This window comes from Amblyomma americanum, chromosome 3 (genome assembly GCF_052857255.1).
Source record: "Amblyomma americanum isolate KBUSLIRL-KWMA chromosome 3, ASM5285725v1, whole genome shotgun sequence".
Classification (NCBI taxonomy): Eukaryota; Metazoa; Arthropoda; class Arachnida; order Ixodida; family Ixodidae; genus Amblyomma; species Amblyomma americanum.
The window spans coordinates 162,614,073-162,758,251 of record NC_135499.1 but is presented as its reverse complement, the minus strand read 5'-3'; the positions used below and the strand labels follow the sequence as shown (position 1 = coordinate 162,758,251).

The window sequence follows — 144,179 nt, the reverse complement described above, 5'->3', positions numbered from 1 at the left end:
TGAACAAAAGTAATTCAAACAAAGAGGTCCCTGAAGGGGACTGATGTATGGCCAACTCAATGGTAGGAAACAGTCTTTGTTGCTTGCAGAAGCTGAGATGCCTGCAAATGGTGGAGTACCTTAGAGATGCCCACATAATGTATTTCAAATGCCTTTGTTTGCTAGAAGGTCTTAGTGTTTCATCCTAATGCTGTGACCGATTCTCCTTTTGTGAATGAGTGGTTGCCTCACAAATATTTTGAAGAGTTCAGACCTCTCAGTGGCTGCAATGAATCTGCCAACAATTCATCCACTAGATTCAATAGAAACCTCATGGATATTTCGCGTCCATACTCATAGGGATTACTTAAACATAAAGGCATCCTGCAAGAGAGCGTATCACTGACTGAAAAAAAAAAAGCAGCTAATGATTCATGCCCTGGTAGTAAAAGAAAAGTGAAAATGGAGCAAGTTGGTGCAATTACAGTAAGCACTGAACTTCTCATTTTGGAAAATGAAGAAGACTGCAGTGCAATGCCAGTGCACTTGTTTGCAATGCAGTTTTTTATATAGATTTCCTCACTTACTAGACCAAGCTTAATTACATGCACAAAGAATGAGAACATATAATTCAATACTAACATCATTTCCATGCGTTATTTAAAAAATTTATGAGCTAAAGCAAGAGAAGAATACCTATTTCAAGTATCTCGACAAAATAACGCAAATATCTCTATTCACCAAGCACTCCGAGCACATCATAGGCAGTCCACAACAGCAAAACATGACTTTCATGTGCAGTGTTTGTGGGGCTTGGGCTTCATTAAAGTAACATGCACACACTTGCACACACTACATCTTTGCAATTCTTTTCCAACACAAACAGGGCTGGCCACTGTAAGGGGGTTCACAGCATGAACAACTGTGACCTGGCGATGCATAGTAGATCCACATCTATGCAGCAGCAATGGCAAAACTACAATACTCTGAGGAATAACATGAAGGGAGACAGCCATAGAAAAGGGAAGGGCTGGGGGAAGAAGCGCAATGCTCTTCACCAAGGGTGGATCAGGAGTATGCCACAACAATGTAGAACGCGGTGCTGGGGTGATATATTTTTGCCAGATGTTTGACGGATTTCTCAAAAAGAGACAGAAGCGTTCTGCTTAGCTGTCCCAAGTGCCACCCATTGCCACTGTGGGACATAGTGAACCAGCTCCTTGCCACAGTGCATGATTAAAGTGCTTTGGTCAGAAGTTGTCTGCCACTGGACCACATCTAACACTCGCCTCACCATCCGTGAAGGAACACCCTCTGCGAGCTGCTGTTCCCACAAACAATATCTACGGGAGGATGCCACATGTTCACGAACCTAAAAGTACTAATAAATCTTCTGAAAAACTGTTAGCTGTTGAAACCTGTTATACTGATCTACCTGGTATTAACTTTTTCCACTAAGACCACAACTACGCAGATAGCTATTTAAAACATGTCATCCCACAGAAATAAAAAAATAAAGAGAACGATAGGAAAAAGTGGCAAATTGTACATTTGCTAATTTTGAACTCAAATCAGACAAAGGCTTTGCCCAATGCTGTGGACAGTGAAAACTAAAAATAAAAAATACAGAGTTTAAGCTAAGTATATATATTCAGTTTAGCCTTACACTGTAAGTACTCATTACTGCTCCTAGGATTGCACATAACAAATTAAAAGTTGTGTTTGGCTCTGGCTCTCTCAAGCTAAAAACTCACTTCCTCTTACCCAGTGCAATAAGAGTAAGCATGGCAATATACAACCATTTTGTTGATAATGGAGAGAAAGTGAAACAGCCAGCGTTTCAAGTCCATCACTGGGTGGCAGAAAAGTAAAAAGGACAGCTTGCCGAGACAAACACAGGCCTGAAATGGGGTGGAAAGGAATCAGTGCATTCAAATAGCTTGTTTCCTTTTCTGTGCACACCTATAAAACAACTTCCCAGATTAACGCACAGCTTTCCATCCATTGCTGCTGCGGTACGTAAGCGTTACCTGAAATAACTTTGCTCTGTGTCAAGCCCACTACAATCCTGAGTGTGTCCCTTGTCTTCAATATACTTTAATTAACCAGTGTATCTAAAGTAGTTCAGCTGTATATTTTGTAAATCTGTAGCATGTATATAGTACTTGGTTTGCAGCTGATACAGTGTATTCTACTTATCAGCCCTGCATACACTAATGCCCTCAACAGGCAGTGAATTGACATGCATGAATAAACAACCAAGATAGAAAGGGGGCAGTACTATACTGAACAGATAGAAAAATCACAATGCATCTGAAAAAATTCCTTTGCAGTGTCCTTGATGGCGACAGGTGCACATCTGTACGGTGGTGAGGCAAGTGAGTGGCAAGAACACAAAGCACCCTCTTCCCTTGAGAGATGGCCCTCCTTAGCTCTCGGCTAGGGTCTTGCTGCGGCGGTAAGGGCGGGGAGAAGGTGCTCTTGCTTCGGCCCCTGGTCTTGGTGTTGGCCTTGTCCACCTCAGCGTTGATCTGGTTGTCGCTTTCGGGCGGCTTCCCGGGGGACGGGTCGGCTATCGACATTGACCTGAGGGGCGACACGCTGCGCTCCGCAACCCCGACCCCGTTCGCACAATTTCAACAAGGACGCTCGGTGCAGGTGCCATGCACGTGGCCGCATCCAGAGAGCAGGCATGCATGGTGCAGGCAAGATTGTGAGTGAACCAACCATGCAGATCTATGAGTGGAAGTGAACATCACTACCAACAGTTGAGGGAAACTTCTCATTAGCCCATAAATTCTTGCAGTTAGCTTACTAGCGCTGACAATGGTGCGCAGCATTCATAATCTACTGCATGAAGTAAAAAAAAAAGTAGGGGCAGCACTAGCACCATCTGACAGCTGAACAACTTTGAACAATTGAATGCACAGTGAGCATTTCTACACAGAGGGAATGGCTAATGAGTAAAACATGAAAGGCATGTTAATTGTTCTCTATTTCCATTGTTTTCCATGCTGGGCACTAAATAAATGCTCATGCATTCTTGACGTCAGAAAGCACTTGTTAGGGTCTCCACTTTGTGACCGTTTTTATCAGCTGAACACTACGAATGCATTCCAACCTGCCTATTTTACATACACCGATTCCCAATGTATCTAACAGGGTAAGTGTGCCATGGTTCATGACTATCTGGCTAGCCTGGCTTTCTTTAGTGCCCTCGAGTCATAGCTCTGGGCAAAATTTAAACTGCAGACAACATCCAAAGCTGCAAGACTAGCTTTGCATTAAGTGTGAATGTGTCCTAACTCAGTTAAAACAAAATTGACCCCCTTATCTTAGACGCTTGCCATTAATATTTCATGATTGGGCACACTGGTGCACTGATGCCACAGCTATTAGGTTTTTAGAAATAGGTTTGTGAAGAAGAAATATATGCTTGAAGAACTATAACAAAATAAAAGGGCTGACAGTGGTAGTTCTTTTATTTTGTGGTATAAAATGTTGCAAGCTTACACGAAGTTAAGAACGACTTTGATAGCTGTGGTTATTAAAAATAATTTTGCTAATATCCAAAGAGTCACACGTTGCATACCTATACATGTGTCCCAATTAGTGCAAGCTACTTATGACTGAAGTCTGCTAACTAAACAAGGCGCTGCTTTAAAGACATGCACTTTCCACTTAGCTTGGCTCACAAGACGTGCTCTAAAAATCAACACAGAAATAAAGAGCCTAGGCCAGAACTGTATGCCAGATGCTTGCAGTGTATCAGTGTAATGTGTGCAATATCATACTGTGCTGTGCCCAGCTTGTACAAGGAAGCATTGAGATCTGGTGCCATTTTGCAACTAAACAGAAAGAAGCCAGCCTCATCAAGACCAAGATCACTCTCAGCTGAACAGCATATGATCCGCTTCCTTGCTAGCCCCATGCAACTGTCTGAGAAAGAATATACAGCTGTTTACATTATAGCAAAAAAGACAAATCAACAAGAGCTTTAACTGCTAAACTGTTCATATCAAAGACCTCAAGACGTCTGGGGCACAACAAGGTAAATATCCAATGTACAGTACTCACGGATTGAAATAGGACATTCGGAGCGCTAGCCTTGCAGTGCCACGCAGGCATGTGGTAAACCACAGGCCGGCTGATTGGCTACTGGAAGGAACAATTCTGCTTTGTAGATGTTCTCCCTCTCACGCCATACCACAATGCACCACCTTGGTTCCATGAGCGTCTACGGGCGGCGCTCCATGAAGCGACGGCCACGCGCTCCGAATGTCCTATTTCAATCCGTGAGTACTGTACTATTTCATAGCATTGTAATGATGTTATCTGCCTGACACTTTACTTCTGCAAAGCAAATGTGCTTGAGAAAATGTATCGCTAAGAGGATTACAGAGATGAACAGGCAAGTCTTGCAATTCAAACAATGTTCATCAGCAAGTCTGCTGCACAGGTAATTCTGATAAGACCTTTCTAACATTACTGCAAGCATCACCAGCTTGGGTTCGGTGCAAATATGAAAAATGACTGTGAATGAACGCTGACTGCTGGTGCAGTGTGGTGATTTTGTCAGCTATGCTCCAAGCCTAAGAAGGACTTCACGTTTATTCATTCTGGGTAGTTGTGTTGGTTTTTAACAACTCTAAATGCATAAGCACACTGCAATTTAAGGCTCTCGAAGCCTCAGCTACAATTACGACATTTCTCACCTTTTGTCTATTCTCAGTAATACACCAAGAGAAAGCCATGAAGCAAGACCTTTAGCTATGTGCCAGATCAGTTAGTAATCCTCTACCATGTTGAGAAAGCTGTGATCAATGACTTAAACTTGCAATGATGGCTACAGTTCAATTGACTGTTGAAGCTACTGGACAACTATAAGGGCTGGCAACTGTAAAGCGTGCCACATGTGAACTTATTGTCTTAAACTCAAGGGGTCCTCCCCATAAATGCTGGCACAACAGGGTAGACCACTTCTAGTGCCTGCACTTGCCTTATCAACGGTGATTTCACCGCTATGTGCATGATTCAATGTGACAACGTGCACTACATATCCTTGTGTACAGGGTCAGTGAAAAGATATATGAAGACTACAGTGAGAGGCTCAAAGTATTTTTAAATGCCTAGATATCAACCTGAAAAGATTTATGTCTGTTCACTAGTGACAAAGAGAGGCAGAGGATAGTCTACCTCAATCATTAGTAAATTTTACACCAACGCAATAAAAGTGCAGCATTATATTTCAGTTCTCAACACTTGAAAGCAGCACAAGCTTCTTCACAGCTCTTTTTACTGCTCCGGTACACTTGAAAAGCCAGTGATCAGGTATGGGCCTAGTCAACCGAAAGTGCACAAAGCAGTGCACATATAGGCCTGCATCTATTTAATGAAAATACTAAAAGGTTGCTTTGCATATACTCCTCGCTTATCTTTATACAGAAGCGGTGCTTTGCAAGCCATTTAAGTACTATGCTTTTCATATTATTGCCTGCCTAGATACAATAACAACAGTCTTAGGTGAATCAAGTGGCAAAAGAGTCCAAAAAGCTTATCAGTATTTTGTCAATTACACCACAAAATGACATATATGCATGGAGAAAAAGGCTACAAGCCAGGGCTGCAAGCAAGAGAACTTCTTAAAGCATTTTAAGCAAAAAGGTGCTATTCGTAGTGCGAGACACTCGTGCATGCTTTCTCCCACTCCCCCATAAGCTGCAGGACTGCAATGGTGAATAAGGTGAGTGTGCCTAACCAGCAACAGCGACTGCACAGTGGTGGTGCCTGCATGCCACAAACTGCCTCGTACCTGAATATGGTGGACCGGCGGAAGCGATTGGGCGAGCTGATCTTGTTCATGTCGACGCTGGAGGGGTCGGCCTGGAAGGCCAGCGCGTTCATTATGATGTGGTCTGGCACCACGCCCAGCGGGTGCACTTCCCGCATGATCACGCCTGCGGGGATCTTGTAGAACTCGATGCACTCCAGGAAGTTGCCCATAACTTCCCGAAGCTCCGCCTCCGGCATGGTGTCACAGTAGCGCTTGCTCCAGTGCACGGCAGCCTACGTCCCACCCATAGCAGGAAAAAGTGTTCACTTTGTTTAAGTAGCTATTGTGCAAACTGACATCCTCTTCATCTACTAGTCAGCTGTTAAGGGTGTGCCAGGGGCAATACTGCTCAGTCTTGTTTCTCCTATTTCACCGGATGTCCAGCAACTCTTCAGCACAGGATGAAACCTCAATGACTCCAGTGCACGATGAAAAATTATGCCATCATTTACTGCCACCAGTTTTTGGACTCTGCTACAAGGTGCACTGAGTACATCAAGTCAAGCAGTGCTAAAATAAAGCTGCTGGTCAAGTGGGCCCCTAAAAGTTCATGTGAGTTGAGCCTGTTTCCTTTACAATACATGATAAAATGCATTTTTTTTATATAGGCTGCTTGAAATTAACAGCAATGAAAGCGTTTGTTGTTTTGTTTGCTTTTCTTTTATTTTTTTCAACAGTAGATGCAATCAGAGAAGCCTCTATATCAGCGATGTAGGCATAGAAGTCTGCAGAGTGCTGCACTCCAGGTCATCAACTCTTGGCATCCGTGATTACATGTATTCGCCCGTCCACCTCTCTCGATGCCTATTGTGCAGTTTACCTGCTTAAATGCAAACCTATCAATCAGTCACTCAGTCACTTTGCTCTCAAAAAGACTGTAGCTGAATTCAAAATCTTTGCAGGTCCTTGAGCAAGTTCTTGCCTCAAGCAAGGAATGTTTGCTGCAACTTCTTCAGTGCTTGTTGAGAAATCACTCAAACATTTCTTACCTGTTAAATAAGAACCAGCGACAAATTTTGTATATAAGAAAACTGCATTGCCTCCTAATTTTTTAATGAACAAAGTTCAAGAAATGCAATGTGCAAACAGATCATTAGTATTTACAATAAATCACTAAGTATTTGTATAAGTATTCAGCATGCAGCAGAATTCACATCCAATGCAGCAGAATTCACATCCAATGTAATTGCTGCAAAAATTGATAGCATTTTAAGGGCGTTGAAACCTTCATGACGATATTTGTGTGTGCATACTCACAGCATGTAATCTCCTTAAAATCTTATCTTCATATCAAAGACACTAAAAGTACCTACTGAAAGCTACGGAAAGAGGTCACTGCCATGTTTCATGCAAACCTTAACATTCACTGTCATGGAGAATTAAAACAACATAAGCAGGCTGATGCAACATACCTGAAATTTGGTGAGCTCATCAGCTGTTAGTTCTTCACGGGATAATATGAGCCTAACCACATGCTCTGGCAAGAGTGCAAAAGAGCCAAGGCTCAAGACTTCATTGCCATGGTTGTCAACAAACTCAAGCACCTAGATTAACAAACAAGGTTAACAGTATAATTAACAGATAAAATGCAGCCTGGTGCACAAGCTTGTTGCATAGTAAAACTATAAGCAGACGACAGCTGTGACCTCTGGAGAAAAAAACGCACTGCAGTATTTCCAACTAAACTATTCCTAAATTTCTGAAAGAAAAGGTTGAAACAGCAGATAATAAATAAAAAAGCTGCTACATGACAACAAGCATTGAGTTGAATTAATTATGCATAATTTCTATGCAAGCACTGTAGATTCATAGATCAAAACTGCACAGCAGGATGATATGCTGCCAGCATGTTTAAAACATCAAAGTAGCTTACAGTATACACAAGTGAATTTCACTCGGTATCATGTACTGCACGTAATGTTAGTGCTAGAATTGACTTGACTATTATGTACAGCTTCATAGCTAGCACTATTCAGAAGATAAAGGAGAATAAAATACACTCAATGAGGCCAAGCAGTACTATAGCATAAACACCCAGATGCGATATGTAGCTAAATGACCGGTGTCACGAAGGTTTCTTATTGGTATTGCCTTTCTTTTTACAAATGAAGAACTTTTTTTTTTTGGAATATGTCACAACAGTGTTGCTCTAATACTGTACAGCATGCCCTCTTTCTATCTTGTATATTCAGCAATGAACTACCATTTTCATAAACCGCCTCCTCCTCTGGTTAAACAGGATACAGCATCATATAGAAGACAATGAAGACTAAAGGAAATAAAGCCTTTTTAAATTCATTTGTTTCATAACATGTGCGCTTTTGCTCGTAAAATGACAGAAGCATTTCGAGATGCACTGGAAGTGACTGCACGCAGGTCTTGAAATGCTCACATGTGAGACTGCAATTGAGGCAGCAATGCATGTTCTCACACAAAACGAGAATATTTACTGCTGGCATCCGAGTGTGGTTATGTAGAAATATAATGAGAAGCTACAGAACATTGCTCTCTAGCTTTCATTATAGCTCCATGGCTTTGCACAGGTGAATGCTAACTTCAATTACTTCCCAGTTTCAATAAAGTTAATCCCAAGGTGGTTCACTGAAACATAATTAACCAAGATATGCTTTAGTGCCCCTAAATATTTAGTTTCTCATTTCGTAATAAGGTTTGTAAAGAAACAAGCATGAAATTTCACTTTGTTTTACAAATTCTAGTAAAACTCGGAAAAAAAAGTATAGATCAGACGTCTCTGCAAAGAACACAAAAATTCTGTACGCTGGTCGCTGACAACATAACTTAAATGAACATACCTTCTGGACAAGTGACTTAGTGCACTTGTACTGGATGTAACGCTCTGCTGATGCCAGCAGGGCACACACTGTGTCAACGCTAATGCAGCACTGGACAAATCCCATGCAGCCCTTCCTCAATTCTTCCAGTCCGTAATAGTCAGCAGCATTCATCAAACCTAAAGGTGGGGCAAGAAAGAATGAAGCTCTCCCTTTGCGTTACTAGGAGCGTAGTACCAAAAACTGTGAACCACATGAAAATCATGTTTACTCTTGGCGTAACAGTCCTCAGGTGTCTCCAGCTCCCTCCTACCCACTTGCTGCTCAAAAGAAAGCATGAAAGTATGCACACAAATGTAAAGAATGAGCAAAAAATAAGACTAGATGTAGCAAATCTGGAAGTGACCTGTGCAAGAACTAAACATACTGAATGTGACCAAACTGTCATCATTTTTTTCTTCTACTCTCAAATCAATTATCAGGAAAAAAAGTTTACACTACTAACTTTCAATTGATCAACACCACAAATAACAAAAAACACACATTCCCTCGATTGAATTAGCAGGTTTGTGTTAACAACACAATGGAGCTAAGAATAAAATATTTTGTAAGACTTGTTTTAGAACTTTTTTGTACTCCACAATGCAATGCAAGTCACACTGTAAGCATTAAATGTTGCAAGCTACTGAGGCATCATTTAAGATCAAATTGCCTGTCTCCAATGCTAATACATACTTTAAAAAAAAATATGTATATGCATATTGGCTGGTGCAATCTGAGAATAGAGATAGTAAAGGCACAGTAAATAGCCCCACTGAAAACTTCCATACCGTAAACCTCACCAACCCTTCTGAACATTCTACCACCCAATCGGCTCACCAACATAAAACCTCACCATTAGACAGCAATAGAATATGACGTCAGGGCCGTGCAAAACCGCTATTTTTAACTCTTTTCATAATAAACTGACTGAGAAGAATTTCACAGACAAAAAAAGCACCAGTAACTACGCACACAGCACTGCACTCACTCCATGCTTGTACACTGAAAAAGTGCTATTCAGGCTTTTCTTTCCTGTTTCTGCATCCCCTTCCACCCTACATTTAGAGCACATACCACTGTCCTCTCACAAAAATCCTGTTGTGTTGCAGAAGCTAGAATGGGTGTGAAATGCTCAAAAGGTAAATTTCCTAGGCCATTCATATTGCCTAGGCTATTGTATTACTGGCCATCATGACTGGCCTGTGCTGGGTTGCACACCAATGGCAAACCATTATGTGCAAGCAACTTTGTGAATTAGCTCCACAGTATCAGACAGCCATCATAGCTTCCATAATGGTGAATGGTTGTAATCAGTGAGGCAGCATGTACACAGGTGTGTGCAAAAGGTGGGGAACAACGGGGGGGGGGGGGGGGGGGGGGGGGGGGGGGGCCCTCCTAATAGACATGGGGAAGGGGGCACGAACTTCCTAATATATTGTTCCCACTACTGAGAAGACATGAAAGGACGCCGCCATGAACTTTGCAGCCCCCCCATTATAGAGATATCTGAGCACGAGCATGTACAAAGTGTAACAGAGACGCCAGGTCTGTGCAGACCACTGAAAGATAACTTTCTCGTACAAGCAGCACTGTCCTACAAACTGTTCATGAAGTGCATTGTTCTCGACGCTGTGAATACACTCAGTGCATATTCAACACGAGTGCCAAAACTGCTTGGAGCTCCTGAAGGACAGCCAAAGGTACCACATTTCAAGTGCTTACATTTACAAGAGATAACTAGCATGAGTGGATCCTTGAACTTTCGTGTGTAGCTTTCAAAGTAACACCGCCACTTTTGGGGTCTTGTGAGTGCACATTAAAGAAATTAATGCAAACTAAATTACACATGTGGAAATGGCTTATGGCAGATGAACTGGTCTTCCATAGCAGCTTCAAGAAATCAGCTGTACGATTTTGACTCGATCAGTGTTTCCTATGATCTGGCTTCAATGAGCCCTGCCTCAAAGAAGTTTGCTGAGTATCTGGTTTGTACTAGCAGGGACAAAAGTATTCAGGACACATGGAAAGGAATTTAGCCACATAGGTGCCATGTCTGACAATGTTCAGCTCATTTCACTAACTTACATCAGCGCACTTAAAACCAACTTTCACCTCCACAATCGTGGTCTTCAGCCATCGGCTATTAACAGAGCTATCGACTTCCATTGCCACTCATGCATCCTCAAGACTTTTGTCCCCAATACCACATCTAAAGATTCCCTGAATAATATAACATGTAGTTCTTTAATCAACAAGATATACTAATATACTAATATACAAGCACAAATAGAAACAGCGTGAATCTACCCGGTGCTTCTTCAGTATAGCTTGAGACTGAACATGCATCGACACAACACTATAAGTATTAGTAGCAAGACTCCACAACAGAAGGCTAGGTTACAGTGAAAATGGTGCATCAGAAACTGGTCAGATGTGTCAAGAACACACTTTTCCCAATGTCACATAAGCTTCGTAATTTATGCCTGCATAATGTGGAATAATTCTGAGAATGACAACTATTGCTTTTCAGGCTCTGAAATGTACCAAACTGACAGAGTGAAAAAAAATAAAAGATGTCTTCAGTCTGACTACACAATTTTGTACTATTCCTCATAAGGTACTATTGGCAAAATACATGCTTCCTCTCTGCTGATCTCGTAACTTTCATAGGCCAATGGGCAACTTTGCAATGACTGCTTTCTTTTGTTAAGTAATTCTCGTAACTTGAGAAGCTTTCAGCACCAGCATAAATACATTACCAAACCATCGTCCATACTCTGCAACCTTAAGTGAAAAAGGAGCCAACACACAATTTTGATAACCGGTTACATGCCCAACTAAATGAAGCAGACAACTTCCCTAAGCAAAATAACTTGCAAAAGCAAAGCAGTACTAAAGCACTGCTTGTCTGTTGCAAATCAGTAATTAGGTGCAAAGCTGGCACAAACTGCAGACCAACGAGGAAAACATAAAATCGAGAAGATGCACTTACCCAGGAGGGTTCTGGCTTGCAGTGTAACACAGCCAGTATGTATGTATTCAATGAGTTGCCTAAATACATCAGGCTCAAACTCTTCTATGATCAAAGTCTGGTGTGTCTGCGGCTGCAAAAAGGGCCCAGCTCCAATGATCACTTCAACAGGCATGATAAGAACAGGCGCAACAAGGAAACCCTCACTGCACTGGTACTAGATGTGTAAGGAAGGCCACAAAGGCAGCCAAATAAAAAGCTGATTCCCAGCAAGGATAATAAAGATAGCCAGAAATCCACCATAAGGCACAAAAGCAAGAGGACAGAGGTCCTAAACTGCTCCGGTTCCAGAATTTCTGTATGTAATTTTGATACAAACTGATTGGGGAATTGTCTAAACTATGTCAGAACATGTATTAAATCTAAGAGCACTTTATTGAGAAAACTGGGTCTAAACAGGTGCAAATAACATTAAAGAACCTGATGGGAGTCCTACAACCTACAAAATGCACAGTGTTCGGTATCTTACAGTGGTGAAATAAACAAATATATTGTACAAATCACAAATCATCAGAAAAAGTGCTACCCTTCACTCCCCCCCCCCCCGCAAAGTAATGCTATGAACCTTTTTGTATAAAGTTAACTCCACATAGCTGCAAAATGGGCTAGATCTACAGACAACAAGAAGCTAAAACAGTAGAATCTCGGTGATACGAACACGGTTGATACGAATTCGTAAAATTCCCCGGCCGGAGTGCAGCTGTGCACAACGTACGGAATTCCGGAGGTTCCGAACTCTCCCGCGCCACATCGAATGAAACGAACACGCGGGCCGCGATCGCACCCTCGAGCACTAAGCGCGGCCCTCACATCGCCGAAATCGCGATCGCTAATCGCGTGGTACGCACCGCGAGCAGCGGCGGTGCGCGGCCTTCACATTGCCGAAATCGCGATTGCTAATCGCGCGGTACGCACCGATCGAGAGCAGTGAGCGGCGGTGCGCACCCCTCACATCGCCGAAATCGCGATCGCTAATCGCGCGGTACGCACCGATCGAGAGCAGTGAGCGGCGGTGCGCACCCCTCACATCGCTGAAATCGCGATCGCTAATCGCGCGGTACGCACCGCGAACAGTAAGCGGCGGTGCGCGGCCCCCACATCGCCGAAATCGCATCGCTAATCACGCGGTACGCACCGCGAGCGGCGGTGCGCAGCCCTCACATCGCCGAAATCGCGATCGCTAATCGCGCGGTACGCACCGCGAACGGTAAGCGGCGGTGCGTGGCCCTCACATCGCCGAAATCGCGATCGCTAATCACGCGGTACGCACCGCGAGCATTGAGCGGCGGTGCGCAGCCCTCACATCGCCGAAATCGCGATCTCTAATCGCCCGGTACGCACCGCGAGCAGCGTGGTCGCACGGCCGTAAACAGATCTGCGTGCATGCATTTTCTATGCTTCTGCATATGAATTGTGTTCGTTTGGATGATACAAAATTTCGGAAACCAATTTTTTCACGACCCCGTGCCGAGATCTACTCTATTACAGAACTAGCTTTTACTGCTTGTTCTCACATGTGACTATCCTTTGTAAATGTATGATGTAATGCAGTCAAAGAAAGAGAAGAGCTTATGGTCATCCAGAGACAATGTGCTCTGCCAGTGTTAGCAATGTCCATTCTGGAATAGTTACAAAAGGAAAAGAATGTTACGCCAACGAAGTGATGCAATTCAAATATGAAGGACTAAATACTTACCTGAGGAAACTGTATGTTTAGCATAGGCTCACTGCTTCTCTTCAAGAACAATTTTAATTTCGTCTCCTTGTTCAAATCCCTCTTTTTTGATGACGAATCACGATCACGATTTTGTACTCCTTGAAAGCCACCGTACAGCATTTTGTGGAATACCCTTCAAGGAAAAGTGGAGAGAAAAACACGCACCATCATGACCTGAAATACTTATGACAACTGTTGTCCAAGCAACAAACAAAAAACAGTGTCAAGTGCCTCCTAGGTCTAACTTAGGATGGCAAGGGTTGGGGGGGGGGGGGGGGGGGGGCAAAAATGTTTTTGGGTGTGCCACGACCAATGAGCAGGGGGGCAAGGTCTGTACAGCGCAGAAACAGGGCACCAGAACAAAATGATGCACGAGATGCAAAACAAAACAAAAGATAAAAAGAAGCCACAGCAGTAGTGAGGCTGCAGTCGTAGCCTACACACCACTGCAGCTTTTGTCGTGGAGTGTTGGTGGCGTTACCTGCTCCGTGCGGCCAGCACGGCCTTGACGGCACAGACGGGCTCTCTCGTGTCTCCCACGAGAAAAGTTACATCACAAAGCTCGGGCATACTGGCCAGAAACTTCATGTCTTCCGCCAGTCCAGTTTGTTCTCAAAGACCGAGTAGTCGGGCTCCTCTTCGGTGCCAACAAGGTCTTCCGCCATTCCACTCATGCTAGCCCTTTACAAGCCAATCTTTTTTTTTCTTTCTTTAGTGTTTACTGTAGGTATTGTCAGGGTTCTGACTAAGGAAAGCTACTGGGGTGCAGAAGGTGCTCTGGAATGACACAAAAAGAAAAATGATTGTAAAGATATGAACACACTAGAATGTTAGACCTCAAAGCACATCTTGGAAGCAAATAATATGCAAATGTGTTATTAGCTGATCAGTGAAGAAATAAAACAAGGACTGCACATTACAGGCACAAGCGCATGGAGACGGGAAATGTACAATTGATCTTAAGTTGTGTGTGCACGCACACACAACTTCTCTCTGAAAGACAAGTGGGTCGTTTACAACTACAGAAATTCTTGGACAAAGCAGCCTGCAAACACATCTTGGCAAGCATTGCCACTTGATATTGCCATTACAATATATCAACCTGACACATTAGCCACAAAATTCTGGCGAAATACACAGCAGCTCTCTGTGCCAATTATTAGTATTATTATTAGTCAGCAAAACAAGAATGGTTGCAAGACTAGGCCAGAAGATCTCATTATGTTACACTCATCCCATTGGAGGCAAAACCACTTGTTCCCACTAGTCCGCGGCCCCAGCTTACTGCATCCACGCCGAATGCGCGGCTTTGCACAACTGTTAATGAAGACCGCTTCATCACTGGCCTTCAACCATTCGGGAACGCGGGCGCGCGAGGGTCGCGATTTCCCAACAAGCCTGCAGTCACTGCCCAGCCCAGCGCGTTCACGCCATTCGGCGGCCACCTGATGAGCGCAGGGCACACAACGGGAACGAGCATCAGACAGTGCCCGCACGGGCTGCTTACCGGAGGGGGCCGACGCGGCTAGCAGCTCAGGCTACGGCATGTCGCCCTCCTCTTCGTGCCGCCGTCATCCACTGCGTGGCTGCACAGCCTGCGGGCCTAGAAAGTCGCCTCCATGTCGTCAGTTCGTGCGGTCGTACGTAGAGTGCGGCGGGACCGAAGTCGTCGCCATCGCCGGCGACGTCTCGAAAAACGTCAGCAGCGGCGGATCGATCGCTGGCCGCGCGCGCGCAGCAACGCCAACCGACAGATGTCAGAGCCGCGCGGGAAAGAGCGCCCGGCTGCGCTCGGGTTCTGCGTCGTGCTCGGAGGCATGTCGGAGGCGATGGCCCATTTCGATTGCGATTCGGGTGGAAATCAGGGTGACGAGCGGCTGCGCGCTCTCTAGGGTCCCTGTCGCTCTGCCACGGCTGAGCGACGTCCGTTTCATGCACGGCTAGCGGAAAAGAAAGATGGGAACTGGGCGAGTCTGAATCGGACGTGTTTCTGATCGATCAACGTGTTTCTGAACGCTCGAACGTCAGTCCCGTCGCCAGCCGTGCCGCCCGCGCGATCGAGCCACGCGAGAAATCGGTCCACTCTTACAACCTCGATAAAAGGGACCGGCCGGGCGGCTAGAATAACGCTTCGAAGGAGCGCTTTTGTGAGTGCGAACACCTTGAGAGAAAGCGCCACTTCATTCCCGTTGCGCAGTTCGGTTGCTTTATTTCCAGCAAACCATGACCGCGCGCCATACCGCAAACGCGCGCTGGCTCGCTCATTGCCGGCGTTAGCCAACGTTCAAGCGAATCAAGCTTTTTGCGTTCTCCACAAATGGTGACTCCATTTGACTCCGTTGCGCAAATGCTTAATGTGGCGTTCACCGCTGGAGGGAGAAAGTATCAACAGCATGCTGCATGCACTGCAAGTCCAGAAGGTATCACAGCAGCTGTTTAGTGTCCCAGGTTATGTACTGCAGTCAACTGTGAAAAAAAAAAAAAAGCTGGGGTTCAACGCAGCTTGAACCTAGTTATAGGAGCAAAAGCTCTGTTAAGCATGGTCTCCACTGTCTGAAATCAAATGTCAAGGTCAGATACTCAATGGTCATATGATTAAGTGGTCATACCACCATAGCATGGGCCATTCCACCACACAGTTAAGTTCGGTTTGACCTTGAGGTATTGAAGGTCACTGTCTCATCCACATTGAAATCTGAGGTTGTACCCTGAGGAGTAGAGCTTTTGCTCGGAAAAGATAAAATGCTGTCTAGGGCAAGTGTGACAAAGGCAGTGGTTTTTTCCATAGATTAAACAAAAGCAGCAAATAAACAATAGCATGTGCAGAAGAGTAGACCACGAGGTCAAATATGAAACAAAGAATCGCAAAGCACGTCATCTGTACTGCTCAGCATTCACACTGCACCTGTAAGTGGTCCCATGTGCCATTGGTTGTTGATAACTTTAATGAGGGGATTAACAATGGCAGGTTGGTTGGTCTCGCGGGTGACATCAAGTGCCGCAAGACGAGGCTGCGGGTAAAAAGAAAGGAAGGAAAATGCTGCTCTCTTGCGTTTCTTGCTAGGCAGCATTCCTAGACCTGTTGGTCTGAACAATGGGGTTTTTTTCAATGCAAGTTGTACAGGCCTTTCCAAGGAACTGGATCTCAGTATCACAGGGATGACCACTCAACCTGCTGGCACATGCGAGACAAAAGGCTACGTGTGCATTCTCTGTTTGTTTGCAACAGTCCAAGGATAATGTTCTGCCTCATATATGTGAACAGAAAATTCCAATGAGCACACAGTAATCTAGATATGTAACGCTCATGCCTAAAATGCACTTGATGTGAATGTGTGTATTCGCAAGTTAGAAATGGATGCAAAGCAGGGTAACATAATTTGTTCACACATCCAGCTGATTTCTGCCAATTGCTGCGGGCCATAGGCTGAATACTCCCCTCACTAGAAGAACATAATGCCGCTCTGTGCGCCTCAATTTTGAGCACCACCAGCAATGAATCATTGAAGAGAAAGTCAAAAGCAGTAAACAGCAATAATGTAAAACAGGAGAGTGCACAAACACACGTACCAAGGCTCCATCAAAAGAAAACGCCCTCTGTTGTGCCACACTGCGTCACTTGCGGCTAAGATTAACCAATGAAGCTTAATCAGCGAACTGTACCACTGGCAGCGACAGAAGGGAAACAAAGCATGCAGCCATAGCAAGGCTGCAGTGCAAGAATGTTGTGCACTCGCACTCCTATGTGGTGGGCTTACAAAAAGCTCTTTGGTCACTTAGTGTGTGACGTGAAAAACAGTCACCGAGCCATGCAGTTGGTCCACTACAGTGTCCTGCTGCTCTAGAAATTTAGAACACGTGGGAAGCAGTGCTCTTCAGTGCACTCTTCCAACACCCAGACTACAGATGCCTAGCCACACGCAGCTTCGAAAATGTTTTAACCAAACACTGAGTGGCCAAAGAACATTTACTTGACAAGTCCGGTGCACTTTCTAAAACCACCAGCAAACAGCTCAGCCGCAAATGACAGCATAAGCCAGAAAAGGCGATTTCTTTTTTTAGTGCCCAAGAGAAGACAAAGCCTTTTCTAGGGGGAACACCCACCGTTTTTATTACGACAACAAAAAAATGGGAAAAAAATTGCGTATTCTGATTTTGTACGGAAACGGACATGAACATGTCTCTTCAGTACAGGGCAAGAAGCTAATCTGACATTACACTGACGAGATCTGGTACGACAATCACTAGCGAGACCAATGATAACATGCCAGACAATGCAACCATAAAGACAGAACCGCTCTGCGTACACAGTGTGAGACAAGAAACGAGGGAAGTCAAGCATGACTTGTACAAGGTCAAGGTAACCTTTAGTCATTTGGTAAGTTACACAATTCATTCAGTGTGTGGCTAGAAAGGTTACACAAATTGGAGAAGAGCGAATCCAGCTATGCTGCAGTAAACGACAGCAGCACGTGCAGGAGGAGCAGTATGCACGTCAGCTTCTACAATACGCAAGAAATTTTCAAACTGACATCAAAATGCTACAAAGTTTAATCGCAGGAGTTCGCACTGTACAAGTTAAAAATGGACCTCCTACTGTCAGAACATTGAGACTAGCCACCATCAAGATGCTGACACAGAGGCTTTTTGTACAATTGTCCTTTTCCCTTGATGTTTTCGCTTTGGGCGCTGCCTTGAAACTGATTTCTTTCTTCGGGCCAAACGAAAGAAAAAGGAAAAATAAAAAAGATAACTATCCCTGCAGCCTAGTTCTGATGAGCAAATATATGGCAGCCATCCTCATGGTGCTGCTGCCGTTTGCACTGACTAGTAGTCAGAGCATGGCGTGAATAGAAGAACAGCATCTATGTTGCCCTATACAAAATCAAAATGTGTTTCTTTAACATGTGGTAGGCCACAGGTAGTAACGCTGCACACTCTGAGGGACTGCTCGCATAAATGGAATAAAGAGTAAAGGAAACACAATTCAGTGATCTACAGCACTTAATAGAACTCGTATTATAGCGCTCAACTGCAGTACTGACAACACGCGACACAATAATAATGCACTTAAATGCATTAATAATAACTATTCATCTAAGTGCATTTACTAGGTGTCAGTGCACCCTCGGCTTCATTACCGTGCTTCATGCAGCTTTCTTTTTTGTACATACTAAAAGGTAGACTAAGGTGCTCGCCTCACTACAACACCTGATCCTTCAACATGAACAAATGTATATGACGCCTGCAGAAGTACCAATACGTAAGCAATGAAAACAACTGGGGAATGGGAGGTGATGGCAAAGTAAAGAACACTGATCCTGACATTGGTACGCAATAAAACAATGTCTTCATCAAGGGTCATGCACATGCAGTTAATTATCCGGGCTTGACTTGTTCTTGCCAGTCCGTGGTGGAGACGGGTTTCTCAGTAGAGCACCCAACTTGTCAGGTTCTGGGTCTGATCCGCCATCCTTTTTCATCACTGAAGTTGGCGATGATGGCGAGTACTTCTCCTTGGCACTAGGCCCACTGCTGCTCGTGTCCAGCTTCTCAAAGTCGATGTCAAAGTGCAGCAACTGGCCAGAGCCAGTGGTGGTTCCTTTGGATCCACTCTTAGTGTTGCCGTTGAAGCCGTGCTCTTCGTCAAGAGCCTCCAAGTCAAAATCAAAGTCTATCACCTTCTGTGGCTTGCCAAGTTCCTTCCTGGCAGTGGCTTTGGAAGGCGACGGTTTGCGCAATTCCTCATCGGACGAATCATGCCCTTTGGGCAGTAGCTCCTCGAGATCTCCGCTGAATATCGAGGCACTGGCAGTACCTCCAGCACTGGGTTTGGTGACCAGTTCTTTGAAGGTGTCCTTGAACATCGGTTTGGATGCGGGCACATCCTTTGAGGCATCGGGTGGGAGCCTTGATAGGTCGTTCAGTGAATCTCCGAACAGAGCGGAAGTGTCCCTTGACTTTGGAAAGTCATTTAGGGGCTCCGTGAATGCCGAAGGACCATTCTTAGATGAGACCTCCCCAAGAGTGTCAGCCAGATGGTGTGATGAGGACCGGTCCTTCTTAGAGATGACTTCCTCAAGAGCATCGTCCAGGAAAGTTGTAGCCGGCTTAGGCAGAAGGTCTTTCATGGGGTCACTAAAAAGCAATCCCCCAGGCTTTGGACCTTTACTTTCACCGAAGAGCGATCCTGGCAGGCCGACCTTGGGGAGCAGGTCCTTCAGTTCGTCCACGAGACTGCTATTGCCGCTCTTTGCAGATGTTTTCTCCTTGCTAGAGGCCTTTCCCTTGTGCTTCTTGTCCTTGGACTTGTGTTTCTTTCTCTTCTTGTGGTGTTTCTCGCCTGCAGAACTGTCTTCACTGTCGCTAGAGCCAGAGACTTTCTTGGAATGCCGGCGCCGTTTGGACTCCTTCTTACGGCTGTGCTTCAACTTCTTAGAAGACGACACATCAGTGCCACCTGCTGCAGCACCAGAGTCCTCTGATGCTCGGCGTTTCCGCGAGCGCTGCTCATTGTCGCTGCCATCTGAGGATGATGAGCTGCTCGAGTTGCTAGAGCTGCTCGACTCATCTGAACTGCTGCTTGATCCACTGCTCTCTAAGCTGGAGCCCTTCTTAGAGGCCTTCTTCTTGGCACTTCCACTGTGTTTCTTCCGTTTGCGGTCTTTTCTTCGCTTAGCCACATCTGATGAATGAAACCAATGATTTTTCACTCTTTCAACTTGGTGTTCTCTCATTTAATACAAACATTGAAAAATTAAAATATACAAAAAAATTCTGGTACTACGTAAATGACACAGGGCACTATGCGAGTATGACAAAATTGATATGTACGGCGGTGGCATCAAATGAAAAGCAAGTGCTTTCAATGCACAAAACGTTGATAACAAATGTGTTACAGGCTGTGCAATGTGCAGCATGGCAATGACCACACAAAAATATGCAGCCAAAGGCTTGACCCGACAATCTCCACTGCACAAGAACTGTGTGCATAAAGACGCACCAAATTAAACCCCAGAGATGTGTAACAGGAGAACAAAAGTACAAGAAGGTAAACTGTGGAGCCTGCAATCCTGCACACTGCATTTACCCACACCATGAAGGAAACTGCACTTGGTCAAATGTTTAGGGTAATCCTTAAACTGCACTTGTTATTACAAGTAACGTTGTCTTCAACAAGACACAAGCAAGCAAAGGTAATTCCTTAGCGGATGTATACTGCATAGAAAACTAGAGACCATATATTCCTTGAGAGTACACATAACACCTACGTGGCTTAAAACAAGGTCACAATGACTGGCATTTGAAACTGTGATATTCCATAGGATATACATATGAAGCCAACAATTTAATAGGAGAAAATAGGACCTGATGCATTTTTGATTTTATACTACAGTCTGATAAAATCAAGAAAAAAGAAGCTTTCGTCAAAGGACCCCCTCCCAGCCAATGGCATCGCCCAATTCTCATGAACCATGCTAGTGTGAGCAGCGTGACAATCCAGGGGATGGCGTGACAATATCCCCCTTAATCCACCGCTCCCTGCTTTGTCACGCTAGCAGATTCGTGAGAATCAGCCAACGCCATTGGCTGGAAGAGGAAGTCGCTTTTTTCTTGAAGTACCAGACTATAAGAAGCTGCAATTCATTAATATTGCACACTTAATTATGTAAGCAGAGTACAGTTTGAAATGACAGAAAGGATAAATAGCTCCTGATAATGTTTCACACTGCATCTACAACACCATGCGAGTTGTAGTAGCAACTTCATCCTTGAAATAAACAAGGAAAAAATTCATGCCCTCCTAAACACCAGCCACACCTGGAAGTAATTCTTGCCAAGATTTTCACAGAAGTGACTATATTCTACACTCAAAAATCAATGCGGCTGCAGTCCTGTACTACGACTAAGGCCCCTAATTTTCTGTGGCGGAAAATTTAAAATTTCGTGAATTGAGAACAAAGAATCTGCAATATTATGCAAGCATGTCAAGGCACTGGCAGAAGTTTGTTCTCACCTGGTTCTACCTTTCAAGAAGATGTAGACGACTTTAATCAAGTTACCATGATTTTACAATTTCAACTGATGCCAGCAAACACCATATCATATATTTAAAAAAAACAAGGCTGCTAACTCACAATTCTGCAAAAAATGTTAAAAAAATGTTTTTTTTTGCGCCATCACGGGAAGCTAGTCACAGGTCTTTTATTTAATATTCAATGAAACAGTGCAAAATTGTAGTGTGTGTCACTAGTTAATCTCGTCGAATTCAAGTCTTTTATTTAATATTCAATTAGTGCAAAATTGTAGTGTGTATTACTAGCACATCTTGTCAAATAACTTGTCGTGCTTGTGCCTCACCACTGAAATGAACACCTAAACTTCCTTCTTTTCTTTAAAGCTGAAGCACTTACTGCTGGGCACTGTTTAATATCATTCACGGCCATGAAAGGCAGAACTGCTTTCCGATTCATCACATGTTGTGTCACACTGAACCCTGCCATGAAATGACCATTCCCCACTGTTGCACAAATCAACCTTTGATTTATTTATTCCCACAAATCATAACGATGAAAACCATGTACCTTCAACTATTGCCGCTATAAATTTATGCAGCTTATTTACCAGACTGTGTAATTTTAAGAGCGTTAGCTCTTCCTACTTACGTTTTTCAAGGACACGTCTGTCTCCAATGAAGGTCAAATTGACAAAAACAGTAACCACGTGGCCACACTATATCACATAGCAACAGTGGGCACGTAGCACTTTAATTGATACCTATACTTTCGATCTGTTATATATGTACCAATACAGCGGTCATCAAAGTGGGACCACCATTTGCATAAAATTTGGGGGCCACCCGTTTGACGCAGAATGTTAGAAGAAATGTCAAATGACTGGACATGTTGCTGAGAATAAAATTACTAACTGAGATAAAGGCCAAAATATGTGTGGAATTCGCTATGGCAACCTTTCCGCCTCCAAACTGTGCATTCCGAGGACCTTCAGACGGCCATTACGGCCGAACCATTTGTCGCTTAGGGGTTTCGGATGGTGTCAAACAATTCATCATGTTGTGATACACATGTTTACAAAATTTATTAACTGATACAATGAGGAAATATACCAGATATAGAGAAGGTGGCTGTAAAGAGCAATAGTAGTGCCAAATCCATGAGGTAGATGGCGCTGCTTGTGTCTTAGAAGGAGAATTGATTGAACAGTCATTACCGGGACTAATATATGCCAATGAGATGATATAGTGCTAATGGCTGACAACAAGGAAGATTTACAGAAGTTGATAGACATATGTGGTACAGAGGGAGATAGATTAGGTTTCAAGTTTAGTAAGGAAAAATCTGCAGTCATGATATTTAACGATGAGGTTGGCGAGCATAGAATACAGGAGTTCACGCTAGAAGTAGTGGATGAGTACAAGTATCTTGGGGTGTGGATAAATAACAGGGCTGAATATCTGACAGAGCATGAAAAACATGTAATGAATAAAGCTAGTAGGAATGCAGCTGTCATGAAAAATAGGGCACTGTGGAATTACAATAGGTATGAAGTGGTAAGAGGGATCTGGAAAAAGGTGATGGTTCCTAGCCTGACTTTCGGTAATGCGGTCCTGTGTATGAGGCCAGATGTTCAAGCAAGGCTAGAAATTAAACAACGGGGAGTAGGGAGGTTAGCTTTGGGAGCACATGGCAATACACCAAATCAGGGGGTACAGGGTGATATGGGATGGGCGTCTTTCGAGAGCAGAGAGGCTAGCAGTAAGATAGCATTTGAGGAACGATTGAGAAAAATAGACGAAAAGCAGTGGGCTAGGAAAGTTTTCAGATACCTGTATATAAAGAATGTTGACACGAAATGGAGAAAGCGAAACAGAAAATTGACAAGCAAATATCTGGACAGCAGTAAGGGGGCAAATCAGCAATTATCGGTTAAGAAAAAGATTAAAGAAACAGAGAGGGCTCTGTGGAAAACAGGAATGCTGACGAAATCAGCACTGGGAACTTACCGGACCTTTTTACCGGAACATACCGGCTGCTTTTTCACATTTAGTTTCAAAATGAGCGGAACCCAACGGCAATTCACTGTCGCCTTCAAGAAAAACGCGACAGGGTACGTGGAAGCTCAAGGCAACCTGGCGGAACAGCGCAAATTTGGAGTATCTGAAAAGAGCATTCGGTACTGGCGGAGGCAGAAGCTGCGTGTTACAACTTGCAGCAACCAGAAGGAAACATCATTCCCTGGGCGGACCGCAGCGTATCCAGAATTGGAAGGAAAGGCTGCGGAGTTTGTTTGCGAGCTGCGTGCAAGATCGCTGCCAGTGACTGCCGAATGCATCCGCGTGAAAGCAGTAGAGATCATGGCATGGAGTGGCAAAAGAAGCGGGAGTAAGTGCATGTGTACACATGCGCGTACCTCGTTCGTTTTTGCCGCTCCATGCCGTAATGATAAGGCGCTGACAAACACGCGAGTTGATGGGCACGCAATACTGTTAAAAAAACTGGCCGGGTGTACATATGAGCAGCATTTAAATGAGAATAAAAACTGTCGCCATTGTGCAACCTGTTGAGTCACATTCGTTTCAAGGTAAGAGTGACTTTCAGTACTTTTTCCATTGAAAAAGAATTTTTTTCATTTTTAGAATTGGTTAGTTGGGGGGTTGACCTATACTCCGATTTTTACAGTAGATGGTGCTGCTTGACTGTTTAACAAGTGTGCAAATGCTGAAAAAGAATCCTATTAGAAAAAAAAAAGTAGCAAATATGCTCGCGGTGGCTTGCTGTCAATGTGTAAGGAGGGCATGAGGTTTCCTTCGAAAGTATACAATCATACTTAAAGTGCCTCATGCGGTACACGTTTCAAGTGCACTCTGTGCCATAGGAGAACACTTGCAAACAAGTTTGCACGAAATGACAATCGCACTTAAACATTTTTCTAATCTAAGTACACAAAGACAATGTAGAGCTAAATAAGTATAGGAGATGTTACCTTGCATGATGGACACTGTCCCCAGTGTTTCACAGCATCCATCTTTGCCAACAGACACTCCTGGTGCAATGTTTTCAGGATGCTTCTATGTCAAATGCCACTGGGCATGCAAAGCTTTGAAATGCTCTTTTTGTAAACAAGTCGTGAATGGTACATCTGCAGCTAGAACTTTTTTTTAATATTCAAGGCATTCTTTTCTGTCTAGCCAATAAATAAAAAAAAAAGGTAGACACTACTCACCAGAGTCTGAGCTCTCGCTACTGGAACTTCCCTTTTTGTTGCCATGCTTGTGCTTCCTCTTCTTGGACTTTTTCTTGTCCTTGTTGCGTTTCTTCTTTTCACCTCTTGGGTCCCGCTTCTTGGCCATCTTGTTCAGCTTCCTAAGCAACGAAAGTCAGTGCGCCACATGGAATGTGCAAGGAAGGAAGAGAGAAAGATGACAACTGTACAAGGATGAAAAGTTGAGAGTTAAAGCACTCCTTACTATGATTTTTCTTAACAAATGCATTTGTTGAAATAAGTGAGATGTGTTTGTGAAATCACCACGAACGGTCACGAGAAAATTGTCTGCTACTGCCACTTCCTGTTCCTCCTGCTCATGCTTTATCACAGTCATTGTATCAATATACCATATAAATGCGTGTAAGGGCCGCACCCCGTATTCCCAAAGAAAATATTTGGAAAAAAAAAAAAATTCGTGTAAGGGCCGCACCCAAACTTTCCAGGAAACACGCAAGAATAGCCTTCGAAATACATGTGCACAGGAGCTTCGAGGTGCCGCCCATGGATGGCGCCCGAGGCCGCGGGTCATCATCATCATCTTTTCTTCTGCCGCGAGCTTCTGCTACTGTACTTCCGCTATCCGTATCGGCATCGGTATTGCCAGGTCTAACTTTGTTCTGTTCTGGCTGTCAAAGCATGCGTTTTTTGGTGGTTGCGTTAGCGTGGTCGCTCGGCATAGTTGTTGCTCTCTTGCGCTGTCGTTATTCACTTTTTCATGAACTGCCTCCGAGCATTGTCACTGTTGCACGATGGGCAAGCACCTCAACAGCTACACGGCGGGCTTTAAACTGAAAGTAGTGGAGTTCGCTCTCGAACATGGCAAGCGTGCCGCGGGCAGAAAATTTGATGTGGACGAGAAGTGTGTCCGACGGTGGTGCGGACAAAGGGATGTGTTGAAGAATACCAGCTCCAAAAAGCGCGCTTTCCGAGGCAAGCCATGCAAATTTCCTGAGCTAGAAGAAGAGCTGCTATGCTATTCAATGGAAGTGCGGAACAACGGCTACGCGTTGACAACGGACATGCTGCGCGTGAGGGCACAAGCCTTGGCGCGTGCTAAAAGCATACCGCACGAGGACTTCAAGGCTAGTGCCGGCTGGGTACGAAGATTTCTGAAGAGGAAGGGCCTATCATTTCGGCGAAGGACCACGCTGTGCCAGCGGCTGCCCCCCGACTACACCGACAAGGTGCTCAGCTTTCAGAAGTATGTCATCGGTCTGCGTCGTGAGCACAATTATATATTTTCGCAGATAGCGCCGACCAGACCCCCGAGTGGTTCGACTCTCCCGAGAGCTGCACAGTTGAACTGAAAGGAAAAAAGAGTGTTTTCGTGCGGACAACCGGCGCGGAGCGCCAATGGTGTACCGTTATGCTGTGCGTCACCGCGGACGGGCGGAAGCTGCCCCCCTATGTCATCCTGAAAAGAAAAACGATTCCTAAAGGCGTTTTCCCCAAGGGAATTGTAGTTCGCGCCCAAAAAAAAGGCTGGATGGACGATAAGTTTGTGCTCGACTGGGTAAAAAGCGTTTGGGAGAAGCGCCCAGGCGCCATGCTGGCCCGACGATCGCTCTTCGTCTTGGACAGCTTCCGCGGTCACTTGACGGGTAGGGTTAAGGAACGCCTGCGCGGTATCCGCACAGACATGGCCGTGATACCGGGCGGCCTCACAGGCATGCTGCAACCCCTGGATGCAAGCGTCAATCGGCCTTTTAAGGTTGAATTTCGAAGGCAGTATTCGGAATGGAAGGCCAATGGCAATCACGACGAGACGCCGACAAGGCGGCTTTTAGAGGGCACCGCTCGCGACTGTGCTTGGATGGACTTTGTCAGCGTGGAATTCCGTGTTGACCGACATTGTAACCCGGAGTTTCAAATTGACCGGAATTTCAAACAGTTTAGACGGGACCGAAGACGACTTTCTGTGGGCTGAACATTTACCTGAACACAGCACCAGCTCGGAGTCTGAAGACTCCGTGAGTGATGTCTGAACGGTAAATAAATGCCGCGCATTCCAGATTGGTTTGCTTTCACTTGAAAAAAAATTTTTTTTTTTTCGAAAATCGCGTGTATGGGTTGCACCCCGAAATTTTCCCACCGAATCTGGGAAAAAAAGTGCGGTTCTTACACGCGTTTATACGGTAACTTTTTTCTAATTTATTTGTGCTGAAACACGGACAATTGTAGTGCATCACCTTAAGACCAATGTGACGTTGGCTCTAATCTGCTTCGTGGAGTCTTCTCAAGTGAAATGTGACCTGCAGTGCGACCAAAACAATTAAAACTGCATGAAGGTCAATTTCTATCAGCATGCCTTGCAATGTGTTGAGACGTGCTGTGTGCGCAGTGGCATGTATGGGTCGTCTGCTAGGCCACTGGCAGCCTTTACTAGCTGTGAGGAAAACACATCTATCATCTACACAATTTTGCAGTGCTCAGCACTTCGCAGTGAGGCTAAAAATGAATATATAATGCCTGATAATTAACTCATACATAGGCATATAAAACTGGCTGCAGCGCATGCACAACAGACAGCCTGCACCAGCATATTAACTATGACAGTACACGCTTACCTTTCGAGATTTTCTTTTAATGTGCTCATGTCACGCACATACGCAGCATGCGTTGGTCTTGTGATGATACAGCAAAATAAGTGATGTTGCAGCACAAATAAATTAAGTGAATAAGGCTAGCATGTACAGTGAGTGCAATGAAACAGGTAAAGCAGTGGGAGAAAATTGGAGCCAGAAGCAGCTAGCAAACTGTTTTCCAAAGATTCTTTGCGTTTCTTGGGAAATGCACCTTGGCCATTCTGTGCTGGCAGTCTTTTGGTCAGTAACTAGCTCTTCCATGCTTTCTAACACGACCTAGTCATGAGAAGAAACTTACCTGTGCCATAAACACCAGCACTGGCCAAGTACAAGCACATGAACATATACTAACACCTAACGGTGAAGTAGATTCCCCAGATCCGGATGGATTTTTCTTCAACTACAAAACTTCTACAAAGGCTGTATAGCTTCCCTTTGTAGCCACATGTCTCACCTGGGTGGATGCTAATGAGCAATTGTTCTCTTAACTCAAATCTACTCCACTTTTGGGGAATTTCCCTAAACACATTGGACTAACACCATTCCCACATCGAGCTGCTGACTGATATAGACTTGCCCTGCTGTCTGCTAGCAGCCCTCATTAGCTTAGTTGTTAGAGTGACTGTCTCGGACAGGCTGTGGTCAGTTTGATCCCTGGACAAAGATGAATTTTTGTTGGATTACGAAGCTTCTGTACAAGCTGCATAGCTTTCCCGCGTAGCAGTGTGGCTGATCTTGGGTGGGTACTAATGAGTAATGGACATATATTTCAGTAATATCAAATCAGTCACAGCTAAACAATTGAATAAACTGCTATAAAACATGAAAGAACACACAATGAAGATTTACATCATGGGGGGCTTACATCAGTAGCTTTTTCTTTTGCTTCGTGCTCAGAGACTTCAGAAATGCCACTTCTGCATCCTCTGCATCATCATCATCACTTGGAACAAGCAACTGTAGGCAAAAAAGAAGAAAGAAATAGAGAACGCCTTAAAAAGGAATACAGGACAGTGCCTGCACAAAAACACCACAACATTTATAAAAATGAATGCGCAAGGTTATCTAGTCATGTAAAAGTCATTCTAGTCACGTCCTGAGCATATCACTACAAATGATTGCCACCACACACACACACAAAAAAGAAAGCCTACTCCCACCTCCCTCACCTGATTGGCCTGGTTAACATTGAAGCGATGTCCCAAAGCATTGGGCTTCAACTGGAGTCCATCCTCCCTCATCTGCTTCATTAATTCGAGAGGGTCCATGCTCACGCCACCTGCACACAAGCGGAAGTTTTTTTTTAGCATAAACCACTCAGCAAATCCTGTACTTTGCACAAGATAAAAAGAACACAAGTTTCAAATGGTGATGCCACTGACTACAAATCAATGTCTCTGCAATGAACGGCAGCACACCTGAACAACTTTTCCAGCAACGCTTCTCCTATGAAGGAGAGTTATGTGGCAAGTGACAGTCATAATGGCAGCTTCATTCACGCTGTCACTTATGCACGAAATGAACAATGGAGAACACAAAATTCTGCAGCTCATGCTTGGAACTTCGTGGCAAACAGAAGGGGTTGCATATGACTCATGCAAGTGCAGTGTGTGCAAACTGCAGTTTTCATTTAGCTTACAAAGCACTACTACAATGATTATATGTCAAATGCAACCCCTTACAAGCACTACTACAATTACATGTCAAATGAGGGACCACTAGAAGTTCCATTGCTCTCGCCTGGCTAGAAGAGTGCCCTCCTGTACAAATCTGATTAATTGTGCTGTGTGCACTCTTATCATTCATCGTGCCTTGTCTTTTGATGCGCTACAGCTTGAATTTATGAACAAAATTGATCCGAAAGGAAGCTGGCTGCATATCCGTTTTTCTCTAAGCATGCAATCGGTTCCATAGCCTGCTCGATACACATGAGCTACTATGCACATTTCTTCTGGTGGAACATTAAGAAAGTGGTAATAAATGTTAGATGCAGCGAAAACTCTATCCAACTTCATGGTACCAACAAAAGTATTTCTGTGCCAATTTAGTGACATGCTTCAGAGATACCACTGTCAGCTGGATACGACAGTACACAGGCAGAGTCTGCAGTAATAACAACTCTAATCTTGTTTGTTCAATGTTGTTCATTAAATGTTCACAATTATGAATAGGCTTCCATTGAACAGCATATTTTCTGCATCATTACTATTGCCTACCTCCTGTACAGGGCATTTTCAATGATCCGCAGAACGAATCGCCAGACAAAAATTCTGAAGAACGAGGTGCAACCTTATGCTTCACTAATAGTGCATTTGGCAGCAATCGTAGTCCCGACAGCAAGCAAGCCCTTCTTGCAAAGCCGTTATGAGCAACACATACATGTACAACCACAAGCACAAAACTCCTTTACAGTGGTAACACGGCCATAAAACATTTCTACGACAGTTTAAAAAAAAAATTAAGTGTGACACAATCGTGCAAGAGAAGAAAGGTGCTCTGTAAAGTTTACCACGCCATGAAAACGCTGTTTGATCATTCCTTCCCACAAAACATTAGTCCAGACACAGACACAACACCTTATAGCATTAAAGGTATACTGCAGCTAGAGATATAGCCTTATGGTGGCGGCCTGTTTTTCATGTGTATCACGGACTCCATTGGCTGGAAAGCACTCTTTACCATCTAGAGGTTTTATAAGCTCCTGAAGAAAGTCTGGAAGCTTTGAAGATAAAACTTCTTTCCAGATATCAACAGACATGTTGCGCCATGTTCTCGTGACTGTCCGCACGAAATAACTGCGATGACGGAGCTGGCCTGAGAGGCCAGATGTATGACACGAAAAAGTGCAACGAAAGACAAGAGAACACTATGGGCACAAAGTACCAAGCATCACAGAGGTGTATGATGCCATATACCAATCAGCATACAAACTTATCGAAAGCACCGAGGCACTTCCATTAAATGTGCAAGAAATAGTGCCTTCCCATCCCCTTCCTCTCGTAACCTTTGGTAGTTTAAAGCCCAATTTTAATCTGAAGTCACCCTTTTAATGCGGTAAAATTTTTACGCAATTCCTTCAAGCAACTATAGATAACCCCCAGGCCAATTAGAGCAGCATCTCCTGTACTCTGCTTCGGCTGCTAGACAATAATGCCTGTCGGCTTCACTCTCCGTAAGTTGCTTCCGATGCCTTGCCTCCGCAGCGACATCCCTGTTGTGCTGAATAATGGGATCCCCAGCAAGTTGCAGCCTTTCCCTTTTAAGCCACTGAAGCTCAGCTCACCACGCTTGACGGGCTTTTGCATTGCAGCCCGAAGGGGCAGAATCCATCACTGGTTCCCTCACTCTCAGTGAACATCTCAACAGACACCACTGCACACAAGTCCAACAGCTTCAGAGACAGCAGGAGAACTCTCAGTATAGACACGACCACTTTAAAGAGGGAAGTGAACTGAAGTAGCGGGCGCTACTGCTGACGTGTTACAGAGCGCGTGTCCTCCCACACTGTCCACACGACTCGTCCCACCGATTCTGATCGGCCACTCTCCTCCTCTCCACATTCCACTCCACAGCCTCAAACTGGCAATACTGCACCGATTTTGCAAGGACAGCCGTAGTAATGAAATCACATTTTACAAAAGCATACAAAGAAATTGGTGTTATTGTAATCCAAAAATCAGTTCTCAGAACACTTTATTTCTTTGAAAAATGCCGAAGAGTGCGGCAGATACTCCACAGTGATACTCAAAATCGCGAATGTTTTTCAAATACTACAGGATAAGACAGCTGACGGTTAAAAGATGATGAGAACAGATGCAGTTCTCAGCACCCAGCTGGCTTCATCTCAACAGCTTTCTTAAACGTGACCTATATAATATTAGAATACAAGAGATTTTAATCAATGCCAATGATGCAGCAGATTGTCAACATATCTAAAAGACTTTTTGGCATTATAACACAACAGAACAGTGCATTATTCTTACATATGCTTAGTTATTCGCACTTTTCTGTTACTTGCAAACACTCCTTAGCTCTTTTCAACCCTAATCCTTCCAGCGGTAAAACTGACTGATGGTGAACGAACCGATCTTCAAAAAATGACCCTGGAAGAGCTCAGATACATATGCTATCAAGCATGTTCCTTGGCATAACATGAAGAAAAAAAAAACGCATTTGCTTTTTACACATTTCAGCTCCATTGCTTTCTCACGCTATGAGATAAGTCCGAAGTAAAACCACAGAGGTGGGATAGAAATGTGGAAGTAAGGTTGAAAAGAAGGAAATCACAAAAGTAGAGCTTCAGCGAAGACGAGCTTGTGAGAAAACCGTGAGGGAAACAGTGAAAGGGATTAGTAATCTGAAACATAGGCTGCTAAGTAATATATAGACACTCTATGTGCAGCCCAACGTTCATACATGTCTTATCACCGGCTCGAAGAAACCACTCACTCAGCAGTTGCAACCTTCACTGAAAACAACGAAGAGGAGGCTTCAGCCAATGAGCATGCTCGAAGAAAAGCCACAATGGCTGCCAGAAGCACATCACATGCAACTTTGCATAAATGTACAACGTTTCCTTTAAAACAAGCTCCCATTTGCCTCCAGAGAACATGAAGATTGCATTTTATACAGGAAAAAAAAAGCTAAACCACATGTTGCAATAAAGCTCTGTGCACAAGGTGCGAGAGGAAAACAAAAGTCTTACGCAATCAATGTCATCTACAATTAAGAGCTGGCCATTTGTTATACAGCTTCATAAAGACTATTCATTCTGACTACATCATTTAAAAATAACAATAACAGCTACTGCATAACAGGTCCTTCTAAATTGCACAAACATCTATTTCTTTGCCATTCACTTCATAGTAAACTCAGTGCCCCAAGAGCATATTTTTCTTTGATATCCAGAGCCTGTTCGTATACAGGCAAGAAAAAGTCATTTCAGACAATTCACAAAAGAAAACAATTAAAATAGGTAAAATTGGCTTTCTCTGCTCTTCAGCCTCACCTTCAGATACAAGAATGAGGCAAGCGACTGGCCATGATTTCTCCCTTCCATGTAAGTATGGAATGAACCTTATTTTGCTCTACCTGATCTATCTATGAAACACAGCTCTGGCTACCAAGTCAAATATAAACTAAAATGCACTGAAGAAATCTTCAGTCATTACCTACGCGAGGGACACTGCAATCTATATCTGAATGCTCTGCAGAGACAAGGGCAAATGTATACCTACAGGCGACAGGCAACAGGGCCAAAAGCTACCTTTCCCAAAACAAGGATTCTGTGAAAGTTCGTTTATACATCATGTCAAGTGCAACTGTGGTTCTCAGGCCAACTTTGGAAACCAGACAAGCCTTGACTGAGCTCGGAAGGCAAATTACTGATGTGGCTATGACCTGAGGAAGAGACACAGCATGGAAAGCCAAAAGAACCTAAACCACAGCTCAGTTAGTTTATATTTACAGCTAGAGGCACAAGTGTTGTGCGATAGTGAATAAACACATACTTGACACGTGAAACTGCAAATATGCCTTTGCACCGTTCTCCAAGTCTCTTTAGATGAATTTCTCCAATTCCTGACCACTGCAGTAAGCGTGACGCAAAAATTTTTACTTGTGTATGCCTTCAGAGGCTCGAAGCAATCAAGTTCTACTCTTATAGGCAAGCATCTTGTTGCTTGTGAGTAGTGTCTATCAAATGCTCATGCTGTTCTTGTCCATACAGCCACGACTCAAGCCCTGAGATAGAATAATAAGCACAAAATGCAGCTTAAGGTCTTGGAATGCCTGCATGTATTGCTCCTGCCTCAGATTCAACAAAATTCTGCTACTTTTTCTTGTACAGACTGCACCTGCCTGCATGTATTTAACTACAGTACAGAACACATTTTCAGTTTTCAACATTACCCGCCGCGGTGGCTCAGTGGTTAGGGCGCTCGACTACTGATCCGGAGTTCCCAGGTTCAAACCCAACCGCGGCGGCTGCGTTTTTATGGAGGAAAAACGCTAAAGCGCCCATGTGTTGTGCGATGTCAGTGCACGTTAAAGATCCCCAGGTGGTCGAAATTATTCCGGAGCCCTCCTCTACAGCACTTCTTCCTTTCTTCTTTCACTCCCTCCTTTACCCCTTCCTTGACGGCGCGGTTCAGGTGTCAGGTGTCCAACGATATATGAGACAGATACTACGCCATTTCCTTTCCCCCCAAAACCAATTATTATTATTATTATTATTATTATTATTATTTTCAACATTAAGTTACCAATGTAAATTAGTGCTGAAGGTTTTGATTTATAAAAACTTTACCGAGCTTGGCATTCAATACACAAGCAACATGGTGCCAGCTGAGAAATTACTAAAAAAAATAATGAATGTTATTCATATTTAATAACTATTTCGGCATGTGGTGTCCTCTTCGTTTTGTCCTGTCTGATCAAGCACTACTTTTTGTCATATTTTCTAACACACACTTTCCTTCTTCTTCACACATATAAAAATCCAGGGATGCATTAAAATCAGAAAGCTACTTTATTTTTCTGCAGTGTTTGTGCTTCATATCTAAACCTATTGTAAGATCCTCTGGTTCTGGAGCTGTTACAATGCTAATTACGAGAGGACATTGCTTTCAAACCGAATTTGCTTATTTTTTGATAGACTTCAAAGAAATTTTCGCTACATGTCAGTAATGCTTTCAAACTTAAGTGCACAAAACTTCAATATTATATTTAATGAACTCTTCTTTGTACAAATTTTTTCTCTTCTACATCTTGTGAAATGCCTGCACACTAGACAAAATGTGGTAGAAGACTGGGCCAAAATTCACTGCATTTCTGAAAGCACGTTACACGTGGTGACATTCTTTGATCTTTTTTTCCATGACCAAAATTTTGCTGTTTTCAAGCAGTTGCCATAGACGCATCTAAACTGTAAACAAGATGTCACATCAAAAATCTACACTCCATAAAAATGAAAAAGCAAGAATGCCACTGCATAAAATAAGGTTCTGTGAGCGCAACAAAACAAATGGTCTCAAAGTAGAACAGTCGTGAAGAAATCTGCTGCACAAAATGAGCAATAGTCAGAAAACTGGAATGGAAATAAAAAACACCAACTTTTCCAGCATTTCCCTGATATGCAGTGCCATCGCGATTCACGAAAAAATTTTTTTTTTAGAGTACTTCCCAGTGGATTTTAGCAATGAAACCTCGGGACAACATAGAAAACGGGGCATACGAGCGATTAAAAGAAAAAAGAGATATTTTGGCCATTCCCCCCATCCCCCTCTTCTTAAGGACCAGCAAATTGTTATGCTAGTTTTTATGCAGCAATTTTTTATGCACACCAGAAAACAACGCATAGATATGGGACAAGAAAGATACAACACACAGCGAGTGCTCTGTGCATGTAGAATGGATATGAATTACGCCACAAATTTACATATGTATAAATAAATAAATAAACTGCGATAACCCATCATATTATCATAGCTGCTATACTTGAACACATTTTTAGTGATATAGTATTTTGGTCACAAATCTTAAGCTTTTAATTACAAATGACAGCATGATGAACTATTAGACACTGTTTATGTAAACTCTATTCTTAATCCTTTTAAAACAATCCATGAACTATTAGGCCCTGTTTGTGTAAACTTTATTCTTAATCCTTTTAAAACAATCCATTTAAACAACGAGAACCTGCAACGATAACAGTGCCTAATGTTGGTGCAATTTTTGAACTGAGAGTCGAGAAGAGTGAAAGATTTCTCCCTGAAAAAGTGGCCCCCCTCCCAGTTTCCCCGATATACTTAAGAGCTGCTTGTAGAAGTGCTACTGCTATTAGTAAAAAGTAACATAAGCTAAATGATAGAGCCCTGTTACTGAAACCCTGTTACTAAAACCACCAGTAAGAATGCCCTCTATGTAAACCACAGCCACCATCGTCATACAGATACACTTCAAACGCTACACTTGTTTTTAATGCATTAGCTCTGATAACATCGCCTTATCTATTAACTGTGGCATCACTGCTACATCTGTCGCTGCAGCCCAGCGACAAAGCACGTTTTTTTTTTTCAATGCACGCTCTTCTCTTTGAAATGGCTTTCTCTACTGACTGTGACCATTCCGACTGCAGAACTGATCAACTCATTAAATAAACCCATGGCCCAACCTGCTGTCAGGAGAACGATTGCACACCCTCTTTTAGAGCACATCTTTGACTCAACTTGCTGTATACCTCTTTCTCTGGCACCGAATTTAGTTCATTTTTATAACCTTGTGTAATGTATGCCCACTGATCATGCTTAGTGCTTCTGGAATTTCCTTTTTTGGTTTTTTCCCTCTTATTATTGTTTCATTTTGCTTTTCTTTTCCATAAGCTATACTAACTACTATGCAGCCATTTTCATAAACCTCATGCAATGTCTCCAGGCCCATGAGAACACAATAAGTGAAATGAAACTATAATTTAGATGGGACATCACACATACTGATGCACTAACGATACAAAAAAGTGCTTGAGGTAAGGTTTTACTATTGAGCCCTAAGGAAGCTAAAAAGAGATGCTACACTACTTCAGTTCGATACTACAATGCAAAATAAATGATTTACTGAGGCGACTTGAATATCCCCACTACAGAAAAAGCTCGTTAATTTGAACTGCAAGGAAATGGCAATGCATTTCTAATTAATCAAAGTTGAAACTAACGAAAGTGAACACAAAATGCAGGTCACAGCGATCGGGAACCAGCCGGGAAGTGAGATTACCCTATTTTACCGCTCTAAAAAATTCTGTGATCACTATGTTTTTTCCTGGAAGGCAATGGCCAACAATTTCTATACTAAAGACTGAACATAGCAGAAGGCCCCCTCTATGCCTTCAAAACTGAAAAGGTGGGCAGTGCTCAGTGTGTACCAACTTGCTCAATGAAGGGACCCATCAGAGCCGCAAAAGTTGTGTGGCTACCTATGAGCATAGTCGCAAGTACCGTGGTCACAAGGCTGAAGTGCTGCTGCTGCCGCTTAATTTTGAACAAAACGGTTCTGGAACCTCCACGACTTGCAAATTCACACTTGCGAGTTGCGGAGGTTGCATAACCGTTAAAAAGTGAAGTCACTGAATGGTTGCACATTACTCTTCTGGCCCAAGTTGCAAATCACAAAACCAATGAACATGTCTTTTGGCATTATCTCACTTCGATAACAGCACGGTGTAGGCTTCACACATGGTTTCAACCTTCTGTTGAAGCATTTTGGCACTGTAATTAGTGCAGACGGGACAACATTTCTAAATCACTACACCATGACGAACAGTGTAGGCTTAACTTGAGGCGACTGATGCCATTGCCGCTGCAACTAATCGCATGGTAATATGATGCAGAGGGCACTGGAAAGCCGAGACCTGGGCACGATATAGTTTCTTGCATGACCATGGTTTTGTAAATGCTAGTGATGCTACGACATGCTTGGCACGCTATACCTAAGAAGTGGTCATGCCATTGATCATTCAACAACAAAAGCTAACATGGCAGCCTTCAAGATCCCCCGCTACAAGCAACAGTTGCGTGCAAAATTTGGCAGTCACAGATAATTGCTGCTGCAATGCTACCGCTGAACATGAAGAGAAGTCCTCCCTGACACCGCCTCTACCCATCCGCATGTTTTCTACGGCCTCACACACCGGTTTTACCATCTCCACATCTTCACCAAAGAGGAAGAGGATCTTTGTGGGTGCATTGCTCGGTTTGCTGTATACCAACATGCGACGATGCGCAGTTTGAATTATCAATGGCAGAACCAATTCGCACTCGAATTAGCAGGCTATGTTAAACACAGACTCAAATGAAGTGCGGAAAAACAAAGTCGTCAGTTCAAATTATCAAGAAATTTGAATTCATAAAGTCTGAATTAACGAGCTTTCACTGTATTGCTGCCCGCCACCTCTGCTGAAAAATAAATGCTTTTGCATTATTTAATACAATACTACAAAATTTCTTGAAGGCAACCTCTTGGCGGAAGTGATGAAGCACCGCAGATACTTTGCACAGGCATAGAGGACACAGCAGTATGACGGCAATTTTGCGCAGGAAGCGGTGAAGCAGGCTGCCGGCAAAGGAAATTCCCAGTGGGAAGTGGAAGAATGGGCTGCTGCTTCAATGGGGAACTTGCTCTCGGAAGTAATGGGACAGTCTGCTGATGCAAGAGACTGTTTCCTCCCTCAAGAGAGGGAGCGCATGTATGTTCACTGATCATGGAAACCGGAAGCCGTGAGGAGAAGAATGCAGGTTTATCCCAATCAGAACTGCCTTGTCTGCCCGGAATTCTCGATATGGTTTCATCAATGCCCCAACTGTCTTCCTCGGAGGACGAATCGTACAAAGCTGGAGAAAAAGGGAAAAGATGGATACAGCTAAATATTCTTTTTATTATGCCACTTTCAGTGCAGTATCCAATGTAACTCAGTTGACTCCCTTCGTTATAAACTACTACCTACAGCTGAGCTGTATCTATAGGGCCCTTTGCTTTCTACTTGAAAATGCCGCCAAACATAGTGCAAAAGATTATGCGCATTCAAGAGTATAATGCTGTGGGAGACACATCAGAACTAGTGATGTCTGATAGTTATCCTAGAGCACTGTTATGGGTTAATTATTGTTTTAATTTCTCCATAACCTTAAATTGTCGTCTATACCTTCGTTTAATGTGAGAGATCAGAACTCATGTACTGCCAGGGCATCCTTTTAGCACCTTTGTTAGGCACTACCTATGCTAACGACGTACTGCTCCAGGGATGTGAGGAGGAGCATGAGAGGTAGAAGAAAGCCAGAAAGGTTTTCCAAGGTTGCTTTGCATTTAAATTGGCCAAGATTTTGAATACGTGTTTTTGCAGTGTGCAAACAAAGAAAGGCAGCTCTAGCAGAGACACGGAGGTGTTGCACAAGGGTACGGTAATAATCACAGTAAACAACAGACAAAAAGATATATCTGATTTGGTCAACAATTTCTTTTGGCATCAGAAATTACTATATTTGTTGACAAAAATTATGAGCAAAAAGTATCCCGCATTTTATGCACTACGCAAAAACAAGTGCTGGTAGTCAATTATCTTTGCTGGAAAAATTAAATCTGAAAAAAAAAACACAAATAATGAACTTTTGTTGAATAATTTGCAGCAGAACCTGAACTTTACATATAGTACATGATTTTTATTACCCAACTTAAAAAGAATAAAACACGAAAACAAAGCATCACATAAATCCATGGCTACGGTTGATTACTTATGTGTGTGATCTACCATTAGCCTGAGGAAATTTTTTTCTACTGAATTCAACCACGTCACCACTGTAACAGAGAAGCGAGAAACGCATGGCAGCTCTGGTAGCTCCATCCCCGGAAAGTTTGTTCGAAATCATCAATTTACCCATCAACAACACAATTTTTTGCAGGTAAAAGTTGAGGCTACATTTGCATTTACATTCTTACAACATTTTTGCATTGCATAGTTTTCATCTCCTGTATTATAGCTGTGCAGTGAAAAATATGAGAATAATAAAACCTGCCAATTCCACACCATAGCAGAATTTATGCTGCACTCAAAATTCAGATGCAACAATGAAGCTCATTTAATTTTACTATAATTATTCTTGCCATGAAAGAATTAGATGCACAAAAATTCGTAGCTTATTAGACCTTTAGTAGCACTGTAAGTGCTCTAAACACTGTCTCTTTTATGACATCCTAAGATAGCACCTGTTTTTGCTAGCCTCTCATGCATTTCAACGTGCTTAGATTACATGTTTAACACAGGTGTTCCAATTTTGTAAACTAACAGGTATAATGGTTTTCAACTGTGCAAGTCCTTCCTCCCTCCATCCTACTATTTCAGACACAAGCTAAAAGAGTCTGCTGTATTTTTTGCCTTTTGGTAACTTATAATCTACTCTGCAGAGTGTTTTGCCTCTCGCATTCCTTTCTGTAATACCCTTGGGTAGGAAAGTGTGAAAGTGTGTGAAATAAAGAAATTAATAAATAATAAGCAAGAAAGCAAGCCAGCAAGCAAGCCAGCAAGCAAGCAAGCAAGCAGGCAAAGCAAGCAAAGAAGAAAATGCTACACCATGACCTTGGTGACGTGTCACCCACAAATTTCAGACAAGGAAGTGCTGCTCACCTGAAGAAGTGGAGGCCTGGTTGAACATGGGACACTCTCGGTCAGTGTTGATGTGTCCCCAGTTGTGGCACCTGATGCAGCGAACGTTGCGCACAGGAATCCCAAATGGCTGGTCCCGAATTTCCTTGTTGTCCTTGGCAAAGCTGAAAGAGTGACAAAACTTAAACATTCGCTAGGCTACCAGCAAAAAGCAGTGACATTCGACCTGCTTTCTTTTGTGTGCAGCTAAATGCCTGATGGAAATTGAGCTGCTGCCTTCTGCTAATGAAGTGCCCAAGATCATTCATATGGTTACAGTACGCAGTCGTAAGATGAAAAGGGCATCGTTCTGTCTCTGTGCTCGCGACGACGGAATTGACGGAAGTGCTGGAGTCGGCTGCTTCGTGTCTCCCTGTATGCAGACCGTGAAACCTCTTGTTACAAACAATTCCTTATTCATAACAACACTGCTAAAAATAAAAACAAGAAACAATAATACCCCAAGCATTTAACATGAACATCACTTCTACATTAATTTGCGCCTTTTCAGATCAATGACAATTTGTAGTAAGAATACTATTTTTTTTTGCGGATGCTTCTCCAATTCTTATAACAGCATTCAAACGGTCTGCTCAAATCAAAATTACACCAGCAACAGTGCGGCACAAATATACAGGCATGTTACTGCATCAAGAGGTATAAATTAAAATCATTCACAATGGCATGCCCCCCATCAACTCTGTACTCACCACCAGAGCCTGTTGCCAACAATGATGTTCTCTAAAATACACAATTTTTCAACTCGCCAAGCCAACCATAATTACGCCTGATGGCAACATGGAACTGCAAGCACTGCTGCAATACAGCTTGTTGTAAGTTGAACTTTTTTTATGGTCATTTACAGTATGACTTGTGACCTGCATTATGGATTTGGTCTTAGCATCAAAACTGAATATCATTTGCAATCAAACCTTGTTAAAGCTAACAGGTAAAAAAATTGTAAAATAAAGCAATATAGCAGAAATTTTAATATAAGATTTCATCAGAAACGCATGCAAGAGCAGGGCAATTTAGTCAGTGATGAGATGACAACTCAGGCAATCTTTATTAGAGAAATGGAGATACCATTTACCAAGTTTTAGCGATGTTTTGAAGGCACTTGCGGCAACTCCAGAGGCCGCGAAAAACCGAGTGCCAGTAAGATTGGCTTCCTGGTATGGCATTGTGAACGCACAACAGCGGCAGGTTAAGCACCAGCTAGAGTGGTTTTTCCGTATTATACCCCTGTCGCGTGGAAAGCAGTTTATTAGAGCAGGATTGCTACTGCAAGGCTATAATTGTCCACACTACTGCTCCCAGGGTACTGTCGATGTGAGCAAGAGATGCCAACGTGTGACCCTTGGATGACGGCAGCAACTTTTTTGCAAGTCATTGCTGTCTAAAATCAGTACACATCCCCAAAACACTTCACCTCTAACGTGCTTGAACCAACCAATGACCCTTCGTGGTGTATGCATTGCGTACCCACCTGGCACACAGAGGGCCTGGGTTTGAACTGCAATGCCGGCAAATTTCTTTTTTCGAATGGTCATTTTCGTGCAGACATGCTCTGCCGACAGGATCTGCAGACAGGCCCTGTGTGACCATTTTTGTGCGCACACGCTCTGCCGACAGGTCCTGTACATGCCACTCATGAGACAGGAAATTCTTTCGCATTAACAATCTGAAGAATGGAGTTGCTCCTGGCTTTGATGATAACAAGGCATGCCCCTTGAAACACAGCCTACTATATGTTCCTTTAACCCACAACATTAATTTTATGTTAGAGACTAACATATTTCCGGACAAGCTTAAGGTACCTCGTGCATGAAGCGGTGATAATGCGATAATTACAGGCCAATTTCTGTACTTCCAGTTCTGTCCAAACTCTGAGACTTGTTACCACACAGCTGACAAGTTTTCTTCATAAGTACAACATAATATCTGTTGATTTCACAAAAATCAGTGAACTGAAGAGGCGCTACTGAATATAAAACATGAAATACTCAATAATATACTAAACAAATTGTTTACAATAGGGCTCTTCCTCGACCAAGCTTTCAATTCTGTTAATTACGAGGTACACTAGGCTAAACTTTATAACTATCGTATATGTAGAGTAGCACTATGATGCATAATTATCTTACAAACAGGTACCACTATGTTCTACTCAACAATGGTGTATCGCTAAGGCTAAACATAACCAATGGTGTTCTGCAGGGGTCTATACTTGGACCAATATTTATTTAATCTTTATAAAAATGACTTATAAGATAGATATACTCAATTCCTCTCACCTAATTATACATGCTGATGATGCTAATGTGCTATTGAAGTTCATAAATTTTTCGGGCTGTTCGATTATTCGGACCATTTTCTGGCTCCCGCCTAGTCCGATAAATTGGTCGGCGACTATAAGCGTGTTTCTGTCAGCATAATATTCCGACTATATAGTGGGGGGTGGCTTTTCACTACCATTTTCGGTAAGACAAAAAAATTCTGTGTTACAAACGAGTATATATGATATCCATTTAAACCAACATAATGATTTCATACGCAAGCACAAGTTTATGCCTCATGCTAGAAGAAAGACCTCACACATCTCCTGATATGTTTCTCAGTAACACATGCTTGCATGAATGCAAAATTCAAAACGATAGGGACATAAAGTTTTTTGTTATGTGTTCTTTCTTTTGATCACCACACATGTATCCCCACATAAAAGTTGCTAGTGCCATGTAAAAAATTTATAACTGAATGTCTTCTATCATGTAGTTTCGGGTTTGGTTCCAGCAGCCGGTTGCTATGATATTACAAAATTGTGACGTATCAACTGCTTGTTCCCTAATGGAACCTAATGAATAATGAAACAGAAGAAGGAAAAGTTTCACTGAAATGTGACTGCTTGGAAAAATATGCACACAGTCATCCATTAGGAATGATGACATACGAAGAGTGCTCAACAAGTTCCGTTTCTGCGGCTGTAACTTTTCATCAAGGTTGGAATTGATAGATGTTACAGTCTAATGAAAGTTTGGAATGCCTGTTTTCTGAACAGTGCATAAATTATTAATACACTCCCCACTAGTAGCAATGTCAATGTAAAAGAATGAGGGTGTCTGTTCCCAATACCAATGGCTCACTGAGAGCACCTTAATATGGTGTTCAGGTTTGATGTGGTATAACGTCCCACAGTGATCCAGGCACAGGCTTAAGTGACTTAGCACCTTAATAAAGGGTAAGCGCTTTATGTCCAATGAGGATGTCACCAATGCAGCAAGCTGTTCCAGGTATCCAAAACTGACTGTCATTTTTCTATGACAGTATAGAGGGACTAGTGCACCAGAGGTGGAAGTGCTTCGTTGCTGTTGGGGGCTATAATTAAGAAATTATGGGCACTTGGCAAGGATGACATTCTGAACATTTATTTTAATGTAACAACTTCAATTTTGCCACTAAGTAAGAAACTTGCATCTCAGCAGGAATACTTCTTAATCCCAGGAAGAAAAATTTTGCTTCCAGAAGTTATCACCACTGGAAGCAGTACAATCTCGACAAAACAGATGCACAAACATTATGACATAACCTTCACACTTCCCTGACGTATGAGCCTATTCATGTGATGTAACAAAAATATTGAAGATGGCCATCCTATCCACAAGAGTACATCGTGGCAATCCAACATATACTCACTCTTCTCGGGGGGCATTGTATTTGCGCTGCCATTCAAACTTGAACTCCGGTTCATCATCTTCCTTTTGGTGTTCTGTATTAAAGCAAAGGAAAAGGAGCTGGTTGAAGTTATGATTAATGAAAAATTACACAAAAATGCCCACCAAAGGTTCATATTGTCTAGCTGGGTTTAACAACAGCTAGATATAAGGATGGGAGAGCCAAGGCAGAGAGGTGAGAATTGAAAATTCCCTCTGATAAAATGGCAGCAGGTGGCACTAGGCAGAAGCAGTTAGAGCTGAATAGGAAAAAACGGTAAGACATAACTATTGCTGACAATGAAGTAGTCATATTGAAATGAAGCATGGCATTGCATAACTATTGCTGACAATGAAGTAGTCATATTGAAATGAAGCATGGCATTGCATAACTATTGCTGACAATGAAGTAGTCATATTGAAATGAAGCATGGCATTGCAGGACCTAAGTTCTATAGTGCACAGATCCGTGCTTTTTTTGTTCTTTGACAAAGTCTCTACAGTTGTGCAGAACAGACCTATTTTTAGATTCCTTGATTTGCTAGTTGTAAAGGTACACTGCAACTGGATCAGTAATGGTCGCGACAGAAGGTTCTCAGGCAATATACGAGTGACCTCCTTAGAGAGGTGGTCATGCTACTGGCCAAATACATTAAAGAATGCATGAGTTCTGGCTGTTAGCAACACCATGCCTTGAATAACCGACTTTTAAAGATTCAATTTTCCAAATATCCAAAGCATTTCTCCTGAATTCTTGTCTTAAGTTAACCGAGATTTAATAAGGGCAGAAAACCATGTAAGATAGCATAAGTGACATCATGTTGAAAACCTCTCGGAAGGTGCAATAAAAGCTATAGCTCAGCAGCTATGTTAAACGGAAGGCCCACTTTTACATAAAATTTTTAATAAAAACAGCCAGTAGAGTGACCACCTTGATCCACTCGTACCCAAATGCACCTTTCCTGCAAACCTGCAACAAATAACACAGCTCACCTCTTTTGACACCTGGTGGAGCTTCATACATAAAATTGAGTGACAGTTTTTCTTTGCTTTCTTTGCTGACAAGAGACCTGAAAAAAAAAAAAAGAACACGAGCAACAATGTAAGGATCTCGTGACAAAAAAAATTGGCGGTGGTTTAGCTCTGGTTAAACCTGGAGTGACGCGATAGCTACAGCTGGTTGAGTGAAACTTGGTCACGTGAACAACCACGTGACCAACCACGTGACCAACCACGTGATCAGCCACAGCGCCGCGCTGCCGGCAGCTGCTCCGCACCACGTGACCAACCACGTGACAGTGTGGCGGCGCAGCCACAGGGTGGCAGCACCGCCACGCTGAAGGCTCGATATGCTGCCGTAATGCAGCTATCGCTACAAAAACAGATGAACAAGAGTAAACACGAAACAAGCGTACAGGTAAATGCAATTGTTTATAGAGCACAGGAGTTGTGAACAAAAACTTCCTCATAGCCTGTGTCTAATGTCTATCTATAACAGCTGCAAGCACATGCATGCATTCACAGAAGCAAGACTGCACTTCTAAATTCCTATGTGCATGTGTTGGAAAAATAGTGAGGTCTTCTTTCCAAGGGCCCAACAGACCTATCCCAGCCTACCACACCATCGCATGTTTTTCTGGTATGATTAGAGGAAACTGGTTCAGAAGTGAAAGTGGGTGATTTTTCCCATTGGACAATGCCCGTTTAATGTCACAGTATTTAAGCCAGGGAGAAGTCTGAAGTCTATATGCTGTAGACATAGATTGACAAAACAGTACACTTGCTAACGACTGTGGCCATATTGTTACGTGGCGGCCAGCCTAAGAAATACACGATGATCGATGGGAATGAGATGATGATTTAATGGCTGCTGGCCTAGCGCGAGTGCTCCTGCCCACGCCACTGCACAGTTCGTCGCCTTCTTCGTCACACTACTCGGGGCCACCGAACGATCGTCCCGATCGGTGACACAGAGACGCGCGAAATGATTACGGGCTTAAGAGGATGGTCGAACAGGAACGAGAAAGAGGTGAGGTGCTGGCCGCCACGATGAATGAGATGGCTCAATGATTCCTGGTCTTGAAGCTTCCGAGCCGCAGGCCGCCAAGAGCCGACGGTCGAGGCCCCAGGACGCGCCGAACGGCCTGGGCAGGGGAATGGTGTCTTCAGATGTAAGCGGCGTCTCGGGTCAGTGGGGTCGATAGGTCAGGTCCTTGCGTCGGGTTCAGTTCGTCGTGTTGAGTGGTCTAGGCGGGGGGGAACAACGGCGAGGTCGGTTCGGGTCTGAAAGGCTGGGGCATGGCCGAGCGACGCAGGCCAAGAGCTCACGGCTGACGACCACAGCTGACGAAGGACACCGAAGCTCCACGGACCAGGATGTCGATGGTACCCCGCAAGCTCCACCAAATGTTACGTGGTGGCCAGCCGAAGAAACAGACACTATGATCGATGGCAATGAGATGATTTAATGGCTGCTGGCCTAGCGCTAGCGCTCCTGCCCGCGCCACTGCACAGTTCGTCGTCTTCTTCGTCACAATATCATAGGAGGCAAAAAAAAGGTGCTGTAGCTTTTTTCAATCACACTGCATCAGAAGGGGCCGACAATGGCCGACCTCTCAAAACTTAATTCTCCTGCACCATTACTTTCCAATTCTCTCGACGACCTGTCAATTTTGCCTCCAACTACCCTTGAATTGCCTAGGCGAAATGTGTGAGATGATCCTTTATACTCCCAGAGACCTTCACCTCCTCTGATTCAACCCTTGACTTAAGACAATTTTTAAACTGCAGCAGTTCAAGTTTGTCATTTTCTGTCCTGAGAAGTTGCCCTGTCTTCTGCTCCTGCTTGCATGCCATCTTTGACCGCACGCAAAACATTTGACTTGCAGACTTCAGAAGCCTGCCTCAGTGCAGTGTGCTATAATCTCGCAGTTATGTAAGCACATGCAAACAGCCTCGAACTGAGATGTGTACTGTATAAGTCATACACTCAATTGCAGACTTCGAAATTCAGTTCAATGCTGCAAAATCTTTTTGATTTTCCACAGCTCCTGTGAATGATCTGGCTACCATTGTCACTAGGTGCATTGTTCAATTATAACATGGTGTACACATTCAACGAGCAACCCAAATGGGCATCTCACTGGAAATGTGAACAAGCCTTGTTAAGTTGCTGACAATTCATTAAACAGTGTGCAGTAAGATACTATCACTAAAAAAGGCGGCAATGAATGTAGTGTGAAAAGCGTACCAACAAGGGCATGAGAAATGGAATAACTACACCACAATTGTAGCAATGAACCCCCTCTTAAACACGACAATGAACATTTTGATAGATTTAGTAAGAGAGAATTTTTTTCAATGCAGCACCACAACAAATGATAGCTGTCACAAAAACATTAGGTTTCCTGTCGAACAACTTGCTTTTGGCTTTGTTACACAGTAAGCCCTCATTTTATAGGAGTCATCAGGATGGAAGTACAAAGCATAACAAAGAGCATTTTGATAAAACATAGAGCACTTAAGCCACCTGGACTGATGAGCTAAATGAGCTCCAAAACTGCATGAGCACTCAGACCGGACACTGAAGTTAACAGATGTTTGTTAAAGATAACAAACAGATGTCTGTCATTATGCAGGAAAAAAATATATGCTACCAGCAGCCCAGAAACAAATTATGCTCTGCTGGCTCCTCACTTGCTCCTAAAAGAATATCAGACATCTGTTAAATACTATGCACTGTGTGAATCCTTATTTACTAATAGCAGAAAACTCCTGCTCTCTCCACTAAGAGTTGTTGTACAAAGCAAACAGCCAAACACAGTGAAGTCCGTGTCACAAAACAGACACCTTAAATGATCATAGTTACTCTGCCACGAGTACCCCTTCAGACAACTAGTGCTATGTTTACTGCGAACAGACTAAATGAGTTGCATTACAGTACCCATGCCATATGATACTGGGCAACTCTGTCCAACGCTTTTAGGGGATCTTACAGCAAGCCAGCTGCTGGTTTTAGGAACGAACCTGGGTTTGTTCGAATGAAAACACAAACTTGTAAGTTGGAACAATGTCAGATTCAGAAGCACATTATTTCACAAAGTTTACCTGTTGTTATACAGATCCTGCTCTTTTTCGTACTGCAACTTCAGCTCCTCTTGCTTCCTCTTTTCGTTCTCAGTCCTCTGCTCCGCCATCCATGCCTGCGCGGACAGAAAAACAAACACATTGAAGCTGTTGCACGGCACATGAACAGGAAGCAGCTCGGTTACGAAGATGGACACAAAGGCGCGGCATGCCCTAGTCAACTGCGCTGCGCTCTTAAACTAATGACAGAAAATGTGCTTAGCTGACATATATGAAGTGGCTTATAATCACAGCATATAATCTCGCAAAACTACGTTGTTTATAACCGTTATGAAAGATACCAGATAGGATTCCTTCGCAATCGCAAAGCTCTCTCATCAACACTGTGTAGAAACATCGAAGCAGAAAAATACCCTCAGAATAACTAAAGGGAAAATAGCAACACTGCCAACAAATCTTAAGACCGAATATGCACGCCTACTGCTGACAGTAGTCAGTACAATTACAAGGGACACATCATTTCTACTTCGTAGTTTTCGCAAGTCCGTGAGGGATCAAGGGGTTTGTCAACGCCTAGATCGCTGGCGCGTTGTGATCGGACTCAGAATTATAAAAAAATGCAATGTTCATGGATATCGCTGAAGTAAGCGAGCGATGAAAAAAGGCTCAAAGCACATTTTCAACACAGAGAACACAATCGGGCCAGCGCCAAGCAGCAAATGGAGGCACACAACGTATTAACAAGCAGCAGTATTCTTACCCGTTTGATGTTGTCCCGTGAAGCCGGATGGAACGGCTTCTTGCACATGTAATTGTTGTATCCTTTCCCCATGGTGAAGGATTCGTTCAACAAACTAGAACACAACTTACGCTTGCCGACTATCCACGCACTAACGACGCCATCAACGTTACTTGTTACTAGTTGGAATCATAGAAGAATAAACACAGTATGCTCCCTAGACGTACAAGCTAATACTAGCTTTTTTGATGGTGATGATAGTGGCAGAATGGTCGTGGGCGCTACCTTGCCGCACGTGAACTTGCCATGGTTTGGTTTTTAGGGGAAGAAAATGGCGCAGTATCTTCCGTAAGGGAAGGGATAAAGGAGGGAGTGAAAGAAGAAAGGAAGAAAGAGGCCGTAGTGGAGAGCTCCGGAAAAAAAAAGAAATTTGGAGGACGCTTAAGCTTCGCCTTTAAGAGCAGGACGCGACAGCGTGTTGTAGCATTGCCAAGGAATCCACGGAATGCCATTGTCCTTCGGTGCGACCCCTTGCCCGGACAATTTAAGAAAAAGAAACATATCTTGGTGGACACCAGAACCGCGCCGTAAGGCAAGGAAAGTGAAAAAAAAATTTTTAAGGAAAGGATGCATTTCACATATCTCGGTGGACACCCGAACCGGGCCGTAAGGAAAGGAAATTGAAATGAAAATTGGTTTTAAGGAAAGGAAATGACGACTGTCTCATAATTCTCGCTGGACACCCGTACCGCACCGTAAGGGAAGGAAAATCGCTTCCCCTTACGGCGCGGTTCAGGTGTCCACCGAGATGCGCCATTTTCGCTTATGGCCAGACGCCGACGACACCGGTTTTTCTGCGGCACGAGCTCCTTAACGCTGTCGCGTAAAAATTGGCAGTGGCTTAGCTCGGCTATGCCAGGATATGCGCAGCGAAAGCTAAGGCATAGCTTGGTTAGCCTTGGTTAATCTTTAATGTAAGTCCAGGTTAGTCCGGCTGTAGCTAAGACGACTCCGGCTGCTGTCGCTGCTGCTAGCGGTCGAGACATCTGACGTTAAACGTGCCCGTCCCGCGGCGACATATTCATGGTGTTTAGCCAGTCGTTCGGCGTGTTGTTCCTCTGTTTCCTGGGCGATTCGTCTCCTCTTCATCTCGTTCCGATGTCGATTCCAGGCCTCCTTCTGCTTAGCAGACTTGTCGCCGTCCATACTGCCGCCTCAGCTGTGGCTGCGGCGCACGCGAGCTCTCCTTTTCAATCCTCCGACATGTTATCACGCATGCGACACAGCTGGGGAGGCGAGCGCAACGGCGAGGAAAGCTTGGTGGCTTGGGGTTACGGGAGCGGTATTTGGCTACCCACTAGGGGAACACGGCACAGCACCCGGGAGGAGGGATTGGGAATAAGGGTAGGAGGAAAGGAAGAAGAGGGGTCCGAGAAGGGCAACACGGCACGCCCGATACGGGCGCACTCAGGCACTCAGTGGGCTAGACTTGAGTGTGGCGGGGACTGGAGCTGGTGATGTTAAAAGGAACTTAGCGCGACGCCACAACAACACCGCACCTTAGGGACATTGGTCTGCTGAGAAAGGACATAAATGGCAGGTCTGCCATACAGGGACTGTCATGATGCCGCGACGCGGCTGAGCGAAAACGCCCGACGGCGCAGAGAGCGGGAGGGCAAGGGAAATGAGGGCCCGATGGGGTGAATCGGTGGCGGCAGAAGCGGACGAGTCCGGGGCGTCCACCCAATGAACACGACTACGCAGACCACCGCCTATACATAGCGCAGTGCGTGCTCAAACACCCCGTGTAGGCCGACGACTGCGGCCAACCCCTGGGAGCACGCGCCACCACGAGAGCCACCCACAATATCCGCCGACAGGCCCGTCGCTTGAAGGGAGAATGCCGTTAAGGGCGGGAGTGAAATTAAAAGGTAATGCGACAAAAGGCGCAAAATGATAATAGCGGGCACCAGGTGCGCGCGAAAAGAAGGGAGGAACGAGTTTAGCGGGCCTTAGTGGCGCGCCAAATAGGGCGCGGTGAAAACACCCGCAAGAGATGCCTTGAAGGCGGGAAAATTGAGAATTACGGCATGGCCATTTGACGGGCAGCAGCGCGCGAGCGGCAGCGCAGCGCGGCGCGATGAACGGGAGGGCATGCGAGGCGCCCGATGGAGCGAAGCGGTGGCGGCAGAAGCGGACGAGTCCGGTGGTAAATAGGGACAGTTCATGAACGCGACATCGCAAACTACCGCCATTAGATAGCGAATCACGCGTCCACGTACTCCGTGTGTGCCAACGACTGCGGCCAACCCCTGGGCACACGCGCAACAACGAGAACCCCCGAAAAAAAAAGCGCAGAAAAGCGAACCGCCCGCGCACAATAGCCTCAGAGCGGGGGAGTGGGAATTATGAAATGAGATGACAAGATGAGGTGCGAGAAAAAAGGCGCCGGTGAGGCAAGGAGAGGGAATTAGGAAGGCTCGAAGGAGAAAATTGAGGCAGGAAAGAGAAGCAGGCACTCGAGGTATACTTGCGAAAAAGTCACCGCTAGTCCAGAGTCCATAGGGAGATGTCCGAGCAGCAGACACACGCGAACACCGCACATTGGTAATCCGTTCGAGGGTGGCGGTGAGGGTCTTGTGTGTAATCCATGGTAGGACCGAAATAGGGCGCGCGCAGGGCGGCGAGGGCTTCATGAACGCCGTTGCGACGAAAGAAAGGGGCTAGGCGAGAGACGCCGGCCGCCGGCGTGTGCACCCAGACGAGACTCCGGCGAGGAAAGCGGTGTGACATACCTAACGGCGGCGGCGGTTCCGCGGCGAGGCGCGCTGTGTGACGTCATGCCACATGGCGCTGTGAGCGCGCGGAGTATAATACCCCTGTCACACTAGCAAATTTAATGTCATTCGTTTCGAATGGCATTCGCACCTAATGCGATTAATCTGCTGCTACACGGGAACATTTAATGTCATTAGGTTCGAATGACATTCGCTATCGAATGAGTTCACGAAACTCATTCGCATTCGATGTCGAACCAAATGTGTACTCTGGACACCATACGCGCAGCAGAAACAAGCGACGCGAAAAAATCGTGTGCGCACTGTCAAAGTTAGAACTTGTATTTATTTAGTTCTGCTAATTTTGGTGCGAACTTCTTCACACTTGTAGCTGTACTCTCGGTCCCAGCAGCAGCCTACCGTGAAGCAGGGCCTTTCCCGCGACCGCCGATCATTTTGGGTTGCGTGTTTCTTGCTGATTGGCGTTACATATTCGTTTAGCTCGGAAGTACTTAAAGATGTCACTGAGCACTTGACCTTTCAGAAGTCGTTTCCACGCTACACGCGTCGCCGCGCGCCATTGTGTCAGCCATTTTGTTTGTTTACATTTTTCGGATTTGTGGTTGACTTTGTACTTGGCTTGGCTTTTGATGGCTGGAGTAACGCAGAAGGGCCAGAAATAATATTTTAAGCTTATAATATTGCACAGAAATGTTCTCACCCGCTCTTAAAACACTACACAACAATTTGTAACATATTTTATGCGCATTGATGTGTTTGAATTGTACTATTTGTTTTTCACTGATCGTCACTGCCATCATTTTCGAATGACATTATTTTTTACCGTGTAGCATCGTTTCGCCTCCATCGAAACGCAGCCGCCGCGGTCGGGTTAGACATCACGGCGAACCCGAGAGAGCAGCAGGTCCAATGAGTCGAGCGACGCGTCTTGGGACGCGTCCTCGCAGGAAGTTTCGGCAGGCTCGGTGTTAATCCGTGATCACATGAGCGCTGCGCCTTTGCGCGTCGCAGTGCCGTATGGCAAGTGCAACAGCTGCGGTTTCCGCCGCCGCTGGAGAGTCGGCTATGACGGAGGTAGCGAGCACCGGGGAGAATTCCGAATGTATCGCTACAACCGCGTATTTATTGTGTTCCGGTTATGCCGCGACGTCAACATACACCGCGCTGGCTGAGATGGCAAGTCGCTTGCGTAGGGTATACGAAATTCTTGCTTTGCGCCTGCCGGTGTAGACATCTTTGAACATGTGCTTCGGTATCGGAGCTACTTCGATTTTATTTCTTTGTAGTTTCTCTAGGGAGGATTGAGAATCCAGGGCTCGTATGTCCGCGGTCTTTACACGCCTGAGAAGGGCGTGGCCGGCCTGTGTTTATGGGAGTCGGACTGTTTGTGATGTGAGGACCGCTTCCCGGAGTTCGGAATATGTGTTGAAAAGGCCAAGAGCGTGAAGTTTTTTTGTTGAGGTGCTGGGCGGAAGATTAAGCGCCGTTTTGTATGCCCACCTTATGATGGTGTCAATCTGTTGCTCTTCCTGTTTCGTGGTCTTCTGAAAAGGAAGTCCGTACGTTATTCTACTGATGACTATAGCGCCTGGACTAATCGCATCGTGTCCTCTTCTCGCATACCTTGGCGATGTTTGGTGATTTGACTCATCATGCGCGTTATATGAGTAGTGGTGGTTTTAAGGGTTCGAATGGTGTGGGTAGCCTTGAGGTTGCTCTGGATCCAAAGTACAAGTTGCGCTTCGCCTCCATCGAAACGCGGCATCTGCGGCGCCAAAGTTCCCGGGTTCGTACCCAGCCGACGCGGCCGGGTACGAACCCGGGGAGTTTGGCTTAGTAGTCGAGCGCCCTAGCTAACCACTGAGCCACTGCGGCGGGCATATTGTGTGTCCCATCGTCCCATCATACTTGGAGGTTGTACTCCGCAAAATTTTCTCAAGAGAGCCCTCGACCTCCTGATCTCCACTTCCAACGCGCGACTCCTCGCGTTGAGGGTGGTGAGCACCTATCGGGAACTTCGCGAGGCGCATCTCGTTAAGCAATACACGCGTCTCGCCCAGACCGTGTCCGGTCGCCGCCTCTTGGACCGGTTATACATATCAAACATGACCACCGTGCAATGAAACAGGTTCGAGTGCACGAACTGTGCAGACGCGCCCTCTACGTTCGACACCTTCCGACTAAGATTAACAGGGAGGACCATAATGGCCGGCGCCAGCCCTGCACCACCACTATGGCTTAAAGAAACACGTCGTCTAGGTCGACATTGCAGGCCTCTGCCACTCCAGGAGGGAATGGTACAAGGTGTCACAAAATTCGGCGCATATTCGAAAAAACCGGCGCTGCGCGTAAGCAATCGCGCCCGCGCGCGGTAAAAAAAAACAGCGGGGAAGGACCCCCCGGGGGCGCGTAACCCTTGCGTGGGCTTTTCACTCAGCTCGCCGGTGGGGCGCCAAAGTAAACATAGACACGCGCGAGGTCGATTTCTCTAGAATGTCGGAGAAGTTTCTGCTCGTTGTCGACGGAAAGGGGTAACCTTGTCCGCGCTAAAGTGACACCCTCTCCCCTTCGCTCTCGCGCCGGCGTCTTCGCATGCGAGATGGAACCAGAAATTTCTGGCAGGCGGATTCCGCGCTCGACCAATGGGGTCGCGCGCCCGGCGCGAGAAGGAGAATGAGTTTGTGCAGTTGATACTGCGTGTATGTGTGCGCCTGCCTTGGCGCGAAGAACAAACAGACGTGGTATGCGCCTATAAATGAGGGGCTTCAACCGCTGTCGGTTAGCCCGAGCCGCCGTTTAAGCTTCCGGGAAGCGCGCCCGCTCGACTCCAGGGAGAACACCACTCGCCCAGCCCCGTACGGACCAGCGAGGCAGCGTGCGCCAGTCTGCGGATCGGCCCGCCGTGCTCCTCAGGTCGTCGGACTGTCGCAGTGCCCGGTGAACAAATTGTGTTTTGTTTATTTGTCTCTCTCTGTGTTAGTGCACTTTAGGTGCAAAGATTTTGTTGAATTGTTAGCTCTCTCAAGTGTTACTTTGCACGAGTTGCATTGTATTTGTAAATCACTTTGTATGCGCTCGTACGAGTGATTGCGAAATTCTCTGTATTATCTCTTTGCGGTATAAATTTTGTTTTGTTTTGTGAACCTTTGGCTCCGACCCATTCTCTGGCTTGCGACCGGCGAAAACTGGGCACCAAACGACCACCCAATTGTCACTTGGTAGCTGGTCTCCGGCTGAGCTTGCCACGCTGAGTCGAGGGCATCTCCTCTGTGAACGAGACCGCTAGCCCCACACGCTCTATGGGTGTCTGGGAGCGCACGCAAAAGTGCGCGAAGTGGTGACACACGGCTGTAGTCATACAAGAGGGAAAACAGGTGGATGATCTCTCACTCAGAGCGCCCCGCACATAGCATGTGGAGGAGGAAGCGATCGCCCTCACAGCCTCCCACCCCGACTCTAAATTCATCCTCACATACTCTCACGGAGCCTGTCGTAACTTTGAGTTCGGTTGGATCACTCCACTTTCTCACCAAACTCTTCGCCACAGTACTCGCGACTGTGATCCAACTCATCGCTCAATCATATGGGTCCCCGGCCACCTAGGCATGCCAGGTAACAAAGCCGCCCATGAGGCAGCCCGTGCACTCACCGGGCACCAGACGTTCCTTGGGAGGACCTTACCCCAGATCACAGCCCTCTTCTTTCTTTTAAAGATATAAGACATTACTGAGCACTATCGTGCCGAACACCAGCGCTACCCGGTTCCTATGAAGGGACTGGGTAGAGCTGGCGAACGAACCCTCCTTGAGCCCCAACTCGATGGACACATCCTACGCGTACCGGAGGAGCGCCTACAGCCCCAACTCGATGGACACATCCTACCCGTACAGGCGGAGCGCCTACGCGCAAGGGCGTACGCTGGATCCTGTCTGCGCATGCGCAAAGCGCGACGCGCGCGCTGGCGCGAGCAAGGGCAGATATCTGTCCATGTCAGATATCCGCGCCTGACCGCGCGCGCTTGCGCGCGCGTCGGAAGCGGGGTCCGGTTTACAACAATAGGAGGATCGCGGGGCTCTCGGGGACTCTTTTCTTCGTGTCTTGAGGCTCTTTCAGGTTCCTGGAACTTTTCTTTTCGGTTTAAGTTGTCCTTTCAGCGCCCCCCAAATCCCCTTTCTTCACGCTTGAAATTCCTTCGGTAGGCTCGAAAGGGGGAACGCGCCAGCACAGGGAGCATGGAGGTGGATGCTAGAGTCATTTAGTGACTCCAGTGGATGCCTTTTTTCGACGCCCGTCGCGGCGCGGCGCTGGGCGCGTAGACGCGTAGGCGCTCCGCCGTACGCCTAGGATGTGTGCATCGAGTTGGGGCTTCAGCCTACGCGCACGGGCGTACGCTGGATCCTGTCTGCGCATGCGCAAAGCGTGACGCACTCGCAGGCGCGAGCAGCGCGCAGATATCTGTACATGTCAAGGCGGAACCGCATGGCGCGATTTCAGGCGCGATTGACGCGCGGATGGTGGGACGCGTGCGTCATTTTGACGCGTGCCCAGTATGATCCGTCACGAAATCGCGCCGCCGCGTGCTCCTACTCGGAGGAGAAAAAAACGCCTCGCGCGGCGCGTCAGGGGCGCGTCCGCCAATCAGATTTCAAGTAAGTCACGTGGTATTTGGTCACGTGGCATTTTTGGTTTTTGGTTTTGCCACTAGATGGCCCTACTCTCTGCGCATCTCGACGGAACCTCTTCGGCGCATTTTTTTTTTCGCTCTGCAGAACCGGCGCACACGTGAAAAACACGTGCTACTGTTTCGTGCGCGCATCGTGTTCATTGAAAATGGAGAAAGCAGTCTTCAACGAGGCCCTTATCACGGAAGTGGAGAGGCGTCGAGTCCTGTGGGATATACGCGACCGCCTCTTCTGCTCTGTAGTAAGCGCCCGACACTCCATTTTCTATGTCGAGTTGTAAACAAGCAGCGGCCTCTTGGCATGCAGAAAGTACATAGTCGCAGTTTCGCACACACTCTTCCTGCTTGAAATTAAGCTTGATAAATATACTTCAGAAAAAAAATGTCGCTGTGTAATTACACTAAGATTATTTCTATTGCAGTGTTGTGTAAGTTTAAGGGCATATTACATATGCGGTAGCAGGGACAATTCATGTCGTTGGGAGTGACGTTGTCTGGCAACCCGGAAAACGCGCCGCGAAGGCGCCGCTCCCCTTTTTTCGTGCGGGTGCTCGCGCGTTGACGGCAACGCGGGCGTCCACCGCGCGTCGCGTTTTTCGCTCGCGGAAAACGCGCCATGCGGTTCCGCCTTCAGATATCCGCGCCTGAGCGCAAGCGCGTCGGAAGCGGGGTCCGGTTTACAACAATAGGAGGACCGCGGGGCTCTCGGAGACTCTTTTCTTCGTGACTTCTCTCAGGTTCCTGGAACTTTTCTTCGCGGTTTAAGTTGTCCTTTCAGCGCTCCCCAAATCCCCTTTCTTCACGCTTGAAATTCCTTCGGTAGGCTCGAGAGGGGGAACGCGGCAGCACAGGGAGCATGGAGGTGGATGCCTTTTTTCGACGCCCGTCGCTACGCGGCTCTGATTGCGTAGGCGCTCCTCCGTACGCCTAGGATGTGTTCATCGAGTTGGGGCTTTAGGCTCTTTACAAACAATCTGCTGTGTCCGGCGGTTCTCAAGTACTTCGATTCTTCTTTTGAACGCCGCTGCTCATTCTGTGGGGGGATGGCTAACACCTTTCACATGGTTTGGGCATGCAGGCAAAATCCTTTTCTCTACCCCATCACCCCTTCTCCTCCCCGAGAGAAATGGGAGGCGGCCCTGATCGGCTTCCAGGAACTATCGGCCCAACAGGCCCTGGTTCGGCAGACCTGCGCAGCGGTCAGGGCCAACGGGATCCCGGAATGAGGGACTCCGCCTTGTATTTTAAGGGGCGAGATCCACTAGGGGCCTCTCCCCGAGCACCTCACTGTAAATATAGTCAAATAAATGCTTTTTACCACCACCACTATTCGGTGTGCGCGTGCGTGCGTGTGTCTGTCTGTCATTCGCGTGTGTCTGTCATTCGACAAACTTTTTTAGAGCGAAAGCTCTAAAGGCTTTGTTATCAAATACGTGTATATAAGTCATTTATTGGGTACAACAGCAGCCGTAACATGCTACGTTACGCGGGCTGCTTTTGCATTTAGCCTGCATCAGAACGGGGCTGCCGCGGTCAACGTTAGTTACTAGAGTTGGAACCCGGTTTGTGTGCGCGCGCGCGCGTGTGTGCGTGCGTGTGTGTGTGTATGTGTGTGCGCGTGTGCGTGTGTGCGTGCGTGTACGTGAGCGCGCGTGCGGGTGTGTGTGGAATGCGCCGTCGCGGTGGCTCAGTGGATATATGCATATATCCACTGGAGCTCGGCTGCTGACCCAAAAGACGCGGGTTCGATCCCGGCTGCGGTCGTCGCATTCAGATGGAAGCTAAATGTTAAAGGCTCGTGTATTGTGCGATGCCAGTGCACGTTAAAGAACCCCAGGTGGTCGAAATTTCCGGAGCCCTTCACAACGGCGTCCCTCATAGCCTGAGTAGCTTTGAAACATAAAACATAACCTCCTAAACCAAACCAAACTAAATCAAGGAATAAGAATGACAAGGAAAGTGCACGGCTGTCTCCCCTGTCTCGAGCTAAACCTCGTTAGCTGCCACGTGCATAGAGCCGGACAGTTAAAAGAGCTGTGTGAGAAGAAAGACTGAAAGAACAGAAGAAAAAAACTTTATTTGAGGCCAGCACTAAGGCCCAGTGAAGAAGAGCGCTTGCTCCGCTAAGGTCCGCTTGCAATCTGCAGAGTCTGAGTTAAGCCAAGCACTCCATGAAGGAGGGGAAGGGTAAGGGCGATAAGGAAAGGTAATGACAGTTTTACGTGTGTAGAGAATGTGTTCTGTGTGTGCCTCGGTCTCTGGACAGTTGGAAAGTGAGCTTTGTCACGCCATCCGAAGTTGTAGAGCATTAATTGAGTGAGGAGAGTTTGAAGTCTGAACTTTGCGAAGTACGTGTGCTTGTTCCGTGTTCAGTGACGGGTGAGGTTAGGGAAGAATTGTGCGATTTTCCTTTGTGTTTTGGTAGCGTTCAGCTATCTGCCCCTTACAGATATTGCTTTAAAGAGCATATCCGCAGAGAAACGTTTTTGCGTTTTACTTTATTCTTAAGTGCCAGCACAGCGGAGCAATCGTCGGCAGTAAATGCAAGACTAGTCGGCCGGGCTGCCAGTGTTATGGACCTTAGGGACATAAACGCTTGAGTGTAGTGGGGTCGTGCGGAGACCCAGGGGCGTGCCCCGACTTCCTGTCCAACAATAAAGTTTTTCTCTCTCTCTCGCTAGTAGCCACCAACAACCTCAACCTCAGACGTTTCAAATGAGTCAAATGCTTTTAATAAGTTGTGAAGCCTATATCTACGGGGTTGGACTTTCGGTTTTTATTTTTTGAAAGTTCAGCGGACTTTTTCCGTGTTTATTTTGGTGTTTATTTCTTTTTCGGTGAAACATGTGGCCCCTCTGTGCACTCTAAAGTAAAGTATATTTTACTTTGGTTTGTTAGTAAGAGCAGTTTACGTACAAGTAATTAACACATAAATGGTCGTGTTTAGAGTAGCTGTTGCAATACGAAATACTATTGCCGTAAAAAAAAAAGGGACAGCGTGGAAGTCAAACGATCATGCCGCATAAGACAAAAATGCACATAAAATAAAAAAAAAACTGAGTATCGAAGGAACAGAGAATAAACATAAAAAAACCCTTGGAAGAAACACAGGAACAACTCACAGACTCACCTCACTTAGGCACACTGTAGTCGCCTTCACTTCGGAATAGTTCTATCTGTTATTTATCTGGTCGTCTTACCACTTCTTCAGTCCCAGAACGAACCGTGAGACCTGCAAGCGCTTCATGATAACAAAGTTTCGGATTGGACCGCGGCTGAAATCTAGGAGCCAGAGGGCTTGCCGAACACCAGACGCTGTTGGTCTGGAGCTGCCGCAGAATGGGTTCGTCGGCCTTCGACAGCCCCTTCGCCGGAGGAGGGTACCGTCGGTGCCGTGCTTCGTAGTCGTCTATGATTTCTCGAAACCGCAATAGCGTTCGACCTATAGTTCGTCATCGCGCAGCTCGAGCGCGGACGCTGCACTCCAAACACGGCGCCAAATCAGGTGTCTACAACGTCGATGTGGCTGGTCCGACCCATTCGGGCCACTACACGGCGGCGGTGGTGCACCGCAACGCACAGGTCAATGGACTGTCCGCGCTGAGAGTGCTCATCTGGCCGAGGAAGTCGCAACTATCCTCGTGGTTTCCAACCTCAAATGCCGAACTTTCATCACCGATTCTAGATTCGGTAGCCAGAAGGCCTCGCATCACATAATCCGCTTGATGGCATCAGCGGGGGAGAGCCTCTTAACCGTCGAGTGAGCCAGAATATGACACTATTTCGTGACGATTATGCATGCTTTCGTGCTGATCGTGGTGCGATTAAAACGCTCTAGGTGTTCTTACATGCCGTGCGAAAACACTTTAACTGAGACTGTGATAATGTGATGACAGTCTGTGTTAGTGGACGAAGCTTGACCACGTAGCGGAGCCTCTCGGTCTGGGCCCGGTGTTTTTCTTGAGGAGTGGAGTTACGATGCAAAACGTACAACTGCATTAATACAAACGATCTCGCTGTCTGACAGCGATTCTAGCTTCCCATGTCCAACAGTTTCTGACAAAAAATTTGAAAATTTGAAAATTGCAAGATACCTTTACGGAAATATTGAAGGTAATGGTCCATTCTTCTGATATGCTGCAAACTCTTTCTTTTAAGGTGTTTCCATCGATGGCATCAAACACTTAAGAATTTCATAGGAAACCAACGGGGAACGGTTTTTACGACCGCAAAAATGTTAATAAAAGAATCATAACTGCCATCGGGTGACCCATCAATATATTGAGTGTTATAGCGAAATCTTACAGTAATTATATAAAAAATTGCGTTCATAAAAGATTTCCCGCTCAAAAATGTTTTTTTCCCACAATTGTTGGGTGTGGCATTTTGGGAGTTCTCACTTGTGAACTATTGTGGCTCATACTCAACAGCTAGCGAGCTACCGCGTAAATCTAAAGGATATTTACATTTCTTGGTTAAAACCTAATTTCAGCAAATGAATTCGACGTACTTCTATCGTTTCTTTTCGATTTCAATCGAAGGCTCCAATCGCTTCCTATATCGTATGGTCCTACACAGATCCCATACGCACCATTTAAATATGCTGAAAATCAGTGCAAGCCGCCGCGGTGGCTGAGTGGTTATGGCGCTCGGCTGCTGGCCCGAAAAACGCGGGTTCGATCCCGGCCGCGGCGGTCGAATTTCGATGGAGGCGAAATTCTAGAGCCCCGTGTGCTGTGCGATGTCAGTGCACGTTAAAGAACCCCAGGTGGTCGAAATTCCCGGAGCCCTTCATTACGGCCTCTCTCATAGCCTGAGTCGCTTTGGAACGTTAAACCTCCATAAACCATAAAATCAGTGCGGAAACGACGCAACGCACCCGGGAACAAGCACACATACGAGCGCCGACGGAAGATATAGCCATTGTCCGTGCGTCCTGCGTGCGAGTTGAATTTTTCGCAGTTTATTTAGCGGAAATTTCGTAATATTTCACGGACACTGCTTATGAGAGACGGTCATGGCATAAGGAAATACAGTGCTCGGCAAGATAACCTCGAGCGATGCGCAGTGCCAGTGCGCACATACCTCGAACGATGAGCCGCGTTGGCCTCAACTGCCGACACGAGCAAGTGCGGTACAAGGACTGACGAAAGCAAACAAATGCACGCAGCAGGTGCGTTAGGGGAGCAACTGAAGCGCTTCTGCATTATGGTTTTGATATGTTAATGGTTGGTTGGTTAGTTTTTGGGGAAAGGAAATGGCGCAGTATCTGTCTGATATATCGTTGGACACCTGAACCGCGCCGTAAGGGAAGGGATAAAGGAGGGAGTGAAAGAAGAAAGAGGTGCCGTAGTGGAGGGCTCCGGCATAATTTCGACCACCTGGGGATCTTTAACGTGTACTGACATCGCACAGTACGCGGGCGCCTTAGCGTTTGCATCCATAAAAACGCAGCTAACAACGTTAGTGCTAACAACGTTTTCGGAGAGGGAAAGCGTTTGAATGCGCCTCATCGCTACTTGATAGGCTTCCGCCAAAGAAAACTACGAGCAGTACTCTTGACTACCCATATTGCTCAGCGTCTGTTGTAAAATTGTTAGCGAGAGAAAAGTTTTGCAAGAATTTCTAACCAATTCGCGAAATATAGAAAAAATATGACACCATGGTATATGGCAATGTAGCGAAAAATTCAGCGACAGCTCAATGCGTCGGAAACGCCTTGCTAGTGGAGAGGAAGGGTCCGTCATCGCCGGCTTTCCCATCGCAGCTGAGAGAGGGAATGCTATACACAGCCTGTTTATCCCCAAGTATTATTGTACGATATACGTAGTGGCCAATCCCAGCTCTCATTCACCAACCGTAGCTGACTTCCGCATTTGTCCTGCCTCTCTCCTCACACCGTGTTTGTCGCAACACGATCCCCGCTCCCAGCTTCCACATGCGGCACCACTCCAGTCCAACCGTGGTCTCGACATACCGCGCTTGCTCGACACCACTTGGAAGACGGGGAAGGGCCGAGCACGACGTCCACTCCCAGGCGCTACGTCACTACTGTGAGATGGTATAGTTATATGGTGACGCCGAACAGGAAGGATCCGGCTGGCGGTACTCAGCGTATACGCCTTGCCTCGACGTGAAAGGCTCGAGCGCACAGGCCATATCGCATGTGCATGCCTCCACTCGCAGCTGCGCCTGATGACCACATCTCCGTGGCTGAGATCTCACGGTTCGAGACACTGACAACTTTTGTAAAAAAAAAAATAAGTCCAAACAAATAGTAAGAGACGTTGACTCACTAAGAACGGCAGAAAGGTCGGCCTGAGCTACAATCCTCTGGCTTGCTGCTCTTCACTCGGGGACCGATAGAGGGGAATAAAGGGTTATGGTGGGTTACGAACACGACGAAGGCAAAGGAGTGGCTGGCCATTATGAAGGTTATTGACGGACTGCATCCTGCAAACATCGAGTCGCTTACAGAATACATTCCGTTGACAACGTTCAGGGTGCGAATTAAATGAGGACCGAACCTTTCTCGTGTTTTATTAAACTCTTTAAAATTTTTTTTTTCACTTACGTCCCTGAGACTAAACGCTCAGCGTCCAGCGAGCGGCTCAAGGTAAGCAAGAGCAAAGCTGCACTGGGGCACAAGCGAGGAAAAGGAAGAAGGGGGAGGCATGGGAAGAGGGCGACGAAGCGAGGCGCACTCGCAGTGGGCGGCGGCGGGAGTGCACGGGGCCGCGCGTTGGTGCGTGCGCCACGGCACGAGACCCGCCGGTTTCGACCCGTGCGCCGCTAAAGAACGACCCGTGCCGCCGCCATGCCCATCCTGTACACGGACGGCAGCAACAGCGCCGACTCCGGGACCGCCTCCTCGTCCGCCGCCGCCGCCTCGACGTCGCAGAGGGACGACCGGTCTGACAAGAAGCGCCGCAAGAAGAGCGTCATCGGCCGCTTCGGCCGCGCCGTGGCCAAGTCCTTCAAGACCAGCGACAAGAACTGCTCGCGCCAAAAGGACGTCGAGGTAGCCAACGAGAAGCTCAGGCAGATCAGCAGGGGTGAGTGGCCTTGAATTGAGCGGCTTTCGCGTCGCGGCGCTAACGAGCCAGCGTGTAGCTCGCCTCGTGAGGGCAAAGCTCCGCCAGTGACCCTTACCGATCCACGTACGCCGATCCACGGCACTACACGAAACTATAGCTGGCAGCGCCGGACGTTCTTCACGTGTCCGTAAATGAGGTAAACGCGAATTGCTGCCTTATACTTTGACGCTGTGGTTTGCTGCCGGCTGAGGTACCCTCCAGGGAAACTAGAGATAGAAAGGAGACACGACAGCGCTGGGCTTGTGCCATATTCTTGTCGCGTTGCCTCAGCTGTTGCCTTAGCCTGCCAGACGCTCAGATCCAATCGGTTGAGTACTTTATGCTTACTCTCACGCTGCTCTTGTTACAATGGCAGTTTCAACGATTTACCTGGCCCGTCCCAAGTTACGATGACGAGGGTCCCTGTTTTCGCATAGCACACTGACTTATGTATAAATGTTCCTTTACGGTGAATGTCCAACTGGGATATCTGGCGTCTATACGATCAGTGTGCGGTCGTCGGGTTGCCTTCTGCTGTCCGTGCCTCGATATTCTTAGGCTACATTTGTGGAGCTGCGTAGAAGCGTAGTAGCGAGACGGGCTGCCTCTGCTTTGCTGCGCTACAGGCCCTCATTGTTACTGTACAGCCGACCAGCTCCGGAAATCGAGGCCACCCAATGCCTACACGAAACGATCGGCGCCGACACTCGGCGAACAGAGCCACCACCACCATGATCTCGCAGGCCGACTGGGAGATGGGATGAAAACCACCTCGGGTAAGCTCAACCTCCCACTTGCATTCTTCCCTCTCGCTAGGGTCGCGTTATGCAGTCGAGCGCCAATACGAATCGCCATAGAATAGCAGACATCTGAGCACGTTTTGTGGTCGAATTACGCTGTGTTCCAAATTTTGTATGTCAATTGCTGTTACCATAAATGAGTGGAGGTTACCAAGGTTTTGTACAGGCTGCTTTCTTTTGCTTGTGCTAAGAGAAGCTACAGGTCAGCATCAGTGACCACTAAAAAGTGTGATGCAATTGCTGCCCTCTACCACGTGTTTCGTATATGTGGGAGTAACCATTCTGACACTTCTTGACACACACGACGATCAACTAAGAAGCTCGGCACGACTGTATAGGCGTTGCTAAGTGGATGTGAGGGCCTCGCAGCATGACAAGTTCAGCCACTCAACTTATCAGCCGCCAGAGTGGAATCACATATGTTAAGTAAGCACTATCGCAGTGTTGAAAGTCGGCAAAAAATTCCAAAATGCAAAATGCAAACATTGCGAAATGTCACCTTTTTTTACTCTTTTAAAGTGCGTCCCATGTCTCTGCTGTCTGCTGATTTAGCTTTCTGAACATTATGTGCATGGATCCCAACTAGCCTGCGAGCTAGGGATCCAGATGCTTCTAGCAATGTTGCTTGTGTTAATTTTGGTTGTGATTGAATAAAAAATGAAATGAAATGAAAAGTATTGATGTCTTTCGGGTTGATCAAGAGTGTGTACAAGCCTCTAGTGTGAAAGCCGAAAAGTATTATTCACACGGCTGAGGTTTTCGCACTTGTTGTTTCCCACAGAGACCTCTAAGGACGTTATGAGGTACCACGATGTGTCGCCAGTGTCGACGAGACACCCACACGGCATCACCATGGTGTCCGGTGTCAGAACGCGAGCGTACTCCGAGGCAAAGTGAGCATGACACATTCCTTGATAATTTAAAACGGCTTCGATAAGCACAAAGTGACCTCGGCTTCTGGCATGCGACCAACTGGTGTCGCAGGAGCTTACAGGAGGACCCGGGGGTTCTCGGCATGCACATGCACCACAGCGAGACCACCCGCGTCAATGTGGCCGTCCTGCGGCAGGAAGTCGAGGAATCGTTCGCAGTCATTGAGGCCGAAAGCCCCGTGCCTTCGTCGTCAATGTCCACGGCAAACCTCAGTGTGTCCGGTAAGCACACCACGGGCCACACCACGGACTACGACTTTCAGGTGGTCGATCAATCGGCCAGTCGTCGAGTGTTTGCGACCGAGAGAAATATGAGTGTTATCTGGTAAACATTCACTTAATGAAACGATCTGATGAGATCTAATGAGCTGCTGATGAGCGATCTGATGAGATCTAATGAGCTGCTGATGAGAGAAGTCAGCCTATATATGGGTGAAGGACGAGCAGCTGTCTCCAAAAACCACTTGGCACCACTTGCTGCAGTCCAGAAGAGAGAGCTTAAGTTTCAATTCCCAGTCGCACGCTCAGAATGCATACCTCGAAATTCTGGACAAGCTCATTTTTCGAAGGGAAAAATTTTGTGAACGCGATTTTTCTCATGTGCTTGGCGCATGATGGCCTTAGCTGCCTATTTGCCATAAAACACAACACAACGCAACGCAACACAACACAATACAACTCAACTCGGCACAACACAACACAACGCAACACAATACAACACAAACTCCTATATCGTAAGATTTTACTGTAGCCATTAATGTATCCGTAGATCTCCCCTCGACAGGCTTCTGTTTCTTTATTAACGTTTTTTTTATCAAAAACGTTCCCTTTTGGTTTTCTATGACAGTCTTAACTACTCGATGCGAGTGATGGACCAACATTAAGAGAAAGATTTTTGTACACATCGGAAGGATGTGCCATTACCTTCGATATTGCACAACAGATGTGACACAGTTGCCTCACAATTACAATGGATGTCCAAGAATCCTGGACTTGAACTGTTTTACTTATCAGCATCTAGCAGAATTTTTCAGAAACTAACGCTAAATCTTGCAGTTACCTGCATTATGCACTATTTAAAAAAGTCTCCGACGGATTCTTCGGAGCGTTATCAATGCAGGCTTCTGCGCACTAAGTTTCGGCTAGCCAGAAATTAGCAATCCCCAAACTATGGTGTTAAATCATTGATGTCATCTCCACTCTCGCACCAGTGAAGGAGACCCTATGGCAGGGGGTTGCCCGTGCTCTCGCGTTGTTGTTAAAGACGCCATTGCCAGTTAGGCAGACATAGTTAAAGCCCCATTTCTATCTGCCGTTCTTGTGGTAGGCATTGACCGCTGACTCGTGGAACATCGTAAACACTATATAAAGGCCGCCCATTACATAACACATTTACGGAGCATGGCATCAACCGACAATGCCAGCAACACCATAGGCTTCTGTGACCGATTAACAGAGGCGTTCGTATATGATCTTCCTAGTGAAACCCAGCCGCATTCTTGCGCGTAAGCACACATAATCGCTGCGTGCTTGACAACTCTTGCATCTATTTCCCCTCGCTCTCAACGATGTGATTGGTGGCAAGGTCGTCATGTTTCTCGCTCAGAGTGTCTGAAGCGAGCCTCAGTGTAATTTTTGGGACAAAAGCCCGTCTTGGGAAAAAACCTATTCTAAAAAGAATTCCGACAAACCGCGCATCTTATAGAGCCCGAATCACAAAACTAACCTTTACAGTAATTCAGGAGCAAATTTCCTGAAGCACAATTTCAATAAAGCAAGCTCAGCCGCTGGCAATCGCGACACACTTACAGGGTTGCACCCATTTTTTTTTTAAATTCTGCCCACGATGCCATCGAGCAGAAGACGTGACTTCGCTGAACGCTCAGCAGCAGCCACCGGTGCAAGCACAGCAACAACCGCAGCAACAGCAGCAGCAGCAGCCGACTGGCTCCGCCGTCCTGGAGTGCAGCCAGATGCAGGAGATCAAGCTGCACAAGTCGGCGGCCGGGGACGATTGCAGTCAGCAGCGATCAGTCAGCAAAAACACCACGTTGTCAGACCTCAGGTATTGTTCTGGACTTGCAGTTATCCACGCACGCCGCAGGTTCTAACGTAATCGCATTTGTTGAGCACGCAACTGGCACGTAATCCAGTCAGTGCTAACGCCATCGCTACCAAGATGACTTTACCATGACGAGTAAGCATCTTGGTGAGATTGTCAATGTTTTCTATCTATTATCACGGTGCAGGATAGAGGAACCGAGCAGCTAGCTGAGCTCAAGAATTCCGATCATGCTTCTTGGAAAGAGCTGCTTTAAAGCAATGTAATCCGACTAGGCTAAGACTCAAGTGATACGATGGTAAAGGCAACGGCTCTTACCCCAGCGAAAGTCGCCTTGCGATGGATGAGCGGATGGATGGAAGACAGGAGCGTCCCCTTTGAAATGGGAACGGGGGCAGTTGTCACCATTCTCTGCTTTTTCCCCCTTATATTTCTTGAGGCAATCCTTCAAACTTAGCGGTATTATCTATAAATGCGTCATTTTAGTTTCAATACAGTTTTGTAGCGATAGCTATACTACGGTAGCATTTCAAGCCTTCAGCGTGGCGGCGCCGCCACCCTGTGGCTGCGCCGCCACGCTGTCACGTGGTTGGTCACGTGGTGCGGAGCAGCTGCCGGCGGCGCGGCGCCATGGCTGATCATGTGGTTCGTCACGTGGTTGGTCACGTGACCAAGTTCCACTCAGCCAGCTGTATCTATCGCGTCACTCCAGGTTTAACCAGAGCTAAACCACCGCCAATTTTTTTAATCTCCACGTCACCGCCCTGCTTTTGAGTCAAAAGTCTTACAACCGCTTTTCGCTAACTTCTACCGCAGATTCGTTTGCATGACCATGGTTATCTCTGAATCCTAAGGCCTCGGAGACAGTGACTGAGCCTGCATCGACACCCGGATGTATCATAACCCGACAATTATGGAGAAAAGCTTTTTTCAACGAGAAAGAGTTTATGAGCGCAATTTTTTCATATTGTGTAAGATTTCACTATAACAATCCATATATCCATAGATCTCTCCGTGATAAGACTTGCATTTTTTGGCTATTAACATTTTTTCTATCGTCGAGAAGATTCCCCATTGGCACTCTTAACTGCTCGATGTGAGCGATGGAAAAATTTAAAAGATTTTGCTACGCATCGGAAGAATGGACCACTACCTTCAATATTTCTATAACAGCATCTTAAAATATTTCAATATTAAAAATTTGTCCAAGAATGCTGGACATGACTGTCACATTCCAGTACACGGTGTTCAATTGTTTCTACAGATGTGCCACACAATGCATATATGTGATTTTTTGGTTAAATTTCTTTTTGTAGCTTCGCATTCTAAGACACCCTGATCTAGCTTCAAAGCGTAGGGCGCTTCCTCGAGTTATCATAGGGCGATTTTATGTAGCTCTACATTCTGCTTCTTTTCCATGCAATTAATCGAGTTTTACCTTGTGTGTTTTTTACCTATCGTTTAAAGCTCTTTATTTCTCCTTCCTTGTCCCTGCATACTTACTGGTTTGTTTCCTAGTCTTTTTCCGCCACTGTGACTCAATGCTGTTTCTGTATCAATATTTAAATGCTTCGCTCCCTACCTATTTTCTTACCTATACGACGCCACGCCCCGTGTTGTCGAGAAACCCGTTGTTCGCGCGCCCTGGCGCCCTGGCGCACTCCTTCCTGTTCTAGTGGCAAGTTAATTATATCCTAGCTGAAATCAAGAAGAAATAGACACGGGCAGGGGAGATAACCGATGGCCGCGGAGGGTAACGGATTGGATCCTAAGAGAACTAAAGCTCATGAAGGGCGGCCGACAATCAGGTGGGCAGATGAGATTCGGAAGCTCACAGGGGTAAGCCCTTACAAAAATGGTTGTTAGACAGTCCATAGACTTATTAATAGACTCTACCGCCTTCCTATAGATAATTATTTTTGTCCATTCATAGTCTATAGACTGTCTATAGACAAGAGAGAGAGAGAGAAAGACGGAAAGGCAGAGAGTTACTAAAAATGTATGGCCATAAATCTATTGTCTACAGACTGTCTATAGGATTTGTATTGCCTATAGACTGTTCTCTAGGGTTTGTCTATAGATAGTCTCAGACATTATAGACAGAAGTGTATGAGCAGTCTATAGACTATCCAAAGAAATTTTTTGCAAGGGAGTGGCCGCAGCAGGCGCAGGACAGGTTTGTATGGAGGTCGATGGGAGAGGCTTCTGTCCCGCAGTGGACGTAGTTTGGATGATGATGGTACATCCCTGTCGGCAGGGCTGCCAGCGTGGCGGCCGCTGCCAGTGCCGAGTACATCGCCCAGGTGGCCCGGCAGTTGAAGGACGTCTCGGTGCAGACCGAAGTCTCGATGGCGCCCGACACGCCACCCGAGCAGAAGAACTCGCGCCTCTGGGAGGCGCTGCGGCACTTCTTCACCGCACTCCGAGACTTCTTCCTATGCGCCGCACTAGCCCACAAGGAAGCCGCCGCCGCTGAATGACTCCGCCTGCCGCCGCGAGGCGTTGTGTGCTGACTTGCGCGCATTGAAAGGCGCCCTGCTCTGTTGTGTCCCAGTGTACCCTGCGATCGCGAGTTTCTCTGTGGACTTGCTGGCTGATAGTCTCTGAACACGGCCAGTCGCTGCCCTCTGTTGAAAGCTGCCACCAACAAGAAAGTGCCGACGCAGGGGGAAGTCAAAGTTCGGGAAAAAAACTGTTGAAAGTGTGAAATGATTTTGAAGGTCTGCTGCCTGCCCCCTCTGCTTCCAGCAACCTCCCTCTCCCTTCCGCCCACGCCTCTCGTCGTATGCGGTCTGTTGTAGTTCGTGTACGTGTCAAATAAACTCGAGAGTGTTAGTGACAAGGGTGTTCGTTTGGGCCTATCTTGGTACGTTGTCACGAAGCGGGAAAACAGCACTAAAAAACTGGATACAGTGTGACTACAGACAGAGCTCTGACTGTGGCGTTGCTGCTACTCCGCACTCTGGCTACTTGTGTGCCGTGTCCGTATGTCGTCTGGATCTGTCCCGCTTTGCCGCGCTTGTCCTCCTTCCTTGTGTAATACCCGACCCAGCCTGAAAACTTTTTAACAAAAGGTAACAGACACCCAGGCAAGATTTTAGTGCGAAAGTACACCAAAGTCTTGTCAACCGTCCGATCTTAACTGTGCCGTTGCCTAGGAACAGACTCCGCTTACCCCAGATTATCAGAGTTATTCGGGTAAGCTCGGGTAGGAACGTGGGAACTCTGGAAAGCTCGGGTAAGTCCGGAGGAGCGTCGCGCAAGCTGCAGCCAATGGGAAGAAGCTCGGGTAAGTTCGGAGGAACATCGCGCCATCTGCAGCCAATGGAAGGAAGCTCGGGTAAGTTCGGAGGAACGTCGCGCCATCTGCGCGAGAAGTTGCTCGGGAAAAGCAGCATGGGTCTCACAGTTCCAACCGGTAGCTGCGACAGGAACAGCCATCTGCCAGTGCAGTGGCGCATCGCTTAACCGCTGCACTATGGCGCTGGTAGTGATATTGGGCTCGCCGCCATCTATGAATGTTAAGTAGAGAATCTTGAATTCTCTATATATGGTCATTAACGAACTAGAGATATCGCATCACACCCTTAAGGCAGAGCTCAAGTGTCTCCTTCAATTGAACACCTGTCTTCGTACGTCTACTCTGTTTAACTGGTTTATGTGGTGTTAATTCCGCATGATTTAACGGTACAGCCCGCTATATTGAGGTGTAGCCTCTCAGCTTGTCTCAGATTTGCCAACTGTGATTTCAACTCTGAAGAACCAAATAGTGCAACCTAACCAGAAGCAGCATAGGAAGATAGTAAATCATTCGCGTGCTACCAATTCTCGGCATAAAAGAAAGTATTCAAACATTTCCCCAAGTAATCAAACATTTCTCAAAGGAAGCTGTTACAAAGGGATTGTCCGCTAAATCATCAACAACTGTTGGGCTTTACCATTGTGGGAAAATAATCGTACCCTAGCCTTCATGATTAAGAGCGTCTGCTGATTTTTATTGTAATGCCAATACAGGTGCGCAAGCAGGACAAATGGTACGCCCGTTAATTTACAAAGGGGTGGGGAGACACTGCCGCAAATTATGTAATTTTCAACGGCACCGACAACAATGAAAGCACATGATATAAGACATTGAAGTTCTTATAGTTTAAATTGGTAGGTTGCTTGGAAGGCTTTGCCTGTTGCTGTTGAACGTGCACTGCAGTATGTGATGTTTATTCCTACGATGACGACCACCCCTGTTATTCCTATTACCTTACCACTACCCCATTATCCCTGTTATTCATAGCTATGGTTGCCCAGTGATATTAAGTAAATAATACTGGTGTAAAAAAATATGTCTTGCCAATTGCATTAGTGGCTACCAATCGAACTTGGGGAATTCAAAAATGTGCACCGAACCACATGCGCTTACCTCCCCCAGTGGTCTTTCAAGCTGCGTGGTCGCTGTACCTCCTTGAAACTCGGTTAAGTTCTCTGTGCTGTTCTGTCCTACTTTATTCCTGGTGTTATAAAACATTCTGTGTACCTACCATTTGCTACAAATTTCTTCATTTTGTCAGCCCTGGATCGAAACGCCACTCGTGATTTTGCCGCCCACATTGGCTCGACTCATTGACGACCGGCATCTCGCCCTCGACCAGCCACTCCTAATCTAGCAGAGCAATAAAATGCTGAGAAGGAAGTGGCGAATGCAATTTCAGACCACCGAAGAATGGCCGTCCAGAAAAAAAATTAACAAACTCATCGTAAGGCATCATGTAACTCTAGTGAAGTTTTTTTTTTAGTTCTAATTACGCAGGCCGGGCAGCTTGCAGGTTTTAAGTAACAAGGCAATCCATAAATAAACATACAAAATTTTTATTTATAAATTAAGTGCCTAGTCAGGACTTTCTTCTTCTTTGAGCTTCAGTATTTCCTGCTTGTATATGAAGAAGTAGCTGGGCGTCCGCATCTTCTGCAAAAGAAGGGATACCAATAATTTGACTACTGAAATGACAACCTTAATTTCCAGAATACAGAACCTTAGCGCTCCGATAAATATGGGACAGAGTTCAAGACCCTATCGACAGCCAAGAAAGAAACTGGTCCGCTCAGGCTAAATCAGTTAGGCACCCTGCTTACCCTGCATAAGGGAGCAAAGTGAAAAAGAGCTGCTGGCACAATCGATGTTTTTGCAAACTCCACTGTAGCGCCTACGCCATTTAGCCGCTACCTTCGCCTTGTACATTACGTATGTCTTTTAATTATTGCGAGCATTTTCAGGCATTCACCCTTCTTCTTTCAAGATCGCTGTCTTGAATTATGAGCACTCATGCGGACTGTGTGAGTAATTCTCTATTTTACGAAATAACTATTGCTTACAAAGATTTAAGATATCTGAGATCACAGCCACCCCATATTTAAAATGCAGTGATTATTGCATTCGTAGAATTTTCTCTTTTGCAGGGAATCTGAGGGTTAGAGTTTGGCAAAAAAAAGAAAAACCATTTTAACGGAGCTGCAGAAAATTTTAAGCACCGAAATTTTCTCGCTATTTTTATATTGACGGATTGTTCTAGGTGCTGCAGGAATAGAAAATTCTGGGTCTAACTGAGACAATTTTCATTCACGGCATGAAACATAGCCGGTGGTGCGTGCGTGCGTGCGTGCGTGTGTGTGTGAGTGTGTGTGTGTGTGTGTGTGCGTGTGTATGTGCGTGTGCGTGTGTGCGTGCGTGTGTGTGTGTGTGTGTGTGTGTGTGTGTGTGTGTGTGTGTGCGTGTGTGTGTGCGTGTGCGTGTGCGTGTGTGTGTGTGTGTGCGTGCGTGTGTGTGTGCGCGTGCGTGCGTGCGTGCGCGTGTGTGTGTGTGTGTGTGTGTGTGTGTGTGTGTGTGTGTGTGTGTGTGTGTGTGTGTGTGTGCGCCCGCGCCCGCCCGCCCGTACCAATTTTCTCTACTATATCTACTGCGGGCATATTTTAGGAAAGCTGCTTGTTTTTGCCTTTTGGCATCACATGTATACGACGTATTGTGTAAAGACATTACCTGTCAAAGTAATCAAGCCATACAAGAGCACCCTATCAGCGTGCCTAGATAGCCACGGACCAGAAGGAGAGTTTTGTTTTGCACAATAAAACTTTTGCGTGCCGTCTGTTTTCACGTCAGCGCCTTTACAATCTATGCCTGCACGCTGTCTACTATTAATGGACGGCTGACTGTGTGGGCGTTACGTCAGTGTCTGAAACACTCACGACGTCTCTGGCAGTGCGCGAAGCACCTCCCTGGACCAGTATCTGGCCGAGGGTGGTCACGTGGGGCATCGCCATGGCGTAGTGAAGGGGCGTCCTCCCCATCTGCAAAAAAAAAATGTAGCTTCATTTGAGTCTAGTTTTATCGTGCAGGTGAAGTGGCTCTTGGTCTTCATCTTACCGAGTAGGAATAGGGCTTGCAAAGAAATAAATTACTGTTCTTTCAGCTGCCATGGGAAACACTACTGTGCACAAATTAAACACTAAGCACAAAAGGAGCATTGCGAATAAGTAACGAAAAAAAGAAAAATGGCTCATTCCGGTTGACGGATGATAGAAGATGGCATGGTTATTCCTACCGTACGTGAAATATGTTATGTCGTATACTGTTTCTTTCTCGTTAGATGGCAGCAGGATATCGGCAGCAGCCTTGTCATCGTATTTTATTTTGACTTGCTACCAATGCTTTATATTAATCAATAGATAAAGTCTTAAAAGATAACTGTCAACTCAAGTCACGAGGGCAGACCAACTGTCGAACTGTTTATTCACTGTCAACAAAAACTTTTCAAAGAAACTTATAATTTGTATTGCCATGCTCGTGTTACGCTTGTACGCAATAGCAGATACGAGTGGGTACTGAAAAAAAACGAGAGAAATAAAGGAAAGGCAGAAAAGTGGGTATTGGAAGGGGCTTGTCTACTTACAAGAAAAATCGTAGCTTAATTTTTCAAGTACACGAACAGAAACCTTAGTTTTCGGACTGTTTTTGTGTTTCGTGTCTCCCCCCGTAGATAATTCTGTGCATGTACAATTTTGTTCTCACTCAGGGGTTGCGCGAGGATGCTCATTCTCTTCCCTAAGAAAAAAGATCGTTATTTTCCATAAAATGTCTTGTTCAGGTGCCTGATCTTTTTTACAAGTCTTTTCGTAACCTCCTGGAGTTCGGGTAACTGCATCTAGTTTTATCCCAGCCAATGAAGTCTCGGACTTTGCCCTCGCCCTCAAGACACTTTACCCATGACCAGAGTGTGTTCAAAGTGCAAAATATTTTTGGCAAAAGGACTCAAGTTTGCAGAATTGAACCTCGCCCCAACGGTCCACTTGTTAAAACAAGAAGACAACTGCAGAAACACGTGAAGACCCACGTTGTCGGAGACGTGGAGGGCGTCTGGGCAGGCTGTCACGAGGTGTCGCACCACGTCTGGGTTCTCCACAAGCACAGCCACGTGCAGTGCGCAGCGTCCTCTCGTGCCCTTGGCCGTCACCAGGCTGACATCTCGCCGCACCAGCTGCTGTACGCCCTCCATGTAGCCGTTGCGCACGAAAGCGTGCAGCTCCTCGCGGGCTTTCTGCGAGAGTGCACAACCCAATCATTTGCGCCACCCGCTAAGTATCAGTTACTTTTTTTTATTTGGGTGTTCTTCACTCCGTAACCCTTCATTTATACATATGCACTTATAAACAAAGACATCTGAGAACTTCGCATGCGAGTGGGAACACCCCTTTCTTTCTCAAGAAGTGATAGAAAGGCGGCGGCAGCAGTGTTCCGTCTAACTTGAGAGAAGTGGTCTCCTCTTGAGAGAATGTGGTCTCCTCTTCGATCATTTCTCTAGTAAAAGCGAGAAGCTGCGCCTCGATATGAATAAATTTGACTTTTACCCGAAAATTCGCTTGAAGAGTGCTCACTCGTGAAGCATGAAAGTGAAGTTGACAGCAAAAGTTGACGGAATGCCGGCGTGCAGAAAAAAAAATGTTTTGGCAAAGTCACGCAAGCCAATCGTCTGAAATTCCTGCAGATATGAATGTAAGGGCAAGCTGCATTCACTGGTGTCAATAGCAGGCGAGTAGCGAGGTATAGCTGCATTAAATTGCTCCCCAAGCAGACGCGTACCGTAAACTTTTGCTGCTCACTGTAGATTGTCCCCCATTATTTTTGAATAAACAAGCTATCATGTTTGATCTGTGCATAATAATCTGAAATTTTTCTTTCGCCGAGTGGAAAAGTAGAAGAGTTAGGTAATACAGAAAGATAACCTCTCATCAATGAAAAGCGAAATCATTAACAACAAGCTACACTTCAACACCCCTGCTTTACGCTGCAAACTCATGTCTTTTAGCTTTTGCGGTAGAAACACATTGCTAAGTACTTCAAACGGTGCCTGACAGACAAGCCACGAAAAGGAAAAAAATATGTATTTACGGGCCGCTCTGCGGTTTCAATACGCACGTGTTTCACCTGAGCATTGTAATTTCTAGTCTATTTAAGGCACTACGCTAGCGACGCGCAGTCTTCCAGAAGCAACTCCTCTTTATCTTATTTTTTCCTCTACGTCGCCAAAGCTGTTCAAGCTAATTTTCAAGTTGGAAGGATGTGCCCTGCCAGTGACATTCTGTCAAGGGAAGTCGTGGCCATTCACGACGTTTCATGTTGTAAGCACAGCAAGCTAGTTTTGCCGCAGCCTTGGTCTTTTTGCTGTGATGCACGCTTTACAGGGCGATTATGACAAGTGTTCCTTCTCTGCCATCTGTCGCTGTCAGGCAAATGGACGTTCTCCGAATTCGTAGAGAATAATTATTGGCTTTTCAGTTCGTAGTGAATAAAATTTCGCCGAAAATTTTCGTAAAAAAATATGAACGCAAGGCGCATTACTACAAGACATTCCGTTTCTATTTCTTGGCAGTATACTACAGGTTATTAGTGGGTGAGAACGGCACTTTTGCAAGGGTGTTAGATGACTATGATTACAATAATAATAGCTTGCATGCCAATTATGATCTAGTATGCTACCTAGAATTAGTAAATTAAGCCACAGAGAGTGTACCGAAAAATAGTAGTGAATGTAAAGAAGCTATGCTCTGTGCTTTACTGTATTTATAATTGAGCAAAAAATAGAAAGAAAGAAAGAAAGATAGAAAGTAAGAAAGAAATAAAGAAAGAAAGAAAGAAAGAAAGAAAGAAAGAAAGAAAGAAAGAAAGAAAGAAAGAAAGAAAGAAAGAAAGAAAGAAAGAACGTGGACCCTTCAGACCAGGATGTAGAGCTGAAGTGGTAAGAGCACTGCGTAACAAATTTTCATAATGGCAGCTGTCGCTAACACGCTAGTACAAGCATGACGCTTCCTTTTTAATGCTTTTAAGAGCAACACGAACCTACACAGAAGGTATAAATTTTACGAAAGTGTGGTCTCACTGAGAAAGCTGGTTTTAAAACTGTCCGCTCCGTCCTCCATTGTTTTTATAACTCACCAATCTCCAAAACTATTTAATTTGTCTCGAAACGCTGTTGCACAACGTAGCGCGGTTTGTTCACTTGCTATTTTAGATTTTATTTGTGTGCCTTTGTGGCACAACCTAACAAAGATAAATATTTTACACGGCGAATTTTTTGGGTAACGAACGTGATTTCAGTGCTGTTTAGCTTATATATTTGCCTTCTAGATATAAAAAAAAACGTTTACAATTTTGATAGAAAGTATTAGCAGGTTTATATATATAAAAAAAAGTTTAAACATAGACAGTGCTCCCTATACTCGTATCTTGTTGCGTGCTGCCAAAACAACACGTCTTCCGCGGCAGGAATCGGACGACCGATAACTGTGACGATCACAAAGTAGCCTCGGGACTTTTTAAAAGGGCGTTACGTTGGTCAATCACTGACTGGTCGGAACTCGACAGTAATGACGTTTTGTGCAGGGGCTGCACTAAGAATATAGATGCTCCGCTTGTGACGTCACTGGCACCATGATGATAGTCCGCTCATAGCTTCCACAGTGCACGTTAGAGGTGGTTGAGATAAGCAGGTCAGATAAACGCGTGGTTTTCCGTAGTGCTGCTGGTCTCCAACACGAAGGCCACTACGGTGTCAGTGCAACTGATACATAGCTTTTTCCTGCTCGATAAGTACTTTCTCTAAACAAGTCCGTTTAACGGCCATGCGATGGGGAATGCTTTTCCGGATGCTCACGAAGAATGCGTCCATGTCGTGCACGAGCCCCTGCATGTCCGTCAGCTGACACTGGGCGAGCACCGCGGTCAGGTGCCGGCCGTGGCGGTCGGTGGCGTGCAGCAGCGGCTCGTACCCGCGGTGCGCGAGCGCACGCAGCAGGCCCGCGCGGCGCTCCAGGAAGGCGTCGAGCACGAACGCGTCGAGCGCGAGCACGTTGTCCCTCTGCTGGGCCTCGCGCGCCACGTCTCGCGCCGTGCGGTAGCGGGCGTCCCTCTCGGCCAGCAGCGCCTGCCCCTGGCGCACCAGCGCGTAGAAGCAGCCGTCGCTGTGCGCGTGCGACGCGGCGAAGTGCAGCACCGTCTGGCCTTCTTCGTCCTGCGCGCATGAAGCAGGGAGAGCGGAGATTGGGGGAGATTCATATCTTCCACGCTCAGCTGGGCACGTCCACTTTTGCTGATTAACACTCACTGTGTCATGGGTCACCGGTAGGTCACGTCACTTATTTCACACTGTGTGGCACGGAACACTGGGTCACATGATGAAGCAATGCGTCAGATTTTATTCTGAGGTCTAAGAAGGAGGCGGCCACAATAATGTATTCGTGGCCACCCAGCATGAATAAATGCCATGACCACCGGTGATCCACGACGCAGTGAACGTGTTAAGGCTTGACTGACGGATAGTTAATCGCACATCCAGTGCGTACGTTTAATTTTTGTTCCTGCTGTTTAATCCTGATTGACAACTCATGGAAAACAGCAACATAGTGTGGTTTAACCAGTGTGGTGGAAGGCAGAGTACAGAACTGAATAGTAGTGCATAAGGGCGGGTAATATGACTCAGTCTCGATTTTACAAATAAATAGCGGAGAGGAGAGCGGCTGTAATCTTTGGCAAGGACGGTCTCTTGCGTTACGCCATCGTGTATTGTTTAGACCTTGTTTCTCAGTATCTCCGCGAATAGTAACAGAGCATTACAGGGAGCGCATGTCCAGGTACGGTTGGTGAAAAAAAAAGGCAATTATCTGTGGCTAGAACGTTCGCTGGCGTCGCATTTTCTGTGCGGCGTAGCCTGAATGAACTCTGGGTTTCAGCCGATCTCCGGGGTCTACAATAGGTACTTAAAAGATCACAAAGACTGGAAGAAGTGGTGAGTCTCGCTAATATAGCGGTTTCATGGAATGCTTTGAGTAGTAGTTTTTCATTCAGGCTACGCCGCCGGCCTCGAGACTACATTACATCTGCTGCCTGATGCAAATGTCTAGTTGACGCCATCCAGATTTATTAAATTCAGAGCTACTTTCGTCATGCTATGCCCACCTACAGCGTTTTCTTTGCCGTCACTCCAGAACAAGGCTCCCTACTCGCCAAGCCTAAATTTACCTTCAAGGTAACTGAATTTGTTTCACTTCCTTTAACTGCCTGCAGAAAAAGAAAAAACACATCCAGGGTTTTATTAGTCAAATTTATATTAGCGCAGTATTCATGTGCCCCCTTTACAACTGTGAGTGCTTCAGAAATAATTTTTATAGGGTATGGTAGTGGTAGTGAAACGTTTCCTTGACAGTTTGGGAAAGAGATTGATGTGGGTGGAGTCCTTAGTCCAGAACTCCATTGGCTGTCGCTGCTGTCCATGCTCTCTCTAGGAGTTGCTTCAGGCAACGTTTTTTTTTTGTAAACCAAATCAAATGTTCTATCACCACTGAGGACATTTCCTCTTTTCGTTATTGAAAAGCAGAATAACGCAGGCTTTGCCAAATAATATGCACTTAACTTAACTTACCTCCTCTAATCTCTCAGCAAAATTCAAAAGGTATGCATGAACATGTTATTATTTACAGTGCACACGCTAAGCGGTTAGTACATATTTATCGCTTTGCTTGCTCGACGACTGGCTTAAAGCGACCGAAAGACGCACTGCACCGTCTTGGTAAACGCTATCCCTCTCCCCCTCAAAATACAAATATGTAATGAGCACTGAGGCCGCGGTGCAAACTGAGATGAATTTTTTGAGCGTTATCTCGGGGCTAGGGAGCCAGCGGAAGTGGGACAGGACCAACAAAAGAAAAGATTTAATAGATATGACATTCTTTTTTTCTCTCTCATCATGAAATAAATTTCCTCATGCTAGGAAACTAAAAAACGTCCGGTAATAGAGGCTCACGTAACCCCGCCTCATTTCAGTCTGCGACTTCCGGACCTCTTACTGTTTAAGATCATCCCGTGTTAGTAAAACAGACTCTGGTTATGATTCTGACCTCTCAAAGTGGTTCTCGACGCTGGAGTAAACAAGTCGCCGCTATAGTAAACTAGTTAAGCGCACCGAGGTGCGATGAACTAGTTTACTATAGCGGCGACTTGTTCGCCGGGGCCCCGAATTGCGTTCGGTATACCGGTTTCCTATCAGGGTCTCCTTTGGTGGATGAGCGTTGGCATTGTGCTCATGTACTTCTTCATTCTTTTGCGCCTGCTCCCTTAGGTTGCGCCTTCTCCCTTAGTTATTTTTTTTCTTGTTCATGGTAGCTCGGCACAAACGAGTAGCGTGTTCGACATATAAGCATGTGATGATCTCCTTTCGCGTATATTTTGAATAACAGAAAAGGCGTGTTTGGCGGCATTTGAAACTGTTTGATGGGCGGCGTCGCATAAGATGAATGTAATGGAACATATGCCAGTAGATCTCTACTGATAGGCCGAGCTAGCTTCCCCACATGACGTGGCTACTTCAAGTGTGATAGCAGCTCGTGACGTTTTTTTGACCCTACGAGCCTTCTCACTGTACCAGGAGCGTCAGAAAACTCTCGGGCTGAATCCACAAATATTTCAATTCGCGAGACAGGTTAGTGACTCTCTTATGCTTCGGCGAATTCCTCATAGTCTGTCATAATAAGCTAGTGTAGGGGCTCATTTTAGTCAGGAATCAAACGTTATATAACCTCCGCGATTTCAGCCTTTCTTATTTCCTCTGTCGTCGGAACTTCTTGGAAAAGCATGAGGGCAAAGAGACATTTGTGCTGCTGCAGCAGTGAAATAATTTTGCACAGATCGGTGCTCCCTGGAGCGGCCTAACCGCCAGCCGAGAACGCCATTTTCAGATGCCCTCTTGAGCTGCATACCTCCAGACTTGGGGACTCGTGTGAGCCCAGGCTAACGAAGCATGCATTGGGCATGCCCGCAATATAAGGAAAATAGTCAAATAATTTTGCCACCTGATCGTTGGTAGCAGCGTATGCTGATGCTCTCATCATAGATACGGCTGAATTCAGACATTATGAAGCTACAATGCACTTTCATTCACTTTTTTTTTTCGCCAAGTACTAAGCTGCAGACACCGTTCCTTACCTTGAGCCTGGTGTAATCGTCCATGTAGTGCTCAGTCTCCTCGATGGCAGCTTCCTCAGAGAAAGGATTCGTGAACCCCGCTCTCCTCAGACTGTCGTCACTAGAAACCAGAAATTGTTGCGCCGGGGTGGGTGACCGGCTGGCGGGACTGAAACGAATCTGTGGCGCTCTAAATTTACATCACGTACCTACATGCGCTTTATGTTTCGGCCAGAAAGACGTCGATGTTTTTTTTTTTACGGCTTGTTCAGTGTCACGGTGTGACAAGCGAGCCGTCAGTTATACTTCAATGGCAAGCCTCCTTTCTGCACAGTGAACACAAGATGTGCGGATCCTTGAAATAAATTCGATTTTAACGCTAATGTGATTACTCGTCACATCAGGAGAGATGACAAAATCGCCCGCTAAAATTCAGCTGGGTGTGGGCGGCAACCCCTATGCAACTGCACGCCCCCCCCCCCCCCCCCCCATTACCTCTTCTTTTGCTTTGACGCTCTTTGAGTTATCAACGCTATTATTCATACACTTATCTAAAAGGTTTGCTCCAACTCGTTAAGTATAATATTTTTGCCACACTTTGAATTTCGTTATATCTCAGAAACAATCCACGAGAAGCAGCCCATGAACTCGCTTGTTTTACAATCGTCATCGCTCGCATTTCTCAAAAGCGTCTGTGATAGGGTGGTCACGGACATTTGCCGTTTACGCTAATTTCGCTCTGAACAGTAAGGAGATGTTTTCAGTTGAATTTGCACATTTTACAAGTTGAATGGAAGTTCATTGGTGTAGACTGATTTCATTGGTGACAGTCCATTTAATGGGTGTATTCCCCGCTTTAGAAAGTTTATGCGCGCGATGTTTGCATTATTATTATATAGCCGCGCAGTGGGAACTTGTGAATTTACTTGTGAATATACATTATTTCCGTCACCTTTATTTTTTGCCAGCGCCGAAATCAGCTTGTAGGTGACCTGACGGAAGCCTTTTTTTAATAAAATAAAGAAAAAAGGCGGTATGTGCGTGAGCCGGCTCTCCGTACCCCTGTCAGAGAACAAGAGGGGTTGTTAGATGAAAAATAATGGTTGCTTTCAGCCTTAGCTTTTAAATGCACAGGATAGCAGTGTTTATTTCTTTTTGTTCTTCCTTTTCTTTTGCATTCGATTCCAAGTTTTTTAGATTTTGTTTTGTTTCCTTTGTTCGTAATTATTTCGCACTCGGTTACCAATTTATGCATGTGGCGGATATTTTGTAGTGGAATAGAAAATTATCTTATAAGCAAATATTATTCTGTGGATTGTTAGCACTCCTTCTGGGGGCTTTACAGTATGCTTTAGATTTCATAGTTTTATGAAGAGGTATATTTTAAGTAACACTTCACACGGTTATTGAGAACCATACAACCAGTAGCCGAGAGGTGTCGTGCTGTGCAATGCACGCGCTCTGTTCACACGCTGCAGTGCCGGCGTAGGTTCGTAGTTAAAAAGACGAGAAGATAAATTAAGTCTGTGTTGTTGCATTCCAATGTCAGCGTAGCCAACAGATTCATGAGCTGTTGATATTAAAATGCAAATTGCAGAGGATACATTAATGCGAAAGTCCATAAAACGTCTTGTCCCCCACTTTAAGTGGCTTGTTACGTTAATATTCGACAGAAAGATATGTATAAACCCGCCTTTTATTTTATATGCTTTGAGCGTAGCCAGTAAACTTAACCTGGGCATATATAACCTCTTCGCTTCTTATAACATTGTGGAAATGAGCTTCATGTGCCAGCAAAGAGATGTACTGTGCTAAGATGTGAACATAACCCCATGTCTCAGTATAAAAATTTATGAAGCGAGGATAAGTTTTAGTAAATGATGTAGTGGATTTTTTTTTTGCTCATTACAAAAATAAAAGTTATATAACAAATTGAAACAAGTAAATAAAGGGAACAAAACGGGAATAAAAGAACCGAACATCAGAAATGAGTAAATAGCAATACAGAATATTTCAAACATATAAAAACAAATAAATAACATGTGTTTAAACAGAACATAACATAAATGCACTGTAGCTCTTCGAGACAGCAACACAGAAGAATTAAATGTAGCTGTGGAGTTTCTCTTTTTAGGTGCTACAACAAATGAAAGGTGACATAATTATTGAAATTAAAATGCATTAACTAAATTTCGATAATGGAACATAAAAAAAAGCCTCAAAGTTTCCTGCTCTGAAGCAGTCGCTTAAACCCTTCAAGATATATCAGATGTAAAGAGCTCCTTGGGGCTCTTGAGACAGATGCTGAGATAGAAAGAGTCAACTCCACCAGTCTACAACGATTTCTTTATTGACACAACAGCGCAAGAAAAACGGTCGACGGAACAAGTTGGTTTCATTAATAAGCTAATCTACTCACAACAAAACATACACTGTCAACATGCATGCGTGTCACACAGAATAAAATTACAGACAAATATTAAGAAAAGAACAAAAATGCTACTGAAATTAACAGTAATGATCCAAAAGGAAAGATGATAGAACAGAAAAAGGTCTTTGTTTTGACCGATTTTTTTTTTTGAGAGGCTTGAAAGTGCTTTTTGATACTCCAGAGAAACGTTAGCGCTAGCAATACGTAGTGGTCATATTTTTTTGTTTGCTCCCCCATGTCATTTCTGTCTCCAGTTATTTGCTTACTTTACGCAAGTTGCATCAACGCGTGGCATTGATAACGATCTATACAAACCAGCATGATACACTGCAGCTGCCTTTCTATTTCTTATAAAGTTTCTGTGAATTGCTGAGCTTTGCATCTTGTGTTTTGAAGCGTTTGAGCGTACCTGCTCGACAGAAATGGTGTTGTTCAGTCGAAAAAAAAAAAAACTCCGGCACAGAAGAGTGATGGCCACAGACAAAAGCCAACGCCTACAAAAGTGACAATTTTATGATGGCAAACACTATGTTTCAGCAAGTACGCCAGAGTGTCTCTGAACCCTATGATTAAAAAGTTATTATTGAAACCTTTTTTAACAAAATTTGACACAAAGAGAAATATTTTCATAATCAGGGCAAAATTCTTGCAATACACTGGCTCGGAAAGTACGTGCTCGTGCTGGTTTAATTTCAGCGTGAGACGGTAATTCAGGTGCACCACACTTCCCTTCCTTAAACTTACGGGGTGCTCCGGTTGAAGCTGATTCAATGTGCCTATTTGTTCGAGGCTATGACCTGAGTAATTTTACCAGTCGATTACTCAGAAGTATGAGAATCTACTACATGGTTACGCAGGAAAACTTTTCACACACTCACCCCAAAACATCTACAAAACAAATAATACAAATAATATCTCATGGCAAAGCACTCATATCATTCCATATGTCGATACCTCTCCCTTCAGTAGAAGTTCTTCAAAATGAAACGCTGCACCTGAGTAAAGATTCAATGTGTGGCACCACAATCGCTACACTTTCGTTACAAAACCGATGCGCCCTCTTCACTACAAACTGAAACAAAAATAGGTTTAAAACACCGTGTAAGCTTCGGTTCCTACACATCAACTGTACACCTCAAGTCGTAAAAATGTGCTGCAAAACTTACTATCTACATGTTTTCTTCCTACTTGAATGCCTAAGACATCGAGCTGATAAATGCAGTATTCGCACCAACCACCCTTACTGGCTTTCCACACAACTGCTTCTCTCGCGCGACTCTTTCAGCAGTTTCCGTGTCAGCATGGGGCCATGAATAATGAGGTTTGAATGTCAGCAGCATGCAAAGCGCTCAAACATAGGAGTGCATAACAGCGCTCTATGAAAGGCTCTCACTGTGAATCGCAGAATAATATTTCCAAGTATGCGTGAAGAAAACAAATAGTGAAAATGTAAACACTGAAATTGTTATTGCAGAGGCAGCACTACTACGGCGCGGCGGAAAGAAAGAAAAAAAAGCTATGAGCGCTGCGAACAGTGCAAACAAGTTGAAAGGTTCAAGATTGGCCTGCCGACAGACTGCGGGCCCCGCTGTTGTTTCATTGGCTTGGCGCAATGGCGCGAAGCAGTCAATTGGGGACAATACTAATGTACGCAGATAAAGATTAATTTCTGAAATAGGCCCCAGATGCTCAATGTGGCTCGTATGCTTTCTGCCACAATACTTGAATGGCCCATGCACTCAATAGCCTATAATAAAAAAAAATATAATAGCCAGCCTTAACAGACAGTAAGTGTGGCACAGGCCAATCATGAGTCATCCTTACGTAAGCAAGTGTACAAGTACGAACAACAAAAAAGAGAACGACCAAGCTCACACTCAACAAAAGTTTTGCGAGTGTTCCGCAATGAATTTGAAAGGGCGGTATAAACAACCAAAAGGAGGGATTCTTAATTAAAAACAGAAACATGCATTGCAATCATACTAAGGAAGCAATCACCGACTGCACGATAACAAACTGCACCCTTTTATGTTGCTTGGATCCGCACAAGAACTTTTCGAATTTTTTTCCGGAAATACAACTGGGTGAGGTGCTGCAACACAGAAGTTACTTTGTGTGTCGTTTCGCCGGTACACACAGAGGAGTGTGTGTGTGTGAAGCAAAAAACTTACGGTGCAGAATAACCTTTCGGAAAACAAATAAAACGCAAATAAATGATGAGAATGGAAAAGCGTGTGCGCCCAGCGTCAATTCGGTATCCGAGAACTTGAGTTGGTGATCCCGTTTTCTCCTTCCATTTTACCTTGTGGCTGAAGATGAGATGGTGTTAGCCCTGGATGCGCTGTTGTCGTCTCGGGCCTTCGCGTTTACCCCCTGAGAGAAATGTGGAAGGAAGAATAGAGCAGAGATAAAAGCCATTTTTCAAACGGGCATTTGATTCTATGTAGGCGACGAAAAACAATGGTGTGCACCTTGCCGTAAATTAATGTCAGAAAAGGTGGCACAGCGGCTTTGTTAGCAATAAAGCATTTGAAATTTTAACTGTAATGCACACCGCACAATATCGCTTAGCAAAGTTATGCACCAAGAATGCATTATGTGTTAGTGCGTTGGTAGAAATCAACGCTTTTTAAAAGCCTGCTAAAACTAAAAAGCAACACAAATGTAGTATTCAATGTGTTGCAAAAACACACATCTATGCAAAATCGTGGCACCTAGAGGGAAGTTGAATCTGGGTGCCAATGGACGTGTCTACGAGACGAATAAGTGAAACATGGTACGACTCTGTGCGTGCTTAATATCTATGGCACGAAACAACAAACTTAGAAAGCATAGTGGAAGTAACAGGAAAAGTTTAATTTCACTTCAAATCCGTGTCCAGTGCTAAGCTTCATCAGCTTGGCATTCACAGTGCTTATGCACTACCTACTCTGCTCATCCCCAACACCGACTTCCTTCTATCCACCAAGTCTCTTGACAACAAGCTGTCAGGTTTGAGTTAGGCATTGAGTTGGATCTTGAGTTAGATGCTGTTAGACGGTGAGTAGTTAAGTGATGTCTCATCAACTACTCCAACAATCTATAGACAACTCGATTTCGCTTCTGCTCAATTAGCGCTTCTTCTGTGTGCTCTTCGTCTAAACCATACTGCATTTAATTTTCAGGGAGGACGAAAAGTAAGCGGTCTTTTCTTCTCACTTATCGGTTCTCAAAAACAGCTCATTTACGTGTGCGAGTGGTGCGGAAAACTTCTTTGTTACAATCATCGTTACCAAAGTTTGACCCCTGAATACTCAAATGACATCACGCTGACAATATTCGAGCTATCTTCTAGCACACAGGTTTTCTCGCAGATCGCTTTCAAAATGCAGACAAGGGGACGCGGATGTGGACGACTTCTCTTCAGTCCACGCTTCAACTAACTTCGAACTGCACACTCTAAACACTAATACGCCTAAACGGGAGTAAAAAGGGGAGTAAGCTCTCCTCTAGAGCACTCCCTTATATAAAAGGGATTGTGAAAGAGGACAGCTTATTCCCTTTTTACTCCTTTCTGTTTAGAGTGTAGGAGTACGAGTCCCGTCGCCTACAGAACACCGGAATTCTGTACGAAAGTCGGCAAGCAGTATGAACATAACAATTCGGCCAAGCGGCGGCATCCTTGTATTCTTGAAGGATCCCATTAACCAGTACATGTGAACTGAAGTAAAGAGAAAAGCCGAGCTAGTCGATCATGCATAAGGACGAAAAACTGCTAAAAAAATACGCCTGCCTTAGTCACCGACATCGGCCATGTCATGTGAGATTCCTGTTATCCTTCGCATTTTGAGCGCTGCTTTTTCGTCGCAGTACAGGTAAACTTCGTGAAACTCCTTGTCAGGTGATTTACCCAATACATATGGGGCACGTTGAGCCTCGCATCCCACATTTCCAATAAGTTCCTTCTTATCAACACGCAAAGACGCGAGTGCGTTTTGAAACGGCGTTTAGACTGAGACTCAGTTTCAGACTCAGACTTAGTCCCATACCTTCACTGTCTGAGTGGGGACGGTAAGCAATGCCTGCTCGTGTGGGAAGGAGGGGGGGGGGGGACACCGGAGCTGGAAAGCGGTACTGCTTGCCGGCTGCCGATCCCTTACGTCACACAGACGCGCCGCCAATGGCAGAGGGGCAAAAAAAAGGTGAAATACTGCTCCTCGATACGGTCGCAGACGGCACGTCTAAGACAAACAGAAAGTGCTCGCGACTTCATCCTGAACAAAGTCTATCTGGCCACAGTTATGCAAGGTCCTCACTGGCTGAGCGGTGTTCGGTGCCCTCGCCGACTGGCCTCGGGTCGCTTGCTTTTGGCTGAGCCACGAGGCGACGAAGCCCACGGGGTCGGGCGGCCTCTGCTGAGCGACGGCCGAGAGCGCGCCCACGAGTGCGTCACCGACGCTGGAGCTGAGGTACTGGGCCTCCTCTGGTGTCCTGCCCGTCAGCAGCAGAGACTGCGCCAACTGTGCCATGTCAGCAGCCGCATTCTGGCCGTTCTGTGAAGAAAACGAGAGCACAAACAAACGAAGGGCGAAGATTTCGTCTCTGCGGCTGAATTTGCCTCCTGAATGGCATCGCAGAAACTGAGCGCTGCCTGACAAAAACACCCGTAGCGGACACTACTTCAAACCTCCCCGCCAAATGGTGCACTATTCTCATAGACTGACAAGAGGGCCAAATTCCCTCTTTTGCTGGCGACGGAGGTGCCACACATTTTGACGCGTTCTGTGCGATCAGGTGATTGAAGTAAACTAGTGGTTTGCTATTTAGACAGCGCAACTATATATATGAAGGCTTGGTAGGACGAAAAGACAGACACGTACATAAACTGGAGGGGACACTTAAGCTCAGCCTTAAGGGTCTGACGCGATAGCGGTATTTACATTCTTTACTTTACATTCATAGATCGCTGGGAGTCCTCATACCCCTCCTGGCGCAGTGGTGCAGCAGTTAAGCGATTCGCCACTGCCCCGCGATGGCAGGTGTTGCCACCGATGGGGCTTGTGAGAACCAGGCTGTTCTTCCCGAGTGACCAATCATCAATTTAACTGCCACCTGCGACAGCGGTCTGTTTGCTCACTGTCCGGTTGCGCACGCCACAAGGTCACGTGACCTCGGTGGCCCACCTAGGTTGCCGGAGCGGCCGGTTGCCCTGGCCACTCCGGCTTCGAGGCTTCAAACGGCCGCCGACGCCATCGCCGGACAGTTTTGTCCGACATAGGTGTACTAATGCTCTCGCTTTAAAAAGAACAGGCAGCGAAGAAGGAAGAAAGGAGGACGTTAAGCGTACAAAAGAGCTCAAACAAGGCGGCTTTTGTGGGGAGAAAGAAAGACAAAAGATAACTTTAATAGGCGTACCATGTCTGAGTGCCTGGCTTAAGTAGGTGGGTTGAAGCTGGAGTTTGCCAACACATAGGTGTAGTCACGTTGCCGAGGCAGGCGGCACATCATGCTAAACTCGGAAAAGTACACGTGAGCGCGAAAATGCGAAAATTAAGGCCTCTCATTCAAGATAGTTCTATTGGATCTTTTGGAAGTGTTATGGCAATCATGAGAGGGAAACGGACAGCGTGGAAGCAGAGAAGCTATCTGCTTCCCTTGTCTGATCTGATTGCCTTAACATTTAAAACAGGTCCAAAGGAAATAGTTTGACGAAATGTAACTCAAACAAAGTGAACAAAAGCAAACAATAGGGGCGAGAGCAGGGTCGCTTAAATTGTCTAGCTCACAGAGCAGGTGAATTTCTGTGCATGCTCCAGAGATCTCTGATGCCTAATGCAACAAAAGGCCTCGCTCAAGAAAGCTCATAAAATTCAAGCTTATCTCTGTTCAAAGCGAAAAAAGAAAAAGCAACATTTCTACGCTTATGACAAAAGAAGCGCAGAACGAGCACCTCGATTAATATCAGCGGGCAATACATGCGTGAAAAGTTCACGAACACTGCTCAAGGCTATGCTAGAGGAAACAAGATTTTTTTTTTTTAGAACTGAACAGTGCTGATGCCTAGCAGTTCCTTGATGCAAAGCATTCCACTTGTTTATGCCTCAATTTGCAGCAGTGAGCGAAACCAGCGGTAGCATGAAGAAAGCACAAAGACCGCGAGGGCAATGAGAAGTGCTCCCTTTGTCAAAAGTTTCACTCTCAGGATGTTTTCCTTTTCCGTGTGGCTTGTTATGCCTCCACATCGTTCCAAATCTCTAGAAAATAAGAGGAACTCTGGCCCTTCTCTTTCCCGAAGACTTGGAATTCTATTGATGCTACAAGAGCCACAATGTAAGTCTTTGAACCTAACACCCCTGGGCTCTTAACTTTTGGCAAAGGCTCTACATAGGAGGTGCTTCCTGTAGAGCTCTTCCAGCGTGTAACCTACACCAGCGATTTGGAGTAAAGCGGCTATTTAAGCCAGTTTGTATCGCTACGACAGAGCAACAACAAAACGGGAGCAAGGTTAGCAGAACACGCACAAAAAGAGCGCTGGCTAGACTTGCAAGGCATCGCTGTGTGTGAGTGTTCGTGTTCTTATGTCTTCTCGTTGTTTCTTCCTTGTTGAGCTATTTCCAGCATCAGTTGTTAACATCCTTCACGAGCTTCACATCGTTCTATCCTCAGTATTTGCTTTAGAAGAATTAATGCGGTGATGAGCGATTAGGCACGAACCTTCTTTTCTGGCAGCGTAGATGTCTGGTGACCTGTCGTAGTCGTGGTGCGATCTGGGGCCACGGTGTGTTCTAGCGGTAGCCGGACTGCCGTTTGCAAGGGCTCCTGGACTGGCTGTCGCTCCACTCCTTCAATTGGCATCGGCAGGGTATGACCCGGCTGCGGCGCTGAAGGTGGCACAACCTTCGGCGCGACCTCCGCTGGCGCCGTTGAGGTCGCTGTCTTCGACGCTTCCAACGGTGGCACTTCCTTTGGTGGTCCTTCGGGCTGAGGTTTCCCAGAATCTGGCAGAACCGTCGGCTTTGCGTTCCCGTCAATCGCACTAGGGGCGGTCGCCGCCGGTGCTTCTGGAACAGTATTTGGCGCCTCTGCGAGAACAGTAACGTCGGTATTTAAATAAAATTAAACTACATACTACGTTCATTTCAATGTACCTATGCAGGTTATCGGACATTTCGCTGTGGAGGCAACGCTTTGACTCTAGAAAGATTACTTTGTTCCATACCTACTACAATATGTGCCAAGTACATTGCTAAACTAGCGTACGTAAATAAATACAGAATTATGTTTTAAAAACAGTGCTTTACGAGCTTCTACCTTTAAATGAGCACTTGTACCCTGATCTGTGTGGGCGGGCGTGTGGCTTCCCCATCGTCATGGTGGCCACATTGGGCGTCAACTTGGCGGCCCTCGGCAGCCACAATGCAACCATGTAAGGGCCATCGCAGACGAACACTGGGAGCTTCGTACACAACAGAAAGAGGATCACGCTATCCTGTACCGCGGAAAACGCATATAGCCACTATATTGTGGTCGGTCGGATATATCTGGGGAGTTCGTGATCTTGACAGTACAAAGCACCGAGTTGCAGGAACTTTTATCAATCCGAGAAGTTTCCAGTATAAAATTCGTGTTTTCACGCTGCTAATGCTTGTAGAGATATAAAGGCGAAAAATACACGACGCCGAGAAAAGAAGTGGAACAAGAGCTGCTTATTGAAAGACTGTTAATGAACGCAGGTGCTTCGCATATCGGAAGACTGCATCATAACAATTAATATAACCGCAGATCCCTCCTCAACGCGCCTGCATTTTTGTGCTATTTATTTTCAAAAGCTCACCCCTATGCTTCCCATATAACAGTCTTATCTACTTGGGGCGAATGCAGGACAAACTTCAAAAGCAAGATTTTGCTACGCAGTGAAAAGTTAGACCATTCCCAATGATATGTTCAGAACAGTATCTTACAATATTCTGCAGTTGCCTCACAATTAAAAACAATGTCCAAGAAAGCTGGACTTGCTTTTATTCGAAACCTCAGTGGACAAAACGCGCCATTTATTTTCAATCTCACAATCTGTGCAAAGGCAGGGAGAGATGAGAGGCTCACCGGGTTTTTCCGTGGGCGTGGACGGTCTTTGCCAGACATCCGCCTTGGCCGACTTGTCGTCGGCCGCCGTCTGGTAGTTCGCAAGCAGTTCTCTGATGCTCAGCTCCTTGGGGTTCTTGAGATAGTATTCGGGTGTGTGTCCCATCTGAAAAGGTGGTGCAAAATTGACTGCGCATTTGTAGTATTCTCTGCACTATAAAAGAGAAGCTTTGCCACTAACATAACCAACCGACAGCAATAAAACGCGGGCGGTAAACAAACCTTTTAAGCACACATCTGGTTCTGTTAGGCCAAGTTCGCAAGCATGCAACATAAGAGCACTGTTTCACTATTTTATAGATGGCACAGGCGGTGCCTTTTTACCTTTCTGTCTTGTATGTTACTTCCCAATGCATATATAACTGGCAGATCATGGCACAGGAGGAAATCAGCACGCCCAGTTTTTCAAGTACACGCGTTCAAGTACACGTGTAATGAATATCAAATAATACAAGACAGGTTTTGCAGCGAAAAAATGTTAGGGAAAAACTGTACACATAAAAAAAGCACATTATGGACTACACAAAGTACACACAGTCTTAAAAAAACGCTGGACTGTCACGATATCCAAGTAAATAGAATGACTGCGCCCTTTTATCACATAGTTAAAAATAAAATAAAATAAAAATAAACAAATAAAATAAATAGATAGAGTTGTCGTCAATTTTTGAGCCCTGTTTTCTTAACCTCTTCTTCTAGTTAAAGACATGCAAATAATTAGCGAGAATACCGTAACGTTATCTGCGCTTTCTTTTTATTTTCTAAGCGATAATTTAAAGGTTCCTGGTGAGTGAAAGAGTGAAAGTGAAACTTCTGCCAGTGCAGCTTATTTTGCTGGCACGTTAGCTCATTCAGTCCAACGTATAGAGGACGCTGATATTTAACGTCTATAACAAGACGTCAAGTCATTTTCCTGGATCGGTACAGGCAGCCCACGCTGGAGCTTGGGTTATAATATTGGCTTGCTATTAGACTAATCCAGACAAATTTGTCCTATATGAATTCCATTGAGTGGAAACTTGGAGCGTTTTGGAAGGCCAAAAGAGCAAGAAAGGACAAGAGAGAGCAGGACTTAAACGAACGTTATGCCAACTAGCTTGATTTAGGACCTTAGAGCATTTTACTTGGCATAAATTTTCGTCTTAATCCTGGCCGCGTTCGTCCTTTGAGTAATGCATCGCACATTTTTCCGGTCAACTCACGAGTTCCGCGAAAGTCCCGTACCTTGTCCTTGAGGGTTTCGTCAGCGCCAGCCTTCTTCAAGATGTCGAAGTAATTTTGGGCTTCGAGCACGACGGCTGCGTAATGCAATGGTGTCCGCCCTTCCTGCAAACGCATAGGAGCACAGACTAATCACCGCAGAGCCACACACGGGAAAGTCTGTCGCAGTTTTCGCTGCGAGGCATTTCCAGACTTTTCCAGGTTACCTTCCTCCCGCAAAGCCAGTCTGACTGCCGACACTGAGCACATAGTGCCACGAAAATTATTTCCATGCAGATAATATGCAAATGCAAATAATATGAACAGCAGCTAAACCAACATCATGTACTTTCGGTGGGTAGAGAGCCATTTTTAACAATGTCCCATTTAGTAACAGCAGGTTTTATTTTTATGTATCGAGATACAGCCTTCAGGACAAGCATGAATAATCCTTGAGTAATTAGCGGCGCGTCCTCCGAATCGCGGTGGCTCAGTAGTTATGGTGCTCAGCTGCTGACCCGAAATTATCTGGAGGCCTCAACTATGTCGTTAATAAAATTTTATGCCGCCGCCGCCACCGCCGCCGCCGCCGCCGCCGCCGCACGCGCACGCGCACACGCACACACACACACACGCACGCGCACGCACACACACACACACACACACACACACACACACACACACACACACACACACACACACACACACACACACACACACACACACACACACACACACACACACACACACACACACACACACACACACACACACACACACACACACACGCACACGCACGCGCACGCGCACGCGCACACACACACACACACACACACACACACACACACACACACACACACACACACACACACACACACACACACACACACACACACACACACACACACACACACACACACACACACACACACACACACACACACACACACACACACACACACACACACACACACACACGCGCGCGCGTGCGCGCACGCACGCACGCACACCATCCGTCAAATAGATTGTTTGTTCTAGTCGCTCGATGTTGCTCATCAAAGGCTACTCAGCAAATTTCTTCGACATTCAACTAAGCATGTGCGTTGTGTATAGCTTATTGCCAGCAAACACCTGTCTTTTATTTTGTACAAAATGTCGCCAATGATGTCTCTTTCGGACGAGGAAATACCAGAGAGGCCGGGGTAGCCATCAATTAGAGAGAGGATGTGCAAGTAGCATCGATCCTTGCACATTTTCTTTTATAGCTTTTCTTTCCTTTCATATTTCTTTTATAGTTGGACGCACATGTGAGAATGGTGGCAAGTTCGCGACAGTCGACATACGTCGTTTAGATTCTAAGATAGCGGCACTTTCGACAAAGTTTCAAGTAAAGCAGTCATCTGTACCTCAGCTCGCCCCTAGGTGTCTTTTGCAGGGGCTATTATAGTCCCTGTCAAAGATTCCAGATGCAAAATAGCTTTATAGCGTGACGATAAGAGCCGCTCACAGGGGAGGTGGTAGCCGCGAAAACGAGTGACATTGGATCACATCGGCTAGAGTCCACAAGAACAGGTCGCGATTTGGTCCGTCGAGCTTAAGCACTGGTGGCTGCGGTGTTATGGCATAATTATGCGATGCTTCAGAGAAACATCGACGGATTCTACTTTCTCCTCTGGCTGGAAACAAGTGTGGCGCTGCGGTCTCTTACGTTGTCCGGCCCGTCCAGCGTCTCAGGGAAGCGCTCGACGATGTAGTTGAGCACGTCCGTATGTCCGTGCAGGACGGCCAGGTGAAGGGGGCTGGCGCCGAACCGGTCGCGGCTGAGGGCGAATCGCTTGCGCGTCAGCACCTGACGCACCTGAGCCAGGTTGCCACTCACCACCGACTCGTGGACAGTGCGGATGCGCTCCTGCGACCAGAAAAGGTGGTGCAGTGTTGTTAGGGCCAAAGCTTAGCAGAAATTGAATCGGGGTCATTGACATGTGCGTGCTTTTTATTAAGAGTCTCCTCAAATATTCTAAGCATTCTGTTCGCTCGAACGTTTCGCACGATAGCTCAATATAAACTGCGCATAATACTGTAGTTTTTTTTGGGGGGTAGGCAGGCAGTCGAGGCTGGTAACAGCCGCATCCTGACCACTTTAAAAGCAGCTTGTCTGTTCAGACGATGGTCATTATTTGTTTTAAAAAGGGCAGCAACGGTCTAGCAAACGTCAGCGGAAGGAGCCCAACTCATGCGAGCTCCTGAAAGGTGAGAAGACAAAAAGACGACGGAAGAAACGAAAGCAAGGTAGGAAGAAAGAAGGGACAAGGAGATCAATGTACGCCATTGTTCTCAACAGGCAGGGTGTTGTGCGGAGACATACTCGACCAGAAATTATGAATTTATCAGACTCCAGTTTCTCTGCGAGTGCATGCGAAATGAGTGTGGTGCTCTAACAACATTATCAACGCAGTTTACACTGATCTTCGCATAGCATCCCTTTGATATGTGTAGCGAAATATATGCGGTGGCCGGTTGCGTTTGCGTGAGTGGAAAACACCTTGCATTGGCGCCATATCTTCGCGCTCACCATGTAAGCAGGGACAAGTCCCAGGAACTCCTGGACTTGCTTGTCGTCGGAGGTCTTGTTGAGGAGCCGCTCTCCCTGGCCTGCGATGACCACGTGCTCGAGGCGCAGCAAGTCTCCTTCCTTGATCCAGACGTCGATCAACTCGTTCAAGCGGTCTGAAACAGATCGAAGTGAACTTGACATCTGGAATAGTTTGGAAGAAACATTAATGGCAAACAGCGAGAAACGACGGTAAACAAAGGAAACACAAGGAACTGTACAGAAAGTCAAACGGATAGGATGTAAAAGCTCAGGGAACAGAGGGATATACTAAAAGACTGCTTCAGCGCATGTGATGTGCCCTGTTTCTCCGGTCTGCTATCGTTGTGCGCTGTTTTCCAAAAAAGTCTAAACCTGCATGGCTCGCGCAGGCTGGCATTCGAACCAGAAGGATGGTAACCGTCACTTAAATGAGCTTTCCTGCCGTAGCATATGAAAACCACTGCATTAAACAATGTGCTGGGCAAGAAACCTTTGTCTGCCGACAAGATGGAGACAAACACCTTTCCAATCTTGTAGTTTAAATTGTCATGTTAAAAGCAGAGGGCGGGCATGCGCAAGGTACCCATTATTCTTAGATATACCAACGCTTGACCCCTCCTCAAGATTACCAAAAATTACAATTACCGCACCCTGAAAGTGCATACTGCAACCTTTGCATTGACGACGAAGACGCGATGGCAGTGATTATGAAGTCCTCTTCAGGCATCGCATTTAGGCTCCGACAAATAGGAGACGAAGAATCGCAGATTTTACAGACCATTAGAAATTTAGCCCTTTGTTAGAGAAAAATAAGAATGCAGGTTCCCGTTTCACCATTGAAGGCCCCGATTATAAACTAACAAAAGAATGCTTTGACTTTTCACGTTTATTTAAAGTAGTAAAAAGCAGGTACGAGCTGTTCTTACAAGCACACAGTGTGGTCTTATTTACACCTGCAAAACGAGATTCATGTTGGCTTCCTTGCTCAGTTCATTTCCAACTTGTTCAAATATGCGGCACGATTACGTTAACCCACTGCATTAGAACAGGTCGCCTATTTAGTGAAGTCCTTTTCGTCTGGTTCTATTGAAAGAACGTATCAAGCAAAGATAACTCCTTGTATCAAAGTGCAAAAGACAGCGGAGTCATCCTTCCCCCAGAAGCGAAGTAACAAACGATTAGACTGTCATGATAACGCAAAGCACGCAAAGAGGAAGAACTGAAATGAGTGAGTAAGCGAACTTACACCAGCTTGGTACTCGCATATCAACGGGCACAAGGCTTCGCAGCAGGCTGACGTGCTTTGTGGGATTAATTGTGGGTGGTGAAGCGCGCATGCTCATGTCGCCAGTGAGCGAATTTGTGCGTGGCATCTGGGTTGCAATCACGGGTGATGTGCAACGGGATCCGTTGACGCTGATTCAGCTCTCGCGGTATAGACGCAAGAACGAAGCCACTGCCTTTATGACGTAATCAAAAAGACATGTAGACTCTTTGCATGAATGCTATTTAAGACGAAAGCGCTGGTGTGCTGCAAGTAGGTTTGCGATAACAGGCACTCCCAATGCCTCCCGCAGACCGGAATTCAGCACTAAAACAAGTTTACTGTTTTGAGGACTCAGCGCACGTAAGAAGCATTCCTTGCTAAACGCCAATGCTTGAAAAAAAGCCCCGTGGTCGTGATTCGTAACCACTAAATTCCTTTGCTTCTTCTTATGTGTTTCTCAGTTATTGATTACAGAGATGACAAACTGATCTGAGAGATGTAAATGTTGAATGTCAGAAAGGGCAGCGAAGTCAGCCGAAGGATAGTGATGTGGCATGGTGCTTTACATCAGAATTGATGAGTCAATTATTTAACATTTGAAGCACTCAGTCAACATGAAAAATTTCGATTAGGAAGTTAAAAAGAGACAAAACAAACCGAAAATGGTGCCATTCGTGAGAGATACCTACAATTTTGAATGTCCGGAGGCAGCGCGAGAAATGCCGGAGGAGGCCAAGAGGAGGCCACGCAAATGGGCTTGCCATGCTAGCACTTCCTCAAAATTTTGAATTTGAATTCAATTTCGATTCTTTTTTATTTTCTTTCGAGAGGGAGAGATTGGGCTAAAAGCTGGCTTAACGTCAGTCCAGGCTCTTTATGATGCCGTCAGCCATCTACTCGTGTGCTCACCGCAACATAGTGCCACTTGTGAAGAGGGGTGTCTACGTCAGCGCGAGCCGGTGGCATGGCTGGCGAACGCTTCTCTACTAAGGTATGGCAATAATTGGTCTCGCAGTAATATATCCCACTATCTGGAACAAATTAGAATGGCTGTTGAGCTCGGGTATGCGTTCGAATAAATGGAAGCGTCCCTCTATGGAAGTAGTAGTAGCGGACGACAAGACGAACGATCAGAGCTAACTGCGCATAACTACTGCGAAACTGCAATTTAAGCGGGTGTAACCAATGGCGAGCTTATAAAAATTCATTGACGGAGGCTTTGCCATTTGGTTTTGTCATCAGCTGTCGATGCTGCCCTGCAACTCATCTTCATGCATGATGAGTTCAACCACAAGCAGACTGATTGCACTGCAGTCCGCTGAGTTTTAAATTCTGAACCAATGCTTCTTGTATATTGAAATGCGGGGCCTAAAATCGAGTTTCACCACAAATATGATTAAAGAGCAGAGATCTTCGTTGTAGACTTCTAACCGACTACTCGGCCGTTATTCCGTCGGTGAGGTTGGCTCAATGCATAGTGATTACTGCCGCACGAAAACGTCACTGGGCGAGCGAAGTGTGAAATAGGATAATGAAGGCACTGAAAGCATTCTCAAAACTTGAAGGGGGGGGGGGGGGTAGTTACTTTTTCCAAGATAATACACTGTGTATAGATGCCCAAGAATATTTCTGGGCTATCGATGCAACAGCCGGAGTATACATGCTGGCTACCTTTCAGCAAAAATGGCGGAAATTGCAGGAAAAACAGCAACACTAGATAAACCTCTCATCTTTGTTCAAGACTGAGATGTTGCATGCATAAACTAAGTCTTGCATATAATGTGCACTACAGGTTACGAACTTTGCGAATGAGCCCAATGTTAGCGACTCACGTACACAGTGGTTGCTCACAAGTCCCAGGCCAGAAGAGGAAATGTTCAAAGGGACTTTCGCAGCTGGGATTGGAGAAATGACGTGCGCCGAAGTGAATGGTAATCCATAGTGCAACGTGCTTAGAGTTTCCAAATAACCTTGAAAAGCCTCAAGCTAGCCTTGTTGGTTAATATTCTTTGAAGGGTCTTTCATAGCGGAAACGGGACGACACAGACCACTCCTATTCCCGTATCTGCTCAGTGTTGTCCTGTTTGATCTACGAAATACTTTCCTAACAAGTTACCGCCTTCATTACATGTGAACGCATAGCAGAGGATCGGTGAACTATAGACAGTAAAATAGGTGCCGCAGTTCAAGTGACAGCTGCGGTAACCAGAGCGAAGCGGCGCAAGTGAGTGGTGGGTGACGATGGCATTGCAAAAGCATGGCAGGACAAAGGTGACGTACAAAGAACTATCGTAATGAGTGTATGGCGGCGCATGAGTGAGTGTTGCAACTCCGGACTTGCAGGAACTCTCCATTTCAGTGGGCCAGTGTTGGTGGTAGATGAGATGAGATGTTTATGGTGTCTGAACCGGAAGTGAGACCGATGTAGAGCTCCCGGTGTTGTCTGCGCATGCGCATGGTGTGTCTGCCAACAAGCTGGGTGCGCACGTGTCAGCTCGAACGGGGCAGCGTATGCACATACTTACCCAGTTGCGCCGACGTGCTACTTGACAGCTTACTCCCCTTATTGTTTGGACGCTTCTCCGCACTCCTTTGGCGTGGCTTTGTCGGCTCCGGGTTCTCGTGCGAGTCGGCCGCCATCTCTGCCTGGGACTTTGCCATGTCTTTGACTGCACCTCGACTGCTGTCAGCATTGATCTCAGGTTCTTCCATCGGAGCCACGTTACCCGTATGATTGGCTGAGTCTGCCGAAGTTGAACTAACGACAATGGTCGCTTGCTCTTCAAGATGTCCATCCTGGTTCCCATTCGTACCGTCAGATTGTGATGGTTGTCCACTAGGTTTTTCTTTGTCCTGCTCAGAGAGACTTGACTTCTGATCCAAGCCTTGAATCCTATTCTCACGACGCTTCATTGCTTCCTTTGGCGGAGTGTTGTACGAGTCTTGTGTTGTACCGTGCGAAACCTGGTTATCGCCAGGATCGTCATTAGACATTTCATCCTCTCCAATGCCTTGAGCTCGCAGTACTTGCTCCTTCGTTTCATTGAAAGCAGCCACGGTCGGGCTTCGCAGTGACTGTGAGCTGATGCCCTCAAACTCTGGTTTTACGAAAGCTGTTAGTTTAGTCCCTTGTTTATTGTTTTCGTCGTTTTCGCGTTGTATTTCTTCAGCACCTTGTGGCTGCTGAGCGGCACTGGCAACACCTTTGTTGGTGTCGTCGCTGACATCCTTATTTACATCACTTCTGTCTGAGCTTTTAGCTCCTTCATCTGCTTCTGTTTTTGCGTCTTTAGTGCTCGACTTATCAGCGACATTTGTTGCTGCAGAATCAGGCTTTGGATTTTTGTCAGATATTGAGGCCAGATTACTCTTCTGCTTCTTGAGGCTGTGCCTCGCACCACCATTCACTTTACTTTTCTGTGTCTCCAACACGTTTTCTTCAGTCTCTTTTAGCATTGTCTTTTCATCAATATTCAAGGAATTTCGAGAAAATGTCTTGGTAAATTTGTCTTTCAGTGATAGCATACTGCTGCTCCTTCGAGTGTGTTGCATGCCATTCTTGATTGCTTTTACTGTTCCTGACCTAGCGCTTGGTTTAGGGTCCGGTGCCGGTTTTGTTTTCTTGAGGGTCTGTCTCAATGGGGCCTTACTGCTTGCATCAAGAGCAATCTTATCTTTGGCCTTCGCAGACTCTTGATATTTTTTGTCTTGACTCTCCGCACTTTCACTCGGGGTCTTACCATCAGCGTCATCAGCTTCATAAGCACTGTTCTCAATGATCTTTTCTGTATTGGCTTCGCCAGTTATGGGTGCGTTTGTCCCGTCCTTCTCGTTTTTGACCTCAGAGTTCAAGTTGACAGCCTTTTTGTCATTTTTGAGGGTTCGATCTGATGCGGACACTGCTTCGGAGCCAACTCTTTGATCATCGGGCTGCTCTCTCTTTATATCAGGCAGTGCGTTGGAAAGATGCCCGGCTAGTCCAACAACTTCGTCTTGCTGAAGAGATGTTACTTGCTGAAAGTTGTCAGTTGTGGCGTTTTCGTCCATTTCTAGCCCCGGTGCCAGTGCCTGGCCTTTGGATTGCAAGGTGCTGTCGGTTGTGGGCTTCTCAAAAGAAGGCTGACCGTCTTCGCCGCTTTGTTTGTTGGCACCTTCCTTAAGTGTGGCTTTCTTAATTTGCTCCTTGTCGCTGTTGGATTTCACAGCAGCAGGGTCGGACTGCTCTTGAAAGTTACTTTCAGAGTTATCCGTTTCACCATGGCTCGGATTATTTTCCTCCGCGTGGCTCGACTTCGCTTCAGACCTCTCCGTTACGTTTGTTGCATTAATGTCCCCGCCTAGTCTTGCGGCACCTAGGGATGCTCCTGCTTCGTCACCGTTGTGTGCGGAACTCTTCGAGTCGTTGTTAGCCACCTGCCACACATTTTCATTGTCTTTCGGCGCCACTGTAACGCCTTCGCTCTGTGAATTCTTGCCAGGTCCTCCACGTGCCATAGCGATACGTTTCTCGACTTCTGGCGTTGTTTGAACCTTGGTTTTCTCGTCGAGTGGCTTTATGTCCTCACTGTTTCCTTTTTGTCCAGATTTATTGCCAGCCTCCGCGGATTTAGAAGAGGCTTCATCGCACTTTTTCTTTCCCTCTTCCTGTGGCGCGTTATTTACGTTTTCTCCGCACTTATCGTCCGCGTCTTCTTTCATCCGCTGAAGACGTTCGCTTCCGGGTTCCTTACCTTCCCCCTTTCTCTGCTCTTGCGTGCTGCCAGCTGTCATCACCTGAGAGTCGTTAACGTAATCGCCTGAATTTGGTCCGCTATCAGGTTTCTGCAGAAAAGCGGTGCCACCTTGATCAACGGCGTCAGCATTACGCTCCTCAGCGGGCCCGCGACTCTCAGCAGCATCCGCAATTCTTTTGTCACCTTTCATTTCGTCACTTGCGACAACGTCCAGAACTTCAACTCCTCCTTCTCGAGCATCATCAGCAGCAAGCGGCTTCTCTTTCTTCGTTCCGTTACCTTTAATCGTTTTAATACCACTGCCATCACTAGACTCAGTGGCAGTAGGCTGCAAACTGGAGGAGGGGCTGGCAACGCCCGCCCCCGTAGAGTCTTGCCCATCACCGCCACTGCTAGCTTTATTCTCGTGGGCACCGGCAGCCTCGAGGGGTATCGGCTCTTGGCCATCGGTCACGGCTTCGACTGCTCCCTCGCCCACGTCTTTCCCCGCGGTAACATCGCTCTCCGAAGCCGACGCTGACGCATCGGAGTCCTTACCTCCGCCGTCGCTTGAGCCGCTCTGGCCAGTTTCGCTACCTCCGGCCTCAGTCGCTTCCTCCTCGGCCTGGCCTTGCGCTCCTTTCGCGGCGCCGGAACTCTGGTCGTTCCTCCTGCCGTCAACAGAATCGCCGGCTGCGCCGCCGAGTGCGCCTTTGTCAGCGGGAACCGTAATCGTCTCGAGTTCGGTGGTGCGCGCGGCTGCTTCGACGCTCGCAGGCACTGTGTCCCGTACCGAGGACGAACGCTCGCGCGACGTGTCGTCGTGCGCCGATGTCGTCGATCTTGATCGCCGTTTCCTGCTGCTCTTCAGGTAGTACTCCGCCGTCTTGCCTTTCTGAAAAAGACGGGAAAAATTACAGGTTGGCGTGTGGAAACCACGGACCGGACAGAAAACGCTCGAGCCAGTGGAGGCGTCGACAGGTCAGCGCTTCCAGTCTCCAACATATCACTAAAACACCCTTTTCCCTCTGCCTCTGATTGTACGCGTCAGCTGCTATCAACACGCTAATGATACTAAACATTTGTAGGGGAAAATATTCCGTTACTTGTTTTTACTTGTCTTGTTTACTAACTAGAGCCATTATTAAAAAGCCGCAAGCACAACCTTGTTATCTCCTTTGAAAAATTTAACTATACGATCACAGAAAAATAGGTTAGCACTCACGCATGTACTTTTCGTGCTTGACGTAGACTGCGCGTATCAAGAAAAAAATCTGTGGTGTTGTATAAACGAATTAATTGCTGTTTTATTAACTTATTATTTCTTCGTTGGACTTTCGCCAGTGTATACAATCAGGCCTAAACTGTGCATAATATGACATGGAACCTAGTGATGAACACAAGCAGTGAATGTGCTATATAGCTGTGACGTCGTAGATAAAAGGGGGGGGGGGGCGGTTACGGCAAGTTTCGCTCCTTCAAATATTTTCGTTTTAAATCCCGGCCAGTGCAGTGCCGAAAGGCGGTTTCATGACCACTGCTTCTCACCTGGTCCAGAGCCTTTGGGTCTGCTCCGCTCTCCACAAGGAAGTTGTACATTTCTTGATCCCTTCGAAGTGCTGCTAAATGCAATGGGTTTCGGCCGTGCTGGAAAAAAGTAAACAAGACAGTTAGTCTGAGGAAAGTTACAGGTGGGAAGCCGAGCAGAATCTCAAGAAAAGGTCGGCCTTGCAACAGCTTGACTATATAGTTGCTCACTCTACAAGAAGTCACGACTTGAGAAGTGTGTTTAAAGATAACAGAAAGAGCAAATTAGGATTGTGTGAAGAAAAAAAAAACGGAGAACCTTCCAGTTACAACGCCTCGGATTCCGGTCTTCGGAACGTAAAGCATTTTACGGTAAAGAGAGCATCGTGCCATCGCTCACCGGTGCCTTGAGGTTTATTGCAGCCGGGAAGGCATCCAGTATGAGCTTTGTGGCCTCCAGGTTCCTGGCTTCGATAGCCGCGTGGATCGGGTGAGTTCCCAGGTCGTTGCGAGCCCGCAGCAGTTGCGCATCCGAGGCGGCCAGCTCCTTGAGCCGCCCCTGGTCTCCTCTTGCGATGGCGTCGTGAGTGGCGTTGACATGGTGCTGCGGAAAGAGACGGACCTCAGACCACACTCCACTATTGCACATGAAAACCACTGAACGTGTTTAATGCGGAGAATCATAATTAAATATGGTAGCAAGGCGGCATATCCTTCTAGTAAACCGCCACGGCTTATATCCCGTACGACAGCAGGTTTAAAGCGCAAGTCCCGTTCTCTCTGAGGCATATCTGGACAGGCCATATTCTATAAGGATTAATTATTCATTTTCCACTTCATATCCATATGGTCCTCTGGCATCGGCCATTGTTATTCGGTGACGTAGCTGCAGCTTTCAAGCGTGCGTGGGAAGCGACCGGACCTTTGGCTCAGCGGCAAGACCTCACCATTGGCTGCATATATTAGCCAATGGTTAACCGGTGCGTGCAGCGAGTGGTGAATGCTATCGTCGATGTGTGTGGAAACGCGCTACCTTCTGATTTGATTGGCTGGCCGGTTGCTGCTTTCGTTTGACCCTGACGTCAATCCGAATGAAATAGAAAATGGATTCCCCTTTCAAATTGATTCTTACAGAATACGGACTCTGGGCAGATCGCAGGTACATCTTGCCCACGTGAAGAGCACGTTAACCGCATACTTAAGACATGCCCTAAACATGTGACGGCCACGGGTAAGCGAGTGGACGCGCCCAGCCTGCTTATGGACCCTCGAAATACCGGCGTCATATATAGTGTACTCACCAGGAACTGCGGCAAGCCCTTTAGCAGGTGTCGCACCTCTTCGTTCCAGCTGGTGCGGCCCAACAGGTGTCTGCCGTGCCCTTCCAAGATAAGCTCGCGAATTTCGGCGGGGTCGCCCTTTTGCAACGCCGCCGTGAGCTTCTCGTTCACTGCCGTGGACGCGTACGCTGCAATCCGCGTGGTGAAGAAAGCGTGAGGGACACCGCGGAAAGAATTAACAGAATGGACAGTAACGAACGCTACCTACACAGTGCCAGCGACTGCCAAAGACGATATTTCTCGCTAGGTAATTAGGAAATACCGCCTTCCTTCGTGAGCTATACTGAGTGGGTCATAGAGCCGTCTCGTGGTTGAAGCTATGCACTGTCTTCCTCAAACCACGTATCACTGTCGAAGTACGAAACGCAGTTATCATGAAGTGGCCGTTCGCACCAAATCACGGTTCGTGCCCAGCCAGCCTTTGGTTGTTGTTTTGTTGGTCAGTGCAAACGGGTTAGCGCGCGTTAACCGGCTCGTCCAAGACTGCCGTTAAGAGAAGCTTCGTGCGCTGGACTTTCTCTGGTTATGCAACGCTGCACCTAAACACATCGAAATTCAGGGACACAGAATAAGATGTCATTGATAACAATGAACCTCCTGTCGAGGCTGCCTTAGAATTTTAAGATGGTACTCTCGCTGAGGAGCATATAAACGAGAATTCTTCTGCATCACGGCCTGGACACAAAGCTTCCGCTTATAGAACGTTCGACATAAACGTGTTTTAGCGGGCCAATTTTTCGTTATAGCAGTTCTTTGAACAATGAAATCTATCAATAATCGGATACTTGCGAACTACGCACCCGTTTTGAGTTTAGAAAGCGGCACGGCTTTGCTGTAACTACCAGCGAGAAAAGAACTTGGAGTGAGCTAGGTGTCCGCGCAGTGGCGCATGTGCCGTGCCGAGCCCCATGCCATGACTGGATTCTAGCCTGCTGTATGCTCTTAAGCAGGCATATCTCATTTACGTTCGGGAATACCACGCTACAGCCAGTACGCTATCAAACTTTTATCCTCGAAACGTGCGTTGCTGAGACTACAGTTAAAAAAGTATTCTGTTTATACCGGTATGCCAGAGCCCTGCCGATAGTAAACGCGTTGTTCTCTCTCTCAGTAAAGCAGTATATAATGCCACGACAAAATTAATGCACAGCCCGTTGCCTTTCCCGGACCACAACGTCCGGTGCCCACTCAAAACTTTGAAGACATGCTGATCCTAACGGCGCTGCTATTAGCCTCCAGGGCCTGTCCAGCGTCATCATGTACTAACAGTGGGTGAATCGAGAACTACGCTATATTTACATTTACGTTGGGACAAGAGGTACTAACAGCTTTTCCGCGGCTTCGAGCCCGGCGGTTCCGAGCGGCTCCTGGCTTTCGCCCTGGCGCTGCTGCTCATCTGAGCCACTTCGGGGGCCAGAGGCAGGTGGTGAGTCTTGTAGAACTCGGACGACTTGCCCCGCTGCGTACATTTCATGCAGATAAACAGAATGCTGACTGTGTACGCGGCTAGTGGAAGCACGGTATGAGATTATATACAATGAGCTGAAACAAAGAAAACAGCCACCGTTATTTTACCTTTAGAACAAGTCTGCAGCTGGCCAAAGGCCTTAAATAGAGTTCTATGAACACCAATGACTTTTAAATACAAATATCATGCGCAGTGTGCATCCACAGTGCGCCACTTATTGCACACAAAGTTGGTATCTGAAATTCGAAGCATGCGTTACATGCTTTGGAAGCAGTATACAATGATACACCTGAGATTTTTCACACAGTTTAACTGTCGCTCAACTCCATACGTGAACTACCGTCCTCTAATGAAGAGTTACAGGTTTTTGTACCGATAGCTACATTGCACTAGCATTTCGAGCCTTCAGCGTGGCGGCACCGCCACCCAGGTGGCTGCGCTGCCACCCTGTGGCTGCGTCGCCATGCTGTCACGTGGCTGGTGACGTGGTGCGAGCAGCTGCCGGCGGCGCGGCGCCGTGGCTAATCACGTGGTTCGTCACGTGGTTGGTCACGTGACCAAGTTCCACCCGGCCAGCTGTAGCTATCGCGTCACTCAGGTTTAACCAAAGCTAAACCACCGCCATTTTTTTTTATTCCTTTCTCCTGAGAAAGTTGCAGCACGTAACCTACTTCGGTTATTATTACGCATCTGACATCATCTGCTAATGCATCGTGTAAGCTGTAATTTACATTCGCCAGTTTCACTTCATTATGCATAACAAAGCTCCGTGCAAAGAAAGGAGTTTGATCGTTGTCCGCCCTAAATAGCTTAACTGCGTGCATTGAGTCCCTAAGTTCACAATTCATTACAAACATCGCAATTTTCTTTCGGGAACTATCCCTTGTATTTTAGCATGCAGCTAGTTCAAGAATTTAGCTATTGCGTTGGTTCAGCTGCTCAGCATACTCACGTTGTCCCTGATCCTCGGGTCCGAGCCGTTCTGCAGCAGCAGTCTGTACATGTCCGCGCGACCACTCCTCCGTGAAGCGGCCGCTGCGTAGTGCAGCGCAGTGCGTCCTTCCTGTGGCGATGCAGGGCCGCGGCAAACCATTAAAAAGTTACATGTTTGCTGTCTAATAACTAACTGCTCGACTTGTCTGATGCTGGACCTAGCTGTAGCAAACTACTATACCACACCTAATTATACCTGTTCGTAAGGCATCTTTTACGGCTGTATAAACCACACCTCCTTTGTGGTGTGGTTCCTGGCAATTTGGTCAGAAGTGTCAAGCTTCCTCTTCAAAACGAATGTCCCTATGTATGTATATTTTGACAGCCACAAAATCACGGCAACACATGTTTGCGCCATTAAAGACATCAAGCAGGCTGTGTGGAATTTCGATGCTTGCGGATTATACAAATTATGGTCGGCTCTATTGCCACAGAGTCTTCTCTGACGAATATTGTTTTTTCAAGGACGTATCTTTCGGAATGACGGCATTCTCAACACAGAGTGAATGCAGTGTGTTGTTTCCCTAGCTTCAGTATGCAATACCAGGACAGCGCAATCGCGTTTTACGCAATCCTCTCTCGTGCTCACCCTGTCCCTGGCATTGATGGTCTCGGGGAAGCGGTCGACAAGTAGCCGCACCACATCGTGCCGGCCCAAGACGATAGCACGATGCAGCGGCGTCATTCCCAGGTGGTCACGGGCCAGGGCGTAGTCGCAGCTCTGTAGTTGGCTCTCGAGCGTCCGGACGTCGTCTTCGGACACCGCCCGGTGGATAGCCTGGATGCGCTCCAGCAGGCGCGGAACGTCCCACCTCAGGTACTGCTCGACCTTGCCGCGAGAAAGAGAACGGGTTCAGCTCACGGAAACGTTCACCCTTTTTCAACGCGGTTGCGAGAAAACCTGTACATCTCTAAGACCACATTTCCTGCAATCTTGCGGTGCACCTTTCGGCGCGTGAGCATGCTCTGTGGCCCTGACTGCGAAGGCTGGTACCTGACAGGGACGACGTGTGCTCGGTGGCTCTAATGATGAATTCAGTGAAGCTGTCGTTACTTCAGCATCGATTGATGTCACGTATTCGATTCCGGTCCTCACTGCCTACCGCGTTTTATTATTTTTCATTTCCTATAATCAGTGTGGTGTAGCAGGCGAGAGACACGTGTTACTCCGGCTCGACTGCTCCAAAATTTTTAAATTAAATCTTTCTGTTATCCTGTCACGCTATTCGCACGAACAACTGAACGAATTTTACTTGTTAATGTCGGAACAGTCGCAAGGGGCATTGAAGAGGGGCCTTTAGGAGCCTAGAAAAAACTCAATGGCGCTCGCGTGGACGACACAACGGAATTGCGTGAGCTGTCGCAGTTACGAACTACGCTCATTGACCGTGCACCGATTTCTTTTAATTTCTTTTATTTTTCGTTCTTAGCGCTTTCATTCTTGTCATCTTCTTTTAACGCCGCGACATCGATCATTCTCTACGTTTCATTCATATATCCCTGAGAGTCCACATGCTCATCCTGGCGCAGTGGTGCAGCGGTTAATTAAGCAATGTGCCACTGCCCTACGATGACAGGTGCAGCCATCGGTGGGGGTTGCGCGGCCAAGGTTGCTTTTCCTAGGGAACCTTTTGCGACGAATCATTAATTTAACTGCCATCTGTTATGGTGGGTAGTTTGCTCACAATCCGGTGAGCAGGGCTTAACTTCTAGAACTTCACGTTCTCCGCAAGATGTCCCCGCTACTGCTCACGCATTAAAAGTAATAATGTAAATGCATTCCTACTTGAAACTCCTAAATTTCCTCCATTAGAACGCTGTTCAGCGCAGCCTATAACCAGCCACAGCTCTTGTCGGCACTCTAAAGGAGCTAAAGACGAGTGACGCTCACATGTTGAGGACGTGCTGGACGAGGAGGGTTAGCGACGGGCGCCACAGTCAGTGTCATTAAAATAACGGAATACCCTTTCCCTCACCTGCTCGTGCCGAGCGGAGGGCTCCTGAGCGATCCGCTCGCCGTAGCCTTCGAAGACGGCACCCTCGAGTTTCTGCAGGTCTTGCTCGTCGATCCACTTGCGGATGTTGGCAGAGTTCACCTCCAGCCCTGCGCGGTCGAATACGGTACTTATGGCCGTTTGAAGCGAGATATAAGGGAACTAAGGCTCAGCACAGACAAAACAGCGCACAAAACCGCACTGATGCGCGGCACAGATTGGTCGGTCGAAGTGCGACGCCAACACACATAAGTTGACACCACCGCCGACGTGACAGCTGGTTTTAAAGCAAGAACGGTTTCTTAAGTGGCTTGTAATTTCACATCTTTGTTTTCACATATCGCGCACTTCTATTATGCTGTTGTAATTATCACAATAGGATTTTTTTGCTGGCTACGAATGTGGTGTGAGTAAGGTGGGTGATGACACTATCCTGAAATGGAAAACGGTACATATTCCCGCTATCGGACATCGACCGAGATTCGGGAAGCGGCGTCCTGATGCTGAAAAAAGTTTGCTGTGAATTACTTGAAAACGGGAGACTTGACTTACAGTTAACACATCGTTTTGCTCATTGGGTACGCTTCGGCTATGCAAGTTCCTCCTGTATACTTTAGTTGTTAGTGTTGTTGCCTCAAAAGCGATGGCACGTACCCACGATGGAGGATTGGCCAGTGTTTGGTGCAGATCCAAACAGTGTATATAGGATAGTCACTGGGTAAGCAAACTTCGTTGTCTTTCGAGAAAGGGATGCTGGCTCATAGTCGGTTTCGTAGGCGCCGCCGCCGCACACATAGCGTTATCTACTTAGCTTTTAATGTCGAGCAAGGATAGATTCAGGAAAGAAACATGAGCTAAAAATTACGAACATGGACCTATTGAGGGAACGGGACGTCCATGTCCCTATTTTTTCGCTTCCGCGTCTTTCCTGAATACGCACCAAAACGCCCAGCTACACGCACTTCTCAAGGATAGATTACCATTTTCATTTTTCACAGTGCTTATAAAAAAATGACCAAATGCATTTGCTGCGCATTTATGACATGCTAAAGGTTGTCGCTGGGAGTGAATTGCCTACATTGATACCGGCGAGCCCCTGCGTGCAGTGCAGCGGAACGTGATGGCTGGATATATTTGGTAGCGTGCTCGTCAGGCGGAGAGTTCTTATGCGTTACAGCTTTGCTTTTCGGATTTCTGGGTGACATAACGAACTGCAAGGAATGTAACGGATGGGTAGTACAGGCGTGCCTGCTGCAAATATATTCCACCATCGGTGTTCTGGCTGCAGTTCAGACGAGCTCTTGTTTCGAGAACAAGGCTGTAGGTATGTGGTTCATGCTGGCAAACGCTTATCCTTCCTATCCTGATAATGTGATACGCTACCTCGGCGCACGAGCTAGCATGTAGTTTGCGTAGCGACAAGAAAAAGGAAATCTTTTCTACTGCGATTCTAAAGTGCGTGATAAATAAAAGCACGAAGCGTTTTAAGAACACAACAGCCAATGCAGTAAACATACACGACCAAAAAGGAAACAAAAAATAAATGGTATAAAGCATATTGGCAAAAATATTGGCAATGCACAATGCAAAAAACAGGCGAACCGTAAAAGTGCGGCGCGAGCTTGAACGGCAGCCATTGCGGACGCCTGTAGTACAGAACTGCCTGCTACAAACATAATTCCACCTTCGGTGTTCTGGCTGCAGTTCAGACGAGCTGTTGTGACCATTGGTTGATACCGCAAACACTTCGTCCTCCTTTCTTTTATTGCCAGCATATTTCTAGTTCGAGAGAAAGTCCCCCGTAACCTGACGAGGCGAGACAAGCCGTGGCAGCGCGCATCACCAGAAGGAGCACGACCTGGCGGGGTTCATCCGGGAACCCGACGGGCACCCAAAGGCTTCGGCGAACGGCAAGAACCTCGAGAGCGCCACGTTGACGCGCAGCCTCGCCGGCACGCGGATCTTATGGCGAAGCCTCTTGCGCAACACATCGGCCGCCTGCGGAGGCTCGCACATGGTGGTGGCCCAGTTGATGAAGAAGAGACGCCGAAGCGTCAGCGAGCGCGGCTGGCCCGCGATGGCCGCGCTCTCTTCGCCCTTTTTGACGAGGCGCGAGTATATGCTGTACAGGGGCCGCAGAAGCGCCCCGTCCATCACGTTCTCCTCGAGGAACGCCGACGTGGCCAGACCGTCCTTGATAAAGCGACGGGCCGCTGTTCCGAAGCTGCCCTGCAGTAGGAGCCGCGCATCTTAAATGCTCAGCGTCTACAAACAGACAGAAAAACTTTATTCAGCAAGTGAGTTTTAGACCCAGCTGGGTCCCTGGGCCACTGCGCGGTCCCGCACTGCATCAAGTAGGTCATGCCGGGGCATGACGCCGGCAGCCCGAGTCATCGCAGCTAGACCAAAGCCTAGAACATTCGAGTTAGATGCCTGGTATACGACAGATATGGCCGCTGTAGTCACGGGACAGCCGCGGCTTTCTTGTGCTCTCCGCCTGTTTTAAATGTGCAGTTCACAGCGACTGTGTTTTCTAATGCCTTCATAAAAAGCACATGCCGCTGCGTCTGCAGCACATGTAGCAAGTAATATTTTATGATATGCTGCAAGACCGACTCAATAATTTGCGCCTCCAAGTAAGCGATGAACACGCTCTGCGAGCTTGGAGTTTGGAAATGCAGAACAGGTGCAAATTACTTCTCCTTAACACCCGTACTTAATAATAATAATTGGTTCTGGGGGAAAGCAAATGCCGCAATATCTGTCTCATATATCGTTGGACACCTGAACCGCGCCGTCAAGGAAGGGATAAAGAAGGGAGTGAAAGAAGAAAGGAAGAAGAGGTGCCGTAGTGGAGGGCTCCGGAATAATTTCGACCTCCTGGGGATCTTTAATGTGCACTGACATCGCACAGCACACAGGCGCCTTAGCGTTTTTCCTCCATAAAAACGCAGCCGCCGCGGTTGGGTTCGAACCCGGGAACTCCGGATCACGTTCCGTTAAATGTGCAACCTCCTGGGGTTCCCTAAAACCGAGATCAGACCGATTCCAGATCACCAGCGAGACAGCCAGTTTAAACGCTATAAGCTATCATTGCAGGCAGATCACTTGTCCTTGGTGTTTAAGCAACTCCATTTGGAATTTCGTCATGGCGGCAATGAAAGCTTTTCTTGCAACTGGCAGCGGTTGTACACGAACGATAATTGCCGAGCGTACAGTGGATCGGACGGTGGAAGAATAATTTAGATAAGGATACGAAGTATTGGTTTGTTTCTTCCGGCGGGCATTTGTGAACGGCATGTAGAGCGCTTCGTAAAATTGACTTCTTTTGGAGGTAGCTACTACAGTTTCAGCGAAGCCGTGGGTGTTGATACTCTGTGTACATATCATTGCAAAGTTATTAGTGTTAGTAGTTGTAAAGTTGATCTAGCTACACATCTCAATGACTTGTACTTTATCGAAACCGCAGCAGCGTCGCTTAGCTAAAAATCATCATCAGCGTGACTACGCTTACTGCAGGATAAAGGCCTCTCCCATATCTGTGCAATTAACCCGGTCCTGTGCCAGCTGCTGCCACCCTATCCCCGCAAACTTCTTAATCTCATCCACCCACCTAACTTTCTGCCGCCCTCTGCTACGCTTTCCTTCCCTTTGAATCCAGTATGTTACCCTTAATGCCCATCGGTTATCTTGCCTTCGCATTACATGCCCTGCCCAAGCCCATTTGTTCCTCTTGATTTCGACTAGCATGTCATTAATTTGCATTTGTTCTCTCACCCATTCTGTCCTCTTCCTGCCTCTTAACGTTGCACCTAGCTATAATTTTTGTTTCCATAGCTCGCTGCGCTGTCCTTAACTCAAGTTGAACGCTATTCGTTAGCCTCCACGTTTCTTCCCGATAAGTGACTACCGGCAAGACACAGCTACAAGTAACAATTCATAATGTGCGGTCTTGCCTGCAAACATTTCGCTCTGCCCAGGAAGCGGTCTTCGGACGTCGAGGACCACCAGGTGCGAAACTCTCTGTCCGCGTCGACGGTGCTGCCTCGCACGTCCATGACCGAGAACATGCCTCGGAGCAGCTGGCCCAGGAAGAAAGGCACCGCGGTGTGGTCGAGACGGCGCGAGATACCAACCACGAAGGCGACAGTGGCGGGCGACACGGACACCAGGTTGAGAGACGGGTCGTAAGAAAAGCCAACCTGGAAAGCGCTTTCCGATGGCAGGAGTGGTTGGCGGAACCAGGTCAGGTTCGTTGTCGACCAATATTGGGCTCGCAGAGTACGCATGAGGTTGTAAAATGTTTCGAGTGCTGCCGTTTTTCCGGCGGACGACGGTATAACGGACGGCTGCTCGATGAGCGGATAGTGAAGCTCTAAGTCGTGGTGCCCTGGCACCAGAACAGCATGCAGGCGTTCCATCTTCAGCACGGCCACATCCGCTTCATCCTGTGACAACCAGGGGGCTGTGGCAGCGCTTTGCCTCATTTCAAAACGCGCGAGCTCTTCTAAATGACTCAGGTCCTGAATGACGATTCCAGAAAGCAGGCCAGGGAGCTTGTGGAAGACTGTGGACCAGACTAGCACCCTCGTTCCATAAGGGTACAGTCGTTCTAAAAGGTGCATACATGCCTCTATGCGCGGAGGAACGCCGCCTGCCGAGTGGTACTGATGGCTCAAAGGGATCATGAATTCGGCAGCCTTCGAAGGTAACAGCGGTGACAGATGGACGAGAAGCTTGTATCCGATGTAGTTTGCTAGAATTCTAGAACTGGCCTGCGACAAGATGGTTGGAAGCCGGTCGAAATAAGTCGCGTCTAGCAAGACAAGCTTGGAGTTGGAGTGACGACCCTCGTTGCCTCGGAGAAAGTACGCAAAGTACAGATTCCAGTTCCAGTGAGGGTACGACCTGACCTGCATCAGCGGGCGCACAACATGAAGCACGGGCACGCTGCGCATGGAGTGGGCAGCCGCGTCGCTCAGCCTTTGTTCCAGGCGCACGATTTCCAGGACCAGGTTTCGAGTAGACGAGCCTGCCGGTTTAAACAGCGACAGAACCCTGGCGACAAAGGCCTCGTACGCCTTGAGGTCTTCGCCTTGGAAAATGTCTTCGTGCCGCCGGAGCAGTATGGGTGGCGAGTCAAGGTGTAACACGATTTCGCGGTCCACCGGTCGCTCCCTCACGGACATGGTGACGAAGGTCGACAAGCCAAGCATCTTGTCGGCTACTTTTGCGATGTCATGGATTTCTGCAGTCGGGAGTGCGTCGACGTACGGCCACTCGGCAATGTTGAGGTCAGCGAGAATCTTGAGCAGGATGGTCCAGTCTGGCGCCTCTCTGCCCGGGCCAGGGACGCAGCGGCGCAGGATTAGCGCAGCGTGGCTTGCAAATGTGCTATCGTTGATGGATTGCCTCTGCAGCAGCTTCCATAAATCAGACATTATAGCGGAGGAAGCCCTGTACGCGAAAGGGTGAGAGTTGAAGTTCCTGTTGTCTTTGAACCAGTTGTCCGAGCACACGTGCGCGTAGAAATCCTGGCAGGGCGACACCTTGTAGTTTATCTTCCCCAAAAGGTACTGGCCTTCCCATAGGCACGAGTCTGTGGCGCAGTCACCGCGCAGTTCGGCAGCGCCCGGTAGGGAAGTCGGGGACGCTCCCAATCCCCGAGGCAGCCCTATCGCGTGCGGCACGGAACCGCTGGATCCTTCGCCGGCTATCTGACGATGCGGAGCTGCTCCAGCGAAAGGAAACTCGTTGGAGACCATCTGCAGCAGGCGGTTGGCAGTGCCCAGCAGTATCAGTAGCACACAGGCCACGATTAGGGCGACAGGAACGCACGCGTTCAGCGCGCACACGTCCCAACCGCCGTTTTCGTATGCATCTGCCGGCGGCCGTCGACCTCGGGGCCTGCGAAAGAAGCTTCTTCTAGACAGGCTGCCTATACTCCTAGGAGGTAGCAGGAGCGCCCGGGGCCTGACGCTGCGCGGTAACGGCGGTTCCATGACGGAATTGGCGCTCGTCATTTTATCCAGGACTGCGAGCTCGGCCATCAGCTTGCCGATGGACGTCGACGAAGGCGTCTCTGAATCTCGGCGCTGTCTTCTTAATGGTACGCGTGGAGTGAAGGGCTTCGTCGTCGCCACGGGAGATTTCCGGCGGCGCTTCTTGGCGCCCTTGCGGTTGTCGTCGCTCCGTCGTCGTGGCCCCCGTTGAGTCTTCCTTTCGGAGACGTCATGCCTGGGAGGCAACGGTGGTACAATGGGGCACGGGACGGCGTCGGCGAACGGGAAAGGTGCAGCCACAGGCATGCAGTACTGCGGCGAAGGCGTCATCATAGGATACGGGCTGGTCGGATAAGGGAACGGCTCTGTAGGGTTTGGGCTTGGGGTCAGACTCGGGCTGAAGGTGGGGCACGGAGGACTCGGAGAAGAGAACGTCGGGTACAGCGGCGACACAGACGGGGCCATCATGGAGGAAGGCATTGAAGGCGAAAGCATCGACGGTGATGCCTCGGGGAAGACCCCACCTGAGAACCATGGAGGCTGGACGGGGTCAGGAGGAGGAGGAGGCGCAGGACAGTTATGGTAAAATTCGGTCGAAGGTCCAGGGTACATGATCTGTAGGGGCTGGAAGCTTCGAGGCTTAAGGTCTAAGGTGCGCAATGTTCGTCGTCCAAGACAGAATGAAATGGCGGATGTGCTGATTGCACCGCGTGCATTGGTGGAAACATCGTCTTTCTCGGAGCGGTTGCATAATTCAAAAGAAAAAGAAAAAAAGGGACGAACTTGCTGCATGTACGTGCGGATCTCAGAATGAAAATATATTACGACTGATTTATTGTTCTCTGCTGGACTTAATGCATTTCACAAACTTGCTCCTGTCCTTTTCTCCTATGATTTAAGTCTGTATTCGACGGACGAAAATTATACCATGCATGCGATGAAACATGATATGGGCTAAATAAACAAAGGTAAATAAAAGTCGGCTTCAAGAGCGCTTTTCGATTATCGTCTTGGGCGAACCTGACGACATGAGCGAATTGTTCGGTGCGGGCCTATTTCTTGTGCTCATAAACGGCAGACGAAGAAGATAGTTCAGACTTTAGGCGGTTTGTGGACGACGTAGTGGAGGGCTTTGGAAAATTTCGACTACCTGGGTTTCTTTAACATGCACTGATTTCGTACAGCACATGGGCCTTTAACATTTCACCTCCATCGAAATGCGACCGCCGCGGCCGGGAATATTTCAACCTCTGATAAACTGTTTATTGAAAGCAAGGTGACTCACGCGGCAAGATGACCGGAGGCAGCATGGGCTTCGTCCGCATCATCACTTTCTTCAATGACTCTGCTTGGCTGGCCTGCTTGGCAGACCTCTCCTCTACAGTTTCTTGGGAGCCCTCCGACTGGTTCTGGTAGATGCAGAAAGAAGATTGAGAATTCATGAAGCACATGAAACTTTCTGATCTTCGGTATGTCGTAGTTTCTACGCAACTCTCCAGAAGGAAATCATATATATAACATAGGAGATTAATGGAAGCCAGCGCTTACAATACTACAATTCGCAATGTTGTACGTCCTACCACTGAACCTACTCGCTCACAAAAGAGTGTTCCGTATAGTTTAAATCGCTCGACATTGATTTTTGTAACAGATCACTAAAGACAAAACGTTCTTAGGGGAATCTCTGCAAGAACTGGTAGTAAATTAACTCTTAAACCTGGCGAGAAAGATCTTTGCTTAGCGATCGGATTTTTTATTAATCATTACTAGCATTTAATGGCCACATAACGATGTTGCAATACGAAAATAGTTCTGACCACAGTATCAATCTCCTAATGTCCACACTTTTTTACGCTAAATTTGTCTGTACGATTCACAGATAGCCCCATCCGCAGTTCGCTCACCAAGCGCAAGACTGCGAAAGACGTCGGTGAAAATCTGTCACCACTACATACTTGAAAGACATTCACGTTTAGCGCACTCGCATTACAAGATCGCGCGCTGTTTGGAGGGCAGTCCTAACTGTCGATCTCTTGCCAGCTTTTGCTAATATGGTTCGTTCAAATGCGTCGTTGTTGTTTTTCGCCTTATTACACCTATATGGCCTGAAAAAAACCCAAACTGCGTTCCCACGGTGGGCATCGCAAGAGTTCCGAGCATGACAAAATGCAGGAATTGATCTTTGCACAGGTTAGAATGTTTGCCTTCGAAACAGTTCACAAAACGCGTCATGACTTGAAATAAGTGCTGTTTATGCAGCTAGATAAATTAATTAAGGTACTTTTAGTTCTTGCACTGCGTTTTAAGCTTAATTTGACTTTTTGAACATAGGCTGTGGGTAGAAATATACACGACTTACGCGACTCTGACAGCCAGATAAAGCATGAAATGCTAAGTTGTACACGAAGGATAGCTATGGCAGTTCCCGAGCTTTAAAGGGTAGCGAATATTGGTCTTTAGCAGATAGCATACCTGTGCAAGCCGCACAGCTGCTGCGAAGTACATCTTTGTAAAAGTTTAGGCTTGCGATTGAAAACACTTCTTTTACTGACGGTCAGTCACTAAAATCGGTATGAAGCATTTTTCACAAGAACCATTCAGGTTTTCAGCGTCCTGCTTTTTGATGCTGACTGAGTCTACAGTTTTTTTTCATGCATGAGAATACATTGAAGAAATACATAGTAATTCGTTATAAGTTTCTTATTAGCTTCATCGTTGTCGGCACTGCACCCAGGATACTATTTTAGGAGTGTGAGAGGTCCTTATTTTTGCGTTTCACACTTGAAGCAATCTGCACAGTGAACTGTTCTACGCCCAAATTCTCCGTGCACTTCTGAGAGCCTCACCTCGTCGTCGCCATTCACATGCGACTCGTGGTTGCCATTCAAAGCACCATTGAAATGCTGGTACCTCTCGTGCATGTTCACAATGGTTTCTGAAAAAAAAACAGAGAGGGAAGAGAGGAAATATCGCATAATTTAAAAATGCGTGCACAACGCAGAGGTGGAGATGGGGTTAAACATATAAGGCTACCGCCTTCTAACAGTATTTATGTGTAACCTAACGAAAATTATGAAGTTCGGCATGTGTATTTGGTACTGGTCGTTGCCGCTGTTTCTCATTTGCACACAGTGATTCGTCATTTCTGTTAGAGCAGGCGTAATTGTACTTAAAAAAAATAACGCGCTCAGCTTGCCTATGTCTGGAACTGTACGTACATTTTTCTAGTCTGTTTTCATGCTTGTTACCGCCTGGTACCATGCCTTTTCTTTGTAGTCTATAGCGGACGCTTTGTAAGATAACAAGTATGCGAAATACTCATGCGCAACTCAGCAATGAAATCTCTAGTGTGTGGCTATTGCACGAGGTGCGGGGTTGCATTCTTCTGTGCAACAATTCAGCATTTCAGAAGAGCGTGTTGTCGGGCAAGTTGGCTTTGCATGATATAGAAGAAGTTAGCGCAAAATCCAAATTCAGCATTTTTAGGCATTAACTTTTCAAATTATAATAACGACAATAGAATTAAGAAAAATCATTTAAAGGTGATACACCAAAGCGGCACACTAGGCATTTCTATGGAAGCTTCCTTCGCCACTTTCTATGGAAGCTTCCTTCGCCACCGCGTTTCCATTCGTACATATGTACACTTTTGCTTGATGCGATAAGCCTAAACCGGTACACCGTAAGCTTTTTACGTTCCCTGTCTTTTAGCTAACTTGCCTTCCTTAAAAGAAAATACAAATGGTTTGGTTTATGGGGGTTTAACGTCCCAAAGCGACTCAGGCTATGAGGGACACCGTAATGAAGGGCTCAGGAAATTTCGACCACCTGGGGTTCTTTAACATGCACTGACATCGCACAGTACACGGGCTTCTAGCATTTCGCCTCCATCGAAATGCGACCGCCGCGGCCGGGATCGAATGCGCGTCTTTCGGGTCAGCAGCCGAGCGCCATAACCAATGAGCCACCGCGATGGCAGAAAATACAAATGTTCAAACTGATAATCTTTCAGGCAACTTGAGCACGTATAGTAGACTCAGAGTGTGTCCAGAGGTATAAGGACCTTCGGACAGCCTCCTGCCTCCTCTCTCTATACAGCATGACGTCGAAGAACTCAGGAACAAATACTGCCGGAAGATTATTGACGACCAGAGAAGAATCACAGAATTACTGTCCTGCAGGCAGGATATTCATCATTTCGGCTACTCAGCTAGCCCCATTAGGGAGGCTTGCTTGCTTACAAGATACAAAATAAAACGCTGCGTACTTCAGCTGCCGGCGGCTGGAAGTTTTGGGGCGCCTTACTTTGGAAAGCAGGTGGTGCGAGAGCCTTGAGCCTGCTGACGGTGTTGCCAAGGTGGGTTGCATTCGCCAGCTGGTTGCGCTTGATGATTTGGTCCATCCCGAGCTTCTCCGGATATTGCAGGTAGTAGTCGGCAGTCTTGCCTTTCTGCGCGAAGCAGAAGAGAAATGAGTTCCCGCAGCTGGGACCAGTCGTCATTGCCCCCCCCCCACCCCCCCCCCCCCCACCCCCCAAAGTGCGCAGCGATTGCTACAAACGAGCAGGCTTTCGACGAGGAGTCCCTTACTTTTTTTCAATAGCGTTCATGCTGCCCCATGTTCGTTGCAGAAATCGAGTTTCAGTTGCAGTTTCAGTTTTGCAGTTTCTCTGTCTTGCGACAGGGAAACTGCATTGTGTTACCTGGCATTAAACAAATGCGACGAGAACACTTAGTATTGCGTTTGGTTGCGTCCCTTAGCTCTGTCCCGCTTCTGTTTCTTGCATCGTAATGTGGCCAACTTGTGGTCAGTGAAATTCGGCTACTTGATCAAGTCCGTGTAATGAGTATAAATCCCCCTCCGTCCTAAAATAAAGCAAAAAATAATAATAATAAAAATCAGACGTCACCAGTTTTACCAGAGCTACCGACGACAAATATCGATGCTGTCGGCGTTCCCTGTGGTGCGCTCAAACCAAATCAAACTGTTTTGCCGGTACTCACGCTATCTACGATTGTCGTTGGCGAGCCGGCTGCAATGAGCATGTTGTACATTTTCCGGCCGTCTTTCATGGCGGCCGCGTAGTGGAGAGGCGTCCGTCCATCCTGGCGAAAAAGAAGATAACCAACGTTGTACGCCTACTGTCATCGCAATTCGTCGCCGACAATAAAATTTGGATCTCCTGGTAACGACGATGTTTGAAAAGCGCCCTTTCGCGTCTTGAGGCCGGTGGCTGCGTCGTTCACGAACAACCGTATGCTGCGTGCAACTCACGATGTCCTTGGCGCTGAGCGAGTCCCTGAAGTTCTCTGCAAGGTGCTGGGCGACGTCCATGTGGCCGTGCATCACCGCCTTGTGGATGGGTGTGCAGCCCATGGAGTCCCGCGCTAGCGACAGCGACCGGTGGCTCATCAGCGTCTGCACCTCCCGCAGCCGGCCCCGAACCACGGCACGGTGCACGTCGCTGATTTGCTCCTGCGGTTAATTGGCAAAGCGAGACATGTACGGCAGGCCCGCCTCCACCATCCTTGCACTGCGAAGCACAAAGACTACACGGTGAAGTTAGATATGGCGGACGCTGTACAGAACGTGGGAGCGAATGCACGCACTTCTTTGGACAGTTACTCCGGTGTATGACGAGCTGATGCTGTACCTCCAATTCGCTTCTTAACGAGTGCGATTGGTCTGGCTGCGTCAAATTGACTGGCTACAGTGCACTGTCAAATATTATGAAAACAGAAACAGGCCTTTGTCCTTCTGTGAAATGGACTCGGATGACGACAGAAATCATGAAATGATGAATGTGACGCCAGCATAAGCCTTACGTCATCCGAACACACGCGGTATACAAAGACTTAAGCGATTGAGAGACGCATAATTGAAACTTGAAGTGCCACTAAAAAATTACTGCGTTTTCACTCTCGCCATATGTAGGATCAGTAAGTGATGCTAATTACTTCGGTGTTAACGTGGCCCTTTAGTCGTCGGACACGTTCTTGATATTGGCTTTTTATCGCCCTTTGTAAGAGCGCTGGTGCATGTCACTTGTAGTCAAGGTCGTCTGCAATTATAATGAAGCAGTGGTTGTAGCGGTTAGATTTTAAGGCTCAATTAACTTGATTATTACAAAGTTCAACTTCATCGAGGAGGAGATCAAAACCTAAACAAAATCTGCCATCTGTTTCGATAAATTCCTGTTAGATTCATTCAGTGGAGACGGAAATATTTATAGCATCCTAATAAACAACGATTCCGACTAACGCTCGCAGAGACACGAGCACGTTATCATGCGTCGTTCGGATCCAACAAAAGGCTCTCCTTGCACGCATCATGAGCGACAATCGAGTCGTGTGGACATGAACAAGTTTGTGCTAAACTTTCTTGGTAAAAATCTCCTCCTTTTAGGGCTGTACAACGTCCAAACAAAATCGGCTGCTTAATTTGTTACTTTATGAGGCACAGTATGATCGTGACACTGCTTGAGAAATGGAGGCTAGTGCTGTATGGGAGGCTGTGCAGTGCAAGGCTCTCACTATGTATCCAGGCACGATGTCCAGGAACTCCTGGACGACTGGGTTCGGGCTGGTCTCCCCTAGCAGCCGGTCGCCGTGGCCGTGCAGTACGAGTTCCTCCAGGGCCTCCAGGTTGCCCTGGCCGATCACTTCCCGGATCTGCACCTTCAGGCCTGCCGGCTCTGCGCGATGGCGGCGGTTCAATAGCGCGTCAGCGACGTCGCATACTACTTTCTTGAAAGATAGTTAATGTGTTACAACTTATCCTAACGGCAACCTGTTTGTCATTATCTGCAGCAGACACGTAAGGGACGTTTGCCTGCGCTGTCAACAAGGCGCTCAGAGACGGAAATTAGTTAACGACAGTAACGATGAAATTATCGAATAAAGTAGACGAGCTCAGATTCCTCTTTAGTGCACCTTTAAGTGCCCTACAGAGCGCAGAGACAACCTCATTGTTCTACCACAACATTATCGTCAGATTTCACAAGATAACTCTGGCGATCGATTACTATTTTATGCACTTGTTGCTGCGAATCAGAACTTTTACAAGTAGGAACAATTTACGAAGGTGTCACAACCTGAAGTATGTCTCTGCCTTTTGAAGGGCGTCGTGTGTCAGAATGCTGCAGATTAATTCGTGTGACACTCTTGACTCTTTAACGGGCGACGAAGACCCAACGCAAAGTCTCCAATTACGGTGATTCCACCGGAATCCCTAAGTCTGAATCAGAATCCCTAAGTCTGAAATGCCTTCGCACAACCGTTCACTTCAGAAAAATGCATGCGAAGCCGCCGCGGTGGCTGAGTGGTTATGGCGCTCGGCTGCTGGCCCGAAAGACGCGGGTTCGATCCCGGCCGCAGCGGTCGAATTTCGATGGAGGCGAAATTCTAGAGGCCCGTGTACTGTGCGATGTCAGTGCACGGTAAAGAACCTCAGGTGGTCGAGATTTCCGAAGCCCTTCACTACGGCGTCTCTCATAGCATGAGTCGCTTTATGACGTTAAACCCCCTAAAACAAAACCATCAGAAAAATGCAGGATATATAACACGCCGCGTGCTGGTGTATATAACAGCCGCACAACATACGACTATTTTTTTTCCATCGTCAGACAGCGCACAAAAATACCGGGACACTTGGAAGGAACGACACGGAAAATAGCACACTAGCAACTGAAGTAAACAGAGAGACACTCAATCCTTCGGTGAGAATGCGCGCATCTTTCCGCACGTGTCATAAACATAAAACCAGACAAAACACGATAAACCCGTATCATTGAAACAGCAAGAAAAGAAAAAAAAACAGATATATGACTACTTTCATGCCGCTTCACTCATTCACTCCAACCATTTTCGACTTGCTGCTAGACTTCGTTTGTTTCCAATGCAGTTCTCAATGCAACCAGTTCTCAGTGCAGTACTCACTCGCCGAGTACCCTCGAACGCTGGCAGTGCTGTTCTCTCCGGACTTTCTCCTGCGGTGCTTCGCCTTCTTAGAGCGGCTCGACGCCGTGCCTTCTTTGAGCTGCTCCAGTGTCAGCTCTCCGCGTGCGTCGAGGTAGAAGTCTGGAGTGTGGCCGTACTGGGAAGAAATAGCGGCGCCACTCGTAAGGAAGCAGAACGGTTTCCCAGAGCGAGCACGCGAAGAAACATACCCGCAGTGCGTACATTGTTTTGCGGAATCCGATAGCGTCGAAAACCACGATACTCAATGTTCCTTATCGATTCCCATCTACGCGCACAGCGTATGAAAGGGAATCGTGGGAGGTAACCTCTGGAGGTTGTAGAATAAGTCTCTCAAAGCAAACATCTGACTAGTGCGCTGAGAGAACGCTAATGCGCACCTCAGTTGAACAGTCACAAAGCCACCGTTGAGCAATAAGCCACGGACGTTTATACTGACTGTTTTCACTATTTCTGGTTACTGACACATACCGCGCAGAGGGGCCGCAACGACATAGTTGCAAGACTTTAAGACATTGGAACTTTTTTTTTTGAGGTCCGAGGTGGTAGTACCAGACATTACAGCTTTAAGGTTAGAGGCACAAAAGTATCTTTCAGGCGCCCTAGCCGGAAGCACGCTGAGTCAGCATAGAATTCAGTCTCTGTAGGACATGTGGCGAAGGCACGTCTCCCGATGCGAGTTCTTAGGAATCAGCTATGCTGTATTGCGCATTTAAAGTGAACTGCCTATTTATTATTTAGGTATATTGATATTAAAATACATTTCGCTTCTGCTACGTCAACTTTTTCAGCAATATGCATGCAAAAAAATATAAAGAACCACTTCTCTGACATTTATAGAGATATTTGGGGCATAATGGTCGGCTGCATGCTTTCACATCCATACACTTTAAGCACTAATACACCTAGCAGGCGTAAAAATGGAGTAAGCTGTCTTCTAGCGCACTAAGTTTTATGAAAGTCAGTGCACTACAGGACACCTTACTGCCTTTTTACTCCTTTATGTTTAGAGTGTAGTTGCTTTCATGGCTTCCTTACTGGCAGCATAAAAAATAAGAGTATGATTTCATAATGCAGATTGTTTTTTTTTTTTTTGAGGACCGTCATGGGTTTTGAAAACTATGCGGGGCTGGTATGAACTGACATGTGATTAGTTCATTTCTTCGAAGTTTTCAATTAAGTTAAGTTGACCGAATACTTCTTGGAAATTACACTACTTGCCTCCACACGACCAACGCGCAGTATGTTCAGTTCAGAGTAGTCGTTATAGGTAAATTTGTTCTACTCCTGCTTTTCAAAGTTTGAATTGAAGCCGCTACTGGGTGATCTAGAACAGGACCAGCGTGACCACAGGGATGCAAAATCGTGCCCGGGCACTTACAACATCCGTGGCGTTTTCGTCGGACCCGGCTGCCTTCAACATGCGGTAGATCTCGCCATTGTCCTGCAGCACGGCAGCATAATGCAACGGCGTCCTGCCTTGCTGGAAACGGAGAAGAAAACAAAGGCACCGTATTTTACGGCTGGCACTTTACGCACATCATAGCTGATGTCATACGTGGCATCTCAGAAATAAATATAAAATGCGTGCCCCTAAAAACTTGATTCTCTGCGGGAGATGGTGAGTGCGTAACGCATGGAAAGGTGTCAGATTACAATATGTTGCCTTACGCATCACAACACACCCGTGCATCCAATTCATCTTTGAATTTTTAAGGGGACTCTGAAAGGGTATTTATTAAAGTTGCTGTATGCCTGAGATGTTATAGGACGCCGCTTCACGGCTATCCACCAGGAAGAATTTATTTTTAATGCGCTTTGTAGAAGCTGAGTTATTTGCAGACATTGAAAATTGGTTTTAATAGTAAAGAAAATGGCTCAGTATCTGTCTCACATCTCGGCCGACACCTGAACCGCGCCGTAAGGGAAGGGATAAAGGAGGGACTGAGAGAAGAAAGGAAGAAAGAGGTGCAATAGTGGAGGTCTATGGAATAATTTCGACCACCTGGGGATCTTTAACGAGCACTGACAACGCACAGCACACGGGCGCCTTTTGCGTTTCGCTATCCTTTATCCCGTCCCTTACGGCGCGGTTCAGGTGTCCGCCGAGAGGTGATGCAGATACTGCGCCATTTCCTTTTCCCAAGAAACAATTTTCATTTTCTTCCATCGAAACACGGCCGCCGCGGTCGGGTTTGAACCCGGGTACTCCGGCTCAGTAGCCGAGTACCCTAAACACTGAGCCACTGCGGCCGGTAAGTTATCTGTAGTCACAATTTTAATTTCAGCGTCTTCGCGCTTTCTCTTTCCTATCGTCACTTTTTGCACGCTGAAAGGTCGGGATGAAAGGTGGGTCAGGATGCGGGTGGGTCAGGGTGGCTCAGGGGAGAGTCTTGACCCACCGGAGTGGTGCGGCTTACTGGCGGCGGCCATGGTAGCTGCGTGCCGTCTGAAAGGATCTAACCAACAGCCATCTCTGAACTGGCATACAGAGAATCTTGCAATAGACGAGGGTGCGAGCATGAAAAAGTGTCCAGAAAGGGCTCGGCGACTTACGCGCGCGATTGCGGGTTCTTTGCTGCATGTAGAATGGCATTATTTGGCTTAGGTGTTCATGACAATACAAAGCAGCGATTGATCGATTTGATGTGCTCTCCTCGGAAGGTGTTTCAGAGCCTCTCTAATGCAGTAAATTAGGAGTTCCAGCCTCAACCTGTCATGTATGACAGGTGGGAGACGATGTTTAAGGCGATTCCCCTCTCTCCACCAGCCACCTGCCAATCATCCTCCTCTCCCCTACCTCCCCCTCTCCACATCATTTTTTTCTTTGCGTAAATTCAATTGATCATCCTTAATTTTTTTTCTTATTCAGCTACGGCATTCAGAGACTTTCCGCATACTCTTCGCATACTAAATGTGAGGAGCCCAACAACTATGTCATCCGCCAGCTGTATTTACCGAGCTGCAGTGAAGCGCCGCGTTCAACGCTTCGAAAATGAAGGCCGTGAAAGCCCTGCCATCTACGTTTTTGAGCAGGGCTCGTTGCCTTTAGGGTTAGGCCTACAACTTCACAAGCAGCCGTCCTAAAGAGAAGTGTTGAAAACCCTGCTGCACAATACATTTGGTGGTGCACTCACGTGGTCCCTGGCGTGCATGACGGCGGGGAAGTGCTGCACGAAGAAGGCTACCAGCGGCCGCTGCTGGAACAGCACGGCCTTGTGGAGCGGGCTGGCGCCCTGCTGGTCGCGGCAGAAGGCCAGCTGCCGGCGCTCCTCGGCCAGGCTGCGCACCTCTTGCAGGCGGCCCTGCATGGCACCCTCGTGCATCTCCTCCATCTGCGCCTGCGCACAACGCCGGTTTCAAGAGAAAAGGAACGAGAAGGGCATAGTGTTTGCGGTAAGTGCCTTAGTGATAACACTGTGATGAACTGTCCCGCGATGGCGCAGTGCAGTGCCTTCCCTGAGGCGTAGAGGCCGAAAAACAGCACTAATGTGCATTTTCCGGTCCTTTACGTGCGGCTCATGCGCAGGAGTTAGTGGGGTGCGGGGCAGGCAAATGCGTTCATTCAACGCTCTTGTGAGTCTACACGAACCATTCAGCCCCGGTAGTTCTACTTAACACGCAGGTGATGAATGCACCGGGAAAGACGGCTTTGGCGACTATTTTTTCCCCAACTGCATAACACACAGATCAATGCTTTGCTGAAGCAGGATACTCATTTTGCATACCGAGAATCCGTAATGTCAAAGCTGAAAATCTTAGGCTGACAATTTTTGCACAGTCCAACGCGCGCCTTTTATTGTTCATCTCGTACTCGAGTGTGCTTGAAAACACCGACGCATTGAGCATGAAAAGACACTTGGTTACTCGTGAATTCTCTCTGCATTTGCTTGCAGAGCGGTGGCAGGTAACGGCTTTCGCGGCGTGCAGAACTTCCACCGTCAGTAAGGTAGAAATGGTCACGGACGCAGGTAGTACTTTCACAATTTCCTGTTCTGACGGGGGCTAGGTTAGTTTCAGTTCGCAAGAATTCTTACGTCGGTAAATAGCCAGTCACAAGCTCTCCGAGTATCTGCTGCGTGTGTTAGGAATAATACGACTGTCTTTTCCTTAGAAGTCCAGGCCTGCTCTTAGGCTGTGAATAAGAACTAAATTAAACGCAATCGGAGCGGTGCTAAAAGAAGGATGGAAGCAAACGAAATAAACCGAACAATTTCTAGGGGAGTTTTTTACTCGTGTCCTCAAGCAACGACGAACACCATCTTTGATGCCCGGTTCCCAATCCACTGGCACTAGTAAGGGAAGAGATAGGTGTGGATATACACCAGAAATGTGGATATATTACGAGCAAGAGGAACAAACGGCATGATCCCCGTCATCATCAGGATGCCCACGCGCAGCCACAAGTGGCATGGACGATAGATGAAGCAGGGTGAGAGCAAGGTTTGACAGGTAGAAACAGGAGCTGTGCGCGCGGACTCTGCTGATGTGTGTCTGTCTAATTAAATACAGCACCGAGGTCCTTTGTAAGAGAAGACCCTGATTGAACCGAGGTGGGAGCCTAACTAGGCGCTCTTAACTGACAGCCAGCGCTTTCTCTATTTGCTCGTTTGCTTTGCTCTATATTGTTTCGCACTCGTGTCTGTAGAGACCCGAACACCGTGCCATACCTGCACGGCGGGCACCTGCTTGAGGAAGCGGGCCACCTGTGGGATGCGCGATGAGCGCCCCCGCAGCTGGTCCCCGTAGCCGTCGAGTAGCGCCTGCTCCAGCTTGTCTAGCGCGCCCAGCTTCAGCCAGAACGCGATCGGGTCGTCGCTGGCCGACGCCATGCGCCCAAGGGCATGGTCCCTCTTCAGCCGCCGGGAGGCTCCGGGGCTCGCCTCCCGCTCACTCGCACGCGCTCACACTCTGCCGCCGCATCCGCCGATCACGGCTGCACGGAATGGGAAAAGAAGCACACATGTAGCACAGTGAACCACGACATCCATTCACTCACTCTTTTATGACATTTGTAAAGAAGGAAGGAAACAGAGAAGCAGAAACAGCAGTTCCCCGGAAAGAAGCGCCAAGCTTGGGTAAAGTGCTACAAAGCAGGAACAGACGGCAACAGAAACCTGGGCGCCCTTGGAGACACCCGAACGGCGGCGCCCCGAAGAGAGCGGACAAAAGACCACCAACAGCCCGGAGCCTTTAATTGGCAGCGACATTAGGGAGAGCCGCGCGGTCGGCTACAGACGGCGCTTCAGCTACACGACCGCGAGCGGTCTCCTTCCCGAATGAACGCCAGATGTCAAACACGGCGCAAGTGTGGGGGTGGGGACGCGACCACCAAACCATGTGCACGTGCGGGTGAGAGAGAAAGAGTGCCTCGTGGACATTGAGGGTGAAAAAGCGTGTGGACGGGGCCAGTGCAAAAAGAAGAGTCGTCGGAAGAAGACGTGTGTAATGCCTCTTGAATATAGCCAATGTTTTTGTTATCGTTAAACAGTTTTGTCCCTGTGTGGTTTTTCCGCTGTTATTCGAACCCCAAAAGTTTTAAATTTCAGAGTTGTAGCATTATCGCTAGATTTAAAAGAAGCTACTAGATATACATTACAACATTCACAGAAATCTTCGCTTGTGCAAAAAAGCACAGTTTGATGCACCGTTCTATACTGGGTTGCTTTACATCGCCAAAACGGTGTGTGTTCGACAATGTCTGTGCACGTCAAAGAGTCCCACGTGGCCGAAATCAATCCGGACAGCTTCACCACGCGTCTCTCATAGTCTACGAGCCACTATAGGCCATCAAACCCCAGATAATTACCATACCATACCACACCATGCCTCATCATGCCGTAACATGGGATGCTATTCCTTACAAAAAATAACTTGTGTGCGACAAGTCTAAATGCGCTAGCCCTTGAGGCGACCCAATCCTGTGGCACAGTGAAACATTCTTGCAACTCCATACGCACCACATTATAACGTCATAAAAAATGTATAGAAATAGTAGGCGGGATACCGCAGGAACCACATTTTAATTCCAGTCTGCCCTCTTTTCTTTGCTTGTTTTCTCAGTGGATCAAGCAAAGCCACGCCCCCACCATTGTTGTTATCGAGAAGTCAGCGCAGCGAATGACAAGACTGAATAATGGATTTTTACCTGCCAAAGAGGCACTGTGTGCTGTGCAGCACGCCGCAGTAGAGGTCTCCAGATAAATTTAGACCACCTGGAGTTTTTTAAGCCACGTCAAAATCTCGGTACATGGGCGTTTTAACATTTCGCCCCCATCAAAATTCGGCCTCCGTGGCCGGATCGCACCCTTTAACTCGTGGTCTGCAGGCGAGCGCCGTAATCCCTAAGGAACCTTGGCGGGAAAGAAAGGAATGGAATGGAAATTAAACGAATAATTCTGTTTTATAGCGGACCATGGTATTGCCTTCAGGTTATTATGAAAACAAGACACTGAAATTTTTACGCCTATCTGTCGTGATCTCTTCGCTACCGAAGCGTCGTTCCCTTGAAACGAGTCACTGCTTTGCCGCGTCGTGTGCGCAGTGGCCGCCACACTGTTTCCGAGTCGCCGTTTTATCGCCAGTCCCTGCGGAGGGCTGGCGAGCCACTCGGATACATTGCTGCTGCCCGCCGGCTCCTGTCGGCGGCCACGGCTGAGCGCGCCTCCAGCGGCGCGGAAACAGGCGCGCGAGCGTTTCCGCATTTGTCCGCGCACTGCGTACAGAATGACGCAGGCCGCGCCGCAAAGACCGTTGCACATTTCTTTTTTACTTTCACTGCCGTGTATTTCGTTGCCGCCTCTAATCCAGCTTATGGGCTGCACAGTGGCTAAAAGAGGAGAATTCATCTTTATCTGCACAATGGGAGCTTCGGCTCTAAAACTGGCGCAAGGCGGCGCCACGGTGTCGCACAAAGACTCCATTGCATCTGAGCCGGTGCCTCGACACTGCAGCACACGAGACGTCCGACACAGCTGACACTGTATACTTTTTCGTTCTTCAAAGATTTATCTTTGAGGGAATCTTGCAGTCAGGATGCATTCTTTTTGTTTGTCTTTAGCCTTTATACATCTCTGGGTAAATGATCTCAAGCGCTTTTAGTGTGAGGTAGAGTTCCTGTTCGATTAAAGGGACGCTGAGGACAAGTGGAACTTCGCCTGCACCCATAGGGTACCGCGTTTTAATCATGAGCGAGACCTGTCCCTGAAAACTAAGGTTTCATAAGCTAGAAAAGATCAAGAAACTAACAACAGGTGTGGCCATCATCGGCCGACTTCGCAACTATATTGCGAGCGTTGACAGCGAGTATCTTTCGCGGGACCCAGATGTCACGCCACACCACCATCCACTTAAAAACAATGGATACCCGTCCTTTTAGATAATGACTTCACGAGTTTGAATCGACTGGAGGAAGGTTCTTAAATTGAATTTTCTCGGCGATAAATTGGCCTAAAGCTGCCGGACAGACGTGAGCATAGCCGGAAAGAGCTAAGAAATAAATTTTTACTGAGAACAGTTAGATGAAGTTGATCTCAGTGCTTCTTTAATATGGTGGATTTATTCAATTAAGAAACCAATATTGCCCTACATCTTCATTACTACTAATGTTTTTGCCTTTAGCAAATACACGGCATGTTCTTCTTCAAGCGATGTGAGAAGATGTGGTCAGTAAACGGCGATAGAGCTGTCCTGACTGCAAGAAGTCAAAAGAAAAGACCACGTCGTCAATGAAGAGCTGTCCTACAATGTTTACCACCAAGCTCTTTGCTTTTTCTTCATTTATATCCAATATAACGTATAGTACGCGCTGAGGACGCTGTCACACTTTGAGAAGATTTAAGCAAGCGCATATAATTGAAAGTACGGTGTTGTCGAAGAGAATGTTTCGGTCGAAACTAATTCAAACTCTGTAACTTCCTACGGAGTCGGATGCCTGTCGGCGAGTAGTGCGTGTTTCCGCTTGTACTCGTTCATTTTTTTCGTTTACTGCCTGGGTGCACACACGACATGAGATGTTAAACAAACGGAGCACACTTCAGCCGGCAGCGAATGCCACGTCATCCAACAGACTCGACCGATCGACTCTCCGAGCCCAATCAAAGGCGTGCCCACGGCTGCCAGGTCTGATTGGGACGTGACGCGTCTCGCTCGGACAGCATGCTGCCCGATCTATGTGCACGTCCAGAACAGCTGCGGTTCGCAGTGGACAGCGAACAAGTTTGCAATGAGCAGACCCTAACGCTGCCCTGCGGCACACGGGGGTTCAGTTAATACGTGAGGGTTATTATTTACTTCTCTATTTTTCATTGTCATATCACATACTGTTGCCAATCTTGGTCTTCCACACTTACAACTTATTTGGATCCAATTGTACGACTACAAAAGAGAGCGGTGCGGATAATCACGTTTTCCGGTCCGTTTGAATCCAGCAGTTCTTCATTTTGCAGCTTGAAAATACTTCCTTTCGCGCTGTCATCCGAGATCAAAATTGCCATTTTAGTGATTAACATAATATGTCACAATCACTCATTACCATTTAGTATGTTTGTGATTCCTACATGTAACACTAGAAATGCCACTAACATAAGCTTTAATTTACGTGTTAGGCTACTCAGAACACATACGGTCAACGGCTAATTCAGTATCGGGTACAAAGATATGAAACACTTTATCAATAGAGGTGAAGACTGCCAACAATTTTGTTTGGTTTATGTGGGTTTAACGTCCCAACGCGACTCAGGATATGGGAGATGCCGTAGTGAAGGGCTCCGGAAATTTCCACCACCTGGTGTTCATTAACGTGCACTGACATCGCACAGTACATGGGCCTCTAAAATTTCGCCTCCATCGAAATTCGACCACCATGGCCAGGATCGAACTCGCGTCTTGCGGGCCAGCAGCGGAGCGCCATAACCACTCAGCCAGCGCGGCGGCTCCAACAACTTTGTGTTTTCCATAAAAAATGTATCTTTCATTGATCAGTTAGGTATGTTGCACTGCGTCCATGTTGCTATTGTTTTTATAGTCATATTGTGTTTTTTCTGCATCGAAGTATATTTCCTGTCATTCTGATTGATTTGTAAAGAGTGCGCGATTGTTCAACTCTGTCTTGGTCGCTGCTACACATACGCATGTATACCATATGGGCCTAAACTAGCTTCTGCTATGGGCCCTGGGCCCAACAGTTGTTTGCTTATTTCATGATGAAATAAATAATGTGTAATGTCTGTATTTGAAGGACCTCTTCTTTGTCCATTTTATGAGATAATTTTTCAAGTGAATGTGTTTTACGAAGTTGAAACTGGGCGGAGGGGGCAGATAACTCAAAAGTTTGCAATCAGAAACAACTCCAAAGAGATGTGAATAATAAAGAGATATCATCTCGACTAGACCAATCTACAATACCTAAATGCAAACTGTAAACCTCTGCCCAAGCAAGAACTGTCATACCCGAAAAAACTCGCGGTAAGCGTTCAGCGCGCATGCTATTCACACACATACACCCAAAAACACACACACAACCCCCCTTCCCCCCCACACACACGCGCGCGCACGCACGCACGCATACAATTGCTAATGATTGAGGAAGATTTGATAATATTGCCCGATGGCGTCAGGTTGTTCCTTCGTGTGCTACTGGCATAGCAGCATAGACGCCATGTTCATTGCCGTCAGCCACAGGCCCGTTGCTATGTTTCTTCGGTGGATGCCGAGGAAATCTTGCAAAAGGAGCGAGCGGCAAGAGATGGGGGAGGGGGTGCTGTGATCGGTGGAGCCCTGTCAGGGGGATATCGATTCTAACAGAAAATTCGGTGTCCGCTCTGTCGGCGTTGTGAGCTAAAAATCACCAGGATGATGAAGGTGGTGCCCAGAGTACAACCAACAAAGCAGATGGGCAACAGAGGCCACGTGACCTTGCGGCGTCATCACAATCTTCCCGCCGGATAGTGAACAAAATGATCACTTCCCACTATTCACTGGACCTTACAGACATAAAGGCAACCCTTAAGCCCACGGTACTTTTTTTTATTCGAGAAGTGTGCCATGAGGCATAAGTTGAAAAAGGAAAGGGGGGAAGGAATGCACGGGATTGAAAGTTAAAAGAAGGAGTGAAGAACCGTTGCGCTGAGGTAGTCGCAGAGGTTGTTAATGAAACGGTTGTCCATTGTCCACTTCACGAAGTCACTTTCGCGGTTCCACCGCAGGCCCACCTCCCTGAAGAGCCGTTTTCTGATAGCAGCACGGGCTAGAAACCCGGCCTCGGAGGCTGTTACCCAGGTTGGAGAATGGGTACGAAAACGCCCGTGCACTAAACGGGTACACGTAAAGGAACACTTTCCGTGGAACTCCAATGCGGAAATAGAGCATTCAATAATACTACTACAAAATACAACTAATGATCTAAGTATAAAAAAATAAAAAGGAATAATACTTCAAATGTAAGATAAAAAAGTCATGTAAAATAAAACAAATAATAGTGTAACTGAAAAATAAACCAAATAATGTAAAGTAAAAGTTAAGTGGCAACTATAATGTTTAATTATTTCAATAGTTTGACGTGTTGTATCACACGCTTCAAAGTTAGGGGGCGTTGATGTACTTGTGAAGCTTCCGTTATGCATACACCTGGGGAGGTGCTATATGTGGGTGGGTGGGATCTTTCGCATCTGGTATGTGTTTTCATTGTGGCGAAAGAGGGTATTTGATTTTTTTCATTTTTTGTTATTTAACTCTCCCCCTTTTGCCTTGACGATTTCCATTGCCTGTATGACATGATTCTGCCTTGATGGCAGCACTGCACTCACCTGTGTGTACTCCTTCAATGTCTTTGTTTCTTCTCTGCTGCAGTGTTATAATAATGGAGCGACTAGCTCGAGTATCCACCCTATTTTACAGTTGCTTTTTTTTTCTTGTTCACATGTCACTTCGTAAAGTACCTTCTACTGTAAGGCCATAAGAGTGCAATTTAAGTACATTATTAAATAAATAAAATAAAAACTCACAGGACGGTTAAGACTATGTAACGCGAGATTCAGCGATAGCTGGGGTTGAGGTTACGTGATGCACCCCTGCACTGGAAGGCGGCTGTTCCAAACAGAGCCAACCGTAGGGTTATGCGACCCAGGTTGACCGTGATATAAGGTGAGTGCGTTAATGACCGGTGGATGCGTTAATAACTTCCACCCGGTGGGTGGATGTCTTTAAAGCACCCACAGGTTACGCTGACGGCGGCGATGGCGACGACGACACCGACGCACGCACGCGCGCGCACGCACGCACACGTACACGCACACGTGGCAGGACGGTTACCACTGTGTAGCGCAAGATTCCGCGATAGCTGTTTCGCTATTTATAATTTACGGTATGTTCAGGTAAATATTATTACAGCGACTTTATGTTTGCACAGTTCTAGGGGACACTTTCGTAGCGATAGCTACATTACGGTAGCATTTCGAGCCTTCAGCGTGGCGGCGCCACCGCCACGCTGTCACGTGGTTGTTCACGTGGTGCGGAGCAGCTGCCGGCGGCGCGGCGCCGTGGCGGATCACGTTGTTCGTCACGTGGTTGGTCACGTGGCCAGCCACGTGGTGCGGAGCAGCTGCTGTTAACGGCGGCTGGCACTCGGCCAGCTCTAGCTATCGCGTCACTCCAGTTTAACCAGAGATAAACCGCCGCCAATTTTTGTAGCGATAGCTACATTACGGTAGCATTTTGAGCCTTCAGCGTGGCGGCGACGTAGCGGTGGCGGCGCCGCCACCCTGTAGCTGCGCCTCCACCCAGTGGCTGCGCCACCACGCTGACACGTGGTTGGTCACGTGGTGCGGAGCAGCTGCCGGCGGCGCGGCGCCGTGGCTGACCACGTGGTTGGTCACGTGACCACCACGTGTGGCGGAGGGCCGGCGAAACTGAGCTGCCACAGCTGTGCGCATGCGCCGTGTCAAGTGGGACGATGGATGGATAGATGGATACGGCTGAACCCTTTAAATCGGGCGGTGGCTCAAGCCACCTAGCCATGACTTATGAAATTTTACTCTTCTCTTGATTTTAGTCACCAATCAGATAACCTTCGCTTGGTTACTTCTACCCGCTTAAAATCTACTTTCCCTTCACTGTCCTTAAACCCCAATGCCTTGGATAAATAAGCCCCGCTGCTTTCCACTGAAGGGTGAAGCCCTTTGCAGAAAAGAATAAAGTGTTCAGCTGTTTCATCCTCCTCTCCGCACGCAACGCACAACGTGTCTATCTCGTGGCACCTGACTCTATATGTCTTAGTCCGCAAAACTCTCGTCCTGGCCTCAAACAACAAAGAGCTTCCCCAACAATTATCTTCGATATTTTCTTTGGCAATTTCCTGCTTAAAAATCCTGTATGTTCCCAGTGCTGATTTCGCCAGCATCCCCGGCCCGGCGCCCAGCTTCTTCAGGGGTGTGTGCTTGGAGGAAGCTCCGCAAACCCCGATGCGCCACTTCGGGGGCAAACCCAGTTTCGAACAACTAACCTTCAAAAAGGTGGAAACAAGTGAAGAATACACTTGAACAGTTCCCAAGTGAAGAGTACACTTGAAGAGCTCACTCGCAAGTCCGGCTTTTCGGTTGTCCGTCTTCGTGAGAAAAAAAGGCCACAAATGGGCTTCTACCGCGTGAGGCGGATTTGACGTTGTTGACGGCGGAACTTATCGCTGATCCGTCAGAGCAACTGTGGTCAAGACCCTTTTACCAAGCATCTCACCCAGAAGAGGAATGTCCAGGCCGGGGGAAATCTTGTACCCATTAAAAACCGGTGGGTACCCGGCGGCACTGGGGATCCAACACAGAACCTCCCGAATGCGAGGCGGATGCTCTACCACAAGGCCCCACTTCGGTCGAAGAAGATGAAGAAGGAAAACCCAGCGAAACGGTGCGGCAAAAGACTGACTTTGCAATTCCACTGAGGAAGTTCCACCTAGCCAGCTAGCTGTAGCTATCGCGTCACACCAGGTTTAACCAGAGCTAAACCACCGCCAAGTTTTTTAGTTTCCTCCGCATACTCGCTTTTCGACTAGCCGTCCTCTCCAGCTGGCGATGACCCTCTCCTCGGGGGGCACGTTTCGTAGCAGTTGCCCCAGTACGAACGGTTCCTTCCTTCTCACCACACTCTCCCTCCCCCTACCGCGGCAGCTCCCTTCCCGGTATTCCCGTGGAACCCACCGTCCGGTTACGCATTCCTACGCTTTCGCCTTATGCTCTTAGTTGGTAAGCTTCTCGTCCTTCCCGGGTAACTACCTTTCGGGTGGTTCCTGTGGCAACCCCGACCGGTGACGCCTTTTTACGCTCCCGCCACACATCCTCTTCCATCCATGGTATCCTCCGGTTGAAGATTCCTTCGCTCTCGCAACACCCTCCTCCTTCCGCGGTAGCCACCCTCCGAGTTGTTTCCATGGCAACGCACACACCACTTACGCAGACTGCTACTACATGCTGCTGCTGCTACTGCCACTATTACTACTGTTACCACCACTGCTACTACTACCACAACTACTACTACTACCACTATTACTACTGTTACCACCACTGCTACTACTACCACAACAACTACTACTAGTACTGCTACTAAATGCAACAAGGCAGAAAATTGAGCGAGTTGCTGGCGTTTTTTGGTTTTTGAGTATATATTGTTGCCTCTGAATAAAAGTAAAAGAAACTGTGGTTTATCTCTGATTAAACCTGGAGTGACGCGAGAGCTACATCTGGCCGAGTGGAACTCGCTCAGTCGAATTGCAAAGTCAGTATTTCACCGCACCGTTTCGCTGGGCGTTCCTTCTTTATCTTCGTCCCTGGACGTGGATTCACTCTACCCCCCCCCCCCCCCCCCCCCGCGCACTCGGTTTCGCCAGCGCGCCATGCCGCCGGCAGCAGCAGTTGCTCCGCACAACGTGACCAACCACGTGACCAGCCACGGCGCCGCCACGGAGCTCAAGGGGTGTCACGCTGAAGGCTAGAGGTACGCTAGCGTAGTGTAGCTCTCGCTACAAAAACATTTCAGTCGCAAAAACTGCACGCACTGACACTGCAATCACAGCCCCGAAGATCACTGGTGCTCAAAAAGACAGCGCGAATCGCAATTTCTTTCCTCCAATAATTTTGAAAAAGGTGCAGTCGGTCGGTCGAATGCAAAGATATTTGCGTTCGGGCATTTTTTAAAGCAAAAGTTCAGTGCGACAGATCGATAAACGCATGAAAAATGTAAACTGCTAGGCCATCCACATGCATTCTTTTCTTTTGAGTTTTAGCTTCACTGCAGTTCGGAGGGTAATTTATTTTCTTAATGGTGATGCGGGTGTCAGTAACCTCGAGACAGTTACGCTTCGCCAACGCCATGCAGCTGTTCGGAACGATGCGTGCTCATGCCGATGCATTAGTAGACAGATATTTCATCGCAACGTGTCGCGTCGTGTTCGCCCCGTAATCGATGCGTATTGTGCCAGCTATGGGCGTCTCTATGTTATTGCTTCGGCACGCGCCATCGCTCTGCGCTTACAGTGGCGGCCTCTTGTGGAGAACCACGTTCTCGGTCCATTAGCTACGCTACTGAATCGTCTGAATGAAACTTTAGCCGGAAATCTGCAGGAGTGGTTGCAATTTCATCCCTTTTCTTTGCTACTTATTAACTTAAAGATGAGTCCACCAATCACTTGTTTTTTTATTGTGCAAACAGGAGCGGATGCGCCAAGAGGAAATGTCATTTTGTTTGAATGATCAATTTGTGTTCACAACTTTACCAAAATTTCCTTTCATTACTGCTCCCTATGAACGGAAGGTAGGATTGCATACATAAAATACTAGAGAAAATATTTACTACATTGGAATCAGTGCGAAAGCACGGATTAGTGCCACGCAGAAGACGACGACGAGCGGGCAGCGCCGTGGGACGGAGCGTCTGGAATGCGGAGAGATGCACTTTTGCTGATTTATGTTTGGTATGTCCAACCAATTTTAGAATTTGGATGTGTGCTGTTTTCTGGTACGGCTGCGTACAAAATTCGCCCGCTCGTTCTTTTGGAGCGGGAAGCGCTTCGCTTCTGCCTTGGCCTCCCCAAATTTGTGGCCAATAACGTGCTTTATCTTGAAGCCGGTATTCCTTCATTATTATCTAGATTTAAATTCCTAACTGTTCAAACGTCCCTAAGGATATATGAATTAGATTTACACCGCTCCTTGTCTTCTTTTTGTTGCCAGCCGACTTCCTTTTTTGAATACACCGGCCTAGATTTCATACTCCGCTGGTAGTTATGGTACAAAATTTGCTTGATCCTTTAAATGTTATTTTGTATAACATCCTTCCGACAAAAAAACAGTGGGTCCTCTGTATATATCGTCTATGATGACATTTTCCCGAAAAACGCTAAACATTTACCACTCCGCATTTTAAATGGATTATTAGAAGACCATTTACAAAGCATACCTATTAGCTTAGCGATAGCTACTGACGCCTCCCAATGTGATGAAAAGGCAGGGGCGGGTATATATTGCCCGATTATAGATTGGTCTTTTTCTGTGCAGCTTCCCGACTACACCCCAATTTTCCAAGCGGAGTTTCTGGCGGTGGTGCTTGCTCTTCGAAAACTAGAGCCAGCTTTCTCTTCAGTGGCTGTCATAGCAGACTCTCTTTGTGTTCATCCCTTGCTTCGGCTGTTGATTCGCCAATCTCAAACACCTTCCATTCATTACTCCCTCCGCATTTGAGCCTTGTTCACATGATATGGGTGCCAGGTCATAGCGGTGTGACAGCCAATGGAGTTGCGGACTGCCTGGCAAAGGCGCCCCTGAATGGCCCCGTGCTACCTATCATTCCGGCTACAGCGTACATCACAGCAGGGAGGTTTCGAAGACAGAATTTGTTAAGAATGACAACTGGATCTCTTTTAAGATCTGATGATTACGTGCACCTGAGGTATTCGTGGAGCAGGCAATCATTCCATTCACGGCAGCTTGAGGTATCTCTATCAAGGCTCCGGTGCCGGGTAGCACCCCTAAATTTTTATTTGCACAGGTCTGGGTTGACGCTTAATCCCGTCTGCGTATTCTGTGCTGAGCACGAAACCATAGACCATTTTTTGTTGTTTTGTCGCCGGTACACCATAATGAGAAGACGGTTTTTAGAGAAACCATGACAACAGCTTGGCCCTTGTTTGAGCAGCCCAGTCATATTGTCGTTTGGAGCCACCATACTTGGGTACAGCCACAGGTCTGTTTTTACCACCGTCCAAAATTTTTTAATAGAATCAAATCGGGTACCTTGGTAATTTTTTCAATATTATTTTTGTTCTTACAATTATCGTTATCATTTAACCACTCGGATATAAAAATCAGTCTCGATCTCCTGCGTGCGTTATGCATTTCCCGTTTCATTTCGCTGTTCCTTTTTGTTTACTTCTTCCTTCCCCAGCATTCATTTTTATTTTCGCCCAGGAAATATTTATCTGAAAAACTCTCTGTGCCTCCCAATTCTTGGCCAATCCCCCTATGAGGGCATGTGCCATTGTATGAGGGTAACTACAACAACAACGGAGCGCTCGCGCTAGGCGAACAAACAACGAACGATTTTGCTCGCGGTTGGTAGCCATCGGATTAGTGGTTGCGAACTAAAACTTTTACAAAGATGTAAATATTGGCTTGTGTAAATCTTCAAGACAACAGCACTTCAATCTGCTCGCGTGAAGAAGTTTTTTTTTAATCTTGAAGCAGGCCAGTCGACTTCAGGGCAGTTACCCGTAAGGTGTCTTTACCTGAACGGTACCTGAAGAGAACTTCAGTTCCTAAGACTACAAAACTAATTTTTTCTTGCAGTTTTCACCAAGGGCTTGCTTTCGGCTGGGTAACAACTTACATGACGGCCACAGGAGTGATGCTCTAGAATAGTGGAGAGAGGGACGCGTATCGAAATGCGCAAAACAAGGGCCAGTCGCGCAAAATTTGGTAACAGTTCCGGCTAGCAAAGCCTCTCTGTAAACAGAAGCCTTTAATGACGCAGTAGGCGAAGTACACTACCAATCAACTGCGTGCGAAGGGAGGATTGCGGTTCACACTTGCTTTCAGTAAACAAAGCAAAGCTCGTCCTGGCTACTGACAGCAACAGGGAAGACTCCGTTCACGAGTCGATCAACTGCGCTGTCTGCGGTACGCATCATAAAGAGGGAGCCTCACATGGGTCAAATGGTGACACGTGGAGCTTGATTTGCAAAACATATCCCTAAATAAAGTTTCGTTAGTGCAACATTAAGTGGAGATTGAAACCTGATATGAAGCAAAGCCTGTACAGCAGTGCAGCACTGATCAGCAATTGCGTAGAACCTTCAGCGTCAAGAAGTAGGACATCACAGCAAAAACGAGCGCTGACTTATAAATGCAGTATTGCGAAGTGTGGGGTTTAAAGTCAGCAAACAACTCAGAGGAGACATTAGACCCTCCGCTCGTTGCGACGGCGCATTTAGTTGGCGAAAATTGACCTCAAATGAGGCGATAAACGAGGCAAACGAGGAAATTAACAGTAAGGTCGATGTTCTCAGGTTTCACTTTTTCTGCAATTGCTGTCACTCATACCTTCAACATTTTGTAAAAATTTTAAATAAAATAATTTGGTTTCTTAAACATCAATTGTGAAACGTTGAGGACTGCAATAAAACTTGATTTTTCTGTGCATACGTGCATTAAATTTTAGAGTTCTTTTTTGTAAGAAACGTTGCCTTATAAATATTCACGCTGGAGTTCAACATTTATTTTCATGAATACTGGGCATTTAAAAAAAGAACTAATAGCTTTATTGCATAAGACATAACTTTATGAATATGCCAGATAAAAAAAAAACTTGTGTATTTTCTCAGTCATTCAACGTGCGGTGAATGAATTTATGACGAATTTAACAGTAATTACTGCACAGTTGTATCAGCTAGCTTAAAATTGAATGTAGTTCAGAAATCTGCATAAAACGTTACATATTTGGCCCAAATTTGGCGACAATTCATACATAAATAATGCAAAAAATTCAATTGCTGCGTCCTCTGGTAAAAGGGATTGATAGCCAAAATTCCTAGGTATTTAGCATGTCTTTAGCGCTCACTACAAATTCCAGACATGCTGTGCATTTTATGATGGCTTGGAGTAAGTTCTTGAGGCTTTGAGTTTTTATAGGCTTAAAGATTTGAGTTTTCAAAATCTGTGAGGAAGAAGTGAAGTATTAAAAAAATGCTATCAGTGTTCAATACGCGTGAGACAAACAAAAGTGAAAAATTTGTCTGAATCAATACCAAGCAAAAGTAATTTCAACTACCACAGCTACTTCTGTGGCTCCTATTGAAAACATTATCCGCTCCTTCACGTGTGGCACATTTTTTTTAAAGGCCGTAAACATTAGCAGTAAGAGCCATCTAAAAGATACAACGAACGGGAAACGTCACTGGTAAAAAGTAAGGCAGCTGTCACGTAAGCAGTTCTTCGCTGAGACGTGAACACAGCAGTGCTGAAGATAACCTTGATACCAGCAACACCGACGCATCAGGAACAATCCTGCTTCCCCATCTCAGGTATAAGAAATAAGCATTTCATCGGAGGCAACGCGGAGCTTTAATAAAGTCTAGTTGCAATAGTTCTGGGTGCCTGACACCATATTGAGTAGAGATGGCTCTGCTTTAGCAGCGGGCAAATCTGATTGGCTACGGTTAAGACGAAAGAGCGCTCTTTCTCCTCAATTTGCAGCAAAATCTCTCGTGCACCCATTTGCGTTTTTGGGCGTGCTTAGAAAGAAAGCTGCATTATGATGTCATTTAAACTAAGAAGAAAACTAGAAGTGTTATAAAACTACCAGAGAGACTGTCTAGTTTATTTGTTTTTTTTTTCAGTCTCTAGTCGATACCACGTGAAAGTATGCTAGTGTACGTCCTGTAAGCCGACGCATGCACACAGCGTGGCTTCCGGAATGAAAAATGTAACAATGAAAGCAAGCACTAGCAGTTCTTGTGAACTTAGCACTCCAGTCGGACGCATTAGTTGAGCAAACAGGCAGGAAACGCAGTTGTCCAAATTGTGCAGAGCTGAGTGTACAAAAGCGGTGCTAGCGTTTGTGGGCGAACGCACGTGCAAGTATTGTTCAGTGCACCTAGGTGATGTATTCCAAGCTGCTCCTCCTTCAGAAGAACGGGCAAAGCACAAGCTCCATAAGAAGCAATCGAACCGTCACAGATGATATCTCGCCATTTTGAATCTTGAGTCACTTTCCCTTTACTTGACGCAATATTAGTTCGGCTTACCAGGTGCGCTGTCCTAATCTTTTCAAAGCAATATTCAGTTAGGTGCTGCCTATGGAAGTCACCGCTATAAAAGCATTTAGTGATGTTGGTTAGTTGTTAACGGCTAATGAATGTTAACTTGCTAAGGCTACAAAGTGGGAAGCATGCCGCGGTTTAGAGGGCCACAAAATAATATCAACCATCCACACAACCATTTTTTTCTCACAAAGTCGTCGGACAGCCGGAGAAACCGGACTTGCCCATGCAGGACCACAGTGATACTCAAGTTGACGCTTCAGACGGAGCTTACAGCAGTGTTGAACTTGGGGCTGGTTAGAGCGTACGAACCTTGAGTCGAACTCTTCACTTTGCAGTGAAACACGAACTACCTTTGCAGGCTGAATTGTTCGAAACTGGGTTTGCCCCCGAAATGGCGTAGCGTGGTTTGCGGAGCCTCCTCCAAGCACACACCCTTGAAGAAGCCGGGCGCCGGGCCAGGGGTGGCTTGTACCCATTTTTACCGGTAGGTGTCCGGCGGTGGGTTTCGAACCAACCACTTCCCGCAGCCGAAGCGGGCGCCCAGACCACAGATTTTAATGCGCACCAGAATTTTGAGCACGTCAACGTTCTTTTTTTTTGCATTTCCCCATGCGACCACCGACTGGACACCACCCACTGGACATGAGACCACCGCCGCCTGTCCGGTTTCAAAGCCGTGGACCCCCGACGGCAGCCTGGTTCATGATCAGTTCATCCGAGCGATGCCGAGACTTGTTCCCTCTCCTAACATGCATTCGACGCAACACGCAGGAGAAACAACTGGCAACGCACTTCTTGCCACTGGTGCAGCGCTGTAAGAGTTATGCGTGCGCAGTAGGGAGCATCTAGCAGGCGTGCGCCGTCCAGCCAAGCCGTTACGCCGTATGGGGATCGTCTCTGGCGAGCGCGCGTTGACGACGAGATGCATGGGAAGGCGGGGTGTGTGGGGAGGGAATGAGGGCTGGTTTGTAGCGGCTAGGGAAGGACGAGCGGAGGGGAAGGGGGAGGGGGGAGGCATGAGGAGGCGACGCGTGCGGCATGGCCAAGTGGGCAGCCGCCGAGCGGGGCACTCAACTTTGGGCTGCTGCGTTCTAGCGAGCGCACTGCTCATTATGCGTGGGGCTAACGGCGCAGCATCGACCGCTCGGATATCGTCGCCCTCCCGTACGCGCCGGTCTTTTCTTTTGAACGCGAGCTGCTACGAATTATTGCCTATCACGCTTCTTGTTTAATTCAGTTCAGTTCTTTTGTTTACCTCGTTCTTCGATCCGCTTCTTTGTTTCCGGTTTCGTGGAAAAGCCTTCTCTTGTACCACTCCGTTTTTGAGCTTCCGCGAAAGGCAGGAAGCGTTCCCCGTACCTGTGTAATCGGCCGGCGAGACACTCGGAGTGATTCAGTGAATGCTATAGAGCGTTTGCGAACGTCGCACGGAGAAGGGAAAGAGCGGCGAGACAGAACCGGGCACACTCACCCAAACAGTTACCTGATACGCTTGCGTTGCTGCCTTTGCACGAAAGCGTGTTACGCAACTAATTGCAACACATTTCTTCTTCCTCATAGTGCAGTTCCTATATCATCCAGCCATTAAGCCGTGGCGTCACTAACTGCTTTTCTTTACCGGCGCCTGAGTGTATTATGGCGTTCACGACGGAGATTACGCTACGCGCCGCTAAGTGGAAAATGACTGACGAGATGTTGCGTAAGATTGCAGCAACGCACGTTCTTTAAGGGATCGATAGCAGCGAAACTGCCAACTCCAGTAATATAAGAGCGTCGTATACAGTTTTGCCCAAAGCTGTGAGGGATGCCGGTAGATTAATGAATAGAAATGCAAAATAGGTCACTTCGGAGCCCTATTGATTTGCGCGGTTGTCGGTTGGTGGAGGGAAAGAACTACACCAACGATGCACATGTACAGATCAATGAGTGTCTGCAGTATCCAATGCAGGCAGGATTTGTTTACAGAGAGGTCAGATAAGAACGGAGAGGATGGCCCAGATTGGTGGGCTCTTACTGCTGTTTAGTGCTGGGAGAGAGAAAGAGAGAGAGAGAGAAAGAGGAAAAGGGAGGGCAGGAATAGTGCTGGGAGAAGATTATGTCACATAAACAATGAACATATGAAGTTGGCGCACGTGACTCACCATGAAGAACGATTGCAACCTGGTGCACCAAAACGACGGCTTTATTGAGCGACGTATCGGGCCAGGCTCTAAATAAAATTTTATCCATTGCACACCTAAAAACTTTTATAGTTCGGCAGAAGCCCTGAACATCAAATGCGTACACTTTGCATATGCTTGGAACGGCATCGAATAGAATAGGCCCGGAAAAAGGAATGTATAGTTTTGAGACATAGCCTACGATATCGGGCATGAAGACTGCGTTTGTTTAACCTGGCTGAAACTTGCCGTGTCTCCCAGTATTGAAGTCGACATGTACGAGCATCATGAACGTCACTACACGAATGGAACGCGTACACGAACGCGTAAACCAACCGTAGCAACATGCTGCGTGCCATTGGAGTGGGCCCTGTTTTTGAAACAGCCGTCGAAGAAAACTACGCCGTGCTTTAATCGAACTTCGTACCTATTATTCGAAAACTCTTTGGATTTTTGTCATCGTATTCGATTTGTTCCGAAAATTTTTTAACGTTTACTGTTTGATTCGTTCAGCGAATCAAATAGGAGAATATTCGATTCGTTATTAGAAAATTTGGAATATTCGCACCGGCCAACAACGGTCAACGACATATATTGTAGCCACCATGTTTTAATTATTTGTCGAATACGCCACCAGAGAGTCTAAGCAAGAGGAGAATGTAAAATGCTGCAACGCGCAGTGCACTTCAAAAGATTAAAGTGTTGCTCCCCCTCTGAACGGTTATGCCTCAGCTCGCCGCGTTTGATGCCGCAACTGCACAGCATATGATTTTCTATACGCTTTCAGTGGGCTGCTTCACATGTAGGCGTTTAGGTGGCTAACAGCCTCGCCCATGAAGCGCAGTCTGCTGAACCACCGAGGAACGTCTTTAAAGATTCCAAGACATATTCTTTAAAGAGAGCGGTAAGCCATTTCAAACAGTTAGGTGCTCGCACAACCAACTTTGTGTGACCAGGGTGCTGAAGACAGCTGAAGCCACTCTACTTCATCGCCTATACACACGTCTTCTGCTCGCATTCCAGAGTGGATGTATGACAAGACCGACATAGTCTCCGCTGTTGCCCTCTTGAGGTGATTTACGAGATTACCTCATGGGTTGTCCCGATCATGAAGTGGAGCAGCAGGTCCTGCTCACTTCCCTCAAGAGGGCAGGGTGCCACACTGATCTCTGCAGGACACTGTCTACCCGCATGGGATCCGAACAATTAGGAAGGCGCCTTCCAGCCTTCTGCAGCAATTTCTTCACGAAACTGAACTGAACTTC

The 144,179-nt window shown here is 46.7% G+C and overlaps 4 protein-coding genes across 5 annotated transcripts; 1 reads left to right on the top strand and 3 right to left on the bottom strand.

Annotated features, from left to right (window-relative positions):
- Positions 1-2,268: 2,268 nt before the first annotated feature.
- Positions 2,269-15,039, bottom strand: gprs (speckle type BTB/POZ protein). The gene is given in 10 exon segments (XM_077658581.1): positions 2,269-2,446; positions 2,448-2,580; positions 5,792-6,045; positions 7,225-7,356; positions 8,626-8,783; positions 11,639-11,750; positions 13,374-13,527; positions 13,876-14,002; positions 14,005-14,171; positions 14,902-15,039. Coding segments are annotated over 9 exon segments (1,173 nt in total). The 5' UTR covers positions 14,069-14,171; positions 14,902-15,039; the 3' UTR covers positions 2,269-2,407.
- Positions 15,040-17,477: 2,438 nt separating this feature from the next.
- Positions 17,478-48,190, bottom strand: LOC144125315 (uncharacterized). The gene is made up of 9 exons (XM_077658580.1): positions 48,009-48,190; positions 47,270-47,364; positions 44,156-44,232; positions 43,146-43,218; positions 39,435-39,577; positions 28,435-28,544; positions 28,131-28,222; positions 24,639-24,778; positions 17,478-20,079 (listed from the first exon to the last, which is right to left on the bottom strand). The coding sequence occupies exons 1-9, from the start codon at positions 48,078-48,080 to the stop codon at positions 18,770-18,772; spliced, it is 2,112 nt and encodes a 703-aa protein (XP_077514706.1). The 5' UTR covers positions 48,081-48,190; the 3' UTR covers positions 17,478-18,769.
- A 13,971-nt stretch (positions 48,191-62,161) lies between these two features.
- Positions 62,162-69,168, top strand: LOC144123441 (uncharacterized). 2 transcript variants are annotated; one of them, XM_077656265.1, is made up of 6 exons: positions 62,162-62,521; positions 63,190-63,318; positions 64,124-64,235; positions 64,327-64,496; positions 66,135-66,339; positions 68,594-69,168. In XM_077656265.1, exons 1-6 carry the CDS (start codon positions 62,284-62,286, stop codon positions 68,814-68,816), a joined length of 1,077 nt encoding a protein of 358 aa, XP_077512391.1. In that variant the 5' UTR covers positions 62,162-62,283; the 3' UTR covers positions 68,817-69,168. The 2 variants fall into 2 exon arrangements, with proteins under 2 accessions (XP_077512391.1, XP_077512390.1); XM_077656264.1 differs by having other exon boundaries at positions 63,169-63,318.
- Positions 69,169-71,182: 2,014 nt separating this feature from the next.
- On the bottom strand, positions 71,183-126,391 carry LOC144125314 (uncharacterized). Its single transcript, XM_077658579.1, has 30 exons — positions 126,126-126,391; positions 124,593-124,796; positions 122,837-122,938; positions 121,417-121,573; positions 120,013-120,173; positions 118,754-118,954; positions 118,483-118,584; positions 117,785-117,929; positions 116,326-116,414; positions 114,765-114,888; positions 107,460-107,587; positions 106,073-106,312; positions 105,443-105,553; positions 104,349-104,481; positions 102,984-103,150; positions 102,083-102,286; positions 101,704-101,802; positions 100,714-101,050; positions 94,156-94,310; positions 93,292-93,492; positions 91,608-91,709; positions 90,345-90,489; positions 88,956-89,323; positions 86,558-86,794; positions 84,565-84,635; positions 79,853-79,952; positions 76,530-76,886; positions 73,713-73,916; positions 72,568-72,669; positions 71,183-71,293 (listed from the first exon to the last, which is right to left on the bottom strand). The coding sequence occupies exons 1-30, from the start codon at positions 126,285-126,287 to the stop codon at positions 71,216-71,218; spliced, it is 4,986 nt and encodes a 1,661-aa protein (XP_077514705.1). The 5' UTR covers positions 126,288-126,391; the 3' UTR covers positions 71,183-71,215.
- Positions 126,392-144,179: the final 17,788 nt, after the last annotated feature.

Coding starts and splice junctions, on each gene's coding strand:
- LOC144123441 (XM_077656264.1), top strand. CDS start 62,284: ATGCCCATCCTGTACACGGACGGCAGCAACAGCGCCGACTCCGGGACC. Junction 62,522..63,168: donor GCTCAGGCAGATCAGCAGGG/GTGAGTGGCCTT, acceptor GCTGCGCTACAG/GCCCTCATTGTTACTGTACA. Junction 63,319..64,123: donor TGGGATGAAAACCACCTCGG/GTAAGCTCAACC, acceptor TGTTTCCCACAG/AGACCTCTAAGGACGTTATG.
- LOC144125314 (XM_077658579.1), bottom strand. CDS start 126,287: ATGGCGTCGGCCAGCGACGACCCGATCGCGTTCTGGCTGAAGCTGGGC. Junction 103,151..104,348: donor CTCGAAGCCGCGGAAAAGCT/GTTAGTACCTCT, acceptor CGCGGATTGCAG/CGTACGCGTCCACGGCAGTG. Junction 71,294..72,567: donor CGCGCACTGCCAGAGACGTC/GTGAGTGTTTCA, acceptor CTTCTTTTGCAG/AAGATGCGGACGCCCAGCTA.
- LOC144125315 (XM_077658580.1), bottom strand. CDS start 48,080: ATGGGGAAAGGATACAACAATTACATGTGCAAGAAGCCGTTCCATCCG. Junction 47,365..48,008: donor CACGGGACAACATCAAACGG/GTAAGAATACTG, acceptor CTGTCCGCGCAG/GCATGGATGGCGGAGCAGAG. Junction 39,578..43,145: donor TACAATGCCCCCCGAGAAGA/GTGAGTATATGT, acceptor TCACTCTTTCAG/CTTTGCCAAGGACAACAAGG.